General features: G+C 40.3%; 1 protein-coding gene across 5 annotated transcripts; it reads right to left on the reverse strand.

The window, feature by feature from the left end:
* Positions 1-4,743: 4,743 nt before the first annotated feature.
* FBXO42 (F-box protein 42) lies at positions 4,744-107,774 on the reverse strand. 5 transcript variants are annotated; one of them, XM_072609021.1, is made up of 10 exons: positions 107,456-107,774; positions 66,503-66,769; positions 64,598-64,714; positions 45,335-45,469; positions 13,588-13,741; positions 11,783-11,893; positions 10,354-10,450; positions 9,588-9,644; positions 8,814-8,930; positions 4,744-6,138 (listed from the first exon to the last, which is right to left on the reverse strand). In XM_072609021.1, exons 2-10 carry the CDS (start codon positions 66,750-66,752, stop codon positions 5,023-5,025), a joined length of 2,154 nt encoding a protein of 717 aa, XP_072465122.1. In that variant the 5' UTR covers positions 66,753-66,769; positions 107,456-107,774; the 3' UTR covers positions 4,744-5,022. The 5 variants fall into 5 exon arrangements, with proteins under 5 accessions (XP_072465122.1, XP_072465124.1, XP_072465123.1 ...); XM_072609023.1 differs by lacking the exon at positions 107,456-107,774 and adding an exon at positions 72,453-72,472; XM_072609022.1 differs by lacking the exon at positions 107,456-107,774 and adding an exon at positions 71,547-72,081.
* Between the last annotated feature and the right edge of the window lie 36,405 nt (positions 107,775-144,179).

A 144,179-nucleotide genomic window follows, 5' to 3' on the forward strand; every position in this document is an offset into this window, starting at 1 on the left:
TTACACAGCCACCATCTCATTTTAGGCCACAATCCCTCGTTTGGACTACTGCAAATCTCTTAATTCGCATCCTGGCCTGGAGTTACCAGTCAGATCCATCCTCCCCTGAAGGTATCAACGTGATTTTCCTAAGGCACAGGTCCGCACATATCATTTCCTTTCTCAGTAAACCACAGTGGCTCCCTATTACTTCTAAGACAAATTGCAAATTCTTGTTTGGCATGTCAGCTCCTTCACAACCTTCCATTCCAGCCTCACTGCCCAGAACTCCCCTCCAGCCCAATAAAAATGGCCTTTTTCTGTTTCTTATCCATGGCACTCCATGTTCTGTCCCCCCATGCCTGAAAGTTATACTTCCCTACTCCACTCCACTCCCCCTCTCAGAAGACCTAGTTTCCTTCAAGGCTGAGTTCTTTTTACGTGAAGCCTTGCCTGGCTCCCCCAGCTGCTACACCCTCCCTGACCAAATCACCCTGCATGTCTTGTTAACATCTATCTATAAACATGTTAAAATGTAGGCTTGTCATTAGTAGGGGACTGTTTCATTTTCCAGCACCTGGCAACCCAGATGCCTATTAAATGTTTGTTGATTGATCATTCAATTTTGTTCTAGGTCATACCAGGACAGAAAGAAGCACAGACCCCACTGATGTCCAGGGCCTAATTACTCTAATATCCACATCATCTCTCTCAGGTACTGTCTAACGGGGTAGCCCTGAAGCTTGGGAGCATGAAGTCCTTTAAGGGTGATTGCTATGGAGAGAGACGAAAGGTTCAGACCTCTTCTCTTCACCTCAATAAACTCAATGTTCCTTCAATAAACACAGTCGTGAAATAGGTGGAAAGGCCTTAACTTCAATTGATCTCACAGTAACCAAAGCTCCAAGTTTTGGGTTTTTTTGTTCTGTTTTGTTTTGTTTTGTTTTGTTTTTTACAAATAATGTAAAATGGTTTTTGGTTTTTATGGGGCACCCAGGAAGAAATAAAGCCCCTAGCAACCATTCTAGTGGGGACAAGCCTGTCCACTCTTAGCCATGCTGGCTCCCAGGCTATGGGCACAATCAGGGAATTGGAAGCCTCTGCCAGACCTTCTGCCCCAATGACAGTCCGGAAGAACCAAAGTCAACTCCATACCATGAATGGAGGAGGGCTCTTAATGTAACAATAATAAATGGAAACTATTCTCTCCATAGCTCCTTTTTATTTGTTAAATTGCTAAAAATTCATCAGGGGAAAACATTAACAAAAAAGAAATTGACACCAATTTAAATACCAATGAAATCATTCCTACACTTGTGTGCCTAAAATGACTAGTCCAGGGAAAGTCACCTGGTGCCCTGAACTCTATCAGAGCTCAGGCTGTATGCACTGACAGGAACCCTGGCTGGCGAGAGGAGTGGAAGGAGCAGAGAAGTCACCACTAACAGTTCTCTCCCCTTTTATAATGAACCACTGTGGGAGTCATTTACTGGTAACCCTGCAGAACATGCCTTCTGCAATACATAGAGGGAAGGAGTGGGGGAAGAAGCAGAGCAGGAGACAGGAAAAGGGAAGTCCTGGCTTCCTCTGATTTGAGCTGAGGGTTGTTGTGACCCTTTCAGCTGACTTATGAGCTGGGAAGGGACCACACATGATGCAAAGCAGCGTACATCACCATGCCTGGATCACCACAGGGACGAGAGATGGAATGTCACTTGTAGGGGGAAAGAAAGAAGCAAAGCAGAAAGAGACTGAGAGAGACAGGTAAGCGGAAGGTATTCCTTCACCACTTACTACAAGCTTTTTGTACTCAAAGGTCACTGACCCTTCAAGTTAATAAAGCAAAATGGAAAGGTCTCAATGCCATTCTTATGTTACTTTTTATAGGTTCATCTTTTGTTGTAAACCTCAAGAATCCAAAAATGAAGTTATACAAACAACAGAAACCTGGGAGAATGCTAAGTCCAGCTTTGCCTTAAGAAGAAAAAAAAAGGAGGATGGGGAAAAGGGAATCTTCTATGTAGACATATTCTATGCTCTCTCCAAAGAGGCAAAACTCCCACTACCTCTATTTAGAAGAACAATGGCGATGCACAACCAAACCCTACTGCCCTCACCCCTCTTCCCAGTGGGATGAAAGAATTTTCAGTCCTGTCCATGGGAGGGTGGGAACATACTGGAAATCTTGCTACAGAGTCAATGAGGTGAATTTCCAAGTCAATGCAATGCCGGGAATCTTGAAGGCACTCTTGCAGGAATGGAAGGGGTTAAAGCTTCAAGTATAGCTTCAAATTTATCTTAAATATTTAAATACTGATAAATATTCATTTTAGGTGCTCCTGAGGTGTGTTTAAAAATAAGTTTTGTCTCATTTTTCTCAGTTGATCTTAAGACAAAATTGGCGCAGATAGTGTTGAGACAGAGTGACGGTGAAGTCTCATCTAGCTGAGACTCTGTCCAATGCACCATGGAAACACTCGCCTCGGTTCATCCACCTGCCGTGCCACACTACATGTGGCTTTCAAGTGGTCCTGAGGAGACAACCATCTTGGTTATGTTGGCTTTCTGTCCACACTGTCCAGCTTGACCAGGCTCTTCACCAAGTTTCTTGACCAGCCCCTGATGACACTTGGCAATAGTGCTGTTGGAGTTTGGTGGCAAGCAGAATGAAGGAACATTAAACAGGTGTCACCTGGGCAACACCAAGACTGACGTGTGGGGATACAGAAGAGGACTGGAAGAGCTGTAAACAAATGTTGGGTCTTGTTTTGGATTATGTGTGCAACACTGTAGGCCCTCTGATCCCAAAGGGACAGACACACACACACATGCACGCACACACACACACACACACACACACACACACCACACATACCACACACCCCTACACCTCCCTACACCTCCTTTGCCTCCTCTCTGACGATACAGGAGCAATGACAGCCAGTTAGAAAGTCAACAGAGCAGAATTATGGGGTTTCTTTTCAAGGTATTATTTCAACCCTTCATGGAGATTCCTGTCCACTCCCCACCCCACCCCACTCCTGATCTTCTAGATGCTTAATTATGTTTAAACAGGACCTGGGTGTGGAGACAACTGCTCACCAATACAATTTTATGGATAAAGCTGCTCTCTATTTAAGTAACCATGGCTAAATTGCTATTCTTCCAGTATATATTTTCAATCTGACTGGAGACCCCACACTACCTAACACTCCTTGCTAAATGGGAACTGGAAAAAGCCCCTAAACAGTTTATCTGGGAGAGATGCATGCTGAGCTTTAATGAGTCAGGTAATATAGTAAATAGGCACAAGTGAGGATTACTCAGTTGGGGTGGAACAGCATCTCAGATACACGTCTCACTGATGAGGACTGGCTTCTAATGGGACTTGGCAACAGGAGGGCTTTTCTACCAGCACCAGATGTTTCAGGTCAGGGGCAGCGAGAAAGGAAGGTTCTGTACACTGTACCATGAGAAAGTAAATTCCAAGGGTTGGCTAAAAACCAAGCTCCCAGAACTAGCAGAAGTCAAGTCTCTTTGACCATCTGTATTTAGGAAAACTCCAACAAGACTGGGGGATAAGAGCAACTCTTCATTTAAAAAAATGAGATTTAAATGTTAAAGGAAAAATCACTTCTTCCATCAGATGATAAAATCACTAATAATCACAATTAAGTGACCAGTCTGATACCTGCTGATGCCATGAGAGTTAGGATTTTTGCCAGTATTTCCTGTGTTCATGTCATGGTTTTGGAGATTGCCCGAGTATGTCATCTACCTCAGAATAATTTATCTCAGAAAAGAATGAGAAAAGTGCCCAAACTGCATATCCCACACCAGGACTGTGTTAGATAGAGATTCCTAGCTACGTCAGAATCTGCTTCACCAGACTCCACCACTTTGCCTGATGGTAAACCAGAAAACACAGATGCAGAAAGGACCAAAATAATTTCTGGGAAAAGGACCCTTTCCTATCCATCTAAGAAGACAAATCCCTTCTGAGGATGAGAAATATCTGCTCTCCAACTTCTTACATCCTTTACAAATGTGGCTGTATATGTCTGATGCTCACTGGTAGGGAAAAAAATGTGCAGAAGAGAAAGCAATTTTAAGGTGCTAAAAATATCTTACGTGTAAAGTCTCAGACGATTCAAAGCCTCTTTGAATCCTCCACTGGCTTGTTAAGGATGCTGGGAAAAAAGTCAAGCCCCCCCCAAATATATCTGAGAAGTATGTGATCATCTTAGGCTTCCAAGTCTCAATTTTACTTTCATCTGCAAAGTGTGAAGCGTAGGGCTGTAAATAACCCCAAATACCCACATTTGCATAGAAATCCTACAAGAAGGAAAAGCAGATTCCACAAGATGACATTTAAAGGAGAGCAAGTGAAGGGGATGTGGGTTTCGGTAGCTCCCAAACAAATATGACAGTCAGTGATAGTCATAATGAGAAACAAAGGATTTAGCCCTACTCCTTCCAACCAGGGGGCCCTGTGGGCTGGGTACAAATACATGATGATCCTGGCACCAACATGGAATGACTTCCCTTCCTTACTGTCTCCTCCATTTGTCATTACCACTGCTCAGCTGGCCCTGCATGCACTGATCTCTCTCAGGGGACATGAGCTCATGGGCACACCCTCCTGCACCTCTTCTTACCTGGGACTCTTCAGTTCTCTTTGAAGGGACCTGATAATGGGTGATCTGTTCCCTAAATTCTTGGTCTGATTACCAGCAGAATAGAAAAAGGCAGCAGAGCCTGTGCTAACACACAGCGACAATTTTATCTGAACCAGACGGAGATTTCTCCCCTTTTGTAAACAGAGTTGGCCATAGAACATAGATATAGATATAGATATATTTTATATAATTTGTTTTTTAAATGGGGATCTGACCCTAGCCCAGAGCGAGCACTAGCTTGGGAATTGGGGTTTTGGTTTGTGGGGCTGTTTGATTCTTTGTTTGCCCAATGCCTGCATGACAGTGTAAGATTCAAATTAAAAGCCACAGAAAGGAAAAGGTTTGGAACCAAATTTCTGCCATATTATCTTTTCGCTCGCACAAAGTACAAGGCGTTTGTTTTGGGATAGTACTTCACATTCTGTTTCTTGTCCATGAGGCCACCAAAGATGATGAGTTCCCCCCTGCCTTGGACCACTGTGTGCAGACTGGTCTCAGGTGGGCCAACCACAGAACTGCTGTTAAATACTTTCCATTTGACACGCCCTTTCTCCTTGGTGTCTTTAATGTCTAACACATACATCTGCATGGGCTTGCAGTTCATACTCTGGTACAAGGGCTTGCCAACGTTCAGAGACTGTGGTGGATGGTGGCCCAAGCGTCGTGCGATGGGAGGTAAGGAGTGCCCATCACCCTGGGCGGGCCCTGGGCGTGGGATGGGCACCGTCTCAACACTGCTCAAGCTCTGGCTCCCTGGAGAGCCAGGGGAAGATACCAATGGGGGACTCAGTGCTGCAGGGGCAGGTGGGCCCTTAGAGGAAAGGGCTTTGACAGCTTCCAGGCTCCGCCGGAGAGCGCCTGGGGACACAGCTCCTGTGAGAGCACTGGCCATGTGAGGAGGCGTGTGGACTCCATTCGTCTGCTCTGGAGGATTCCTCACACTCCCCCCAACTGTCCTGGCCTCCACGCCATCCATTTGACTACCGCTGGAAGCAGGTTTCAGATCCCAATTCAAATCCATCGATCCCAATCTTAGGTCTTTCTGATCTGGCAGGGACCCTCGTCGGGGAGCCAGAGAAAGCCCCATTTTTAGGTCATAGCCTTCAGCTGATGATGGGGTACTTGGAGAGACTGCCTGAACAGGGCTGTCCAGGGAAGCCCCACCAACCGCTGCTGCTCCTGGGGATAAATTTCCACCATTGAGGATAGGTGAGCCATCACCCCTGGCAGGGGAAAGGCTCCCTTCTCGGGATCCCGACGGGGTCTGCCTCGGTGCCCTAGGACGTAAGGTTCCCCAACGACCATTGACACAAGGAGCTTCATCCATATTCCTTACTGGAGACTGGGAGCGATATTCTCGGGTTTCAGGCACCAGAGCTGGTGGAGTGGCGCTGATGGGAGAGGGGCGGGAGTTCAGACTTGGGCTGAGAGGTGCTCTTCCACTGGGAGCCTGGCTGAAAACCACCACACACTGGCCCACCTGAAAGACAAAGAAATACTGATCAACTCTGCTACTGAGCCTCACAGGCTGGAATACTGGGCTGAATCTCCTTAGAGGAAATGTAACAGGACTAAATGTGCGATTCTACAGGAGTTAAAAAAAAAAACCAAACAAGCCATCAGCTGCAGAAGGAGAGGATGGGAAGGTATGGCTCAAACCCAGTGAGTCCTTTCTGCGCCTCTCCTACCTAAAGCTCAGTGACAAAGGCCAGGTAACAGGGAATCTCATCAAAGGCTACAATCACAGCTTGGGTGAAATCTATGTGGGAACTTTAACAGACTGCAAGCTCAAATGTAGAGCCTGCCCTGGACAGCATCCAGAACAGGGAAGATGGCCCTCCCACTCTCTTCTGCCCTGACTGAACCCCATCTTTAATACTGTGCAGAACTCTGGGGACCACAAGGGAAGAGGTGGAATAGACCATGATGCCCTAGACTATGTCATAGCAGGACTCGCTGAAAGAACTGGGGATATTTAGCTGAGAGAAGAAAGGCATGATTACTGTCTTTAATTACTTGGAAATTAATTGAAGGGGGATTATTAGACAAACTCAGCTTGGCTTACAGGTCAGAATGAAGAGTAAGAAAGGCAGGTTTCCAAGGCAGATTTAGCCTCGACAGAAGAAAACTTTTCCTAGAGCTTTCCAAAAGTGAAACAGGCTGCCTCAGAAGGCAGTGGATTCATGTGGCATTGGTTAAAAATAGACATATACATCAATGGAAGAGAGTAGACATAGGAGAACCAGAAACAATTGAATTCAATAAACCAGTGTCCAATAAACTGGGAAACATCATTTACTTAGGAAAGAACTTCCTATTTAATAAAAAACTGTTGGGAAAACTGAAAAGTGGTGTGGCAGAAATAAGGTTTAGACCAATACTATACAACATAATGTATGATAAACAAAAAACAAACCAGTAAAAAAAAATTAAAAAAGAAGCAGGTCATATGCCTTTTACAGCTATGGGTAAGAGATATATTCTTATCCAAACAAGGGACAGAGGCAATTACAAAAGATAAAACAGATGACTTCAATTACATGAAACTGGAAAGCCTCTATACAAACAAAATTAATGTCCCTAGGATGAGAAGGGAATTAGTCAAATGGGAGAAAAAAATCTTAGTATCAAATTTCTTAGACACAGTTTGGTATCCTAAAGAAACAATTAACATGTCTATAAAAGACTAAGTCATTCCCCAATAGTAAAAGGATATAAACAGTTCTAAAAAGAATTTCAGATTCCTTAACAGTCATGGGAAAGAATCACTACTTAGGAGAGAAATGAAAATCAAAACCACCCTGAGGTTTTACCTCCAACCCAGCAAACTGGCAAAGATGACAAAAGATGGGAATAGTCAATAGAGAAGAGTGGAAAGGCAGGCAGCTAGTGCACTGCTGGTGGAGCTGGGAATCAGCACCACTGAGTGTGGTGGAAACAATGTGTAATTAGGCAAATAAAGTGACTAAAATGTCCATACCCCTTGACCCAGATTCTACTACTAGGCAGAGACCCCAAGGAAATCATTCTTAAGAATAGTATACATAGTATACAATAGAATATTTATAGTAGTACTTTTTGTGGTAGCAAAGAACTGGGTAACCAAGTAGACACCTTCAGGTCAGGGAATGGCTAAACCACTGCAGTAAGGAAGAGGAAAATCACTGCACTTGAGAAATGACAAATACAAAGAAGTATGAATAGTTTTACATGGACCGATGCTGAGTGAATGTCAGCAGAGCCAAGAAAACAATATGCATGATGAGTACAACAATGTAAACAGAAAGAACCACCACAAAAAACCCCCACCAAAAGTGAAAGTTGCAAAATCAGAAACAACAAAAAAGAAAGAAAAGATTAGAGAAAAAACCTCCAATATACTCCTTTGCAGAGGTGGAAGGGCTATAAGGGCAGAACACTACATGTATTTTCCAACTTTTTCAGCATGTTGATTAGTTTTGCTGATTTTTTTCATTTTCCTTTTTTTGTTCCATTAAATTGGCATAGCTCTGTGGGTACGGAAGGAGGACTACGAGGAAAAATTAGGGTCACGTAAAAAAACAAAAAGCATGAATAAAAAAAAATTTTTAAAAAGGCAGTGGGGCCCTTTGCATTGGAGGTGTTCAAGCAGAAAATGAATTGCTACTGTGGTTTGTCCTTCATTCCTGAAGAGGACCATGACATCAGGGAGATGATGCCGTAACCTGCAAGTGAACTGGACTGAAGCGAGGCAGGGCTGTGCAGGGGCATCAGCCTCTCTCTCTCCTCTGGAGCTTTCTGGGTCCAGTGGCCAGAGTCGGATCAGAGTGACAGGAGAGCAGCCCCATTACCACTTATAGAGATACTGCAGAAGACAGTCTTTTCACCCTGTGGGTTAGGCCAGGATGACTTTGAGATTCTATGGTACTGTACTTAAGAAATACATGCTCAGGGTGTATGCTCTCTGATTCAAAGCAACATCTATGGGAGAGCTGTTACAGGGCTAGGGCTAGAGCCTATCAATTTACCTAGTGACAGAGAGAGGCTACCAGATCACCTGAGCATTCTGAGAAAACTTACTTGTCCCACAGACATCCTCAAACACTTAGCTTTTCAGTTAACATGGACACTTAGGCCAACTGTCCCTCCCATATGCTGGTCTCTTCCCAGGCTTACCCGGCAAGCTGGGTGGCACCACAGCTCTGGGGCTCCATGGTCTTCATTCTCTACCCTGAGAGGCTGCCAGGTCCAGGGAACAGAGTGCATGTGCAGTAACCAAGCATCCTTAAACAGCTGTAAGGAAAAACCCAGACATGACTGCAACTCAGCCTCAGTGAGAGATATTTCATGAAGAGGCACATGGCACAGAGGTCACAAGAGATATAGGACCACAGAATAGATCTATCTTCACAAAGAATCGACAAATTCTAAGTCAAAAACACCCTGGCTTGTGACTTTTGAAAAAGATGATCAAAATTTCAAGTCTTGCCCAATTCAACAAACATTTACAAAATCCTTACTGGGTACAAGACACTGCTATAAAAGGTGTTTATGAAACAAAGGGAAATAAATCTCAAGAACAGGGGAAAAGGGCCAGCCACCCAAGTTAGGACTACAGTTTCCATCTGTAAGTACAAGAGCTCCTGACAGACACACTAAAAGCCATCCTATGGACCCAGAAAGGAGCTCCACCCAAGGCCAGGATGCCAATCCAGCCTCTCCTCCGTTCAGTGCTCCCCCAGATGTTCCCTCATTGCCTCTCAGCCCTCAGTGAAGCACCAAAGGGATGCTCACTAGCAGCTTTCCCTAAGGGAAAGGGAGTGAGACAAAGGAACATCATGGACAAAGGGAAGGTGAAGACAAAGTTTTCCAGTGGCTTGGGGTCTAAGAAGCATGTTTCCAAACCATCCCCAAAGCAGCTGGCTCTACGGAAGTGTTCTCTGTACTTACTGCATTTGGGCCACCACATCCTCCAAGGATCAGGATAGTTTCATCATCTATGACAATCTGGAAGAGCCAAAGGAAGGTGAAAAGAGAAGAAATTTAAAATAATCTCATAAACACACAAGGCCTTATGCCTTGGTGGCAGGTACTTAATAACCAAATCACTCCCAAAACAGGAAATGTGACCACTCTAGTTGCTAATATCCCCTAAAGTTTCCCATAATTATGAAAATTCTTGTTACTTAATATAAACAAATTACTGGTGATTCACTTGCTAACGAGACCCTCAAAGGTAGAACGTCCTCAGAGGTCTTCTTAACAGTTAACAGGTATCTGAAAGGAACATGCTCTACCAGGTCCATGACAAAGTCACTCAACTGCTAATCAAAAAATCTACCAAGGGAAACTAGGAAAATTTTCCTTATATTTCAGTGAAATATGCCTCCTTACAACCATTGTTTTGGTTGGTCAGATATTAAAATAGAAGTGCAGGTCACATACAATGAAGCATCTCTTGTCAAAAGTGATAAGTGAACTCAAGGCTTTAGGAAAGGCAAAATCAGCACCAACTATAAATAAGCAAGATCCATTAAGAGCTAGAAATTTAATGCAAGCAGAAGAGAACAATGAATTCTCTTTAGCTGAGGGCATATTAGAATCATGTGGTAGATGCTTTGAGATCCCTTTCCCCTCCCCGTGACTTCCTCCACCCTTGCTCCCAACCAAAATATGCTGTGGAATCTGTTGAAGAATAATTGTAAGTACTAGGCACCTGAGACTGGCCACCTCGAGGGTGAGGGCTGGGGCCAGAGACATTAGGCTTGGACCAGGCCCACTGCTCAAGGTCGAGGACCCACACATCATTGCTCCTAGAAGATAAGAACACAGTCACAAAGCTGATTATACAAGGAATCTATCCTAACCCTCTTGTTTTACTGCTGAGGAAATTGAGGCCCAGAGAGGTTAGGTGACTTGTCCAAGGTCACACCAGTAACCAGTGGCAGGGCTAGAATTTGAACTCAATCCTCTGACTCAGAATTCTCCATTGCACCACACTACCTTCGTCATTTTAATATAAAATAACTTGCAATAGATTAAAATGGATTTCCTGAATACATAAGGATGTATTCCTTGACTCCTTTTCTAGAACAATTTTACTCCTGGAAATTTCACAACAGAACACCAGGCACAGTTGTTGGAAGTGCTGAATGTTAAAGTTGACAGTCACTGGAATAAATAATAACATGCTTGGATTCCACAGTCTCTTGGTACTAGACCAGGCGTGAGGAACCTGCAGCTTTAAGGCCACATGTGGCCCTCTAGTTCCTCAAGTGTGACCCTCTGACTGAATCCAAACTTCACAGAACAAATCCCTTTAATACAAGTATTTGTTCTGTAGGACTCTGTCAGAAGGCAGCACCCAAGGACCTAGAAGGCCACATGTGGTTTTGAGGCTTCAGGTTCCCCACCCCTGTCCTAGACTATGTCCTACACACAGTAACAGGGAAGAGGAGACACAGGAAGCTTTGATAAAGATGACCACATCTTTTTCCCTCTTATCCTTTCCAATCAGCCTCCTCGAGGTTCAGTGAGTTCCTACCTATCCTTTTAAGCCCTATTGAAACTCTACCCATCTCCATGAAGCCTCCCCAGCTACCCTTAGGTGACAAAACTGAACATCACAAAGAAACTCAAGGACTGAACTACAACACCTAAGAGGAGGAGATGATCCCTAGAGCTGCGTCTTATCCCTGTACGCCTGTGCCCCCCAGGAGACCCTATTTTATGAAGACAGTGCTCCTCCCCTAGCACTAAGCACAGCACTCTCTCTACACCCAGGATGCACTTAGCAAATAAACTGAACTGTCCAAAATCTCTGTCCTATGGTCCTCTTGGACTTACGGCACAAAATCAGAGGGACCTTGGAGATGACTGAGTCTAACCTCCTCCTTTTTACAGTGGAGGACACTGAGGCTCAGAGAAGGATGTGTCCTGGCCAAAGCCACACAGCTAGTCAGTGACTTGGGATCCATTCCTTCCTGACCCCAAGAGCAGCGCTCTGTGCACTGGATGATCTCACTGCCTCTACATCCAAAGCTGAGGTCAGACATGCCTGATATCCACGTGCTTTCAGAACAATCCAAAAAGAAAACTCCTCGTACAGATCATTCTGAATGGGGAAACAAGCTGCATACACTTACATTTGCCGGGATCCTAAAGAGCCACCAAAGACAATCATCTTGTCCTCTATCACACAGGAGGAGTGGCCTGCCATAGGTGGAGGTCCATGAGTCGTTACTATGCAGTTCCACCTATTGAAAGATGACAGAAAGGAATCAGGATATCTAAGTTTAAACCCCTGAAGCCACTCACCTTAATAGCATACTATACGTTCCCCAACTGCATCCTGCCGTATTCCTTAAACCTATATCTAAACTCGTACTATAGGCAGTTCATATGAACAATGACTTCAATGATATATTGAATGAGGCCTACAATGAGCAAGAAGCAACTTTTCTCCTTTTACTTGATGAACCGATTACACAACATTTAACAAGCATTCCTATGGAAAAGCCCTGTGCACAGTATTTGTTTCATTACAGAGAAAGGAGATTGTTTTCATTTGGTAAGGAAAAAATTTTCAAATTGTTAGGAGTCTGGGAAAATACAGGAGGGATAAGGACTCATCTGTTTTGCAAACTGCTGGATTCTCAAGGTTCAAGGCATTCTAAGATTAAGAGCAGCCAAGGTCTTAAGGCACCAACAGGGTTATTATCACTTATTTCAGGACTACAGGTAGCAATCATTCCTACTTTTTCTTTCTTTCTTTTTTTTTTTAATTATTATTAATTATTTTTAACACAGTTTATAACAGATAAAGCAATTCCAGCTTTTGGTCAGGTGATACTTCCTTTTAAAGCATTTACAATATGGACCACAAAAGAAAATTTTTTTTCTAAACATTAACCAACTGAGACACAAATAATATTAATGTTGCTAACTTCACAAGCTCTTGACCTAATTGTCTCCACGGTATTACTAAGAATTAAAGGACCCTAACTTATTGTTGTTGGTCTAAAGTCCTATACCCAATAGCTTCATTTTAGACAACCTCGGATGTTCCCCTACAATAATCTATAATTGAACAGATCTGGTATTAAGCTTACAAACCTCTTGACTATAGGAAATTGCCACCAAGAGTAGGGACATTGCAGGGAAACAACATCTCCCCAACTTCATGTCAATTCCAGGCAGGATTAGATTATCCACTTGCATTCAGCCAGACTTAAAGTCTGCCAAGTGTTAGTAGGGAAACTGAGTCAGGAGAATCCCACCTCAGCCCAGGCTGAACAGCCACTCTCCCACCCTTTCCTTGAGATCACCCATGCAGTTCATACCAGCATCTCATCAGCTTACTGGCATCAAGTGTTGGAGGCTCAGATCACCTTTCTTGCTACCCATACCTGGAGTTAGACTCAGAAGAACAGTCACTTAATAGTCCCATAGCATCTAAACCTACTTTTTCATTACAAGAAACTTTTATTAATCTCAAATGGCAAGTATGTGGGCCAATGTTCTTTAATTATTTTGTTTTTAATGTCATCTTCATTTACAGATATACTTCTTTCCCTCCCCAGCAAGCTAATCTTTATAACACAAAATTTTAAAAGGGAGGGTGGGTAGTTCAGCAAAACTAACATTTCCCATCACAGACTTGACCTCTACCAAGAAGAGGGTGAATCTCCTCTCTTCTACCAAGAAACATCAGGTCTACTTTTATTCTGGTCATGTGCACAGCTCTACTCACTATGTCTACTGTTTTCTTAGTGCTGGCTGTTTTACTGTATCAGTTCATGTAAGTATTCCCAAGCCCTTCTGATTTCTTCATATTCAGAATTTCTTATGGTAATTTACCATTATTTTGTTTAGCCCTTCCTCACTGCTAAAGCTTTCAGAGCAAGAGGTTCCTGACTCACAATCACAGGCTCTCCTCTGCAAGGCTTACCAATTTTTGGAAGGCGAGTAAGTGTGGATTTCATCAAAGAACCTCTCAGGCTGGTGCAGAGGATAAGGGCTCGGCCGTGTCCAGCCCCCAAACAACACAAGCAAGTCCTTGTACACCACTAGAGTAGCTCCAGCTTTAGGAGAGGGATAAGAACCTAAAAGGAATCAAAAACAGTATGGTTAGAGAATGCAGTCTTTTCATAAACAGTGCTCAAGTTTTTCATGGATCACCTTGCCCCTGAAGAGAGAAAAATGGAACTTATGCCACAAAGCCCAGAAAACAGGAAGATGGAACCGAGTTTTGAAATGCCAAAAGAAAATCAAACTGCCTATCTTCATAATTACCTAAAGCTTGAAAGGAGATCTCATTTGTGGGTAAAACATCTGTCAGTCGATGATAGAAAATTACTAGTTTTCTAATATAGCCCTTAAAATTACTGTTTTAGTACTAAATAAAAAAACAATAATTACCTCAAAATTTTTAATAACTTTTGTCTACAGAAGCTGGAATTAAAATGCTAATAGAACTAGCTTTATTCACATTGAAACGAGTTGGAAACAAAGGAAGAAAACATATTGCATGCTTTATTTTAAAGAAATAGTAAATATTTAAGTATATTGTCATGTTCAGTTATGGGATAAGGATGATTAAGAGGGAATGTGATGAGTGTCCAGGATGAAACACAGACTAGGGATACTTATATCTTACATGGTTCAAGGCAGTCACTGCCCAACCTCCAAAACAAGAGAGAAACTTGTGCAAATTGCTTTATAAATCAATGTTAATACCAAGCTATGAGACTTTAGTTATAGCCTGTAAAGACAGGTGCCTGTTGCTGGCTCAGGACAAATCTTCAAGGATTCCTAATGACACCTTTGTCTCAGGACTCAGTTTTCTTCATTTGTAATTGATCTATTTCTTACTGTGGTATTCCCAACAAGTGCCAAAATAATTAGAAATCTACTTAGTTTCCCCAAACTTTTGGTATAATGACTATCCCTTAAAGACAAAATCTTGCTGGGTTTTTCTCCTTGAAATAATCATCTACGTTTGATCTTTTTAAGAAGTAACAAGGAAGGCAACACTCCCTAAGTTAGAAGTATCAAACCTCAGAAGTCAGAAATGGATTAAATGAAATTGGGAAATATTGAACAAAATAAATAGAAATACAACACAACACAGATAATGTTAATTTGTGGGCTTCGATGTCGTCATGGAGCCTGCAGGTCCTATTTGAGTCTGACACCACCGATCTAAACCGTTTCTTAGTTTGCTTGTGATCTAAGTAACTAACTAAATTTGCCACAACTGTCAAGAATCTCTAAATTAATACTTCAATGAAAATGCCTCCAAAGAGTCAGACAACTGTGGAGAATGAGGGAGAAGTAGAATGCAGTAGAAAAGGAATGTCCCTCTAGCTACGTTGTTCCAAGAGAAGTAATCTTTCTTAGAAACTTTGAATGTGACAGGACATGAAATGAACCATTTCTAAAACCATAAATGAAATAGGCACAAAAGCAATGTGAACCAAATTTAATTAGATAGAATCTGGGTAGTTCTGATATTCCCCATCTTTGGGTGACCTTGCCCTATGTGAGTTCTCCATAAAACTGTCTTTTAGGCAAGTGTAGGTTTGGCATTCGAACAATGCGGGTAGCTCATCAGAGCTGCACTCTCTGAAGCATAGTTTGAATACTTGGCAGTTCAGCTTGAGCAAGGACTTCAGTGTCTGGTACCTTATCATGCCAGGTGATCCTCAGAATCTTCCTAAGACAGTTCAAATGAAAGTGATTCAGTTTCCTGGCATTGCGCTGGTAGATTGTCCAGGTTTCACAGGCATACAACAATGAGTTCAGCACAACAGCTCTGTAGACCTTCAGTTTCGTAGTCAGTCTAATACCTCTTCTCTCCCAAACTTTTCTTCAGAACCTCCCAAACACTGAGCTAGCTCTGGCAATGCATTCATCAACCTCATTGTCAATGTGTACATCCCTGGAAAGTACACTACCAAGGTAAGTGAACTTATCCACAGCAATCAACTTCCCCAAACCGATGCTTCCATTTTTGGATGGTGTGATGGTGGCTGATAGAGCACCTGTGCTTTCTTGTTATTAATTATTAGGCCAAAATTAGCACAGGTAGCAGAGAACTGACCCATACTTTGTTGCATTGCTGCTTCAGAGGCAGCACTGAGTAAGGATGATAGAGATACACAATCTTCTGGAGAAGATGAGATGGAATGTGCTTGTAGATGAGTTTGCCTTGGGAAGTAGAAGGGCTAACTCTTCACATGAGACAGAAGCGCAGGAGAAGATAGTAGGGGAAGAGAATCATGAGATGAGGAGGGGAGAAAACAAGAGATCTCAGTAAATGGCCCCCATTTTTTTTTAGTGCAGTATGAGGCAAGATCCTTGGCTATAAGTGTGGGGAGGAAGGGATGCTATAGAAAGCTTGAGAAGTGATAAAAAGGTTTGGAATAGCTGCTATGGTAAGTGGGATAGTGAATGGATTAAGAAGAAGGGGAAAGGATTGTCTTATCCAATGAGGGCCAAATTAAGATTATGTAACATAAATTTGTAGTAGAACCAGCTGACACAGTTTCATGATTTGCTTCACCGCTGTTCAGTGGCATGAGAAAAGTAGTGAAAGTAACAGATGGTGGTAGTAATACAATGTTGGAACTTTCACAAGAAATGACTGGTGATAAAGTGCCCACTGTTTAACTAGATGGTGGGGAGGTAGCAGGGGGAACCATTTAAAATATTTAAATATCCTAAGAATTTTTAGATCATCTATTATTTTGCCAAGGAAACAATTCAAATTTATATACCACTTCAAGATTTAAAGAGTTTTCCTCACAACAACCCCATGAAACAAATTACACTAGTATTATCCCCCTTTTACAGAAAAGGAAAAAAGCTCTGAAAAAATGAAATGATTTGTCCAAGGTTATAAAGCAAATAAGTATCTGAGGTCAGATTTTAACCCAGGTCTCCTCATCTAGTGCTCTTTTAATGATCTCTGCATCATGAAAGAAACCTCAGTGGCCATCAATCGATCCATAAACATTTAGAAAGTGCCTGCTGTGTTCGTGGGCGCTACACTGCACACTGGGAATACAAAAGGAGGCAAAAGACGGTCTCTTCCTTTACAGCTTACAACCTAATGAGGAAGACAAGGTTCAAACAAATACATACACAAAGCAAGCTATATTACAGGATAAATAAGAACTCATTAACTAGAAGTCATCAGCACTAAGAGGGGCTGAGGGAAGGCTTCCAGTGAAAGATGGGATTTTAGTTGGGACTTCAAGAAATCCAGGGAGGCCAGTAGTAGGAGCAGAGGAGGGAGAGAATTCCAGGCTTGAAGGATAGCCCGAGAAAATGCCCGGAGTCAAGAGATGGAATATCTTGTTTTGTGGAACAGCTCTGAGGGCAGTATCACTGGACTGAAGAGCATTATGTTAGGGAGTAAGGTGTAAAGACTGGAAAGGACGAAGGAAGCTAGGTTAGGAAGAGCTTTGAATGCCCAACAGAGAATTTTGTATTAGATCCTGGAGGCAATAGGGAGTTTACTGAGTAGAGAGGTGACAGGACCAGATCTGTTCTTTAGAGGTCATTTGATCTAAACTGAACCTAAACAGGAAATAACTCTGAAATGTCTGAGGACTACATTTAAGTACACATATTACAGACAACAAGGTTTTCTCAGGAGAACCAGTATATAGTATAGTAATGAAACTGCAAATAAGGGAGACAGATGGTGCGCAGTCTAGTACTGTCCATGCTATGCGGTATATGATCTTAGACCCATAACTTCTCTGGTCTTTCTGGTCCTTAGTACCTCAGAGGACAGCTAATTCAACTCATCCCTGAACAGGAATTCCCTCTACTATACTACAAGCTAGGAGCATTCAACTTTCACCTAAAGAATTCTAATTACTTACTACCTTATGAGCTCATTCCTACACAAAATAAGTTATTTAATGAGAGCTTTAGATGGAGATTAAATACTGTGGCAACAGCAGACCCTGCATAACCAGGATAATAATGTGATGCAATTCAACTCCCAGGACCAAGAAATCCTACGAAAGGTCTTGCATTAATTAGGGAAATGGAATTGGCTAACCTTCAAAATGATTAAACCACTGGACTTCTGAGGGCAATCTAAGTAATATATAATTAAAAAGAAAAAAAATTAAGCATACACACGCACATAAATATAAACATGCCAATCTTTATCAAGGACCATGGATGCAAAAATTTGGGGGTGGGGGGAGACTTGATTTATAGTTAAAAAAAAAAAAAGCCACACAAGAATATTCCCAATACATGTGCTCCTTTTTCCAAACCAATTAACATTCTCCTAATCTCCCCCTCCCCCCACCCTCATAGAATCTGCAGGTATTTCAATGACAAATCAAGAAAGAAAAATAATGAGGCAGATGTGGGAAACTGAAAAATCAGACTGGCACTCCACACAACAACTAATGTTCTAGAAAAATCACTAATTGGTTTAGATATGTCCCAAGATTTCTGTCTCTGTGAAATCAGAGAAAGACTTTCACACATGAACAACTGTGGTGGGACAGCATCAGACTGCATTTCTAGAGAATCTGATAAAACTGTGAAGCGATTCCACATTCTACTTTGGTTTCTCACTTCTTTGGTTTCTACACGCTCCCCATCTTGGATCCTCAAACATCCTGGGCCTGGAAAACCATCTGATAACAAGATAAAACAAGCAGCCATGTGTGCTGAGATGTATACCATTACATGGCTGAAGCTGCTCTTTCAACCTTTCTATACATTCCATGTCCTTAAATCACGAGATCCAAATCTAAGGTGGGAGGTGAAATGAAAAGGGAGAATCTTGACAAATTGCATCACTCTACAAAAAGCTTGTCCTAGAAATTAAATGGGTGCCCGTTAATTGGAGAACAGTTGAACAAATTCTGACATATATTATAATGTGCTGCAATATTACTGTCCCTTAAGAAATGACAAGTATGATGAATTCAGAGAAACTGGGAAGATGAGTGTGAACTAATAACAGAGTGAAATAAGCCCAACTAGGAGAACAACTTACATGACTGACCCCAATGATACATTCAACCCAATCCATAAACATAGATCAATGCTATGTGCCAGACACCATGATAAGTGCCGGGAACACAATTAAGAAAAAGAAAGACAGTCCTTGTCCTCAAGGAGCTTACAGTGTAAAGGGTGAGACCTCACAGAAAACACAGTAGGAGAGGGGAGGAGGCATGCAGTCATGCAATGCAATATGAAGCATTTTGTAGATTTGTGGACCATCAAGAAATTTTAATTCTCCTGAGAACAATTTGTTCCACGATTCATAACCACTTACCTTCACTAGAATGTTAGTGTTAAGAGAGTGGCTTCTGCAACATAAAGCAGCCAAGAGTTGCTGAAAATTCTGCACAATTTGCCTTATAAGGTTCGGCCCAATTTCATTATATAATGCTTCTCTGGACTCCAGATTGAAATAAGACAACATAAAACATAGTACAGAGTAAAGCACGGGCATCACACTCAAAAAGAAATGAATGCCACTCACTAACTGACAAGGGGCTTTGTGGCCCACATAGTGACTTAGAAAACTACAAATTAACCTTTTCTATGTTTTACTGCATTCATTTATTTTGTTAAATATTTCCCAATTACATTTTAATCTTGTCCAGTGAGCATTGTAGGCCCACACCTCTGCTGCGAAAAAAAATGGATTTGGGGTCAAATGATTTCGGTTTGAATTCTAGCTCTGCTATTAGGTACAACCTTAGTGCTAAATTACTTAAGCCCTCTAGGCCTTTATTTCCACATCTGTAAAATGATGAAGTTGAATTAGATCATTTCTGAGTTTCCTTCAAGCATTAAATCATTTGAAAAAGTCCTTCAAAATATATTATCAGGAGTGGCAAATCATCAAAAGGAGCATTGTCCTTTTATGTCCTAGCAACAGTCAAAGAAACATAGCCAACCAAGCTTGTCTCGTTCCATTCTCTGCCCTTGGCTGCTGGCTGTTTCTGTCTTAACTATATAGATTCAGCAAATAGCAGCTCACTGCCTCCTAGTGGAACACACAGGGATTGGGTCACACAGCTCAGAATCCCTCCATACTCTGCCCTTCATGTACTAAGGCTAGACTAGAGAGATTCTATGACTGTCCAATTCTTATAGAACTATGATTATGAGTTCACTCATGCAGGACTGCTCCCTGGATTTTTCTAAGAAGCACATTTCATTTCTAAAGCAAAGTAAAGATGGTACGCGGATGTCACTGGACTCTCACTAATGTGAGCACTGCCTTCACTTGTGCAGATCATCTGTATCTTCTCCTTCTGAATGATTCCTGTCCACAGCTTCTCAATGGAAGCTCTCTTCTGAGTCTTTCATATTCTCCATACAAAAAAGCAATATTCAGAGTGCCCACTTATCGGCTCTTGCTCTCTGAGGAGCCCAGCCCCTTTTCTAGCCATGTTTCTCTGGTGTTACTGCGTACAAGGAATCCCTAGCTGCCACAGTGCAGTGGCTAACACACACACATCTGTATTTGTGATTCTTCTGAGATCATGCTGCTTACAACTTGTAACTGTATAAAATAACTAGATGAACACAAGTGCTACCTGTATTCATGACAAAAAGGAAGCAAAAACATTAAACATTCTTTTTTTTTTTATTTTGTAATGTTTAACAATCACTGCCATACAATTGTGATTTTATCCCCCCCACCTACCCCCCACTCCCCCCCTCCCTCCCCACGACTGCATACAATTCTGTATAGATTCTACATATACTTTCCTATTGAGTATATAACATTAAACATTCTTGCCATTTGCAACTTTTCAGATAATCAATAAGCAAGAATGGTCTGATCATTTTCTCTTCAGGTCAGTCAATGGAGATACATTTCTTCTAACAAAGTCACAGATGTCCTAAAGTAAAGAAGCCACATTTATTTAAACTGAGAGTGCTAAAATAAGGTTCCTATTCTATTATTTCAAGCTAAAAATCAACCTTTTATTGGGACATATTTTTTGGAAACACACGGAGAGGTGGAACCAAGATGATGGAGTAAGAGGAAGCATTAAAGTCTAGATCCAGGGTCATTTTGAGTCGGAAAGCTATGAAATCCTTAAGAGGCTTCAAAAATGTACCTGCTTTTTTCTATGCTAATTCTTTTCATATCAATAACTTGAATAGCATCAACAAACATTTATTTGAAAGCTTCTTGAGACTAGAGTTATGTCACTAAAAAAAAGTCCACTTTCTTTGTGGCTTTAACCCATGCCAACTTCTGTATTTTAGTAGGAATGAATAAGACCAAGATTTAAAAGCTTTTCTAGGGTAAAAATCAGTTTAAAATTAAAATAATTCACTGTCTCTTTTGTGAGGGTACTCATTCATCGGGAATATGAGGGAGACAAGGCTGGATGACACAGGGGAAATGCTGATATGCTGTGACTCAGGAAGTTTTTTCCCCAAGCATTAGGTTCTCTGAAATGTAATAATGATAGTCTGAATTAGCTACCCTGGGAGAGAAATGGTTCAGAGGTAAGGAAGTCAAGTAATTCTGAGAAAGCATTTCCCAGAATACATTTGTGTCAGAACTGGAAAATGTGGCAGAAAAGGCAAAGGCTTCTGATCCTCAGGGAATGAAATACTAGATAAGATACAACTCAAACGACAACAGTTTTTAAGGGAAAGTTCTCACACACACTTCAGCTACTTCACACGAGGGTGCATGTGATTCTTTCCCAAGAGCCATAAATCTCTTATTAGTCAGACAAGAGAAACGGAATCATCTCCTGGAAGGGAATCAAAAAAATCACCTCTTTCAATCTGCTCATTTTACAGATAAGGAAACTAAGGCCAAAAGACTATAGTGGAAACAAGATTTAGTCAGTGAGCCAATAAATATTGATTACCTGCCTACTCTGTGCCAGGTACTGTGCTAAGCACTGGGAAGACCAGGAAAGGCAAAAGTAAGTGCATATCTTCCAGGAATTCACAGTCTCATGGAGGAGACAACAGGCAAACAGTCATGCACAAACAATGAGGTACAGGACAATAGGAACAACAGAGGGAATGCCCCAGAACTAGGAGGAATTAAAAAAGATTTACTGTATAAGATGGGATTTTTACCTGGGACTTAAAGGAATCCAAAGAAGGCAAAGGTAGAAATGAAGAGGGAAAGCATTCCAGGCATGGAGAAACGCCAATGAAAATGTCTGGAGTTAGGAGGTGGAGAGTCTTGTTCAAGGAACAGCAAGGAGGTCAATGCCCCTAGATAGCAGAGCAAATGGTCGAGGAAGGATCACAGGAGCCAGGAGGTCAAGCAGAGAATATAACAACAGTGGAAGGAAGGGCAGATTATTAAGGGCTTTTATTGGGGAGGGGAAGTATACTTTAGGAAAGTCACTTTGATGGTAAAGTAGAAGATGGAGAGTAGGGAGAGACTTATGGCAGGCAGAACAACTGGCAGGCTATTGTACTATCTGGGCATGAAGATAGGAAGGCCTGCACCAAGGGGATGGTAGTGTCAGAGAAGAGAAGAGACTGTTATCAGAGAGAAGATTTATTTTAATCATCAAATGCTCTTGGAATGACTGCTTACCTAGGTCTCTTTCCAAGCTTTCTTTAAACTGATTTTATATTCCACAAATCAATTTATGTTCCAAAGTGGCCTTGCCTTTGACCATCATCTCTCTCTACTTAGCAAGTCAGTCAAATGGTTAGCAACTAATGCATTTTTGTGAGCTCTTCTGGTCATGTACCAATAGATCTCCAACATTAAATTTCTGTATAAAAGTACTATAATCAGTATATTTCATTTCTAATATATATTTCCTGTATTTTTTCATTTCTGGTCACTTTTAAAAAATAGTTAAGAACTGATTCTGTGCCATATATTTCTCATTATTATTCTTTCTTTTTGCAAATTCTGATCTTTACCCTGACAAGTTAGTGGTCTGGCTGTACAAAAACAACTGAATCAGGAATAACTTCCAAACCAGAAGTCTGGTTGTCTTAAAATAGAATACTTCACTTTTTTGAGGTTATTTGGTGGCTGCCTGATTCTCTTCTCAAAGAAAGTATTCATGACATAAAGGTATGAGTTTTCTGTGTAGTCTACAATCTTTGGCTCCTAGTCCTTTCTTACTGAATCATGCTTTCCCATATGCTTTTCTTCATCTTTTTCTAGCTTTGCAGTGAAGTCATGAGGTATCAGAATGTATGGGCCTTGAAGAAAGAGGGCAGTTAGAGTTAAATTGTAAGTGCTATTCAGGATTGTACTGGAGCCAGTTTGAATCTGCTCTCAAGAACTAAATGCCAAATTTTCAGCGTGAGCATTTATACCTCTGATATCAGGGCTTGGTTTATTATTTTGTTGATTTTCTAGAATCTAGACTTAAGAAAATAATGAAAAGTATTAATAATACAGATTGAACTTCAGTGCGGTGTGCACACACCCTCTCACTCCCACCCCTGAGAGTTGTCCTTAAACATTTAGCAGCACAACCCCCAGATGTATCATCATCATCCCTCAGAGAGACAAAGGAGCTGTGAAGCTGGTTTTAGCATGTATCTAAAAGCAACATGAAACATTTATGTCATAGGATCACCAGTCATCTAATATTATAGTAATAACAAGTATTTGCAAAAAGTCAACCAAGAAATAACTTCAGTTTATGCATCAACATTAGTTGTTGAAGAAAAGGTAGAGAAATTCTATGAACTCAACAAGACCTTCCAAAGTTCTACAGATATGAACTATTAATAACATTACTTGTCTCATTTAGTAGAAAGGAAATCCAAAGCAAATTAAAGGAGATCTCTAATTTTTTTTTTAATTTCAAAATCTAGTTTAAGGAAGAACTTCATTTAATTCAGTCTAAAATGTGGATTTACTTGGCCACTAAGAATGTGCAAAGGAAAAAGGATTTCTTTTTCAAAAAATAAGCATTCTCTAATGGTTAGATCACTTAGGAGTTATGACTAGGAATGGCTTTAAAAACAACTGGCTCAGAAGAACCTGTTTTCCAAGGCCGTCATCATACGTGGTCAGCTATGTTGCATAGGATTCCTACCAGCACTAAGCTGATAGTTGCAATAACAAAATTCATGTATATTTTATAATTTTTGAAGAATTTTCTTCATAATGCACCTGGAACATAGAAGTATTCCCCACATTTTACAGATGAAGAAATAAATTCTAAGAGGTTAAGCAATTGGTTCAGGGTCAATAAGGAAAGGAACCCTAATCTGAACCCTGTTCTTCAGGTACCAAGTCTATCACAGGAAAATACCTGGAGGTCTTTTCCTCTCATTCTTAACTGATTTAAGGAATTCAAATCTAAAATAACGCAGTAATAGTGCTCAACAATTATGGATTTATAACAGTTCATTCACAATATCCATGGTCTATTAGAGACTTTGAAATGCACATATACGGTGAATATATAAACACAGTCACATGGTTTTTTCAAAGTTATCTATAGTACCTCAAAATTGTAATTTTAGACTAGGAAATGTGAGAAATCTTGACAGTGTGTATGTATGTGTATAATGTATCTATGTGTACATATAGGGATATACTTGTATATGGTACATACATATATCACCCAATAGGCGTAAAATTTGGCTCAGGACAAATAGTGACTGACTATTAACGTTGTTTTCTTGTCCTGCCTTCCCCTCCTCTCCTTCTCAATTAAAGTCCTTGAAAAAATGAAAAATAAAAACCTCTACAGGTGGTGCCTCCACTTCTCTTAGAATTCTCTTCTAAATCCTCTTCAGTGTGGATCCCCAGTTCCTCTCCAAAATGACCAATGACCTCATGATTGTCAAATATTGTGGCTTTTCTCAATCTTCATCCTCTCTGACCACTCAGAGCATTGGATAACACTGGCCACTTTCTCCTTCTGGATATTTTCCTTTCTGGATTTTGTGAATTTGTTCTTTTGGGTTCTTCTTCCTATTTAAATTATCTTTCTCAATATACTTTCTTGACTCTTCATGCAGCCCATAAACTATGCAGAGCCCCCAAGGGTCTGTCCCAGGTCCTCTTCCCTCTTCTCTCTATGCTGTCTCCCAATCTGTGGCAGAGTCTTCCGAACTCCTACTGGTCTGATCAGCCACAGTCGGACACACTATACTTAACTCCAACAGTGACATCGTTCATCCTGGACCTCTCTGAGAATGAAGAACAACCAACCAACCAACCAATAAACCATACTGTCTCACCTGCTGCTCTCATCAGCTCCCTTGGGTTCAATTATCATCTCTATGCAAATGATTCTCAGATCTATTTATCCAGCCACAGTCTCCCTCCTGAACTCCAGTCCTGCATCATTAGATGTTTCCACTTGATGGAAGCCTCAGAGGGACTTCAAACTCAACATGTCTAAAAATGAACACATTACCTTTTCTCCAAACCCATCCCTCTTCTGAACTCCCCTATTACTGATAAGGGTGTTACCATCCTTTGTCACCTAGGTTTGGCAGCCTTAGTGTCATCCCTGATTCTTTTCTCTTCCTCATCCCACACATCTGGTCAGTGGCCAGATCTTGTTATTTTTTCTCCCCATTTCCCATATACGTCTCCTCCTCCTGATTCACATGGCCAATGCTTCAGCAGGCCCTCAGCAGCCCTCACCTGGACCATCACAATAATTATTAATAGGACTCACTACCTCAAGTCTCTTCCCATTCCAATTCATCCTAGCCACCAAAGTGACTTTCTTTGTGTAGTGTCTGATTATGTCACAAACCTCCTATACCTAAACTCCCATGGCCCCCTCTCATCACAACCTGGCCCCTTCTTATCTTTTCAGTCTTTTAACACACTTCTCCCCTCACTTCACTCTGTTCTGCCCTACTCACTGCTCCTCACACACGACACTTCACCGCTGTGTTTTTGCACTGAATGTCCAACATTCCTGGGATGTTCTTCCTCTTTGTCACTACCTCTAAGAACCTCGAAGAAGGTTCGAAGCAACAAAACCCCATGGATGGTGCAGACCTTGAGCCCACTCAGCATCCCCTCCCCCCACACACACCATGTTACTGGCAGCAAAGCTACACTAGCAGACCCAAGGAAGGGCCCAATGCAACGAAAAACCCAACTCCACGCTCTGAGCTCAAAGCTCCCACACCCACCCAGAGCATTGGAAATCAAACAACAGAAATCAATCCGGCAGCACTCTGAACCTCCAGTACTGCGTGAGAGAACCGAGGGAGGACAGGACTCTGTGGGGAAGCCAGGCAGTGCTCCACTAAGCCTGAAGAAAGGAGTGCAACATCCAGCTGGGGCCACTTCTGTCTGCACAAAAGTCCCCTGGGACAGAGACCTAGTCTGGTAAACAATCAATTGTCCATCATGAGAGAAGACAGAAACATACTTAGATCTAAACCTCAGGGAAACTACCAGCAAAAGAGAGAGCGTCCGAAAGTTGGAAAAGAGGAAAATAAGGGGAGCAGAAAGACTGAAATTACAAAAGATCTCAAGAAAACTCATAAGCAGCAGGAGGAAATGTGGGCTCCAGATCTATAAAATGAGTTCAGGCATTTATGAGTAAATACTACAAAACAAAGGCAAGCAATCCAACACTTGATAAGACAGAGGACCTTGTGGGATCTGAGAACATGGAGCCACAACCTGCTGTTTATGAGTGGTTCAAAAGAGAAATGAGAATGATGGGAGCAGAATTTATGTCCTGGATAACAAAAAATAATGGGCAGAATGGAAAAGCTTGAATCTGTTATGGCAAGTGTCACTAAAGAAACAAAAGAAAGAACAATTGATTGAGAATATAAGCATACAAAAAAGTGAAGGTCAATCTAGAAGAAAAGCAAAAATCAACAATATTTTAAGAAAATACGCTCTCTATCCTACCAAAATATACTAATCTCAAAAATAGGAGGTATAGGGAAAACCTATAGATCATAGATTTCCCAGAAGATAAGTCAAAAAAGCTGAACACTGTAACACAAAAAAATAAATTAATAAATAAATGAGAGAACTGTCCAAAACTTCTGAGCACAATTACTGCCCCAAAGTCCTTGGCATTGTCATACGGTGCATTAGGAATGGCTACAGCTTTATCAGAGGAAATAACATCAGAGAAGATGAAGGAGCATGTGGTTCACTGCTGCACCATAAGAACCACAGGACAGGCCCTTTCCACCTGACTGGCAGATGAAGCCTCCTCCTATTAGAATGTGACTCCTACTAGAGAGCAGAGAGCATGCTTTCCTATTTGCATCCCCAGTGGTTAGTACAGTGCTTTGTAAAAAATGTTTTTTAATACATACATTTACCTCAGTATGATCTGATGAAAACTTCTTAATTGTAGCTGTTGGATGTTTATATATATATATATATATAAATATAAATTCATCCTAGCCACCAAAGTGTGTGTGTATACACACACACACACACACACACACACACACACACACACACACACACAAAGAAGGTGATAAAAATTTTGCAGAATTGAATAAGAGTTGTAGAAGTAAAATCAGTGGTGCTGATCTTGGGTTTCAAGCCAGAATTCAAAGCAAAGCCACTCCTTTCCTAAAAGGCCCAACTCAGTGGCTACCCATACCCACATTTCTCACAGCCCTTTGCCATGATCCCTTATGCACTTGTCGCTCTTTTTGTAAAACAGTTATCTGTATGTATGCTACGCTCCCTTCCTGTGTGGTAAGCTCCTTTGGGCAGAGGCTATGTTGTTTTGTTCATGGTCCTTCCCCAGTAACTAACAATTGGCCTTACACACAACAGGCACTTAATAAATGTTTGTGGAATGAAAAGTCAGTCAGTCCTATTCAGTGGAAAAAGAACCAGGATAAGCACTATGTAGTTCAACCTCCTTACCCTGCCTATTTGGATCGCCAGCTGAGATTTTCCACATAAGAGCATGTTGTTACACGCTAATCACACTGAAAAGTCATGGTTGCTCTCAGGACAAGGGTAGGGTACATAATAGTGCATAATGTAAACTATCAGACATGATTAGGGTGCTTGAGTTTGCCTTTGTTTTTTGTAACGAGAGAAACGTATCAGGTCACGGGACATATTGGATAATGACTGTGGTCTGAAAAACAGGAGATGTCAATTAAATTTATTTTTTTAAACAACAGGAATCCATATATTTTGGAAAGGTCCCAATGCTCATTTACAGAGCAAAATGTCTGCATTGCTTGATAAAGGGTTGGGTCCAAAGTCAGGGAAATCTGAGTTTAAACCCAGCCTCTGACACTAGCTATGTGACACTGGGCAAATTACTGAATCTCTCTGCCTGTCTCCGTTTTTACATCTTTAAATTGGTGATAATAACAGCATCCAATTCTCACAGTCCTTATGAGGATCAAATGAGAAAATATTTGCCAAGTGCTTTATAAACTTAAAGAGCTATGGAAATACTAGCAGCCATCACCATCATCACCATTCTGTATCTCCTTGGTTCATAGCTTCATACTGTTCCAGTTCCAATAAATGGGGAAATGTGGAAAAATCAGCTACGACAAGGCTGCATACTGCACACACATATTTCAGAAGTGAGCTAACACAACACAGCAAAGAACACAAACATTCTTGTTTTAGTTTAAACCAAGTCCCATGTCACTGCTACAAATGACAGTGCACAGCAGCACTTGCTCCAAGGTCCTCACTGAATACCAAGAAATAGAGGGTTTCAAGGCTTATCATCTAAAGAAAACAAATCATTTGTCTTTAAAACTAAGTAAAAGCAGAACAACACATTTGAAAGTTTTCTTCTTGGGATCAGAGAGAATTTCATCATTTAAATACTGATCCATTGATCAAAACAAAATAAATAGATCAGATATTTCCAGTTGTGTAGCTTCACAAACTGTTTCCTTAAAGCTTTTTAAAGGCAGAAGATGTCATTATGGAAATAAAAGATTATCCTAATCTATATACCTCTTCCCTTCTGGCAGCAAAAATGAAGTTAAATTGCCTACCACTAGGGGAAGGCAAGAGGGCATGAGAGTGAGAGAGGCAAGGACAGAGGGAGAGAGAGAGGTATGGGATGTTTTTTCCCCCTTCTAAAAGTCCCAACATCTCAAACTGTAATATTAACTAATTGCCACGATTATTTCCTGCTGCAACTACTCCCTAAAGAATTTAAATGATGCGAATAAGAGGGCAATGTTGCATGCCGCAGTGCTGCTGTGGATAATTAAGGAGTTTTCAGAATTAAGGGAGGGGAATTGTCAAATTTATATATTCCAGCTACTCATTATCCTAAAGATGTACAAGCAAAGAAAGTAGAAAAAATTCTTGGACTACAGTGAATTCAAATATAAAAACTGATTTGTGGGGAAAGGACTTTGTATGCTCATGAATAAAACAATTTGCCCATACTCCCACAAGCAACCCAATGAAATATTGGACTTACTGGTCTGTTTTATTCATAGTACTCAGAGGTGTATTTTCTCACAGGAGAAAGAAAAATTAAATGCCAAAAAAGGGTAAAGCCACATTCTAGGGAAGAGTTTGGGGATAGAACATACAGGAAATTTAAAGTTTATGGTTCTCAGAGCAACTATAATAACCATAAAGCATGTTTACAGTGAATTCCAATTATCAAGATCTCAAGGATCTAAAATCGCCTTTAAAAGTCCAGAGACCACTCAAATCTGATTTATGGACACAACTATAAGGTGAGGAGCAACGTCCACAGAAGGGGTTCCCAAGCCTTTGTCAGCAGAAGCATTTTGTAGTCCTTCTATCCAGTACAAGTGAAAGCATTTTCACATTCAGGACACACCTTCTCATGTAATCCTAGGAAGCAGCAAGAACACCACACACCCATGGTGAGACAATGGAGACGCCAGACCTCACGCTCTCCTCCGGAGCCCAAGACAACACAGACTCGCTGCCCAAATCCTCCCAGTAGCAGGACTGCCCAGCAATTCAACGCGAAGCACTGTGTCAAGCATACAACTATAATAAGGCCAGGAAGGTGTGGTGGCTGAAGGCTGAGGAAATGAGAGCTCTGCTTCCACTGACATATAGTCTTTTGTCAGTTAAAAAGCATCTTACCCTATTATCTCTTCTGAGCCTCACAAAAATCCTGTGAGACAGGCAATAGCAGTATTTGTTTTCTGTTTGCAGATGAAGAAACTAAGGTCTCAAGGGGGACAGAGACATGCACACAGTCATAGCGAGGTGGCCCTGAGACTCAGGTCCCTGGCCTCCACTTGCTCTCAACACCGCACTGGCTTCCCAGTTCTTCCCAGTAGATTCATGAACATCATTGGCTGGGAATGGTGGCAGGAAAGAAAGGCAACTGGTCCAGGCCCTGGGGTCTCCATATCAATGAAGTTCCCAGCTAATTCTCCCCTAAGAGTCCTGGACCTGCACCTGGAGACGCTTGGGTTCCAGTTCCACCTCTGACTCCCAGGAGTTGTGTGACCATGAGCACCTCTGAGTCTGTCACCTCAACAGTAAAATGCAAACACTGCTCCTTTCACATTACTCCTGGGAGTGTTGTGAAAAAAACACTTTTAAGTGCTATAGAAAGGTAAGCTGTTACTACAATAAGCTAAGCTTCTGGAGACCTAAGGTCCTAGGGGTCCTGAAAAGAAAATTCTTTCCTGCAGATGTCAAGAATATGATGGCTTCCTAGCTTAAACCTTAAGTCCAGCAGCTCTGACCATGTGAGACACTACCACCCCCAGGCCTATACAATAGATTAGCCTCCAGGATCATACATAAAACCCCTCATAAGCTGGGCTCTTCCTACCTTTCTAGTTTTCTGACACCCTATTTCCCTCTCTGTCCTCTCTGATTGGGTGACAGTGGCCTCCTCACCGTTCCTTAAACAAGACATCCCACCTCCTGATTCCAGCTATTTTCGCTGGTTGTTCCCCACATCTGGTCCTTTCAGCCTCCTGACTGCCCTCGCTAAAATCCCATCTTCCACAGGAAGCCTTTCCTGATGCCCCTCATGTTAGTACCTGGTGTCTGAATGTTGCCTCCTCAATTCAAGTGGCCTCCTGGAGGCGGAATCTCTCTTCTGCCTTGTTCTACGGCACCAGTTCATAACTACAGTGCCTAGCCCCCAAGAGGCACTAAATATCAGATGACTGACAGTGGAAAGAATACTGACCAGTCTCACCTGTGTGACTTGGACCAGTTCACTGAGTTAGCCTCCAAAGTCCATTATGGTTGTAAAGTGATGATGCTATGGAGAGAGGCCGCAAAGTTTAATGCTTGCCAAGTCACTTCAGTCTTGAGCTTCCACTCCTCCCAGCAAGGAGGTCAGTAGTTGACAGGAATATTCACCTGGGGGCACCATGAATGTGATGTAAAGGGAAGGAGACTTTCTTCTAACACTGTACTTGTACTAGATAACAGTAGCTGATAGCTCTAAAACAAGCACATTATTAAATTCTTTCCCAAATCCTTCAGAATTGCAAGTCTAGGAACCACCCTCTTGTTCCATCATTCTTTCCTCCTTACAGATCTTCTAAACATAGTCCAATTGGACAAAACAGATGCTACAGACTCCTGAGACAAGTAACTTAACTGAGGGATCACCTTTTATTCTCCCAAGGTGAATGGCTAAGGGGGAGAACCACCAGGCTGATGTCTGCTTGCAATTTAGTACAATACGAGAAATACTGGTTCTGGAATCAAGGGACCTGGGTTCAAATCCTGTGTTACTTTGTGTAAGTAAGCCACTTAATCTCTCCAGGTCTATTTCTTCATCTGTAAAATGAAGAACCGAACCTTCGAGTTTGACCTTTGAGACCCCTTCCATATCCATAGCCTGAAGAGAATCAGTCTTGGCTTAGATCACAGTGTTACGGGGCTGACTAGTCTCTGCTGAAGGACCAGGGAGCCAGAACTCACCAGGGTCAATGCCAAGGGAGGATGAGTGCTACCAGGTCCCATCTACATATGGGAACAGACTTCAAAAACAGACTCAGGAATGGACTTTGTCCCTTTTCCTCCAAAGTAGTTAAGCTAAGAGAGGGTCACTACCAAAAGTTACCAAAGGGCGATGAATTTTTCTTTCAAAGAAATTCATAGAGTTTATTGAAAGACATAGAAGGGTTTTAATTCCTATTAGTAGAAAAAGTACTCACACAAGCAAAATCACACCTTCTGAAAGCATGAACTTCTGAGAGGGAAGGTTGTGATCAATCTCCAGAGACTAGTTCTTACAATAACTAAATTTTGCATGTCATTCTAAAATAAGGTGTTTGCTTTGAAAAAGCTTTTTCTATCCTCCAAAAGGGTTTCACAGCTAAGAAAATGGCACTTGGTCCAGGGCCAAAAATAATTACTCCTTTTATCCTAAATTATCCTTCACACCAACAATGGAATATTGCCACATATACCAATCATTATTGAAAGAATCCTCAGTGGGCATCACCACCTGGGCAGCATTATTTATTTATTTTATTTTACACTGAGTCTTCCTATCTCTCTAAGGGCAGAAGTGCAGCAGCTACTTGTGGGCCTGAACCCAATACTAATGGGCACAGAAATTTTAACCTGCTCTATTTTTTCCAACCTGGGCAAGTTTGCCCCTCCTTAGGCAACCAGTGGCATTCCATTCCCAGAGGTTAAATGGCCTGGCACCAGACAGCTTAGACAACGGACTGGCTTCACCTTTACTGCTGTTCAGAACTCTCCCACTCAAGAGATCCACCAGGCAAGCCTCCTCCAGTAAAGTGTCACTACATTTGATCCCAACACCTTGCTTTAAAAAAAAAAATTCCACAATGATTTGTTTTGAAGGGTGAGAGCTGAAGAGAGTTCTGGTCAAATTTACTTCATTTGAAATTTATTAAAACACTTAGTAGCAGCACTACCTAAGTAAATGGGGGATCAGCTTTGGAGTCAGGAAAGTTCAAGCCTTACCTTTGGCTCATCCAGTTCTCAGTAAAAGTTCTAAATGCTCTTTCAATATCCAAAGGCCAAGTGGATCCTAGCATCCACTATTAAAAAAGAGGGTAATTAGGACAAATCTTAGGTACACATCCAGGTCACTAGCCAAGCTAGCACTAACATCGTCTTCACTTCGCAGCACTCTGTTTTCTACATGCATGGTGGTCCATACAACTGTCTACCAAGTACTTTCTAAATAACATTTTTGAAAGATATCTGTTACAAATATTCTGAAAAAGAATCTAAAGAAATAAACAATAAAAATCAAATCGCCAGCCCAACCTTCTGCTCTGAAGTTCAAGACGTTACCATTTTTTCTGTGCCTCAGGGTGATCATGGGCTACTTTCTAAAAAGCAGTGATGGGGTGCTTGGGTGCATGTGCTTGGACCCCAATTCTAAAATCACATTTCTCTCTAAAAATCACATTTCTCCCTAGTCTCAAAACACTGTCCCAGGCAGTTTCTCCCCAGCCCAAGGACACAGCCTGCTCTAGCAAAACCATTATCTTTTTTCCTGATAAAGTAGTCACCTGCACCTACAGAATTTATTAGTTTGAACTAGTTGTGTACTGGCTGAGCTGGCTGTGTACTGGGTCATAACAACAATCATCTGTATCCTAGACTTCGACATACGTATACTCCCTTCTATTTATCTTGTCTAACAAGACACTGATGGGAGCTGCCTAATATTTCTTAGTCAGTCCACGACCATTAGTTGGCTTAGTGAAGTTTCAGGCCTAAAACCACACCTCCATCTAGCTCCCTCTTGGGCTACTGAACGATGGACTATGGGTTAAATACCCACAGATACCAAAAGTGCATGTTAAGAACTAAATACTTCTTAACCACTCCTTAAACCCACCCTGAATCACCTATTTAGCATATTTGGCACAGTTTACTATAGAATATCCTATATAAACTTTACCTGTACCCCATTCAAATCATAGGTAGATCTCTTGCCCACTGCAAAGAGTAATAAATCTTTATCACCTTGAGTCCATGAATTCTTTCCCAGATGGCCCACATGGGGAACTTGGGGTTCCTGTACCTCCATCTCTCCAGCCCTCAGCAGCAGCAAGAGTCTCTAGACAGTATTCATTTAACCCTCAAAACTTCCCCTTGTCTACATTGCCTTTTTCACCACAAAGATGGGGCGAAACCTCTACCACTCTCTTTCAAGTGCCAAAGACTAGTGACAAGTGGGAGACATTCCTGGATGACAGCCACACACTATGGACCTCCCAAGTGGCCATGAATGATACACAAAGCTGCGGAATTCCTATGTGGTTACTGGTGGGAGAATACAGGGGTCCAAAGTAAGGAGCAGAAGACACCTTCCATGTCAGCCCTAAAAATATCACCCTTTAAAGATTTTATTCTTCCTTTCCCAGGTACATGGGGCACATTTTAGGGCATAAAATTAAATATTAAATCTAAGACACCACAAAGAATGAAGGTTACTGCGGTAATAAAGCACAAGGCGCTGTTTAGGGGAAGTTATGATAACCTAAAACAAACAGAACTTGATGGTTTAATGGTTTTACAGCAGCAGGAGGAGCTTTGGGATCCCAAAGTGAAAACCATTCCTCAATTCTCAGTGCAGGCCCGTCCAGGCTTTGATCTGAGAGATGGGAACACTTTACAGGCTTGCAACAATCAGACCTCTGAAAGGGTATTAAAAGGATGTTCGATTTCACTAATTTTAGGAATACGGATAAGATAAGAGGAAGCAAGAATACTTACCCTGAAATTTAAAGACAGGGACTTTGCACTTCAGCTTTGCCCTTTATATGAGCTTTAAATTATCTAACCTCTCAATTTCCTCCGTAAAATAATGCTACTTTTACTCTCTATACAATCAATGAGCACTACAAATATAAGGTATTATTAATATTCTATATTATTAAATATATTATATTAATATTTTAATTCTACATGCTAAAATATATCATTAAATATAAGCTCCCTGAGGGTAGAGCCACTTTGTCATTTCTGTTTCTTGTATCTCCAGACTTTCCAGGGCCACAATTGAAGCCTTTTCCAATAATCACAGAACTTACCAGTTAATTAAAATTAAATAGCTAACTTTGAGATTACAGAATTTTAGAGTTTGAAGGCATCTTAGAGGATATTTAATCTAGCTCTTTTATTAGGAAAATTATAAAGTCCAAGGTCACACAGGAGCTTAGAGGGGAGGTTACCAAGCAGCATCTCCTCTAGATGAGTTCTCTCTCTCCTGAGTGAACTGCTCTATAAGAAAGGTGCTGAACAAGAAAAAAACACTGCATGGACTGGAAGGGTAAGGGAAAGAAAAAAAGGAAAAAAATCCAAATTTTGAGAATGAAGGCTCACAAGTTAAAATACAGTAGGAAAGTCAGCTCTTCTCCCAGGACTAACTAGTTAACTCAGATGATGGCTTAAGCTTTGAGTCTTTGCTTAATGCTTATAGACAATTTTATTATTTACAGATCATTCTGTGGAAAGTTTTAAAACTTAGTCTCCCTTTTGAGAAAAAACTAAGGGCCAAATTTTTTACAAGTGCTTCATTTCAAATGTAAGTGTCAAATGTTCACTTAGGAATTTAATCATTTCCAATAATAAGATATGTTTACCATAAAAGAAAATTACTGGCTTCAATCAAATACACAGATATAGCCTCAATATGGAGAAAGAGAGGAGCGGTCTTGGCAGCAGCTGAGAGCTGCTTTCATCATCACTTTCCAAGGCTTTCACACATTCTGTTCTCTGTAATCCTTTAAATAGGCTGAATCTAAACAAAGTCTTTATTTACAGCAGGGAAAAGAAGAGAAAGGTAGAGAGAAGCTATGAAGAGGGGGACCCAACTGCTTACAAAATGACTGAACAGCCAAATGCATACAGTTGGACACAGAAAAATTCCAGACCTTCACAGGCAACAACATTTTCTAGCATGAAATTAGATTATCTTTGCATAGCTACAAGTGTTATTAATGCTAATAAAATTATCTACCCTTCTGAAAATACACCCCTAGTACTTGACAATCCTGACTGCCTAGTTCATGAAATGTTTTCCCTTCAGAAATCAACTATGATTATTCTATTTTTTTTTTTTTTGCATTACAAATCCAGGTTTCGAATGTGTTAACATCTGGAAGCTATACAAAGCATGAGCATAGATTTGAGAAGTCAGATTGGAGCTTTGAACTTCTGTGATTCTGAATCATTTTCTCTGGGCTCAAAAAAAATTGCTTTTGGACAAATCAAATAGTCAAGGCTTCACTCATATCCTCAAATAAACTGTCATATGTGCTGCAAAGGCAAAGGTAATGTTTGAGTAACTGTGGACTTAAAGTACAAGATAAGAATTAAGATTTATTTTTGAAGATAGAAATAAAACCAATCACCATGGAAATGAAAGTGTGTGCGTGTGTGTGTGTGTGTGTGTGTGTTCGTCCTTTGTTGCCGAAGAAGACCACGCCATCAGAGCAATGATGGACATGACTTGCACTTGACTTTGTTTTGAGTGAGGGAGGGCTGTGCAGGTCCCCAGCCTCACTTCTCCTCCAGAGCCATCTGAATCCAGTGACCAGATGTTCATCAGGATGACTGGAGATGACCCAGGATGAGGCAGTTGGGGTTAAGTGACTTGCCCAAGGTCACACAGCTGATGAGTGTCAAGTGTCTGAGGTGAGATTTGAATTTAGGTCCTCCTGACTCCTGCACTGCTGCTCTATCCACTGCACCACCTAGCTGCTCAGAAATGAAAGTATACAAATGTTGGCAGATAGGTTTTAATGATCAACTTCCTCTATTTTCCTGAATTATAAAACTGAAAGTTACAACTTTATCAACTTTTACATAATAAAAGAATCACAATATCTCTGAATTGAAAGGGACCTCATAAGGGATATAGTCCAAACTGCACTTTTTCTAAGTTATGACTAATGTAGCCAAGTCTGAGACTGTGACTGCTATTTCTCCTTTAAGGCATAAGATCTAGAAATGCACAAGTTGTTGAGCCACCAAAGTCAAAAAGATGAAGGTTTCCTGCCCACACTCTTGTAAGCAGTCCTTATAAATTCATTCATTCATTCAATAAACATATATCTTCCACACAGATGCCAAAGGTTTTTACTAAAGGGTAGATCTGTTACCCTGTCTCCTCTCAAACTCCAGAGGTTTCCTGTTTCCAACAGGATCAGAGATTTTTTTTAAAAACCATTTAAGATTCTCCACAATCTGGCACACTTCTACCTCTCCAGTTTTCTCACATTTTACTCCTTTTCCATGTGCAGCATCACTGTCCTCTTGGCTTCTCCTCACACATGACATTCCATCTCCTGCCTCCAGGCCTTTGCATTGGTTGTTCTCCTGCCTGGGATGCTCTCCCTCTTCACCTTGGCCTCTTAAAATTCCTGGTTCCTTTAAGACTCAGTTCAAAAATCATCTTTTGTAAAAAACAGTTCCCAAATTCTCCAGATGCTAGACCTTTCCCTCTAAGGTTACCTTTCCCTATTCTCTCTGTAAGCAGATGGACAGACAGAGAGATCTTATCTGTACCTCTTTATATTCAGATATAAGCTTTTTCTTGAAGGTAGATGTTTTTGCATTAACACAATGCCTAATACTTCATATAACAAGTACTTAATAAATGCTTGTTGATTTATTGGTGTATTGTATTGCTGGCATATGTCAAACATCCTATGAGGAAGTGAAGGAGCTAATGCTTAGGTAATAGAGACCCTCTCTTCATGAACCTCAGTCTAGGTCAGGGATAAGACAACAAATCGTAACTCTAATAAACTGGATACAAATAATACTTTAAGGTTTGCAAATCTTCAGTGGAAGTTTTAAATATATTATCTCATTTTATGCTCATAACTGTGAGGTGGGTGCAATACAGATGAGTAAACTGAGGCTGAATTTAAGGCCACAGAGTTATTGAGAGTCTCACAAGGACCTGACATCAGGTGTCCTTGACTGTAAGCACAGTGTTCTGATCCCTATGCCAACCCACCTTCTCTCATCATTCATATACAAGGAGGTCATTTAACAAGTCTTTATTCAGTGACCACTATACATTAAGTACACAGCATAGGATGCACCTACACTCAGCTGGAGGCCTGAGAATGGAATAAGGAGCCACAGGGCCAGGGCACAAAGGACTCAAGAGTCAAGGATGGTGTAAAGTTGAACTGGTTATCTACAAGGTTAAAAATTTTGGGGGGAAAATATAAGGCCAGAGTAAGGCTGATGGCTTGGGAAAAGGAGAGAGGGGTAAAGTGACTAGCGGTTACAGCGAGGATGGAGGAAAACTTTAGGAGAGACAAAAGGGCACAGGAAAGGCCAAAGAAGGATAGCAGGTTACACGTGTAAGAATTTCTCTTATAGATCACAGAAGTAGAACATGCGTCCCTGTGTATGTGGTTGGGATGGAGCAAAGATGAAGATCATGGGGAGATAGGGAGGTTGATAAACTGGAAAGTTGGGTATCAGACCCTAAATTATGAACCTAACCCCAATTATATCAGAATTTCTACAAAAAAATAAACTCCAGTGGCTTTCTATCATCTCTAAGACCAAATATAAATTTCTCTGTTTGGCTTTCAAAGCCCTTCATATCTTACCCCCCACCCCATGTGTTTCCAGTCTTCTTATACCTTACATCTCCACCCCCATCCTCAAGTCCTCCTGGTTGTTCCTAGAACAAGACCCTCCATCCCCCAACTCCAGGCATTTGCTCTGGCTGTGCTCCATGCCTGAAATGCTTGTTCTCTCTCCCCTTCCTTATCTCTACCTCCTGACTTCCCTGATTTCCTTCAAATCCCAACTAGAATCCCACCTTCTACAGAAAGCCTTTCCCAATCCCTCTTAATTTGAGTCCCTCCACTCTATTGATTCTTTCCCATTAATCCTCCCTTACAGTTTGTCCACACTACATAGCTGTTTGCATCCTGTCTCCCCCATTAGACACTGAGCTCTTTGGTGTTAGGGACTGTCTTTGGTCTTTCATTTTATCCCCAGTGATTAGCACAATGCCTAACTATTCAGATTAATTAGCAGGTGCTTAATAAATGCTTACAGACTCACAGATCAGCTCTAACTTGTATTGTTTTGACTGTCACTACTATTTTCTGGAACACAATCTACTATATCAACTGTAACAAGGAGATATGAGAAGTGACTGCATTTCCTGAATGGAAAACTCCAGGGCTCCCTTTGGGAGCCAGATTATAGCTCCTTGAAACCTCCAGACTCAAAGGCCATGGGCCTGTAACAGGCAAAATTTGAAATAACTGAGGAAACAAAGGCTCCAGCTTCAGAATATATTAATTTATTAAGCAGTACATAGTGACTGCATAACAAATTGGGACCAGGTCTCCTCAGCCTGACAATGGAATCCCAAGTACAGAGGGAAACAGATTTTTATGCATAAAAAGAAAACAGTTAACAGAACATAAACCAGAGTACAAGATTAAGTAATCTGCTTTCTAATTAGAGGAAAGATAAGGGACTTTGCAAATGGGGAGGGAAGGAATGTAGAGGTGCAATTCCTGAAATCAGAAAAAGAGATGTACTATTCCCCCCAAGTATCTGTATTCAATTAAAAAAAAAACCAAAGAAACAGTAACGTATTGAGACAGTATGGGGACAGTTTTCAAATAAAATGTGTGGGTTGCTTGAGACATTTAATTGTGAGAAAACTCCTTGCATCAATCCTCAGATTTGACTGGGTTTCTGATCAGCATAACCTAGTTCCTTATTTAAGGGTCTCTAAGTAGCAGGCAGAGGTGATCCAGCTTCCCAGCCACACACTGCAAACAATGCAATAAAGTTTTCTCACAATTCCCATAATTAAATAAAGTTTTCCCACAAGACAGAAACTGGACTAGACTTATAACTGAATAGAAAGAGAACTTAGCTAGAACCAGAACTGAATTACAAGATGGAGTCAGTGTGGTTCATTCCATCCCCACAATTCTCAACCATGTTACAAATGGGACTAGAGTCTAATTCAGCCTTGAACTACACCACATGTGGGTCAGAAAACCTGGCTTCCGAACCCATTTCCCCTTTACCACTTACTAGCTGTTTCTCAGGCAAATTACTAAACCTCCACAGATTTCTAGTCTATAAAGCAGCCCAAGAACTACAGCAGATGATTTCTCAGGGTCCATTCCTGTTCTGAGATCTGTGACCACGATTCCCCCACATAAAACAAAAGCAAAAACAGGATCAAGGGCAAGAGTTAAAATGCAAACTCTTTGTGGTAAATCCATTACAGCTAGATACTAGCAAGAACCATAACACTGTATCTGAAGAATGACCATTCACCGACTGAGTACTAGAAATTACCTCAGAGGTCATTCTGTCCGGCTCCATTACCATACAAAAAAACCCCTGAGATTCAAAAAGCTTAAGGGACTTGGCTGAGGTCACACAGACACTAAATGGCTCAGACTCTTTTCCAATAAGACCTGAAAGTCCCAGCTATTTTACTCATCAGCAACAGGACTCTGGGAAGTCATCAAACCCTGCACTGAAGATCTGAATTAAGAAATCTGTTTTTATCTAAAACTATTTCTATTTTCTTTCTCACTTCTTCCATTTTTTGGAAACCCATCTTCGAGACTGGGTTCCCTGGCTTCATGAGGAAGTCACAATATTCCATGCTTTCCATGACCACTTCCAGACTTTCCTTCTATGACCGTCGCTAATAGCAAGTTATCATCCTTTGATCTGAAATCTTTTTTAAACCCTAATCCAAATCCTCAGAGCCACAGCCATGGCCACCATCTACTGTCACACAGAACATTCCCCTTCAGTGCTCAGCAAGCTCAATGTCCGGCTCGCAGTCCTCTCCACTACACTCCCTGCCCTCCTAATAGCGGGTTTGCATGTACTTATTCATACTCTCAACTACCCTCGTATTCTGGTTCCTCACTCTATGGTGCTTCCAATCCACAGAGACAGCCATACCCTTAATCTTGCCGTGACAAACAAGCGTTCCCCTTCCATGTTATGTGATGAAATTCCTTTATCTGATCATAACCTTCTATCACATTCTGTCTTTCCTTTTGTTTAACAGTCCCTAAACCTGTTCTTCAACCTCACCATGACCTCCAAACCCTCTCCCCCTCAGTTCTTTCCCAGGCTATCATTCTGTTCTCTTCCTCATCTCCAGGTAAATCACTTCAAACCTATACTATCCCTGCACTGAAATCCTGTGCCCCTTTGTCCTGTCACCCAAAATACTTTAGTTTACTCCCACCACTCGCCTCCTTCTCCCCCTTTCATGTGTCGCTGAAGGGAAAAAAACCATGAAACCCTGCTGATTCGGTACACTGCAAATGTATGCCATGTAACCTCCAACAAAGAAATCCTTTTATACCTACTCAATGTCTGGAGGAATAGAAATACAAACTCATGTCAATGGCAATTTCAAACCTTTTCAGCAAAACTCATGCCTCCTATAATACTTCCCTCCTCTCCCCTTCTAAATTGAAGACCTCCACTCACATTTGATTAAAAAATGCTTAAAAAACTGAAACCATTTGCCAAGAGCTCCCTCTTCTTTTCTCTTCTACACTATTTCTTTTTTTTTTTTGGAGGGAGAAGGCAAGGCATTTGGGGTGAAGTGACTTGCCCAAGGTCACACAGCTATTAAGTGTCAAGTATCTGAGACCACAAATGAACTCAGGCCCTCCTGACTACAGGGCCAGTGCTCTATTCACTATGCCAACTAGCTGCCCCTCTATACTATTTCTAAATGTGATCTCATCTACTCCCATGGGCTCAACTATCCTCTCTATGCAGATAGGTCCCAGATCTATACAATCCTAATATCTCTCCTGAGCTCCAATCACGCATCACCAATTGCCCTGTGGACATCTCCAATTCAGCATGTCTACAAGAGAACTCATCTCTCTGCCACTCTTCTCTTTCTTCTCAATTTCCCTATTACTCTTGAGGGCACTGCCACCCTTCTAGTCACCCAGCCTCAAAACCTTAGAGTCACCTTCACTCATCCTCAACCCACATGTCCAAACTATGATCAAATACTCCCTACTCAATAAAGATCCCTGTCCAATAGAAGTTTCCAGATTAAATATGAAATCTTTTATATGGCACTGAAAGCACTTCACAAGCTGGCATCTTCCTACATACCCAGCCTCCTTATGCTTTACCCTGCCATACACACTATGATCCAGCTAAGGTCTTGCTGCTCTTTACAGATGACATCCATCTCTAGACTTCATATACTTAAAACTGCCAATACATCCCTAAATGGCTGAAATGCTCTAACTCTTCAATCCTAACTCCCAGCTTCAAGACTCAGGAGGAGGTTTTTCCTGATTCCCCCCTCCATTACTAATCTGGTACCTATAAGATGACTTTCCATTTTACATTGTCTACATAGTTTAAGTTAAAGCTATTTGCCCCCCATCTCTCCTATCAGAATGTAAGATCCTTTATAGCAGTGACTGTGTTTTTGCCTTTCTTAGCCCCAGAATTAAGCAGTGCCTGGAAAAAATTAAACACTTAATGCTTGTTGACTAACTTTAAGAATTATGTGATAATGTGAAAATGTTTCTTTAGTGGAAAGGTGTTATACAATTGTACATTATATTTTAAATCTGTATTATCATCATTGATCTCATTCATACCTTTTTTGATGAAGTTCAGAAGAGTGAGGAGAAGCGACTTTATATTTATTGTTCTCTGAATGACTGCAGGGTTGGAAAAAATGACTGCTTTTGTACCTGAATAAGAATTTTGAGATGTAATCTCATCTTCTCTAGTCTCACTGAAAGCACTTTTGAGATAACTCCAGTAGAACAACAGGGATTAATTAAATCTTATCCTATTTCCACATGATACTGATCTCCTCTGCTAGATCTCTATGATTTGAAAACTTTTCATTCCATGTAGTTTGGAGATTATGAGTAATTGATATGTTATCAAAAACAAGTTTCTTAAATTTTTGTGGATCAATGTTACATCCAGGCAGTTGGGGCAATGCCTCTAATTCTGATGACTTTCCATTTCCAATAAAGTTTCTTTAATGAATTTTCAAAGATAGAACATGGTTTTTATTTGTAATATGGGAACTTATCAAGCATAGTGAACTACTGCTACATAATTTTAGCTATGAGATCATGTCTTTCTAGATATACAATAAATGCTAAATTTTTGCAACCTACAGTATGTTGTGTAAATTCCATAATTTTATTGCACAATCTGCATTAGTATGATCTCATTCTCATCTTTTTCAATGGAATTCTGCTAAGATTATTGCTATTATCTCATCATCCCTCTTGCTCTTTCACATACCCTGATGCTAAGTTAATCCCTTTCTCTGGGTTTCAAAGATTATCTGGACCAGCCTCTTCATTGGACAGAAAACGAAAATATGATCCTCTCCAGCTTTAACACCAGTGAATTTATGCGCTAATAAAGCAAATACCACTAAGGCCACGTAAGACTTGGTGATGTTAATGTCTTCACTAAGACTTTGTGTTTCCCATCAAAGAAGCCCACCCTTTGTTGAGCGAGTCAACTCCACTAAACAAACTCTGCTTTTGAAGACCATCTCCTGGCAAACATGGAGAAGACAGTGCACAAGTAAAACAGCACAAGAAGACTTGTGGGAGTCCCTTCCCCACCCTCAGTACCAAACCCAGTGAGTCACACTCACCACTGGCAGATCAACAACTACGTTTTGTTCAGAAAGAGTCACTGACGTCTCAGGTCGGAACTGATTTTGGTCAGCTCTCATGACAGCATGCAGAAACATTTCCTCAGGGAATCTTCCCATGGGATTGCTGCCTAAATGATATTCTCACAGGACTATCTTCTAACAGTGCTACTGATTAATAAAGAAGAAGAAATTTCAAAAGTTTATTTAGGGAACAGAGGGTCTAAAAGGAGATAAAGAGATGGAAGCAATCAAAGAGCTACAGGGAGGAAGAACAGGAAGAGAAGGAAGAAGGAAAAAAGGAAGGGAAAGAAGGAAGGAAAAGGAGAAAAGCAAATAAGCATTTATTATGCATCTACTACGTGTCAGGAACTGTGCTAAGGCTCTACAAGTATTACCTCATTTGATTCTCACAACAACCCTGGGAGGGAGGTGCTGTTAGGATCCCCATTTTACAGATGAGCAAACTAAGGCAGCCAGGGATCAAATGACTTGCCCGTCACATAGATAAGATCACTGTACTGGTTTTAAGGTGTTTTTAAAAGAATGTCTAGAAAAGGAGTCCCAACAGATTTTTTCTGAAGCGTCCCCTGACTGTGATCAAGAAGGCAGAAGTCACTGCTACATCTCTCTCCTCACTGTGTGCTGTTTAAGGTTGCAAACAGAAGGCGGGGAGGGCAAATGCGTTGTTTCTGTACCAGGATCTAATGATTCCCTGAATCTCTAAACTGTAGGCAAGAAAACACATGTCCCCCACTTAAATCTGCCACTACTGGCCAATCTTTCAACATCATCCATGCATTTAGTCCCCTAGACTCAAAACCCCAGGACTATCTTTGATTCTTCCTTCTCATTCACCTCCCACAGAACCATCCAATCAGTGACCAAGTTCTGTTGATTTTCCTTCCACAAGTGTTCAAATGCATCTCCATTCACACTACTATCACACTAGTTCAGGCTTTTGTCACCTCTCATCAGTCCTATATTAGGCTCCCTACCTCTAGTTTCTCTCCCCTGATCCATATAATTTTCCAAATAATGACTTTCATAATTCCCCTAACTGATCATAACACATCCCAGTTCAAAACCAAATGGCATCCAATACACTGCTACGTCAAAAAAAAAAAAAAAAAGATAATATGCATATTATCTACAAACTCCTTCCCTAACTTCCTTACCTAATAGTATCCTCAAATTTCCTAGAGTACTCTGTCTGAAATTCCCCTTTTTCCCTTTCACAAGCCCCCTTATATTAAATTTTCTCACATTTCTTTTTTATAGTAGTCAGAGTAGACTAGTAATAGGGGACAAAATGGACAAAGAGCTAGATTTTAGAGATAGAGGGCCTGGGTTTGAACCCCAACTCAATCACTAACTACTTATGCAGTGATTCGGGCAAGTCACTCAATCTCCCTGTGCCTTAGATCACTCATCTAAAAGAGGAGGGTGCACCAGATGCCCCTGTATTCCTGTGAGTCCTCTGGCTTCTTAAGAGAACGGACTGGGCCCTTTTCATACATGGTTTCCCAAAGCCTAACATAGTGCCTTGCATATAGGAGTCATCTGAGAGATGGTTAGTGAATTGAACAAAATATTCAAACGTCAAGCCAAGAGAGGGAAAAAAGATGGAGTCTTTCTGCCAGAACTCTGGCACAGAGGGGCTCTGGAGGCAAAAATATACCTGCTCTGAGATATTCCCACACTCAGGCTCTTAAAGAGAGACAAGCAGAGACAAGTCCCTCTACACTCCCCAAATATCTGGGCTAGTAACAACAAAAGATACTCAGAGATCTTAGCTCCGAGACAATAACACCTGTCAGCCAGCCAGGGTTCTCACGGTTCGGTGTCAGTTCTTATTTTAAGCCTAGCAAAAGCAGCATTACATACCTATAAGAGACCTTGAAAAAACAACAAGACTGTCTTCACAAAGCAGTCTAGAAATACTGGCAAAGCACCAGTGTTAAGGATAAAACTTTGAATTTATCAATACAAAGAACTCAGCAATCATTCTTTCCTTGACAAAGCTGCTTCTAAGGAAAAAACTCAACACACCAGAGTGCAGAAAGAGGTCCCAACGAGTGATACTAAAGTCACCGTGTCATCTCTCACCTGAAGCCAGAGGTCGGATCCACTCTTTGCTATTGAGATCAAGTCTCCAGAGGTCATTGAAGGCAGCATTGCAGCTGCTCTGGGTGCAGCCTCCAAAGACATACATGGACTGATTAGCATCATAGTAACAAGCACCTAGAATGAGAGAACAAAAGTAAGAAAACGCTGCTTCTCTCCTAAGCCCCACAAGCAGCCAGCCTGTGTGTGGTTCTAGATCTAATTTTGAAATTGCATCCAGAAAAAGAAAGCAAATGCCTTCCACTCTGTCTTTAGCTAGGGTACACATCTACACACAAAGTTTTTGGGGAAGTGGATCAAAAATCAGAAAGCATCTCCAGCTCAGGGACTCATGTTATCCTGGCCAACGAATTCTAATGACTCTCTACTACTGAAAACTTGAGAGCTTCGCAAACACATCAGATTTGTTTAACTACCAAGCAAACCGGCATAGCAATTACTGAAACAGATAACCACTGCCACTGAGGGAGCATCAGAGCATAACATCAAAGATGTCAGTACTGACAGTAATGCTGAGGGCTATAACAATTTAATTTTTCAGAGTACCTTCCACAGGGCCAATGGCTTCCAAACAGAGCATTCCGTATGCACTTTTTGACTGGTCAGGAAACGGTACAAGATGAGAATTCTTGAACGTCAAAGTGGAAAGGACCAAAGACATCATCTAGTCCAATATCCTCATGTCAGAAATGAGGCGTATGAGCCAAGAGAAGAGGCAGGGCAAGGTGGTGAAAGGGAGATCTGAAATCCAAAGCTCCAAGACTGGGCCCCATGCTCTGACTTTCAATCAGCCACTTTCCCTTCTGGGAATTATCATCAACTACAACATTGTGGGAGTTAAGGCCAATGATAAAGTGGCGAGAGCACTGAACTTAGTCAGACCTGATTTCAATCCTCATTCTACCACCTCCTTCTTTTGTGACCTTTTGGTGCAAGTTTCTTGACATCTCTGGGCTGTGGGTGACTATTCTACAAAACGAAAGAGATAGACTAGATGGCTTCTGAGATCCCATCCAATCTAACTCTATAATCCTAGATGAAGATGACAGCACCATCTTCTTGAAAATCTTCCTTTGAAAAATATATGCACTGATCACTCAAATTATTAAGAGGGGGAACAAGTCTATTTTAAAATCAGCTCTGCAAGGCTGTCCCACATTCAGGCCATTCGAAAGAGCTTGGAAACTATGCATAGAGCAGTGTGACTAATGGCTAAAGACCAGGTGGTGGAAGATCCTAAGTCACCCTGGTCTGTTCACTAGGACTGACCAGAAAACCAATGGAGCCCAAAAACAATGGAGCTCTGCATCCCAGGTGTTCCACTAACTAGCTGAATGACCAAGAACTTTCTAAACCTATTTCCTCCTCTATTAAATGGGGCTAATAATGTCTGCATAAGAACAGCATGGCATAATGGAGAGAGGACCAAGAACACATGCCTTTGAGTCCTGTTTCTGAAACATACGGTCTGTGTAACCATAGACAAATTAACCTATTTTTAGTGGCAGTTTCTAAAAACTGTAAGGTACAGAGGGGGTTGCTAATCTAAAATATTGGAATAACTTCACAACTGGAGTTGCCCATGAGTAAAAGCACAGACCTGCAGCTGGAACCTTCTTGGAAAAAAAAAAAACATAAAAAACTTTGAACCCCACCGTCCAAAGAATTCATCAATAAGAAAATCAAAACATTTACAAGGGTACTTTTCTGTGACAGCAAAACACTGGAAACAAAGATAATAATCAATTAAAGAATGGTGCGTAACTGCTGTATGAGACACTAAGTGTTAGGGATACAGAGAAGTATGAGAGGATCACACAAACTGATGCAGAAAATAAAGAGTCCAGAAAGCAGCACACACGAAGACTGCCATGTAAATGGAAAGAATGATCACATACACACACCAAAAAATAAAAAAGGAATGACAAAAGACTATAAGAATAAACGCAGTTTAAAGGACAAGGCATGAGAAGATGCTCCCAACCTGCACCTCGTGGAGGGGAGAAGTCCCCAAGCATTACACATTACATATGATTTCATACTTTTTCAAAGTATTAATTGGTTGTACTGACTTCTTCCCCATTTTTTGTCTTTAAACAATGACTATTTGTTACACAAGATGGCTCTCTGGATAGCTATAATGATGTGAAAAATAAATGACATCAACAGTCATTTATATTTTTAAAAAATCTACTACCTTCTTCACAGTTACACTTCATAAATATTAATGTACTACAGAAATGAGAACTCTTTATTTTTTTTTACCAATGAAAAGTAAAAAAAAAAAGTCTTTATGGCAGATGTTAAGGCCCCATCTATAACTATAAACTACACATAACAAAAAAGAGGAAATAGCCCAGGGAAGGATTACACTCCTACTAAGCAGAAGGAAAGAAATTTTGGCCCTCATCAGTTAATAAGTATGGGAATAAAGCTTTGTAGCTACTTTCTCACTAGAAGGGTTCATTTATTCATTATCATTTGGAATGTATACTTCAGGGCTACATGCAAACTCTTAGATCTCAAGAAGAGCATAAGGCATAAACCCCTTTCTTTCTTCTTATACATACATACATACATACACACACACACACACACACACACACACACACACACACACACACACGGAAATAAAAACTGTGGTATGTAGCTAGGTCAAGTCAGGGGGTCAAGGGTCAAATAAAAGGAATGGGGGAAGGGAAGAAACCAGGAGACTCAATGGGCTAGTACTTCGGCTTCAATGACCAGAAAGAAATCCTCTTTGGACAGAATTTGTTTAACAAGTCATTGCTTCTAAGACTTATTTGGAACTCTAGCACCATTTATTCAACTTTTGAAAAGGAAAAAGCATTCTATTGATTTTTACTTACCACATGCCAGCACCATAATTCTTTACTTACATGAATGACCCTTTCTAACTCAACCAATCCACTAAATCCCTTCAGTAATTCTTAAACTAGTAAGGCAACTAGTAAGATAAATTAAAGGCAATAAAACACAGCGTGTTTAGTCACATACACAAGAACTTCACTCAGTTAAAACCTTTACCAGTTGAGAAGACTCCTACTGTCTGGCCTGTAGCTTGTCAGGCAGATCCACTATAATTTAAGGGCCATTAGGCTCTTCAAGGGATTTAGGTGTAAAGCATTATCTGGTCATCCACAAGTCCTTTTCTTGGTGACTTTTCACTTCAGCTCCAGACTTGATCCATCTTCTAGTTATCTGACCCCCAGCTGCCTATGGGGCATCTCAGACAACCTAAAGTGAACAGGTCATCTCCCCCCAAAGCTGTTTCTTCCTTTGGACCTATTTCTCCCTAGAGCACCCTCACTCACTCAGTTTTCTAGCCTAGTAACCTGGGAGGTCACTTTCCTCTCATTTCATATCTAGTTTGTTGTTGTTGTTTGGTCATTTTCAGTCATGTCTGACTCTTCATGGTCCCATTTGGGGTTTTCTTGGCAAAGACACTGGAGTGCTTTGCCATTTCCTTCTCCAGGAAGGAAATTTTACACATGAGAAAACTGAGACAAACAAGGTGAAGTGACTTTCCCAGGGTCACAGAACTAGTCTAAGGCCAGATTTGAACTCATGAAGATGAGTCTTCCTAATCCCAGATCCAATGCTCTATCTACTGTGCCACCTATTTGCCCCTAATATCTAGTTACCAGGTACTACAGAAGAACGAATGAATGAACATTTCCTAAGCACTTACTATGTGCCAAGCATAGTGCTAAGCTACTGAATACAAACACAAATGTGAAAACACTTCCTCAGGAAGTTTAAATTCTAGTTTGTTATGATTTATTATATTTTAATTTATATTCCAATGAGGGAGACAACCACATATAGGGGATGGTCAGGGATGGGAGTTTTGGGTTAGAAAACTACAAGGATGATTAATGCATTCATGAACAGTAGAATGACATACCCTTTTCTGGGAGCAATGGGAGGGAGGGCAGGGGGTAGGAAAGTAAAGTGAAGAATGGCTGGAGCAGCCGGATAAAACAGACATGAGGCACTCACCACTAGGACCTAAGGAAACCCAGAGTATGAATGCCAGAACTGAAAAGATTCAAGTCTCTAGGATACTTTGGTTCCAGCAGCAAAACAGGAGGAGAGAAAAAGGTAGGGATTTCCATAACATCTTGAGTGCCCTTCCATTCCACTCTACTCCCCTCTAACACACAACCTTTGTTACCATAAGAATGGACTACTAAGACCAGGTCTTTCCCACCTCTACTCTTTTTTCTCCAATAAGAGGTCACCTCTCCCAACTTGCCCACCTCATCTAGCTGCTGTAAGCAAAAGCAAAGTAGATTTCTTGTTATCATTTCTTCAAATCCAGTTTCCAGGATCCATGGCCAAAACAACCTCTTGTTCCCAGGTATTCTGCACCACTGTAACACATCAGGTGCTAAGTTTCAGCACTGTGCAAGTGAGCTCTCATGCCTTTGTGTGCTGAGCGAAATCAGGTACCAAGTAAAACTGTATATACAGTGAGCGTTGAGAAAAAATTGAGTAAGAAGAAGAAAATCGGCGGCGGCAGCAGCAGAAGCAGGAACTTGCAGGGGAGAGGAGACCTCTGGCAGCAGGGAAGGAGACCTCTCATAGATAAAGAGTGAATCTGCGCTAGCAACCTTCCTAGCAGGAAGATCTTCGCAGACTAAAGGAAAGTATAGGGTTATAGACTGAGATAATTATCGGCTGTTTCTCAGTCATTGTGTTATTTTTTGTAGCTAAAGGTCCTGGTTGGTTGGTGTCCTTCATTCTCAAAGGGAACCAAAATGACATCACTATGATTAAGTCACGTTTCAATGTGTCCAACTGTGGCTCATCAGAGCAATATGAGATCAGAATGCTCTACCATGGATCAGGCACATATAGTGCATGTGAACATTCGGGGTGGCTACTCTAAATTTGTACACCCTGCGTTTTCTTTGAGCTGTTTCAATCCTGCTTTAGCAAAGCACATACAGCACAGCACCATCTCTGATTGTGGGTATGCCATGCTGAGTGGTCCTGTGCCAGTGTCTCCCATGCCACATAATCAATCCCAAAGTTCTTGAGAGAAACCTTGTGAGTGTCCTTGTATCACTTCTTCTGACCATCATGTGATCGTTTGCCCTGTTTGAGTTCTCCATAAAATAATCTTTTTGGCAAGCACACATTTTGCATTCGAACAACGTGGCCAGACCATCAGAGTTGCGCTCTCTGAAGCACAGTTTGAGTGCTTGGTAGTTTAGTTCAAGTAAGGACTTCAGTATCTGGTACTTTATCCTGCCAGGTGATCTTCAGAATCTTCCTAAGATAGTTCAAATGGAAGTGATTCAGTTTCATGGCATGGCACTGGTAGACTGTCCAGGTTTCACAGGCATACAACAATGAGGTCAGCACAACAGCTCTGTAGGCCTTCAGTCTGGTAGTCAGTCTAATACCTCTTCTTTCCCATACTTTTCTTCAGAGCCTCCCAAAGAGTGAGCTAGCTCTGGCAGGCAAGCCTATGTCAATCTTATTATCAATGTGTATCAACCCACTACCAAGGTTAAGTGAACTTATCCACAGCATTCAAAACTTCTCTATTAGCTGTAACTGATGGTTCCACATGTTGAAGATGTGGTGCTGGCTGATGGAGCACTTGTGTTTTCTTGATGTTAACTATTAGGCCAAAATACGCACAAGCAGCTAAAGCTCTTACAGAGATGACAAAAAAGCCAGAGGGGAAGTTTCTTCTGAACTTCTCAGAGCCAAGGCTATGGCCAGAGGCAGAGACTGAGTGGAATAGCTCCGCCCCAAATTGTGCCAAAGGGATGCGGGCCCTGGAAATTTGCTGTTCTCAAAGACCCACAGGACTTGGAAGCTGGGGCTGAAGCAGTGTCAGGACTTGGCCTCTGGCTCATTTGAGCATGTACACACCTGAGAACGTCAGATGGGAGCCTGTAACAGCAGCTTGGAAAGGACACACTCCCAAAAAGACTTTTAGGATTTGGACACTCTCTATTTCGACTGAGGGGTCTGTAACCTACTGTGACCTAGGGGTGGAATGTGTTGTATTCTCGGTTACTCTGGGGATGTGTTGTGCTAGGGAAGATGCTGGTCTGGGATCCCCTGGTTGTATTAACAAGTATTTTGGGATACACTGAATGATAAGTTTTGTTTAAGGCCATGTAGCCACCTGGTAATAAGTTGTTACATGATTATAAACTGTGAATGCTTTAGTTTCTTAAATAAGATTTAGTTTTGAATAGAGTAGTTATTATACCTTGCAATTGGACCCTTAAAATATCACAGAACCAGCCCTCAAATGTGCTGTGTTGCTTGGTATTACAGCTGCTGACAGAAGAATCTTGATTACGCATACATATATTTATGTCATTCTTCTGTTCAATATTCTTCAGTGGCACCCTCCTGAGAAAAGTTTATAGTCCTGTGCCGAGCATTCAGGTCCTTCTGCAATCTGGTGGTGCTACCCTACATTTCCAGCCTTATCTCACACACCAACCAAACTGTCCCTGAATGTGTATCGTAGTCTCCCCATCTAACCAGGCTGTAAGCTCCACAAAGATGGGGCTTGGCTCTGCTTGAACACCTAGTCCAAAACAACCTGAATACAGTAGACCTTTAATAAATGTTTAATGAATGAAGAATGACTGTAAAGAATTAAAGTCCTGGTAGTTCTTCTACTCATGATATAATTATTAATAATTAGTAGTAGTAATGAAGTTAGAAAACACTGATCCAATTAAAAGGATACTTCTTGGATGGATATATTTCAATCTCTACTAACAGGACTAGGCTCCTTAGTGGCTTGAATCTAGACCTTTATAAAAGTAACTAAGCCTCACAATAAGATAAGATCACTTTAACTCAGACCAATTAGTACCTTGAACAAAGGGCACTCATTTTCCCATGGTAATTCTAGTGGAATTTGAAATCGCTCTCCCAAAGGGCCTAGCAGTCTTTTCACAGCCTGTGAAACTTTAAGCAGCATCTCCAACATCACAACATTTTGCACAAACTCCTAACTTTTCAAATTAAAAAATTTTTCATCTTTTGCCTCCTTTCTCACCTCAAAGATCAACTCTTAGCCTAATACTTCCTTCAAACAGCAAAGAAAGTACAGACTTTATTTTTCCAAGAGGTGGCAAACATTCTTCTCTATTTGGATTGAAAACTCGGCCAGGCAGCCAGGCCTGGCCAGGTCCCATGACGTCCTTACAGCATGTATTTTTAATCCTATACGAAAATAAAGCAACCAGCATTTTCCTGACTCTCTTTAAGCAAACAACAGTTTCTGAAAGAGGAAAGCACAGCCCAATGAATGTGAAAACTAAGAGAACTGAAGTAACGAGTTTCATATACTGCACTTTCAATGACCAGCAGCCATCCATCAAGAAAGTTAAAAGAAGATAATCATTTAAAACAGCTATGTTTAGACTTTAAATATAACAGGAGAATCTGATAACCGTCAATAACAAGCTTGACTATTTTTAAGAAATAAGTAAATATTAATAGCATTGTACTTCTTTAAAAAAACCACACAACAACCTAGCATCCTACTTGTAGGAGGAAAAAGGCCTGCAAAATTTAAGTAAGTCTTCCTAACAATCTCAGTGCTAAAATCATCCTGTACTGACTTATCAAAATATAAAGTTTGGAGGGGAGGAGCCAAGATGGTGGAATAGAAGATTCACATACGCTAGCTCCAAACCCACAGCCCATAAAATATCTGTAAAGAAGAACTCCTAACAAATTCTGGAGCAGCAGAAGCCACAGAACAACGGAGCAGAGGAGATTTCTGTTTCAGAGAACCCTGAAAAATCCACAAAAGGTCTGTGGCGCCCTGGACCCAGAGCAGAGCCCAGCCCTGCCTTGGCCGCGTGGCACCGAGAGGTGCAGATCCGAGTGGGCTTCAGGGACAGAATCTCCAGCAGCCGCGCAGGTCCCTCCACCCACAGGCGCCAGGGGTGAGTAAGAGAGTCTTTTTGGCTTGCCGGGAGGGGAATGGGGTGTCTCCATAACTCAGGCCCCCTCGGGAGGCAGCAGCAGAGGCGGCAGCAGACAAGGGCTCCCCAAGCAGGCAGGAGCTAGGATCCATTTTTGAAGGTCTCTGCATAAACCCCCTGAGGCGGCCCTGACCTGACCTGAGCACCTGAACTTAATCTCACACTGAATAGCAGCCCTGCCCCCGCCCAAAGCCCTGAGGCTAGGAAACAGCATTTGAATCTCAGACCCCAAGTGCTGGCTGGGCGGATCTGGAGGCAAAGTGGGTGTGAAGAGGATATTCAGAAGTCAAGTCACTGGCTGGGAAAATGCCCAGAAAAAGGGAAAAAAAATAAGACTATAGAAGGTTACTTTCTTGGTGAACAGGTATTTCCTCCCTTCCTTTCTGATGAGGAAGAACAATGCTTACCATCAGGGAAAGACATAGAAATCAAGGCTTCTGTGTCCCAGACCACCCAATGGGCTCAGGCCATGGAAGAGCTCAAAAAGGATTTTGAAAATCAAGTTAGAGAGGTGGAGGAAAAACTGGGAAGAGAAATGAGAGAGATGCAAGTAAAGTATGAAAAGCAGGTCAACACCTTGCTAAAGGAGACCCCAAAAAATGCTGAAGAAAATAACACCTTTAAAAATAGGCTAACTCAAGTGGCAAAAGAGGTTCAAAACGCCAATGAGGAGAAGAATGCTTTCAAAAGCAGAATTAACCAAATGGAAAAGGAGGTTCAAAAGCTCACTGAAGAAAATAGTTCTTTAAAAATTAGAATGGAACAGATGCAGGCTAATGACTTTATGAGAAACCAAGAAATCACAAAACAAAACCAAAAGAATGAAAAAATGGAAGATAATGTGAAATATCTCATTGGAAAAACAACTGACCTGGAAAATGGATCCAGGAGAGAACATTTAAAAATTATGGGTCTACCTGAAAGCCACGATCAAAAAAAAAGCCTAGACATCATCTTTCATGAAATTATCAAGGAAAACTGCCCTGATATTCTAGAACCAGAGGGCAAAATAAATATTGAAAGAATCCACAGATCCCCTCCTGAAAGAGATCCAAAAAGAGAAACTCCTAGGAACATTGTAGCCAAATTCCACAGTTCCCAGGTCAAGGAGAAAATATTGCAAGCAGCTAGAAAGACACAATTCAAGTATTGTGGAAATACAATCAGGATAACACAAGATCTAGCAGCTTCTACATTAAGGGATCGAAGGGCATGGAATAGGATATTCCAGAGGTCAAAGGAACTAGGACTAAAACCAAGAATCACCTACCCAGCAAAACTGAGTATAATATTTCAGGGGAAAAAATGGTCTTTCAATGAAATAGAGGACTTTCAAGCATTCTTGATGAAAAGACCAGAACTGAAAAGAAAATCTGACTTTCTAACACAAGAATGAAGAGAAGCATGAAAAGGTAAACAGCAAAGAGAAGTCATACAGTTTACATTCCTACATGGAAAGAAAATATTTGTAACTCTTGTAACTCTTTGAAACTTTTTAAAATATAAAGTGTGAAAGTTCAAAGCCATTCACCTAAATAAAACATTTTCTCTTTCATAATTATCTATTCCAAGGCCAGACCTCTGGCACATATTATAAAGAACTGCCACATGATAATACAATACAGATGCATCATTCAGTATAGTGTAACGGAAGGAATGGTTGGCTTTACAGTCAGAGGGCCTGGGTTCAAGTACTGCCTGAAGTACTTTGGGCAAGTCATTTAACTTCCTTAGACCTCTTTCCTTATCTGTAAACTGAAGGGGCTACATAAGATGACCCTTTGAAGTCCCATGGCAGTGCAAAATCAATGTTACCTACAAAGGTATGTATGTTGTACTAAGGAACAATTTCCTAGGACAAACCAGAAAGGCAAAGAGAAAGTTTGATGTATTCGATGTACCTTTTTTTTTTTTTTAAAGCAAGCCCACATCTTGCTTCCAATAAATTCTTTTAAGAATGACCCTGGTTTCCTCATAAGTCCTCCTCAAGGACATATCCAAAGATTCATGTGATTATTTACATCGCTAAGCATATTCTAGAGTTATTTCAAACATGTCCAATCCCTTTATAATTAACTAAATTTAACTATCCTCTAACATAAAATCTCCATCTTCTACTCTGGTATTCTATATGGTACTTAATCACTGAACAAATAAATTACACACACTGACTTTTGCCACTCAGCAAAGTAAATTATTTCTGTTTTCTTAAGTATCTGCAAAGAAACGTCCTTGGGCATTCACCCCCACTCCAAGAATAGGAAGCCATCAGGAGCCTTGCACCAAGGCATGCATGTCAGGACACATTTATTACAAATTTGGAATGACAGAGGGAAGAAGCAAGGGTAACTATCCAGTGTGGCCCTGTTAGCTACTACAAGAGTTCAATTCTTGGTGAATAAATGAACGTGGAAAAGCTAAACCTTCTGATTTCTTTCAATTAACAGGTCTCTGAACCAATGTGGGCATTGATTCTTTATTCAAGGTCATAATGATTAGCTATGCCCTGTGTTGCTCTCTCTCTCTCACACACACACACACACACACACACACACACACACACACACACAAAAGCACTAAAAAGCCTCATCTTTCCAAAATAACAAGTATTTCTCTAAATCAAAGGATCATGGAGCTTCTTTTCTGAACAATAATCTGAAATTACTGAGTGGATGTGGTTACTAACCCATTCTGCCACACATTACAATGACCACTCATACAACTAGGAGTGGGAAACAAGCCCAGTAAAAGATAATTAATTGATCACATCTCCACTCAGTCAGCATCAGAAGAGAACAGCAGGACCATGTGCCATAGAAGATATAATGGTACGGAAATTTGAAGATCTTCCCTGCCCCTTAATAGGCCCATGTGATCTGCTTTCAGCTTTGGCTCAGGCCACAGCTAGAGTCACATGAAGCCCATGGTGGGAGGAGCTTACTGAATGGGTGGGGCAGGAATGGCAGGAAGAAGGAGTGAGGTGGAGCTAAGAGAGAGAGCAGGCAGAACAGAGCAGAGCAGCGAGCTCTGAGTGATTTCTCCTAAGGGAGTTTGTGGGGAGATCTGACCAAGTTAAGGCTTGGGGATGGACATGCTCCCTGCACTGATAATATGTATAGACTTCTTTGTTACTATGATGGATTTGGCTTTCTGATATTTGAATAAATGTCTTGGTTTCATCTTTGAGGAAGACAGCTTATATTTTGCAAATTTACGCTGGATGTATGCAAGCATATCCATAGCCATTGCTGCAGGTATCACATTGGTGTTACAGAAGAAAAAAACAAGTGCCACAGGAGAGGAAACCAATAATCCAGAAAACTCTGAACTTTGTCTATGACAACAGCACTCAGGAAACAAAACCTGACAATACCAATAAAGAGGCTACCAGTGTCCCCTAAAAACTGCTAGTTTTTCTTAATCTGGTATACGGTTGTTATTCCTGAATTCATCAAAGCCTTCTTGTAAACACATGCTCAGTAGCACTTTGAGTGGGTGCCATGAAAACAGCACAGTACTAAGAGCCAGAAGAAAAGGACTCAGATGCCCAACTGAGCAAATTACTGAAGTCTCTAGACTCAGTTTCCCCTTTTATTAAATTAGGAAGTTGGACTAGAGCACTTCTAGAGTTCTTCCATCCATGACATTCTATAATTGTCTTAAGTTTCATATACTTCCCAGTGTGTAAGGAGAAATTCCCCTTATTTGTCCTAAAACCATCTTTTTTGAAGCTTCAAGGACAGACTTTCAGTTCTAATATTACAGAACTTTGTAAACAAGTCCTTGTCCACTACAACAAAACTCTTCAGAGTTTAACTTGCTTCACATGGCTCCCTGCCTCATCTCCTTCCAATGTCAAAGTGCTATTCGTTTTATTTAGTCTGTTCTCCTAGAAAAACTCCCTCAAATCCTAGATCACTGTAGCTGCCTCCTTTAAGGCAGGTTCTTAACCTGAAGTCTGTGAATCTGGCTTTTAAAAAATATTTTGTAAAGTGTATATCAACATAGTCGGTGTCCTTTGTAGTTCTATGTATTTATTTTATGAATTTAAAAAGAGAGTTCTGTGAAAGAGTCCCTAGGCTTCACCAAACTGCCAAAGGAATCTGTAACACAAGAAGGTTACGAATCCCTACCCTAAAGTTTAGGCCTTCTCCAGCTCCACACCCGTCCGTAGGGATCTGACCCATACACAGGCATGGAGGAGGAGACATAAGAAGGTTTTGTATAATCACAGTAACATTATAGTATCATTCATATAGTACTTTAAGGTTTGCAAAGTGCTTTGCAAATATTTTCTCACCTTATCCTCACAAACACTGGGGCAGGTGCTATTATTGTATTCATTTTACAGATAAGGAAACTGAGGCTAAGAGAGATGAAGTGAAGTGGCCAGATTCACATAGCTCAGAAGCATCTGAGGCAGGACTGATACTCATGTCTTCCTGACTCCAGGTACAACACTATCCACGGCACCATTTACTTCTTTTGCAGATGACAAAACTGAAGTCCAGAGAACGGGAACTGATGCGATAAGGTCACTCAGCCTCTATATAACTGCTAAATTTCTTTCCTAGTTTATAAGTTATCAAAATGAATAGCTTTGAAAAGATAGTTATTTCCCCTTAAATATATGCAATATTTTTAATTGCTTGCTCAAAAAGTTATGAATTGATCTAATTGTTCTAAAAAACAATTTGGAATTATACAAGCAGAATACAAGGAAGCGAATGACAAGAAGAAAAAAGTCCTAATGTATAAGAATGTTCACATCACATCACTTGTGATAATAAAAACAAGTGGGAAACAGTTGAACAACTTATGGCATGTGAATATAATAGAACCTTGTTGTGCCATAAGAAATGATAGGCAAGTAGAATTCAGAAACAAACATTTTTATGAAGTGAGGCTGAGTAGGCAAAGCAGGGCCAGAAGAATATGCTATAAGAGGACCGTTACAAAGTCAAGCCAACATGAAGCAACAAAACTCTGGTTGCACGTAAGTGCCAGCACTAATTCAAACTACCAAAGTTTTTGTTTTTTTCAAACTGGAATTTTATTTTTTCCCACTTAATAGCATTTTATTTTTTCCAATTATATGTAAAGATAATTTTCAACATTCACTTTTAAAAGCTTTTGAGTTCCAAATTTTTTCTCCCTCCCTCCCTTCTCTCCCCCACTCCCCAACACAGCAAGCATTCTGATACAGGTTATACACATACAATCATGTTAAACATCTCTTTACCTTAGTCATGTTGTGAAAGAAGAACCAGAACGAAAGGGAAAAACCACAAGAAAGGATAAAAAGAGAAAGAAAATAATGTGCTTCAATCTGCATTCAGACTCCACAGTTCTTCCTCTGGATGTGGAAAGCGTCTTCCATCATGAGTCTTTTGGAATTATCTTAGATCACTGCATAGCAGAGAAAAGGGAAGTCCATCAAAGCTGGTCATCTCATAATGCTGCTGCTGTGCACAATGTTCTCCAGGTTCTGCTCACTTCAGTCAGCATCAATTCTTGTAAGTCTTTCCAGGTTTTTCTGAAGTCTGTCTGTTCGTCATCTCTTACTTCTAAATAGTATTCCATTACATTCACATGCCACCACAACTTGTTCAGCCATTCCCTAATTGATGGGATCTCCCCAATTTCCAGTTCTTGTCCACAACAAAAAGAACTGCTATAAATATTTTTGTACACGTGGGTTCTTTTCCCTTTTTTATGGTCTCTTTGAGATACAGACCTGGAAGTGGGATTATTGGATCATGGTATGGGTATGCACACAAACTATCAAAACTAAAGAACACATTCTTCTTTTCTTTAGTCATCAATTACCAAATTTTTCTCAGGGAATGTGCTTTGTACATGTTAGCTTTGGGGGGATTTGGGGGGAAGGAGGTAGAGGGGGAAGGGCCTGCTTAGAAGAATCTATGGCACCCAAATAAAATGTACCAGCAAACTCCTATTTTTTAAAAAATGTATTTGACCTTAGCTAAGTCATTTCCCCTCTTCTGGGCCTCAGTTTCTTAATCTATAAAACAGGAGAGTACGCCTAGGATTTCTAAGGGTTCTCTCTGTTCTAAAATGGCTTCTTATTCCAACACTCATTTTGTAGTTGAGCTCATGGGCTTTGTTTTGGTCACCCTATAACATAGGTTCTAGGTAATTCCTTGCCATTTCTCTCCATTAGCCTGGCATTTTACTTCAATGGGGCCATTTACAAGCCAGACTATTTCATTGTGCATTCTGTCTTCTAAATATAAAAATTTTAAATGGTACTGGTTCCAGCAGGACTCCTTGGATGATTCCAGAGTTAATCTTTCTCTAAGGAAGTACCTATCTGTCCCTATGATTACTTCCCAGTTGACTGATTATGCTCTGAGTTTTACTGCCTATTTTATTTGTGGGAAAAAACTTTCTGTTTAACTCTGGAGAATTTTTGGTTTGGTTTTTTTTTTTAAAGAAGTCTTTGATATGAAATCTTTTCAAAGGCATTCTGAAGAGTCTAAAACTCCACTGGTCACATAATTATTTACTATCTCCTAGAACTCTAGAAGGTTAATACAGCACTTACCTTACAAAAAACTTGTTACCTTTCCCTCAGTAGGTTATGCTTAAGCAATCACTGATTCTATTTTTTAAAAAAATTCTAGGTTCTACTAACTGGCCCAGTATGAAAGTGAAATTCAGGAATGTGAAGTTCCTAGGCTCCTCTGAAGCCCTTCCCTTAGAAGACAGGCACATTTCCCACTAGTCTGTCTGGCCCAGTGGTCTTTTGTACAATTGACAAAAAAGTCTCTTAATTTTCCCTTTTAGGTCTTCCAACTTGCACTAAAGTCCTTTTCTAATGCCTCCAGGTGGTATGAAGGGACCCTTGGGCTCTCCAAGATTAGGCCAATGAAATGCAAGTGCTGGCAGACCTTATCAAGCTGGAGAAATTGAAGCCAAGGGGTCCTCTTAGCTAATCACCAGAAGGTAGCTGCTCACTTCTCCTTTACTTCAGTCACAGTCAGTTGAGAGAAGTTTACTAAGCCATAGAGATTGTGAAGCGCCTTGATGGAAGAAGTACCCACAACAATGAAATAATAACTCCCTGAATTCTAAGTTCCTTCAGAACTTTCAGATAGAGGCCAGCCTATTCTGGGGCTAATTAATTTATCAGGTCTAAAACATGCACTCTGCTCACCACCATCTCTCCACTCTAATGAATTTACCTTAAAGGACAATTTGGAAATGTGACTTTTCAGCAGCGGCGGCAGCAGTAACAACAAAAATAAAACCAGTTAGTGTTTATACAGCTCTCTAAGCTTTACAAATACTTTCTATTATCCTGTTTGATCCTCACAACAGTCCTCACAACAGTTAGGCAAGAAATGTTACTAACCCCACCTCACAGAAGAAGAAGGTAAGGCAGAGTTGGAGTACTTTGCCCAGGGTCACACAGCTGGAAAGTGTCTGGGGCTAGATTTGAACTCATACCTTCCTGACTCCAAGTTCAACAGTCTACCCCCTAATCTACTAAGCTGACTAAAAGACTGAGAAAAAGACACTGCTTTTATCTCTGACTTTTTCATTCATCACAGGAAATATCTGGTTCTCTAACTGGATTCCCATCTTTGCTTTCCCTAAGAACATCTTCTTTGGGGGAACACTTGGACACATTCTTCCTATCTGCCTTCTGCCCACTTCATTTCAGGCTCTGGAGGCTACAAAGGGAAATGGCGCTAGAAGGGCATCAGGTCTCCTGGGGTCAAATTAAAACCTAGACTCTTGCTGGATAAGCACATTTGGATCATTTCATCAGCCTCGCCTTCCTCACCTGTAAATGAGGATCAATACACTTTGTAAACCGTGGACACCATAGAAACATGAGGTCTGTTATTTCCTGCTCTCATTCTCTCAGTACTTCTCCCAACAGCCTCTTTTACTGTAACTAAAATTTTTCAAAATATTCATTTCTATCTTTTCCTAACCTTTGTCTTCTTATCATTCAGGAAAAAAAAAAAAGCATACTGTGAATTACAGAAACTATCAAGGTAATATCTCCAAGGTTTCATAACTAATACCTATATACTACAATAAAATCATTCCCTTTACAAAAGATTTGTGCCACAGCCTAATGTAGCTCTTCTTTTCCTCTTTCCCACAATAAAACTGATCTCTGCTTATGAAAGCTAGCCCACGGAAGTATACCCACTTCCTCAATTAGTAAAGAAACTGCTGGCCTTGAAGTCAGGACATCTGAGGTCAAATCCTATTTCATATATGCTGTGAGACTGTGGACAAGGTTGAGTTCAAGGGCCTCCAGGCTCTGTTCCATCTGTAAGTCTAAGACCCTCTTCTCAGTTAAGGCCATTCTATTTCCTATCTAAACAATAGACACCACAGTTTGAAGCACTGACAGAGGAGTTCATCCAAGTTACTCAAGAGTACTGGAAGCCAAGCCACATGAGAGCAACTGTAGGAACTACAGATATAGAGGCTAAAGAAGAGAAGAGTGACAGCACATGCCAGGAGTCTTGATGTATCTAAAGGATTGTCATGTCAGAGAGAATCTGTTTGTCTCAAGGGGCAGAACTCAGAACAATGGGGAAGCTACTGAGAGGCAAATTTTAGCCTGATAGAAAAGAAAATGTTCCAATTGTCCAAAAGTAAAATGGACTACTTCGGGAGGTGGTAAGTACCACATTACTGGATATTTTCCAGCAAAAACTGAAGGCTCAACACTAGTCCAGAATGTTGCAAAGGTTATTCCTGGTCAGATATGAGTTGGACTAAATGACCTCTGAAGTCATTCCCAGTTCTGAGATTATTTAAGGACCACAGATGGTTTATTGAGCTGCTCTCTCTACCCAGCCCTTCTGCCCCACTCAATATTTAACAGGCCTTCTCCCCCAAGGGCCAACAAAGTTCTGTCCCATACCTTGGAAGGTTTCAGAAGCAGGGGGCTAGGGGAAAGGGGAGGGAAGGCTACTCAAGGAAAAGGAAGTGTGAGAAGTTTCACAATGAGATCTCAGAAAGAAGGATAAAAAATTCCCATAAAGCTACATGATGTTTCCTCATGGGTTATCTTCAAAATTATACCTATATAGGAAAGCTGACACAGATTTCCATTTAGAACTCAAAGCCCTATATCATATATCATCTCCTAAGTTTTCCTTGACAAACATTTCTGTGCTCTCTATTCATTTAATAAGTAAGGATCAAAGGATCACTTAGGATTCCAGAAAACTCATATCCTAATATGCTTGAAAAGTTTATTTATGTATTTAAGATAAAACACTGTTCCCAGGAGAATCACTAACTGACAGGGTCAAAAACAGAATGGGAACAGAGAAGAGAACAAGGAACACTTGACTCCATTTCTTTTAGCAGCTTCACCTGTTTTTTTCAATTTTGGTTCCTTAATATGGATAATCAGAATAATTAAATCTCACTCTTCTTAACAATTTTCTGTGTAGAATCAATGGTTTGCTTAAGAGATGCCAAGAGTAGAAAAGGACCCACATGTACAAAAATAATATTTATAGCAGCTCTTCTTTGTGGTGGCCAAAAACTGGAAATCAAGGGGATATCCATCAAGTGGGGAATGCCTGAACAAGTTGTGGTGTATAAGAAATGCCAAAAGGGCAGACTTCAGAAAAACCTAGAAAGACTTTTATGAACTGATGCTGAGTGAAATGAGAGAACATTAAACACAGTAACAGTCAGCGTTCAAGGACTATTTTTGATAGACTTAGCCCTTCACAGCAATGCAAGGACCTAAAACATTTCCAAAGGACTCATGCAAAATACCATCCACATCCAGAGAAAGAACTATGGAGTTGGAATGCAGAATGAAGCAGACTATTTTCCTTTTTGCTATGTTTTGTTTTTCTCGTGATTTCTCCCATTCATTTTAATTCTTCTATTCAACATGACTAATGTGAAAATGTGTTTAGTAGGAATGTATGTGTAGAGCCCATAAAAGATTGCATGCTGTCTTGGAGAAGGAGCGGGCAGAGAAGGGGAGAAAATTTGGAACTTATGTGATTGTTAAAAACTGAAAACCAATAAATTAATAAATTTGGGAGGGGGAATCCAGGAGTAGCTTTTCTTGCTGACAATCAGAATATCAAGCAATTGTGATCAAAAGGTTTTATTGAGCACTTACTTACAATGTACCTAGCACAGTGCTAGGGAAAACAGGTACACATCTCTTTGATCTTTTGTCATATTTCATCCACAAAAAACTGACCAATTCTTTATTTCAGAATCTAAGTTTGCTCCCTCCCTTGCCAAGATTTAAATATTTATTCAAAATAGTAACACAGATCCATCGCCATGAAAGAAAAAATGTATCATTTGTAAATATAATCATCCAAATGGGTATCTAAAGGTCTGTTAGCCTTAACTACAATAATTTCATTCAAAGTCTGTTAAGAACACACAACCACACAAAATGACCACTTTCCCCCAAAGTATATTGCAGCACTGAAGTTCTAAAAATGAAGAATATAGTTATCACTCTTATAAAAATACCAGAGTCCACAGGGTGCTCAGCAGATGTTTAGGAAATGGGAAAGACTGAAATCAGGCTGTTTCTACAACACTCCTCTAGCAGCAGGGCTCCCAAATACAACTTACAGCTTGAGGTCTCCTAACACTTCTATATACCTGCTTAGTCTGTAGTACGAGCACTAACAAAGTTCTAAAAGCAGACAACAGAGTTTTAAAGATCTACTAACTAATCAGCTCTGGTCCATATAAAGCACTAATCTGAGATTATTTCTTATTTATGGCGTATCTGGCTCAGGCTTGCTTTAAACAATTTTTTTAAATCACCCACCTTCTCTTTGTAGCAAAATTTTAATGTGGACCCAGTTATATTCAGACTTGATTCTATGTGACAGTATTAAATTTTGTTTATACAAAAAAGCTTAAAAAATCCTCAAATATGCTCTTTATCTTTTGTCAATGTTCATAACGAGAAATGTTTAAAATTTTAAACAACAGAACCATAAGCTATTCAAAAGACAAGTACTGGGGGAGTCCTAGGAGCAAATGGAGCATGTCACTAGAGCAAAGCAGAAAAAGAGAAACTCAGGTGTGTGTTCTTTCTTCACTCTCAATAAAAATGATCAAATTCTCCTTTGATGTGCTCCTGACTATAAACAAAACCTATCAGCAGAGGCAGCCTCTGGATCAATGCTACACTAAATTCTAGGAAAGGAAGCACCAGCCTCTCACATTTTGGTGAAGGACTTACTATGTGAGAACCGCTGAGTGATCGGGGTTCCAGGGTAGGGGTAAGTTCGACTCTCCCACTGAATGTTTCCTTCCTGGACAGCCTTAATAAAGCCATGATAACACTGGTGGGCCACACCTGTAGGAAAACAAAGGGAAACACTTCAGTGAATGTATAGCGTGACTTAGAAATCAAAGATCATAATGAATCATCAAATTTTAGAGTGACTAAGACTAACGACCCTTTTCTCTACTGGTAAAACACTGGACCCAGAAAACTTGAGGGATTTCCCAAGTTAACAGTTAACAATAAGAGATGATACTAAGTCCAAAATGTTCTGACCCTCTTTATCTTTAAGGCTTAGGACTGAAAGCTTTGTGAGGGAACACACACTACCTTTGTAGGCAGTCCACATTTTCCATCTCTACTAAGGACGAACCTAGAAAACATGTCTTTAAACTAGATTTGTTGGATGTGAAAATGTCAACCCAAGACTTTAAGACAACAGATATCAAAATGTTCCGTGAAAAGTAGGATCTTGAGTCTGAGAATCTAGAAGAGAAGATGGCTCAAGAGCGACAGGATTTCAAAAATAAAAGCCTGATGTTCATGGCACATGTTAGGGACTAGGACCTCTCAGATCCTTTCTGACTCTGAAATTCTATAACTTTGTGCATACAAGAAGAGGACCAAGTCAGAAACTGTGACACCCTCCTAAACTCAAAAGGACAAAAGGCAAGCTGACCTGGATCTTTAGCAGTCAGATCATATCTGTTAAGATGATGAGAGTCTCAAAACAATATCCCCACTTCAAAGAGGGAGAAAAATAACTGCCATCAACACCAGGATTTCAAAGTTTCATATTATTCTGAGGAGCTAAGAGTTTGACAGACATGACAACTGAAGGTTTTGCAGCCCTAAAGTATAGTTAGAGCCCCTCTCTACCAAAATAACAACTTGCCAAACATGAAACACAGATGAATCCACACATTTCCATGTCATCTCTCTCGCTATTTCTCATGTTTTTCTCCCAAGTACTAAGCCGATATCCTCACAGCACCAACAGAAGTGAGTGGGCCAGGCCAGTTTTACTCTCGACCCTGGAAAGCTTCAACACAGTCAGTGCTTGGTTGTACAGTGTGACAGAATGCCTGTGAGCACTGGTGGGACAATGTCTAAGGAACACATCTTAGGACTATCTGATACCCCTTTAAGAGTATTCCCCACAATGATTTTAACAGCCACATTCACATCTGAAAAGAGTGTTTTGATAGGTGACGCTGACTTGGTTCAATGCTAATTCATCTGATCTACACTTAGTATCCTGACTTGATTGGTCAAGATGGAACAAAGGGCGCTCAATAATTGCTAACTATTAAATAATGATACAAAAAAGCTAGCTAGTAGAAAAGTGGGAGGTAGGCAAGAAGTGGAGAACATCAATCATTCGTAACAATCATGACACAGAATAGGTGGCTTTTCTTCACATCGATGAAATTATCTTTGACAGTGATAAGACAGTTAAAAACAAAGCCTTAAGTTTGATGATAATGTCAACTTTATCCCTAACTTTCCTTACTGAAGAACTGTGCAATTTACTAGATCAAGTCTCTTCCACTTTCTGGGTCTCAGTTTTCTCATCTATAAAATAAGGCAACTGGATTCAATGACCTCTAAGGTCTCTTCCCACTCCAAATCTACGAGCTTCTGATCTCTAGCACCACTTTGGCAAACACACTGAAGGAACTGGTCACAGATCTAGCAGGTGGTTTCACTTTGCTTATCTCCTAATACAAATAATAATAATAATAATGAACCTGAAGAAGCCAAATAAATTTAAAGTCAAGGAGAGCAAGCACCTGAAGCTGAAGTTAAGACAGATTTTCAAAGATCTAATGTGCATGTTTTTGGTAGCACAGGCCATACCTTTGATTAGTCGGTACCATTGTTTGCAGACTAGGGCTGAGGTTTTGTGCTCCTGATATGGTGAAAGAAAAGAGAGGATATACTCCAGAACCTCTTCAGGCAGCTCAGACATAGACCTGTTATGTCTTGTCTCCTCAATCTCCAGTTCGGGGCGGGGTTCCTCATCTTGCTCCATTGCCCCCTCCACCCCAGCTTCCTCTTGGTCCACGGCCATGAAGCTGTCATCCTCACTGTCCGAGGAACTGGCCATGGCATTCCCCTTGACGGCTGCAGAAGGAGAGAGATAAAAGTCAGTGGAACACACAGTTGTATTCTGGCACAGCTCTGATGTGGCATACCATCACAGCTTTGAAACCAGTTTTATTTTTTAAAAAAAGGTTTATTTATGCTTTTCCCACCTGGTTCACAGGCAGCTTCAGTTTGCCATATGCAATTGGAATCTGAAATCTATGAAATCTATGCTGGGAATCAAAGAATCACTAAGTCCTGAATGGACTTTTCTCTACTAAAAATCAATCAATTTGGATCAAATTTGGTCCTGACATGATTTCCCAGCAACACTTCTAAGGAAAGGACTTAAGGAGGAGGCAGCAAAGGAATCATCCTCCACCTTTCCTTGGCTGGAAGGAACAATCCAAGGTCTTAAACAGAGAAAGATCAATAGGCATTCCATATACATTACGCCAAACCTTTGTGAGGATAGGAGATGGGGGTGACAGCCAGCATTCTGCCTTCTGCCCACACTTCCTCACATTACGCAAGCACATTAAATGTGCCAGCACGTGTTACTGCCTCCAATTTAACTGGAATATGTCAACCACAAAATACTACAATCACAAGATCATAAGGCTTAGAACTAGAAGAAAATTTGGAGATCATCTAGTACATGTTCCTTATTGTAAAGATGAAGAAAATGAAGTCCAGAAAAATTCAAATAGTTATCATATCAATTACAGAGCTAGAATTCAAGCCCAATCCCAATTATTGAGGGGAGATTTAACTTCAAATCTAATTCTCTTTACACTACACCAGGATTGCACAACCTACAGCCCATGCAGCCCACAGACATACCAAAGGATTTCAGGGAGCCTGCAAAAAGTGTAGAGGAATCCTCTGCCTTTTTCAAGCTCCATCTGAAATCCTTTGACGGGCCACACTTTGTGCAGGCCTGCATTACACTATACTGCACCTAAACAATATTTACTTACTGAAACCAGATAAAGACTCTTAAAGACAACAGTACTTCAGGTGATTTTCTTCTATGTTGCTCACACATTCTTGTAACGTACAAAACATGAAACTACAGGAAAGGTCAGGGACATGACCTAGACGGTACCTTTAAGAATGGTGGCTGCTTATCTACTCCCAATTTCATAACTCCCAAACTACCACACCAAATGAGGAAACCTTTTTTCCTTGAGTTTGAAGATATGACACTAATAGTATTCAACTTTATTTTCTAAGAATATAGGCTTAGAAATGTATCTTTAGTAGCTGAATTAAATGTAGCATCTATCTGCCTAAATGTGGACCTTGTTACTATATCACAGACCAAGGCACACTCAGCTACAAGGATCATGTGTAGGCACGATGCATACATACAGGAATGAAATTCCCAATCACTGTGTGCATTCTGTCTGAAAACCCACTCCTAGTCCAAAGAAAACCCTTTAAAATGCCCTTTCAACAATAGAGAATAGAATTTTTCATTTGCAGTATCTAAAGCAATGTGAGAGCCTGGAACAATCGCAGCATGTGAAGTCTAAGGATCCTCTGCTACTTGCGTGGGTAACCTTAGGTAAGTCACTTCCTTGCTCTGGGTTTCAGTTTCCTGATCTATAAAATGATGAGATGTGGACCAGAAATAATTGGTAAGGTCTCATTCAGGTCTAGATTCCATGTTTTACTGCCTGTTACGTTTTAATACAGTTCCTCAGTCACCATGCTACAGGAATGATCCATATAAAGTCAATGATTTGTAAAAAAAAAAAAAAAAAATTCTCCAAGATGTTCACCTTAATGCTGTGCTAAACACCAAAGGATGGTGCAAAAGGCATACAATTTTAAAATCAGAGGACCTGGGTATGAATCCTGATGTTGCCACTTTATTATCTGAAGCTTGGACAAGTTAACTCCTTGAAGCCTCAGTTTCCTCATCTACAAAATGAGATAGTTTAAAGAGATAACATCTAAGGTCCTTTCTGGCTCCAAATCCATGATTCTATGATCTTAAAGTTGTATGGAATTTTCCTGTACGTCACTGGTGAACTTTAAAGAACTCAATCTCACCAAACCTAGAGTTTTGAGGAAACCTCAAAGATATAAGTCATGTCTCTATTGAACTGAGATTTTTAACCTTTTTTGTGTCATGGACTCTTTGGCAATCTGCTGAATTTCAGAATAAAAATTTTTAAATACATAAAATCGGAAGGATTATAGCAGAAACCAATCATTTAAAAAAAAAACCAACAAAGTTCATGGGTCCCATTAAAAACCTTACTCTTAAAAGGGCAACTGTTATTCCATTTATATAAAAATATTTCAGTAATAAGTCTTACACATGGCTGCCACAGTAAGAATACTGAGATGGTCCAAATGCCTTACCCCTGAAATTCTGTGCTCACCACTAATATGCACTGTGCTCCAGTTTGACTCCATTGATTCAGCCATGAAATTACCTCTTACTTCTAGAAGATACACAGACATTTTGATGCTTTGAGTTATGAATTTCTTTTTGGTTTTGTACCAATTATCCTTAAAGGAACTAATAAAAAATATCATTGCATCTTGGATTTTTAAATGATTAACCTGATCTTGTGATTTTCATGCCAAATTTAACAATTTCCTTCTCTGAGCCTCTTGCCCTCTCTCTTCTGAGGCAGAGGCAAACAGAGAAAGCTCTAGCCTAGAATTCCACATTCCAGTTTCAACCTCTCCTGCCCCATGACCTCATGCCAGGCAGCTGCTTCACCTGACCTCTGCAAAATAATTTCCTGCCTATCTAATAAGGGTTAAGCTACAAATTAAATAATTACTATATTGAAGAGGTTTTGAATTCTTTGGAGAAAGGACAAATTCAAGGAATTTAAAGAAAATTCTGAATGGGAACAAGTTCGCTTTATCGTGAAAAGTAACAAGCTGCTGGTGGCCTCTAAGAATTGATCCAATAATTCTGGAAGCAATTTGAAATTATGCCAAGAAATTTACAAAAATGTCTGTACCCTCTGACCTGAGATCCTACTACATGGCATATAACCTGAAGAAGTCAAAGACAGAAAGGTTTCTTATGCTCCAATACATTTATGGCAATATTTATTTTGCCATAAATGGCAATATTGCTATTAGTAGCAAAGAATGAGAAACAAAATAGATGCCTATCTACTTTGGGGAAATGGTGAAACAAATTTTGATAAATAAATGTAATGAAACATTACTGTGTAGCAAGGAGGCACAGTTGATAGTGATGGGCTTGGAATCAGGAAGATCTGGGCTCAGATTCAGCCTCTAGACACATCATCTCTCCCACCCCACAGCTTCCCCATTTGTAAAATGGGGACAATAAAAGCACTTCCCTCCCAGGGTTGTTGTGAGGACCAAATGAGATAGCCCAGGTACAGCATTGCAAACTTTGAAGAAATATAGAAACGTGAGCAACTATTATTCTAAGTAAGGAACATCAAGAGCACAAAGAAGTGTGGGGAAACCATCTGTGAACTGATACAAACACAGAGCCATGGACACTTGTAATTATAATGACCAAACTTAGCCCAGAAAAAAAAATAAGAAAATGAGAGGGCTTCCCTTTCTTCTTTGCAGAGGTGTCATGTACTGTCTGATTTGGCTTATGTATTGGTTTGTTTTGTTAAACTGCTTTTTCACATTTTGTTATAAAGGATGACTCTCAGAGGAAGGGAAGAATCAAAAGTTGAGGAGATGCTCGTCAACTGGGGAATGACTGAATAAGTCATGTTATATGAAAGTAATGGACTAGTACTGAGCAGACGAACTTCAGAAAAACCTGGAAGGATGAACTGATTTGGAGTGAAGTAAGCAGAACCAAGAGAACATTGTACACAGTAACACAATACTGTTCAATGGCCAACTCTGATAGATTTAGCTCTTTTCATTAACACAGTAATCCAAGACAATTCCAAAAGACTCATGATGGAAAATGCTATCCACCTCCAGACAAAGAACTATAGTCTGAATGCAGATCGAAGCATGCTATTTTCTTTTTTTTCTTTCTCATTGTTTTTCCCTTTTATTCTGATTCTTCAGTGGTACAGTGCATAGAGCACCGGTGCAGGAGTCAGGAGGACCTCACTTCAAATCTCACCTCAGACACTTGACAGTCACTAGCTGTGTGACCTTGGGCAAGTCACTTAAACCCAATTGCCTCATCCTGGGTCATCTCCAGTCATCCTGATGACTATCTAGTCACTGGATTCAGATGGCTCTGGAGGAGAAGTGAGGCTGGTGACCTGCACAGCCCTCCCTCACTCAAAACAAATTCAAGTGCAAGTCATGTCATTATTTCTCTGATGGCATGGTCTTCTTCGGCAACAAAGGATGAACACAATAAATTAAAATGTGAAAATATATCTAATAGGATTGTACATGTATAGCCTATATCAGATTGCAGACAGTTTTGGGGAGGGGGATGGGAGGGAAGGAGAAACAAAATCTGGAACTCAAAATCTTATAAAAGTGAATGTTGAAAACCTTTACATGTAATTGGAAAAAAATAAAATACAATTAAGTAGGAAAAAATGTGCTTTGGTATCTGTTCAAAAGGTATAAAATTTGGAATTCTAACAAGGAAAGTCATGAAGAAAACGTCTTGAAGAAAGTCATGAAGAAAAGTCATGAAAACATCTCTGAACTTTCTACTGCTATGTAGCTTACAAGTGTGTCTTCCAAGGTAGGTGACTGCTGCTGCTCACATAGCAGATGTTAGAGCTAGAAGGGGTTTTTGAGATTATCAGGTGTAATCCTTACATTTTATAGAAGAGAAAGTTAGCTGATGTCACCAGAGTCAACATACCCTCAAGTCAACTAAGACAAATGTTTGTTGATGGAAGCAAGGCAGTCACCCAAGGTCACCAAGAAGATATGACTTCATAGGAAGGAGTTCACAGCAGGTAAAACTACCACAGTGGAGGGAAGATACACACCATCGTATAGATTCCTGTTTTAAGTCATCATTCCTGCTAATTAGGTGCTCAGCTCAATTGTTCCTATATTTTTGAAGAAGATTTGCATGTGTAACCAGTACCTTCTGTACTTTAGTGCCCTAGAGTAAAGCATGAGTTCACCTTGCCCTAGTTACAACTTTCCCCAGAACAATAAAAAATTATTTGTCCAAGGCCCCACAGAGGCAGAGTCTAGACTTCCAGAATCACGGAATCACAGACTAGGAAGAAATCTGAACAGCAATTTGGCCTCACAGATACTTCAAAAAAATTATTTCTATGGCATATTCAATGGTTGCCCAGATTTTCCTTAAAGACCTCCAGTGAAGAGAGCCTCGAAAACGTCGTCTGCTGAAAGGCCATTCTCCTTTGTAATAGTTCTAAATTGTTAAAAAGTCTTTCCTTAAGTCTAAATTTAGAATTCAGATTTCCTGATTCCTAGTATTCTTTACATTACACAATGCTGCCTCTAGAATTTCTACTCACATTAGAATTGTAGAAATGTCTCCTCTGAAGGGAGGTGGGTGGCAGATACACCATGTACACAAATGAATATGATTTGAAGTAGTATGTGATGATGGCAAAGGTGACATCCAGAAAAAGTAGTGAGAAAATTTGAAGAGATTATTTTCAGCTAAGGACCTCAGGGAAGGCTTCCCAAAGGAAGTGTTATCTGAACTGAGCCTTAAAGGAAAAAAAAAATTCAACAAAGAAATTCTGTAAAAGCTAGAGGAGTTCAAAGAAAAGAGGTCACTTACAACTTGGAAGGGTCAAGAAAATACTTCATGAAGATGACATCTAAGCAGGGCTTTGAAGAAAAGGTAGGATTTTGTACACAGAAGAGACAGAAGCAAATTCTCCAGAAGAGGGGACTTCTTTTTTCAAGGAGGGACATTTCAAAGATCATAAATTGAAAACCACTATGAAAACCCCTGTCACTTAGAGAACAGCTGTTCTTCACAGAGTAAAAGAGTAAGAGACACATTCACTTGGCAGGTGTTTCACCAAAGGCACAGACTGTTTCATACATCATACTTAACAGAAGCACTCAAAATCTGGAGGCTGCTTAGCTCCTAGCAGTCAATGTTATGACAAAGGGAGTCTGGAAATAGAACAATTTGGCATAAATTCTGTTATTATTAGCAAACTGCTAGATACTTAGTTGACACAGAGATGTTATCTATAAGCTTTTTGTTTTTAATAACAGAAATCAACTGTAGCTAAGCACTTATAAATGGTTAAAATTCCAATTTGTTGCCTCTAGTAGGCATTCCTATTGTAAGTGAAAAGCAGACTATATGCCCCAAACTATCTGGTATAGTTCCTGGTTTATTATTAGCTAGGTAGCATTTTACACAAAGGGTTGTTATTTTCCCACAGCTATGGATCAGAACTGCTACCTGAGTCTTTCTCTCAGCTGGTGCCAATTAAGAAGTGCTTTTGGATAGAAGTCACTTGTTCTCCCAGCCAATAAGGCACCCAACCTATACCTACTAGCCACTCCAAATTATACCCTGTCTTCTGCTTCTGAATCATTTCCCCCTTGTCCTATCACCACTCTTATCTTTGAAAATCTCAGCCCTGATTACTCCCACTATCCAATTCCTCTACTTCTAGTCATAAATTGAACGAAACAAGAAATTTCTCAATTTCACTGACTGGACACACTAAAAATCCATGTTCATCCAACCTCAACTGAATCCTCACTGCAGCTAAGCCTCTCCCACCTCAGCTGAGGACTTTGCCTTTTTCTGAGAAAAACTGAGATTATTCAACATGGGTTCCCTCTTCTCCCATTCCCTTGAACGTTAAACTCCCTTGACATCCTCTCCTCTCTTCCTTTCCCTCAGTCCTTCAAGGAAGCAACTGTTCTTTTTGCCAAAGTCAACATCTCTATGTTTGCTCTTGATCTCCTCCCTTCCCAATGCCTTTTGCAGTTCAATCATCACAAATCTTTAATCTCTCTCATCAACTGGTTTCTTCTCAACTTCTTTAAAACATGCCCAACTCTCTTCTATAGACCCAAAATCTCTCCAAACTCCTTCAAAAAGTTGCATCCACTCATCCTCCACTTTTTCTCCTCAACCCCCTGCAACCAGCTTTTCACTTCATCTCTCAAAAGAAACTGCTTTCTCCAAAGTTAACAATCATCTTTTAGTGGTCAGATCTGATCATTTTTTCTCAATTCTAATCCTTCTCCACCTATCTGATGCTTTTGACAACTACTGAAAACCCTCCTCCTGGATACTTCCTCCTCTCTACATTCCATTCTTTTCTGGCTTTACTTCCTACCTATATGACCACTCCTTTTCAATCTCCTTTGTTGCCTCATCATCTGCACCACAATCTTGGGTTCTGTCTTAGGCCTCTTCTCTTCTATACAAGATATTCTTAACCTTTGTGCCAAGGATCCTTTTGGCAATCTAATGAAACTTAGAAACGCTTTCTCAGAATTTTGTTTTTAAATACATAAAATAAAACAAAATTAGAAAGGAAACTAATTTTATTGGAATACAATTTTTAAAATTCTTCTATTCCAGGGATGGAACCAAGATGGCAGATTAGGGGCAGCCACCCAGCTGAACTCACTAAAATTTCCCTCCAAACAACTTTAAAATTAGTGCCTCAAATCAAATTTTGGAGTACCAGAGCAACAACAACAACAAAAAAAGGTGGAATATTTTTCTGGCCAAAGAAAACTTAAGAGGTAAGAAGAAGACAATAATGTCAGAACAGCCACCCAAAAAAACCTCAGAAAAAAAGCTAAAAAAGGCCCCAAACCCAACAAGAATTCCTAGAAGAGTTAAGGAAAGAGATAAGAGTAGTAGAGGAAAAATTGGGAAAAGAAATGAGAGTGATGAAAGAAATTAAGAGAAATAACAGGTTGATAAAAGAAGCACAAAAAAATACTGAAGAAAATAACACCTTAAAAACTGGAATTGGCCAAATGGTAAAAGAGGCACAAAAATTCACTGGAAAAAAAAGAATTCCTTAAAGAGTGGAATAGTTCAAATGGAAAAGGAAGTACAAAAATTCACTGATGAAAATGACTCCTTAAAAATTAGAACTGGGCAAGTGGAAGTTAATGACTCCATAAAAAGAAAAATGTGAAATTTCTGATCAGAAAAACTGACCCGGAAAATAGAGCAAGAAGAGATAATTTAAGAAGGACTAGATCACCTGAAAGCCATGATCAAAGAAAGACCCTAGACATCATATTTCAAGAAATTATCAAGGAAAACTGCCCCAAGAGTTTAGATCCAGGGTGTAAAATAGAAACTGAAAGAATCTACCTGAAAGATGACCTCCTGAAAGAGATCCCAAAATAAAAACCCCCAGGAATATTATAGCAAAATTCCAGAGCTCCCAGGTCAAAGAGAAAATACTTCAGGCAACCGGAGAGAAACAATTTAAAAATCACGAAGCCATGGTCAGGATTACAGAAGATTTAGTGGCTTCCATTAAAGGAGCAGATGGCATGAAATATGATATTCCAGACAGCAGAAGTGCTAGGACTACAACCAAGAATCACCATTGTCCAAGTACTTCTCCTCTTCTTTGTAGGCTCTTTCTGACACTAATGGAAGCACCAAATTGTCTTCAACAGGTAAAAAACCAAAAATCATAGATATCTCTAAATCTTACCTTGAACCAAACCTGCATTCCCCAACCCCAAAAAGAAGACTATACTATCACACGAAGAAGAAATTCACAAGAAGTAACTACGAAGCAATTCTACTATAATGAAATGTGTTCTTAAAAAGCCTCACACTATGCAAAATCATGCAATTAAATCCACTGAACTTACAGGGGAACAGGAATAGGGACACAATGCTCAAAAATTTCATCAGTGACACGTTAAAAAAAGATAGGAACCTAATTTTTAAAAGCACAGTTTTCTATGTTAAGTGGTTTAGAAGAAAATAAATCCTGATAAATAGTAGCTGTCTCCCCAGCCTCAGGCTATGCAAGAACAAGCTAAGCAGGCTTCAGACATGGTAGAAGGAGCTGCTCTTCTCTGCTCACACCTCCTGTTGCACCAGAAAAGGCACACTCAATAAGGCCCTTTACCTTGACAAAGACCTGAAGTTTGCTTGTGAAAATGGGTGTCTGAAGGGTTGCAGCTTATGAGTTATTGTGAAGTGGAGCAGTTTTCTTAATTCTTTCACTATTTGCCAAGGAAGAAATTTCACAGAAGCAAACTCAAAATTTGTCATCTTCCCAAAATGTTCCTTAATACATCAATCACATTAGGATAAATTCACATTTTCAAAACAGTTACAGCAAAACTGCTACTCTAATATGCTAAAGGACTGCTAGTCTTTATCTTAGAAACCAATCCTAGTCACTCACCCCTGGCTTTTCTCTTTTCTCTAGGGCCTTCTAAGCAATCCCTATGAGCTTCACCCTGCCTTACTGAGGGCTCCAGAGGCCATGCCTGGACCAGATCTACCTTCCGTTGATGCCTACCAATTAGACTACCTAAGGCCATATCTTTGCCTGCTTCTTCTGTGAGATGGGTAACCTAAGCCTCACAGAAAACCTGCTCTACAAGACTGGTTCTCTTAGAAAAACACTGAACAATCTAATCATCTGACCTCTGTCCAATCATTGATGCTCTAGGCCTAGATGACTCATTCCTTGATGGTTAACAAATTCTCACCCCCTCATATTCTCCTCAATTTCCCTCCCTGATTGTTAGCTCTCTTCCTCTCATCCTCCTCCACTCTACCTTCCTTCAGAATATCCAACTCCAGATCTACATGACCCCTCCAGTGTGCAAGCTGGAGTATCTGTTCCAAAATTAACAAAACCTTTTCATTTCTCACTCTTTCCATCTTCAGGCACCCACTGAGACTCCCCCAGTGTGCTAGCTGGAGTATCTGTTCCAAAGTTAACAAACCTTTTTCATTTGTCACTCTTTCCATCTTCTGGCACCCACTGAGAACTGGCTCCCTCCTGATGACACTGTATCTCTGGATATCCTCAGCAAGACTGGCTGCATTTTCACTGATACTTCCAGATTCACAAATCATGGTGAGGGAACTGGAATACTCTTGACTGCCCAGTTCTACTTCCAGGCTCTCTGAATACCGCTCTCACTCATACACAGCCTTTCCCATAGCTTGACCTTAGGCTATTCTACTGTCTTCCTCAACTACTTTAATGCTTGGTTTAAAAAATATATTAAACTCAACAGGAAGACTTCAGAGAGGCCTGGAAGGACCTATATGAACTGATGCTGAGTGAAAGGAGCAGAACCAGGAGAACTTTGTACACAGCAATAACCACAGTGTATGCAGAACTTTTCTGGTAGACTTAGCCCTTCACAGCAATGCAAAGACCTAAAAAATTCTCAATGGACTCCTGAGGCAAAATGCCTTCCACATCCAGAGAAAGAACTATGAAACTGGATTGCAGAATGAAGCAGACCATTTTCTCTCATGTTATGTTTTGTTTTCATGGTTTCTCCCATTCATTTGAAATCTTCTATGCAATATGACTAAAGTGAAAATGTATTTAATAAGAACGTATGTACAGTACATATATAAGTTTGCATGCCATCTTGGGGAGGGAGGGGAAAGGGAGGGGGAAAGGGAGGAGAGGGAAGTGAAAAATCTAAGATATATGGAAGTGATTGTAGAAAACTGAAAACAAATAAATTAATAGAATTAAGAAAACAAAAATGAATAAAGAAATGAATTGTTTTTCTCTCAAAAAATATATTAAACTCACCAGAGAAATGGGAAAGGTACATTTGAGAAGAAAGACAGGATGATCAGTGAGGGATAATCATAAACATAATATATCTGAATGGAGATAGATGGCTGGGATGGTCTGTGAAGAGAGATTAAAAGGAAAAGAAGAAAGAGTAAGAACTTGTGATTGGAATCTCAGAAAGGGGAAAATTAGGGAGGAAATGGAGTGGATGTAGATGGCTTCAAACACATATCATTAGTGTTAAGCACATTCATCTTTAACCTCCTTCTTTATAGAGAGTGAGGAAAGGGGAGAGAGGAAAATGTAAGGCAACAGGATGGAAGAAAATAAATACGCAATGAAAAGTGGTATGATAGGCCAAAAAAGACATAAATCTCTATAAATGACTACATGAACCATGAGTGGAACCCAAAGCAGAGGCCCAATAGTCACTCCTCAGAGCATTCCTTGTTTAAACAGAGACTAAACTAAGGATATTTCTAAATTTCTTTCTAAATTCAAAATTCTACGTGATTCTTAGAAATGTAGTATAATATAGTATTGTACTTGTAGTATATTGTAGTATATTCCTTGTGACAAGATCTACGCATTTCCTTTATTTGATAGACAGAATGGGGAAAAGAAACTAAGTTAAGGAATTTGGCTGTTTGTGTTTCTTTTTTAACTACTATATTAAAATATGAGACACTCTCCCTCTTGTATTTGTCAGGACTGTTAGATTATGAGCTAATTAAGGAAAGGGACTGTCTTTTGCCTCTTTTTATATCTCCAGTGCTTAGCATAATGCCTATTACATAGTAAGTACTTAATAAATGCTTACATTAACTGACAGACAATAGCAAGAATTCTATAAGAAACTCATGTTAAATTCAGAGTTGTTTAGTCATTTTCAGTTGTGTCCAACTCTTCGTTGGACCCCAGTTGGGGTTTTCTTGGCAGAGATACTGGAGTGATTTGCTATTTCCTTTTCCAGCTCATTTTACAGATGAGAAAACTGAGGCAAAAACAGTTAAGTGAGTTGTCCAGGGTCACAAAGTTAGTGTCTTAGGCCAGATTTGAACTCAGGTCTTCTGATTCCAGGCCTGCACTCTGGCCACTGTACCATGTAGCTGCCCCTAAATTCAGAATTATCCATTAAAAGTCTTGCATAAAACAATTTGGAACACAATTTATTTTGGAACAGAATGCTACTTTTACCTCCTAGCGTTGGAAGTATATGTATTATGTATTATTTGGAATATGCTTAATAGAAATTTTATGAATAGTATGCTTTAACTTGCAGAAATATTAGTAAGCAGGGAACTATCTAGCCTTACATCCTACACATGGCACTATCTATAACCAAATACTAGTTGTAAATCAAAATTTAATCAGTCTAAATCTAAAATTCAAAAAATACTTACAAGCTCCAACTCTATTTGACAGCACTACCAGGTAGTGGTTAATTATGTAAAGTAACCTCTTTGGAGAGGGCATAGACCTACAAAATATGGATCAACATGCTTTAGTTTTATATGAAAATCCAGAAGAACTGAAATAAACAAAAGTCATGTTCCTTAGCAGCAAGACGTTTTACAGTTTACCAATTAAAACTTTGCTCTTTGAGGACAAAGACTGTGTTTTACATTCTTAGTATGAATCAGTCAGGCTTTAAATATTTATTAAGCAACCTACTGTGTGCCAGATACTATGCTAAATACTGGGGATACAAATACAAAAAAGAAAGTCGGTCTCTACCCTCAAGTAGCTTACAGTCTAATGAGGGAAGAAAAGACAGCTAAAAAGCTGGCGTAGGGGAGGAGGGTAGAGGGGTAAAAGGGCAGGTATCAGATACTGGGGATCCACAATGCTGAGCTTTCTTCTGCCACATAGTGAATGCTTAAATGCTCATGACTCAGTAGAGGTTCTGTCACTCAAATCTGAACAGAGACAGAGATGACGTAATGCACACAGACAGTGCGGGTCATTGATTAGGAATACATCACAGCAAATAGCAAACTGATACAGTGATATGCTTACTTTACACACATACACACACACACACACACACTTTCCTATCTTTCTGTCTCTCTCTGTATGTGTATATATATATTATATATGTACATATAACATATATACATACACATGTGTATCTGTGTCTCTGTGTATTTATATCATATAGATGTACATTATCACACACAGACATAAACACACACAGAGCTCAAGGAACTTAGTTTTCATCATATGTTCCTAACAAAAGGCAGAAAACGTAAATTCAAAGTATTGTGTGAGACAGACCATACCAAAACTCTCAACCACTCTAAGTCAATCTGTGACCTACAACAACAGCTTTAACAGCACAAAGTGGCTTGGATTCATTCTACTTGACAGCTCATAACCTTAATTTTCCAATTTTAATGTCAGCATTCACCTCTCCCTACCATTCATACAACATTCTTCAAATGCAAAACATTCCCAAGTTATTTATTTACCAATCTCTCAAAACCCAAAGTGGGAAGAAAGAGAAGCCTATAACTTAAAACTTAACTGACAAGCATTCTCCTTGTTTGTATACAATTTAGATCCCAGTCTAGTTTTACAGCGCACCAAAAAAAAAGAAAAAAAATCACTTCAATCATAAGACTCTTGTATAAAGTTCATTCCTCCCACCTTAGACAAATATAACTTTTTTGTCAACTTATGCCAGAAAATGTAAAATGAGAACACCCCTGCAAAAGATCTAATCTGGGTGCCTAATGGAGACCTTGTCTCTATCTTAACCTCTTCTCTCTGCTGACACTGCCAAATCACACAGGCCCAAATCACTTCACACCTGGGTGATTGTGATAGTCTGCCATGGGGTCTGCCTGCCTCAGGTCTCTCCCTATCCAGCTACCAAAGTGGTTTTTCCTAAATTCGACCATCTGATCATGTCACCCTCCACCCCCATCCCCACTAAACTCCAGTAGCCTCCTACAGCCTCAAGATCAAATGCAAAATCCTCCGTTTGGCATTCCAACCCCTTCCTTACCTAGCCTTCTTCTATCTTTCCAGTCTTCTTACACTTTATTCCCCGCAATGTACTCTTCAATCCAGTGACACTGGCCCCCTGACTGTTCCACAAACAAGACACTCCATCTCTCAGTTCTGGGCATTTTGTCTTTCTTTTTCTCTGGCTATCCTCATGCCCAGAATGCTCTTCCTCCTTCCCATCTCTGCTTACTGGCTTCCTTGAAGTTCCAACTAAAATCCCTTCTTCTATGAGAAGCCTTCCCCAGCCGCTCCTATTTTTGGTGTATTTTCTTCATTAATTATTTCCTGTTTATCCTATATATAGCTTGCTTACCCATATTTGTTTGTTGTCTCTCCCAGTAGAGTATGAACTCTCTGAGGGCAGGGATTGTCTTTTGCTCCTATCTGTACCCCCAGCTCTTAACACAGGATCTGGTACATAGTAAGCATCTAATAAATGTTTACTGAATGACTGAACTTCCATATGATTTTCAAGTTAGTTTTTGAGAAGCCTTTTGTTCTGTATGTACAAACTGTTTTGTAAATTTAGCTGCAAGACATAACATTTAGTAAATATGTTGTTATAAATCCCTTGCTTATAAATAGCTCTTCCACTTAGCTGGGTACAATTATAAATACTTATTAATATTAATACATCTTCAGTGCTCTTGAAATATCCAGACAGACAGTGTGTAAAAGCTGTGTGACAGTACTACATCAAAACTAAGAAGGGAAGCCTTCAATTAAGCCCCAGCATGGAGCCCCTGCTTTGTTCTCACAACTCATATTACCAAGCAAACATTAAAATGGCTTACTATTAATTTCCTGCAGCAATTTTCTAAAACTCAAACCTAATATATTGATCAAGAACATCTTAAGTTTTTATACCAAAACATTCATTAATGAAAAATAATTAAAGTAGTCACATAAAATACAAAAGAGACAGAAATGTACCCATCATTTTAAAAGCTTTGGATAAAGTGTAGAATATTAATCACAAAGACTTCTCAATATGTGTAAAATTTTATCTCTGTTGAGTTAGCATTTCACTTTTGAAAAAATCCATTAAAACTGGGTTTTTTCCTTCATTTCCAAAAAACATTACCCAAAAAAGTGATTTGTTCTGGGATTAGTAAATTGAACAGTATTAAAGAAAAAGGGGTGTATTAAAGTATTAAAGAAGTATGGGGTGACAGAAGAACAGATGAAGATAAAATTTTACTGTCTTTTGGCATGCTGCAGTATGAGCCATTATGTACTGTTTTACTTGGTCTTAAATTACACTGAATGAAGTTAATTTGGAAAAGGTCCTCCAGATCAGCAGAAAGTCATATTCTTCATTTTCTTCATAGCTATGGCATCAAGGAAAGAAGACTGAATTTGGGCTCTGAAGTCTTAGATTCAAATTCTAGCTCTCTCTTCCTAGATATGGAATCTTAGGCAACTCACCACCTCCCAAGGCCTCTCTGGCTTGGATGGATTACTTTACTGTGGACATTAAGAAGAAACTAATAAGATGAACTATGTATGTCAGCTGTCTTATTCTTAAATGAAGAGGTGTTAAGAAATCTATTTCTTTCAAGAGAACTATAATGTTCTCTGAAGACCAGGTTTCCCCTTTCTTTACCCCACCATTCCCTGAAGCTATCATAGTGTACATTCTCTCTCCTTTTCACAGCCAAACTATTAGAAAGGGTGATCACTTCACTGCTCTCATTTCCTCACCTCCCATTCATTTCTCCATCTCTTTCAATTCATCTTCCAAACCCAACACTCTTCTTAAACTACTCTCCCCAAGGTTACCAATATCTTTTGATACCATTGATCTTTTCCAGTCCTTATCATTCTTTTACCATACTTTCCTCCTTAGGCTTCCATGTTCTCCCCCTACCTCTCTGTCCCAACCAGGCTGCTCTTCCTGCCCACTAGCTGTGGGTGTTGCCCTCACGGAAAATTCTCTCTCAGGCCCTCTTCTCATTTACACTCTCTCTCCACTGGTGAGCTCATCAGCTACTATGAATTTAATTTATTTCTAAGAAAGTGACAAACTGATATACCATTTCTCTCCCAAACTCCAGACAGTATTACTAGTTGCCACTTAGATGTCACTGCTGGCATCTCCAATGCATAATTAGGTCCAAAACCTCCAAATTTTTTTTTTGATAGTACCAACCTTCCAGTGACCTTGCTCCACAATCCTCGCATCTTCCTTGACTATTCCCTTTCCCTGGTCTCCCATATCCTAATCCATTGCCAAATCTTGTTAATTCTATTGCTGCAACATCTCTTGTACCTGTCTCTTCTGTCCATGAATACAGTTTTGTATCTACTCTTGTTCATGCCTTCAATGCCTCTTCACCTGAAGGTTCTGAATAGATTTTCTCCCCAATCCATCCCCAACACAGTAGCCAAACTGATATTCCTAAAACACAGATCTGATCATGTCACCAGACTCACTTATTAAAAAATCTTTCATGACTTTCTATTGCATCTAGGATAAAATACAAAATCCTCAAACAAATATTTAAAGACCTCCACAATCTGGATCCCACCTACCTTTCTGGTCTTGTTTCATTCATGTTGCTCCACTTCCCACAATCTCTTGCTCCAGTCAATCTGGCCTGCTGGTTGTTACCCCTATAAGATTGCATATCAATTCCCTCTCTTTATAAAAGTTGTCCCCAGTCTCCAGAATATATTCTCTCCTGACCATCACAGATACCTGCCTAACTCTACCTCAGGTGTCACCTCTCAGAGGATACATACGTACATACATATTGTATGTACATTATGTATCTCCCAGCAAAATGTAAGCTTCGTGAGAACAGAAATTATTTTTTCTATTATCCACAGCACCTAGCACAGGGTCTTGCAGATAAGTTAACTTAGTAAAACTTTGTTAAAGTGGATTTTTATACACAACTTGGCAGACTGAGAATAACTTTCCATATCAATTCACTCATAAGAAACATATTTTGCAAGTGCTGCATTATACTTTGGGAAAGGAATGTCAATTTATACATAGATTCAGGTCTAAAGCAGAAAAGGTCATCCAGTCTAACCATAACCACATGCAGAAGGACTTGCCCAAGGACACAACAAGGGTGTAAATGACAGAGAAAGAATGGCGTCCTGATTCAAGATTCTCTCTATTGCCCCACAAGGTAGTTGAGAAGTTCTGATACGTATCTACACTTAAGCTCCAATATGACAAGGTGGTATTTAAGGGAAATCTGTCAGGAACTGAAAACTCAAATTCTGATCTCCATCAAAATTACCAGATTTCAATGGAAAATGTGACAAACTCTCAACTGTGTTATATGAAATTACACCAGAAATTTCAGCAAACCGTATTTTTGTTCATCTCTATCAATGAGTAAAAACCAAACTCAAGACTGAAAAAGACCAAAAGGCAGTAAAAGAGAGTGGATCTAATTAGATGCTCCTACCAAACTGAAAGATGGAATCACGAAGAGAAAAAACCAGTGTCCCTTTTAAATTGATTCTAAAGTTATGACTAATATCCTTCCAGGACTTTGCTGGTAATTTGGAGGGGAAGGCCATTAGTGTAGTCTATTCTAAACAGCCTATTTTAATATAACCTTTATAGCAACCTACATATAAGAACAGCACCAGATAAAAATAAGTACCCCTCCCCCCAAACCACTGTGTTCCACATTGCTATTCTAGGTTACGTCTTAATGAACTCTAAACTTAAGTTCTCTGCAGTACTGCAACCAAAACTGACAGAAAGAGTCACAAAACTTCTCATCAGTTTGGACACAGCAAATATATAATGAAGACTATCCCTAGGCTTCTAGAGGCAATCTTTTCACCTTGTAACTTATATCAAGCTGGAATGAGGAGTGGTGAACTAGAACCTCACGCAGCAGAAATCCAAAATCCACTAGACAGGAGCGTATTAAGTGTCACTCAAGAATACTACACGTCAGAAGATAGTCAAGAGCAAGAATGCACATGATGACTCTTTGGACAAAAGCAGTCATACATGGGTTCGGATGAGGCAAATCAGATCCCTCAGACACTGAAAAAAAAGAAACATTTTAAACATATTCTAATAGGTCCTGTGGGATCCTGGAGTCAGTCAAACTGTATGTGTGTCTGCCTTTCCTGGTCACTCTCACGCCAGCTCTGAATAAACATAAGTTCCTCGCTTCCCAAAAGTTAATTAAATCCTGTTTCTAATAGATGTTGTAATGACAAAATAAAGCGTTCGTATAATTTTATTACAACTATCAAGGACAAGACTTCAATAAATACTTAAAGAAAATTGCCACTGCAAGAATTCTCAACATCCTGAAGCTCCAAGAGGAGCCAATATATCATCTTTTAATTCCTGTGCCCGCTGCAAGAATTCTCAACATCCTGAAGCTCCAAGAGGAGCCAACATATCATCTTTTCATTCTTGTGCCCCTAGCACCTAGCACCCAGGATCCTTAACAAAAATCTACATTGAACTTTATTTGGGAAATGTGGTTCTGAGGAAGTAGCAAGGGGTGTTGCAGTTTACAGAGGCTAAAAACAGTTAATTTTTACCTCTTCCAATGAACTATTAAAAAAAGCTTCAGCAAATGTATGGATAATTGAAATCTGCCACCACTACTCTCTCATCTCTCTTGCGGAAATGGGTTCTATTTGTAGAATGGAACTTGTCGTCTACTTATAGATGAGGAATTTGGGATCCCTTCAGTGCTTCTCAAACTGTGAGTTGTAACCCCATATGGGTCTCAAATCTAGTCCACAATGCAATCACAAAGACACCTTTGTTCAACAATCTTCTGCATATGAATTATCAAGCAAGACATAAAATGAGGAGACATGGTTATCAACATCCTACATAAAGTTCATGCAGAACAAAGAGTCCAGGTAGTTCGAGAAATTCTCCTTATGTTCCAGGTGACATAATGATAATTTCATCTCAAGTCTTAGAATATTACTGGGTCTTAATGGAAATAACAAACAAAACAAATCAGCTTAGAAATATATAGAAGAAAAAAACAAACACAATCTTCAGATTATGACATGTCCACGAGTACATATCACACAGAAAAGCAGTACAGGCAATGAACTGGGCTCAGAATCAGAACGCATCAGCTGAATCACACTTGGGAAACTGCATAGTGCTTTTACTGATCCTATGTCATCTCAGAAGTTGCAAAATTTCATCTTTTTAACACAATATTATCTCCAGAATGCTTTCTAGACACAAATGGAACACTGCAAAATCAGAAGAATGAAAATCACGAGGGATCAAAATCTGCTGTTTACCAATAATGAACTTACGTGTGCAAAGTTTTATAAGACATCAAGATCACGGGATCGTAGACTTAGAGGTAGAAGAGAGCTCAGGCATCATCATTTACCAGATGAGGAAGATGAGGCCAGGGTCACAGAAAGAGTAAGCAAGCTACAGAAGTGACATTTGAACCCAGATCCTCCAATGCTCCTTCCATCACGACTGATCACAATGAGGAAAAGAGAACCGTCTGACAATACTACGCACTGGTGTCCACAAAGTATTAAAAGACCAATAGAAGGCCTCAAGCACACTAACTGATTGCTCAGAGGAGGATTTAAGAAACTACAAGAATTGCATAGAATAAGAAGGTATAAATGAGTTGTAACCTACCTCACTGATGGAGGAACTGCCCAAATCAAGGAGAAGTACTCAAAGCCATCAAACTAAAGGACATGAAAGTAAGCTTTGAAACTGAACCCTTCTTTTATGATAATTTTTCATCTGCTCGTTTCACTGCAGAGGAACTTTCTCGCCTTATTTCTCCCCATATTCACAATAAAACAGTAAAGATAACATGTCAATTTTCCTCAGTACCTCATATAGGAATTCAGGATGCCTTATGTTCTGTTTCTGAGTGGGGTTTTTTTCTTAGGAGCAAAGGGAAATCATCCTAACCAAATGTTTGCTGCTTAGCTTAACAAATTACCACTTCCTACCTCAAAGAATTTTACGGTTTTACTTAGCGTATGCCTAAAGACTTCTGGAAATAGGGGGCAGAGTCAAGATAGAGGAGTACAACAATTGACCTATAGAAGCTCTCCCCAATAACTCATAAAATACCTGTAAAAAATGACTCTAAACAAATTCTAGAGTAGCAGGAGCCACAAAATGACAGAGTGAAAGAGATTTCCAGCCCAAGACAGCCTGGAAGGCTGACAAGAAAGATCTATTGCACCAGGCTCAGAGCAGAGCACTGAGAAGAGCAGAGTCTTGGCTGCACAGTGTAGCAGGGACAGGATCAGAGCAGGCTTCAGGGCACAGAATCACAGGTAGCAGCTGCAGTTCCCAGATTGTTCAACCCACAAAGGCCAAAGTCAGTTTCAAAGGTCAGTGAGAAAGTTCTTTCACCTGGGTGAGAAAGGAATTTGGTCTGCCCTTGCCAGCAGCAGTGTCCATTTTTGAAGTCCTCAGTCTAAAGACCCTGGGGAAATTGAGCCCCTGATTTGGATCTCAGCCCTGAATGGCAGTCCTGGGGGTGAGGAGGAACACTGGTTGGTGGAGCTAGTGAAGGCTGTGGAGAGGGAATGCTACTCATAGATCCTGGGCAGAAAAGCTTGTGGTTGCTCTCAGACCAGAGTGCAGGCCAGGAGAGGAGTAAACTCCTCTCCCTTGGTTGTGTCACCTTGCAGGAACTGAGAACTTACAGGTCTCCAGAGTATACCCTCTGCTTGACAAAGGACTCAAAAGTCAAGTAACTGGTTGGGAAAATGCCCAAAAAAAGGGGGGGAAATAAGACTATAGAAGGCTACTTTCTTGGTGAACAGATATTTTCTTCCATCCTTTCAGATGAGGAAGAACAATGCATACCATCAGAGGAAGGCATAAAAGTCAAGGCTTCTGCATGCAAAACCTCCAAAATAAATATACAGTGGTCTCAGGACATGAAAGAAGTCAAAAAGGATTTTGAAAATCAAGTAAGACATTTGAAGGAAAAACTGAGAAGAGAAATGAGAGTGATGCAAGAAAATCATAAAAAGTGAGTCAACAGCTTGCTAAAGGAGACCCCAAAAAATGCTGAAGAAAATAACACCTTTAAAAATAGGCTAACTCAAGTGGCAAAAGAGGTTCAAAAAGCCAATGAGGAGAATGCTTTAAACAGTAGAATTAGCCAAATGGAAAAGGAGGTTCAAAAGCTCACTGAAGAAAATAGTTCTTTAAAAATTAGAATGGAACAGATGCAGGCTAATGACTTTATAAGAAACCAAGAAATCACAAAACAAAACCAAAAGAATGAGACAATGGAAGATAATGTGAAATATCTCATTGGAAAAACAACTGACCTGGAAAATGGATCCAGGAGAGACAATTTTAAAATTATGGGACTATCATGATCAAAAAAAAGAGCCTAGACATCATTTCCATGAAATTATCAAGGAAAACTGCATTGATATTCTAGAAACTGAGGGTAAAATAAATATTGAAAGAATTCACCAATCACCTCCTAAAAGAGATCCAAAAAGAAAAACCCCTAGGAATGTTGTAGCCAAATTCCAGAGTTCCCAGGTCAAGGAAAAAGTATCACAAGCAGCTAGAAAGAAATAATTCGAATATTGTGGAAATACAATCAGAATAACACAAGATCTGGCAGCTTCTACATTAAGATATGGAAGGGCTTGGAATATGATATTCCAGAAGTCAAAGGAACTAGGATTAAAACCAAGAATCACCTACCTAGCAAAACTGAATATAATACTTCAGGGGAAAAAACTGTCATTCAATGAAATAGAGGACTTTCAAGCATTCTTGATGAAAAGACCAGAGCTGGCTAGAAAATTTGACTTTCCAACACAAGAATCAAGAGAAGCATGAAAATGTAAACAGGAAAGAGAAATAATAAGAGATTTACTACAGTTGAACTATTTACATTCCTACATGGAAAGATAATATTTGTAACTCTTGAAACTTTTCTCATTATTTGGGTAGTTGGAGGGATTATACACATATATATATATATATATATATATATATATATATATATATATATACACACACAGAGGGCATAGGGTGAGTTGAATAGGAATGGATATCTAAAAAAAATGAAAATTAAGGGGTGAGAGAGAAATATATTGGGAGAAAGGGAGAAATGGAATGGGGCAAATAAATTCTCTCTCATAAAAGAGGCAAGAAAAAGCTTTTTTCAACGGAGGGGAAAAGGGGGGAGGTGTAAAGGAGAAAGTGAAGCTTACTCTCATCACATTTGGCTTAAAGAGGGAATAACATGCACACTCAATTTGGTATGAAAATCTACCTTACACTACAGAAAAGTAAGGAAGAAGGGGATAAGTGATGTGGGGGGATGATAGAAGGGAGGGCAAATGGGAGGAGGGAGTAATGAGAAGTAAACACTTTTGGGGAGGCGCACAGTCAAAAGAGAGAATAGAATAAATTGGGGGGGCAGGACAGAATGAAGAGAAATATAGTTAAGTCTTACACAACATGACTACTACGGAAGTCTTTTGCAAAACTACACATATATAGCCTATAATGAACTGCTTGCCTTCTCAGTGGGAATGGGCAGGGAGGGAGGAAGGGAGAGAAGTTGGAATTCAAAGTTTTGGGAACAAAGGCTGAGAATTGCTTTTGCATGCAACTGGGAAATAAGAAATACAAGTAATGGGGTATAGAGATCTATCTTGCCCTACAAGAAAAGAGAGAAGATGGGAATAAGGGAAGGAAGGGGTCTGATAGAGGGGAGGGCAGACTGGGGAAAGGGGTAATCAGAATGCATAGTTTTGGGGTGGAGGGAAGAGATGGGGAGAAAATTTGTGGAAAATTTTATGGAAATGAATGTTGAAAACAAAAAAATAAATAAATAAACATTAAAAAAAGACTTCTGGAAATAAGGAAAACTATTCCTTACTAAACAAAAGGCTATCAGTAAACTAAAACCAGGCAATGAAACACCTGCAGATGTTCCCTGTGAACCAGAATGATTTCAAAAACAAGAGAAGTTATGCATTGTACATATTAAGATAGAGAACTAATCCAACAGGCTTCTGATTAATTATCCTAAACTAAACTAGCATCAAAATATGCACAATGTTGCATACACTGAAGAAGAGAGAACTGAAAATTCAATAATTAAACTCATAATTCTTTGGGCCAAATTTTTTAAATAGTACTATAACCAGTAGTATCACTGACTGAGGAATTCCTGAGCCCCCTCTGCTGGTTTTGCAGTTACAATGACTCCAAAACTAACTAAGTTATTAAAATGATGAACAATATTAAAATATGCATACTTTTCCAAGTAAAACATTGACTAATAAGCTTCAGACCTTCTTTTAAAAATAACATAAGATTCAACAAATGACAGTAGATATGGTGTTTGCTGCCCGACAACTCCAAGAGAAATACCAGGAGCCAGGAGCAGAACAGAGGTCTGTACACAACGTTTGTAGATCTGACCAAGACTTTTGACACTATTAGTCATGAGGGTTTATGGAAAATTATGTCAAAATTTGGTTGCCCAGATAAGTTCATCAATATGTCAATTTCATGATGGCATATTTGCCTGGGTTCTGGATAGTGGACAATGCTCTTGTGCCTTCTCAGATACCAATGGAGTGAAACAGGGCTGTGTGCTTACTCCCGGGCTTCTTCAATGAGGATGAACCAGCACAGCATTAAGGTCAACTACTGTACTTTTGGTAAGTTCTTCAATTTGAAAAGGCTACAAGTCAAGACCAAAGTGGAGGAAGTGTCGGTGCATGATTTTCTGTTTGCAGATGACTATGCACTCAATGCAGCCCCTGAAGCTGAGATACACCAAAGTATGGATCAATTCTCCACTGCCTGTGCTAATTTTGGCCTAATAATTAACAACAAGAAAACACAGGTGCTCCATCAGCCACCACCACACCATTCATACGTAGAATCATCGGTTACAACAAATGGAGAAGTTTTGAATGCTGTGAATAAGTTCACTTACCTTGGTAGTGTACTTTCCAGGGATGTACACATTGACAATGAGGTTGATGCATGCATTGCCAGAGCTAGCTCAGCGTTTGGGAGGCTCTGAAGAGACGTTTGGGAGAGAAGAGGTATTAGACTGACTACCAAACTGAAGGTCTACAGAGCTGTTGTGCTGACCTCATTGTTGTATGCCTGTGAAACCTGGACAGTCTACCAGCACAATGCCAGGAAACTGAATCACTTTCATTTGAACTGTCTTAGGAAGATTCTGAGGATCACCTGGCAGGATTAGGTACAAGACACTGAAGTCCTTGCTCAAGCTGAACTGCCAAGCATTCAAACTTTGCTTCAGACAGCACAACTCCAATGGGTTGGCCACATTGTTAGAATACAAATGTACACTTGCCAAAAAGACTATTTTATGGAGAACTCACATGGGGCAGGTGATCACATGGTGGTCAGAAGAAGCAATATAAAGACACTTTCAAGGTCTCCCTCAAGAACTTTGGATTTGACTGTGCAACATGTGAGACACTGGCACAAGACCACTCAGCATGGCATGCCCACATCAGAAAGGGTGCTGTGCTCTTTGAGCAAGGCAGAATTGAGACAGCACAAAGTAAATGGAAGATGGGCAAATTTGGAGTATCCATCCCATACATCCCAGTTCACATGGACTACCTGTGCCCAACCTGTGCCCAACCTGTGGTAGAGCATTCCGAGCTCATATTGGTCTGATCAGCCCCAGCTGGGCACACTGAAATTTCACTTTATCATGATGATGTCATTTTGGTCCTCTTCAAGAACAAAGGACAACAACAACAACCAATCAATCAACTAACAATTTGCCTTTAAAAACAATTTAGCTCAATATCAAAGTTAAAAGACATTATCACTCCTTTCTGTGAAGAATACATAAATGGTATGTGGTAAAGATTCTTTTAAGGAGGGTTGTTTGAGTGTTTATTGGTATCTTTTTTGTTCAAAAATGTATCAATAATTTTAAGTTTAAAAACAATGTTGCAAATTCATGGTTTTGCCTTCCCTCTTAAAAATAAACATAGAGTTGGAGACATTTTTTAAAGGAATGGGCTTTCACCAACTGGGGAATGGCTAAATAAATTGTGATATACGAATGTAATAGAATACTATTGTGCTATAAGAAGTGATAAACAGGAAGACTTCAGAGAGGCCTGGAAAGACTTATACAAACTGATGCAGAGTGAAAGGAGCAGAAGCAGGAGAACTTTATACACAACAACCACCACAGTTTTCTGGCAGTCTTAGAACTTCATTGCAATGCAAGGGCTTAAAAAATTCCCAATAGTCTGTTAAGGCAAAATGCCTTCCACATCCAGAGAAAGAACTATGAAATCCAATCACAGAATGTAGCAGATCATTTTCTTTTGTATTACGTTTTGGTTTGTTTTATGATTTCTCCCATTCATTTTAATTCTTCTACGCAACATGACTAAGGCAAAAATGTATTTAATAGAAATGTATGTGTAGAACCTATATAAAATTGTATGCCATCTCAGCGAGGAAGGGAGGAAGGAAGGGGAGGGGGGGAAATTTAACTTATATGGAAGTGATTGTAGAACACTGAAAACAAATAAAATAATGATTAAAAAAAATAAAGGAATGGGCTTTGCTGAGAAACTGAGTAAATAACAAAACTGTTTTAAGCTTCATAGTCCAGCAAAATACATATCACACTGAAATTGCTGTTACTCGTATCAGGGAAGAAGGAGAAAGAGCCAAATGATACAATACGATCAGGCAAATTAATCTTCCATATGGGAAGTTAAAAGGAAGGAAAACAAGGGTTAAGGCAATTGCCAATACGGAAATCAAGTTTAAAAAGCAATGAAGTAATCATGAAGGGAAAATAAAAAAAACACACCAATACGATCAGAGGAAGGGCAATTTTTTAACTCAGTCAAAAACATGAACAAAAATTCTGAGCAACAAGTCTTCAACTCAAGCTATTCTGCAAGACTACAGCAAAATTCTAAAGTTAAATCTTAGCAAATCAGTATATAATATGACTGCAATTCAACAAATATTTATAATACCTACTATATATGTACAAAACACTGGAGTTGCAAAGATAAAATAAGGAAATCATTCCAGACAGACATAGTTAGCAGGAAGAAAACTGGTTTTTCCTTAAGATGCTGATATAAAGCTGGAAGCTTCAGGCACTGACCATGGTACCAAGCTTCACCATTCTCCAGATGCTCAGAGCACAACCATTTCCTGGACTCTTAGAGATGGGCCAACCCTTCTTGATTCAACTGTCCCTTTGATTGCCACAAGTCACAACTCTTGAAGTAAAAGTGTCACATTTCTACAGTTCTTTAAGGTCTGCAAAGTGCTTTCTTGGAACAATTTTGTGAAGCAAGCAGTGCATATTTTAATGATAAGAAAAGTCAGCTTCAAAGATATTAAGTAATTAACCCAAGATCATACAGTTTCAGAACTAAAATTTGGACCCAGGTCTCTGGACGCCAAGCTCAATCAGTCAACAAGCATTTATTAATCACCTACCATTCTAGGCACTGTGCTAAGTAATGAAAATACAGAAAAGAAAAACAGTCCTGCCTTCAAAGAGCTTGCACTATAATGAGGGAAACATACACATACAGAAACACAGAAGACATACAAATCAATTACGAGGTCCCCTTGGAAACTGAAAACTGACAGTTTGTGGCTGTTTGCACTATAACCCAAAACAATACAAAATGACTCTCTTATGGCAAATCCGCAGTAATTCCTAGCTTCCTTGATTTTTAAAAAGAATTAATTTCTAAAAATTGCCTATCTTCAATGATCTCCAAGGTAGGGGCATGATCACCAATGGGAAGGTGAAAAGGTCTGCAATCTACCATTCCAATAGGTAATAAATTCACATTGTAGAACCTAATAATACTCCTCCCCAAACCCACATAAGCCTTCTCAGAAAACCTCCAACCTTCCCTATTCCTAGTTGTCTCTGCACTTTTTTCCTTTCAATGTTACATTTTTCTACTGTGTATCTGTTTGTGTATGTATGTACACATGTGTACACATACACATACACACGCTAAATAAAGTGTGCATCTTCTCGCACCTGTTAGAATGTAGGCTCCTTGGGGTCAGTACTATTGACACTAGCCCCACCTGCCCATCCCACCCCACATTTGCCCAGATGACATTAGGAAAATTCCTCCCTTATGCAACATACACAACCTGTTTCCCACCCCATTCCCCGGGACACCCTATCAGCAGACATTCCTTGGGTTTTGTGCTTAGAGGTAGTGACAAGTGATTAAGAAGAGTTCCTTAATAATTTGGGGTGGGACAGCAAATGCTATGCACTTAGCACAGTGTCTGGCACATAGTAGACACTTACTAAATGTTTGCTGACTGGCTGAATATGCAAGAAGTACAGGCATGGATGCGTTGTGACCTACATTACAGGTTTCACTGCATTATCCTCCTGCCCAAAAAACAAAAACCAAAAAAACTCACCCATCTCCTGAACTTCCCTATTTCTATTGAAGACATCTTCATCCTCCCAGTTACTCAGCCTCACAACAGGTGGGTCGGGCATGCCAGATTGCTCACTTTCACTCAGTAATATATATGACAGAAGTTGCCAACAATATCTCCCTTATCTCCACTCACACAGAAACCAGCCTTGTCACCTGGATCATAAAAACAGTCTCCTAATTTATCTCCGTGACTTAAGGCTCTCCCTACTCCAATCCATCCTGCCAAGGTGATCTGAAAGCCCAGGGCTGATCATGTCCCTCTAGTGGCTCCCTAGGACCTCTAGGACAAAATAGAAGTTCCTTCCTTTAGCAATGAAAGCTCTTCACAACCTGGCCCCAACCTTCCTTTCCAGGCTCATTAGGCATTATTCCCTTTCTTGCATTCTGCTGTCCAGATAAACTGGTCAAATTGCTGTTTCTCATATAAAAACAACTAAAATATCCAAATATGAACAGGACATTAAGTAATATGATGTGTGTTAACTGTGGGGATTGAGTGAACCACACTGACTATCTTGTGACTCAATTATGGTTCCAGTTCAGTTCCCTTTCTATTCAAGTATGGATCTAATAATCCAATTTCTGTCTTGTGAGAAAACTTTATTCAATGATAGGAATTATGAGAAAATTTCTGTGCATTGTTTGACCCAAGCTCCTTCATGGCTGGGAAGCTACTGCTTAGAGACCCTTCATTAAGGACCTAGGTTATGCTGACCAGAAACTCAATCAGATCCAGACTGATACAAGTAATTTTCTTTCAATTACACACCTCAAGCAACTCGTATGTTTTATCTGAAAACTGTACCCAAAGTGGTCAATAAATAATTGTTTCCTTGTTTCTTTGACTGAATACTGACATTTAGATGGGAGCAGGCACCTCTTTTTCTGATTTCAGGGAATGCACCTTTTTACTCTCCCCTTCCCAACTTGGAAGGTCCTTAATCTTTCTTCCAATTAGAAATCCGATTATCCAAGTTTATATTCTGGTTTATATCTTGTTATTTTCTTTTAATTCATAAAAATCTATCTCCCCCTGTATTCGAGTCCAGTACCAAGTTAAGGAGGCATGATCCCAATTTGTTACACAATTGGTAGGGACCGCTTAATAAACTACGTTCATAAGCGTGAACCTTTGTCTCCTCAGTTATTTCAGATTTCACCCATCACAGACGTTAAGCAGAACAACAATAAAGAAAAAAGAATGGATTTATATTAAAAGCTTTCTGCTCAGCTGAAATCACAAATAATTCACTTTTTGTCTTTTTTACATTGTGTATGATTATCCAGAGATATATTACTTGCTAAAAAGCTATTACCATTATGTGACTATTATATTGTGTATCTTTCAATCTAAAAGTATTCAAAAAAAGAAAGAAATGTTCCTGTTTGATCAAATTAACTAAATTACTAACAACTGTGATTTAAGTTTACTCTATCCCTCCAAGACAGGCACAGGATTTTTTAAAAATAGTGATGCATATTCAATCACATTACTCAATAAATAGGATTTATGTATTGTTTTTAAATAAAACTTTAAAAACACTGTTATCTTTATCTCATTCTTAATTTCTATTCTGTATGTTTTATGACATACATATTAATAACAGTATATATATAATTTATAAATACATAGTAAGTCCATGCTTAAAAATTTTGTTATCAATATGGGTGTACAATCAAAACAATTTGCAGGATGTTGTTCTAAGACAGACATTGCAAATTCCAGGTCAAGGCCTAAGTCTGTCAAGGCAATTTGCTTAGTAACTTCAAAAAATCTCACTAAATCCAGTCTTTTATTTCCACTTTCTCTATTCTTAACAGACACACAGAGCTTTAGGACAAGAATTTTTTACGGTCTAATTTAAAAAAAAAAAAAAAGGCGCCCCTAGGCATCAGTAATATTCCTAATGAAACAAACTAGCAGTCTTGGGACATAGCATTAAAGAAACAAATTTTGTATGGCTTAGAAACTATAGGCATGACATCTTTTATAAGAAAGTTCTGAATAAATGGGTGTCCTCCAGAGAAAGGACAATTCAGAACGCTGGATACATGAATTTTCCTAAATTTTCCAAAACTCAAAAGGCTTTTACTACTTAGCTATCATAGAAAGAAAATATATTTAACCCTGGCTCTTAAAAGTTCACATTCCTTAATACATAAGGTATTTCTGCATTTACACAGAATTATCAGAAACAATTACCTTAAGAATTAAAATCTATATTGGCTAATATGACAAAACAGGAAGATGATAAATGCTAGAGAAAATGTGGGAGAGTTGAAACACTAATTCATTGTTGGTGGAGCTGTGAGCTAATCCAACCATTCTGGAGAGCAATTTGGAACTATGCCCAAAGGGCCACAAAAATGTGCATAACCTTTGATGAAGTAATATTGCTTCTAGGGTTGTATCCCAAAGAGATCATAAAAATGGGAAAGGGACCCACATGTACAAAAATATTTACAGCAACGCTTTTTGTGGTGGCCAAGTACTAGAAATCAAGGGGATGCCCATCAATTGGGGAATGGCTGAACAATTTGTGGTATATGAATGTAATGGAATACTACTGTGCTATATAAGAAATGATGAACAGGTGGACTTCAGAAAAACCTGGAAAAGTTTATATGAACTGATGCTAAGTGAAATGAGCAGAACCAGGAGAACATTACACATAGCAAGAGCCACAGCACATGAGGACTGTTTCTGATAGACTTAGCCCTTCACAGAAATGCAAGATCTAAAACATTTTCAAAAGACTCAATGCAAAATGCCATCCACATCCAGAGAACTATGGAGTTGGAATGCAGAATGAAGAAACTATTTTCTCTTTTGTTATATAATGTTTTGGTTTAGTTTTTCTCATGGTTTCTCCTATCCATTTTAATTCTTCTACACAACATGACTAATGTGAAAATGTGTTTAATAAGAATATAGGTATAGAACCCATACAAGATTGCATGCTATCTTGGGGAAGGAGGAAGAGAAAACTTTTTTCTTTTTCTTTTTTTAATTTATTTAAGTTTTCAACTTTCATTTCCACAAAAATTTGAGTTCCAAATTTTCTCCCAGTCTCTCCCCTCCCCTCACCCCAGAACGCTTTGCATTCTGATTTGCACCAATGTGCCCTCCCTTCTAACACCCTTCCCTTCCCTTACTCCCATCTTCTCTCTTGTCCTGTCGGGCAAGATAAATTTCTATACCTCATTATTTGTATTTCTTATTTCTCAGTTGTATGCAAAAACAGCTGAGTTCCAACTTCTCTTCCTTCCTCCCTCTCCACCCATCCACACTGAGATGGCAAGCAATTCAATATAGGCTATATATGTGTAGTTTTGCAAATGACTTCCATAACAGCCATTGTGTGTAAGATTAACTATACTTGCCTTCATCCTATCCTGCCCCCCATTTCTTCTATTCTCTCTTTTGACTGTGTCCCTCCCCAAGAATGTTTACTTCTAATTGCTCCCACCCTGCTTATCCCCTTTTCTCCTACTTTCCTGTAGTATAAGAGATTTTCATGCCAAATTGAGTGTGCATGTTATTCCTTCCTTGAGCCAAATGTGATCAGAGTAAGCTTCACTGTTTCCCTCTCACTTCCCCCCTTATTCCCCTCCATTAGAAAAGCTTTTCCTGCCTCTTCTATGAGAGATACTTTGCCTCATTCCATTTCTCCCTTTCTCCTCCCAATATATTCCTCTCATCCCTTAATTTTATTTTTTTTAAGATATGATCCCTTCCTATTCAACTCACCCTGTGCTCTGTCTCTCTAAGTGTGTGTGTATGTATGTATGTGTGTGTGTGTGTGTATGTATATAATCCCTCCAACTACCAGATACTGAGAAAAGTTTCAAGAGTTACAAACATTATCTTCCCATGTAGGAATGTAAACAGTTCAATTTTAGTAAGTCCCTTGTGATTTCTCTCTCCCGTTTACCTTTTCATGCTTCCCTTGATTCTTGTGTTTGAAAGTCAAATTTTCTTTTCAGCTCTGGTCTTTTCATCAAGAATGCTTGAAAGCCCTCTATTTCACTGAATGACCATTTTTTCCCCTGAAGTATTATACTCAATTTTGCTGGGTAGGTGATTCTTGATTTTAATCCTAGTTCCTTTGACTTCTGGAGTGTCATATTCCAAGCCCTTCCATATCTTAATGTAGAAGCTGCCAGATCTTGTGTTTTTCTGATTGTATTTCCACAATACTCGAATTATTTCTTTCTAGCTGCTTGCAATACTTTTTCCTTCACCTGGGAACTCTGGAATTTGGCTACAATATTCCCAGGAGTTTCTCTTTTTTGATCTCTTTCAGGAGGTCATCAGTGGATTCTTTCAATATTTATTTTGCTTTTGGTTCTAGAATATCAGGGCAGTTTTCCTTGATAATTTTATGAAGATGATGTCAAGGTTCTTTTTTGATCATGGCTTTCAGGTAGTCCCTGTTCCCTTCTCACTCTGGTTGAAAAAGCTCTCTCACTACCTTTGGTGCTTGTGGGTTGAGGAATCTGTGAACCACTGCTTCTGCCTGGGATTTCATCCCTGAACCCTGCTCCAGCCCTACTTCTCCCAGTGCCGCGTGGCCGAGACTGGGCTGGGCTCTGTTCTGCATCTGGTGCTGTCGTTGGCCTTTCCCGTCAGCCTTCCAGGTCACCCTGGGCCAGAAATCTCCACTCCATTGTTCTGTGGCGTCTGCTGTTCTAGAATCTGTTGAGAGTTTTTCTTTACAGGTATTTTATGAGCTGTTGGGGAAGAGCCTAAAGTATATGCACCTTTCTACTCCGCCATCTTGACTACATTAAGGGGGATAAAACTTAAAACATATGGAAGTTATTGTTGAAAACTGAAAACAAATCAACAATAAAAAAAATTTGCAAAAAAAATGGAAATGATTATTGAAAATTGAAAACAAATAAACTAATAAAAATGTAAAAAAAGCAAGAACTGAAATCTATAGAATGTCACTGTTATAGCTAAAACACTCCCATGCCTTCCCTCCCCGGTCCTCCCCTCTCCTTCCCTCCCTTTTCCTCTCCTATCCTCAAGTGTTCTGCCCAGGGGAAGGTAAACTCCATGACCAAAAACTGCCTTTTTTCCTTTGGGTTTACTGGCTACATTTCTTGTTCAAAGATCAAGCTTTAAACCCAATTCACTCTGGAGCTCATAGACTGGACAAGTCCCCACTCACCTAGCACAAAGTGGATATGATAACTAAATAGTAATTATTTCTCTTTTACCCAGGAATCCTGAGGGTCTTCCCCTCCCAATTTGATTTTTTTTTATTAGAGAGGCATCCCTTGAGTAACTTAAAGAAGCCTATTCATTGAATGGGTATATCTCACTCAAAGTGAGAACATAATAAGAACTTAGCCTGAAAGGGCCAGGGTCTCACACTGCATGCTGGGCCATCTCCAGTTGTTCTGATGAATATCAGGCCACTGGACCCAAATGGCTCAGGAGAAGACAGTGAAGCTGGTGACCTTGCACAGCCTGCCCTCACTCAAATCAAAGTCAGCTACAAGTCATGTCATTATCTTGATGTCATGGCGCTCTTCACGAATGAAGGACAAACATAACAACAACAACCCCACGGTACACACCAAAACCCCCTTGTGCACTAATATATGCCCTTAAGGAGTCAAGGCCAAAAAATTCATCACCCAGGAATGATAATTTGTTATTAAATTTCTGTACCTGCAAATGAAATAATGCTCATTCCACACACTAACTCACATAGTAGTTATAACTGTTTTATACCACAGGAAAGTGAGTCACATACCCTGAGATATCTAGTCAGCCTCAGCCATTTCTCTCATTCTACCCGGTCATCTTCAGAGACCATTCCCTGGGGGGTGGGAGTAGGGGAGAAATTGAGCCCTTTTAGCTTTAGAACTGCTACCCCCAAACCCTGGGCTTCCCTGACTAATGAATGGCCCTTTACATCAGGAGCCATGCTTCACATTCTATCCTAGCCATCATCTTCTTGCCATCCACCTTGCACACATAAAATATGACTTTACACTCAAACACCTATGAATCAAGGAACCATAAGGCCTAGGCCAGCAGTTCCAGAATTATATGGGTTAAGTCCCCCAGTGTAAGATCTCTGGAAGTCCCTAGATCATACAACAAGGATAGAGAACAAAAAAATGGCTAAGGTAAAATAATATTGAAGTTTGATTCATGTCATTTTAAATACCTCCTGCATAACCTTATATCCAAATTAATCAAGCCCAACCAATAATTCCTTCAAAACATGTCTCTTTCTATTCGTATGCCAACCACTTAGTTCAGGTTCTCATCAAGAAACCTGGGAGTCCCAGCTTTGCAACTAGCTATGGAAATGTGAGCAAGTCACTCCTCTCACTGTATATTATGTATCACAACTTCTATGACTACAGCTCTAACCATAACAAACACATACATAGCACTTTAAGGTTTGTAAAACACTATACCAATATTTTATCGTCATAGCAATCCTGGAAGGTATTATTATTATTCCTATTTGAGAGTTGAACAAATTGAAGCAAATTAGGTTAAGTGACTTACCCAGGGTCACACAGAGGGTAAGTGGCTGAGACCTGATTGAAAATCAAGTCTTCCTAACTTCAGGTAGAGCTGCATCACACATTTCCCTCTAAATCACAGGTACAAACTGCAGGGGCTTCTGGCCTGAACCAGATTAAAATATAATTGGGGTATGTTTAACAAAATAAATAAAAATTCAACACAGACAATGTTAATTTGTGGTTTTCTAAGTCACTGTGTGCAGAGCAGCAATCTGCTGTTTGAGTTGTATACCACTGGTCTAAAGTACTCACAGTTATATCAGGTTATTTAGTTTATAGAACACTTTCTTCACAACTATGAAGAAGCGTACGTATTAACCTCTCACATTTTACAGATGAGGAAACCGAGCACTGCATTTTAGGAAAGATACCAAATCTGAAAATCATCTAGGTAAGGCAACCAGGAGAGCAAAGGGCTGCAGAATCATACCATGTAATGAATGGTTAAAGGCACAGGGGTGTTTGGCCTAGAGAACAGGATCGACTGAGCGGGGATATCTAGCCAATCAATCCACAACCTTTCACTAAGTGCAAGGCACTGGGAAAACAAAAAATAAAATGGCCATAACAGTCTTTGCCCACAAGTAGCTTACTACATTCTAACAAAGGAGATAAGACACACATATGTAGACCAAACAAAAATAGAAATTAAATGTGACATAACACAGAAGGTAGGAAAGAAATGTGGAAATAAAGGGGAAACATTTCATGCAGAGTAAAGCTGAATCTACCAGAAAACCAGGGATTCTGAGAGGTGGAGTGAGGAGGGAGAACATGCTAGGCGTGGCTATCAGCCAGTACAAGGGCACAGGGATAGGAGATGCTACATGAAGAACTACAAAAAGGCCATTATCACCAGACCAGGGGTGGGAAACCTGTGGCCTCAAGGCCACAAATCTAAGGATTTGTTCTGTAAATTTTAGAATCAGTCAAAGGAATGTACTCAAGGACTGAGAGGGCCACATGTGGCCTCCAGGTTGAAGGTTCCCTGCCGCTGCACTAGACCACTGAGTACATGGGAGACAACATGTGAGAAGACTGGAAAGTTAGGGAGAAGCCAGGTTTTCAAGAGATGCAAATGCCAGAGGAGCTTATATTTAATCTTAGAAATAAAAGAAAGTCACTGGTGTCATACTAAGTTGGAGGGAGATGCCATGGTCACACTTGCACTTTAGGAGATACATTTGGGAGCTGGATGGGAAATGAATTGGAATGAACGGAGATACCAATCAGGAAGCCACTGCAGTAGTTTAAGTGGGAGGTTACAGGAGGGTATGCTGTGGAGACAAGATTTGGCAACTGACTGGCCATGTGGGGCGAGAGGGAGGAATTGAGTTCACAATACCAAAGCTGTTTATGTAGGTAACTGAAACTTCAGGATGCCCCTCATTTCAGAAATGGGGAAGCTCTGAAAAGGAACAGGTTTGAAAGAGAATGAGCTTTGTTTTGAATACGAGTTAGAATTGTTGACAGGACAGCCAATAGCTAGTTGGTGATGTGGGCCTGGATCTCTAGAGAGACGTGTAGTTCTGGGAGTCATCTGCGGATATAAGAAGTACTACCAGAGAGCTGATGAGGGTACCAAGTGAGTGACTGCACAGAAAAAAGGGAAAAGGACCCAACACAGATACTCCACAATTAGGGGGCATGGTGTGGAAGATGATCAAGTTGGTGAAGCAAAGTTCAAAGGAGAAGTAAAAATCAGAAGACATCACAACAGGCCGAACACTTGCTCTCTGAAGCACAGACAGAGGAAAGACCTACACAGAGAGATGCTATGATCTTCAAGAGAAAACCAAGGAGCAACCCTTCAGAAAACACTGTAGTATAGTACTGTGTTTCCTGGAAATAAACAAAAAGGTTACTGACAAAACTGAAAACGTGATATTCAAACAGATAAATTATTTTCTTGCAAACCTAGCAATTATTTTTTAAAATCAAAATTAAATAAATGTTACTGATAAGAACATCTCAGCATCAATCCTCCTCTAGGCAGTGTTCCAGATATTTATTTCACTGGACAAATCGCTTTGTATATATCATGAAAAAACTCAAATGTTCAAAAGATGATTAAGCTGTAAAGAGTTGATCAAAATTCAGAAGGAAATAGAAAAGTCTAGTCTATAATGCCATGCTGATGCATTTCTTAAGACATTTTGAAATGAAAACATGCAAAATATTAAATATCCTAAACAACTAAATTCACCACCTGAATCTAAGAATTTCTATGTCTTCACAGAAACTGGAATTACCTCAATTCTATATATGACTAGAAAAAGACTGATGAATTACTGTCTCATCTAAATTCCAGAACAGTTTTAAAAAGTCTTATAAATGGTTTATGCTTTGCAAAAATAATAATCAAAGTCTCTCATTTAAAAAAAAAAAAACAACAACCTCTAAAGCTTCTTAAACTGGATGATAAAGACAATCACCCACCTCTAATGCAGAACACAGAAGCACCAGTTCCAACACAAGCAGGAGAAAAAAATTTCGCAAATTTAATTCAGGCAAAATTTTAATTCAAATCAAATTCAAAAGCTTTCCATTAAGTATGTGAGTCAGAAAATGCAAAATCAAGGCTACAAGGGCACTAATAACTTATGAATTTTGCAAGACATGGAGGAATGTCACAAGAAACTATTTTTAAAATAGGTTGAAATGTGAGCTAATACTGAACCATTTTAAAGTATGACTTAATCATCTGCAACCCTCTTCCCTTTACGTGTAGTAGATTATTACCTCATTTTAAAAAAATGAAAATTTCTCTTTCTCTAACAAAAACAGTACCTCACCAGACTGAAAAAAATCACAGCCAGAGGAAGAATTGAGTCTTCATGGTCTCTTCTACTTCTGAATATAGTATCTTTGGAACCTCAAATTTTTGGCATTGCACTATAAATTCTGAGTATTTAATGAACGTATTACTATTCTTAACCCTAAAATGCATAAAGCATTGTCTTTGTAAATAAGTATCTGTTTTGCAACTGACATCACATTAATTCAATAAAGTCAATGAACAGCAGGAACTACTTAAGCTGAAGTCACTGCACAATACCTCATGAAAGTTCTTTCTTCACACAAAAGAATCTCTGACCATCTTATAGGAATGGATTTCTACTCTCCATTACAAACAGAAAAGAGATACTAGATAGACACATATTTAATATTTCTAATTAAAGAAGAATTAAAACCCCCTCTACTCTTTAATAACATGGCCAAATAAGCATATATAATAGGCTTCTTGTACTAGATCACCTTTAGCACTAGATCATCCAAACCACGTTAACTGTGGCAATGGCAATGCTTGTGTTTGCTGGCTTGGTATAAAACTCACTCTAAGAAACAGTCTAAGGCTCCCTTGCATTCTGAGACTGCAAATGCCTTAAGGAGAGAAGGGTCACAACAGTGAATGAATAAGAGAAAAGAAATCATGTGATAAAATTCCAAAAGGCAAACAATTTTTTAAAAAATCTTTCTATTTTTCAAAGAAGTTACTGCCCATTGAAAAGTAGACACTTCTGTGATGAACTTGGGTATCTATTTGCTGGCTGGAATGTGCAATTAGGGCAAGATTATAAAATAATTCATACGTATACAGCATTTTCATTATTATTGACCAATTTAAAATAGGCACAAAACTACACAAATCAACACAGCACATAGTCTAGTGGTACAAGCTGGGCTTAAAGTCTGAAGACGGGAGTTCTACTCCCAGTTCTGCCTGTATGACTTGGGTCAAATCACTTAACCTGTTAGAACATAGATAAACTTTCTTGTCCACAAAATGAAGGATTGGGCCAGATGGTCTCGTCTAATGGAGTGTAATATCTATGGAACCTCAACAATTTTTGATGCAGCTCTATGTGCTCATCCCTGCGGATAACTGCTGGTATACGGGGCCTCCGGGTCATTCCACTCCATCTCTCAGCTCTAGGCACTTTTTTCAGAGTACTTTCTATGTCTAGAATGCTCTCCAGCCTTTGCTGTGACTTCTGACCTCCCTGGCTTCCTTTAAATCCCCACTAAAATCCAGCCTTCTACAGGAACCTTTCTCCAAACTCTTGTAATTCAACGCTTGCCTTCTTTTTAATTATTCCCTATTTATCCTATATGTGACCTGTGTGTTACATATATATTCGTTTACGTGTTGTCTCCACCACTAGGCTGTAAACTGACTGAGAACAGGAACTATCTTCTGCCTCCTTTTATATCCCAAGAGCTCAGTACAATGCATGGCACATAAAAGGTGCTTAATAAATGCTTATGAACCAAATGAATAAAAAGATGTACATCGGCTACTCATCTGTAATTTAAAAGTCTCAGAAAGTAGTCCAGCACGCTTCTAAGTCAGGAGTCTGGCCTTTGGTCACACAATTACAATGTATTACAAGCAGGACTTGAAACCCAGTCTCCTAACCCCCAAGGTCAGACCTGTCTCCACTACAATTGCTTTTGTTCGGTTGTTTCAGCCACGTCCAAGTCTTCATGACCTCATTTGGGATTTTCTTCGTAGAGATACTAGAATGGTTTGTCATTTCCTTCTCCAGCTCATTTTACAGTTGAGAAAACTGAGGCAAACGGTGAAGTGACTCACCCTAGGTCACACAGGTAGTAAGGATCTGAGGCTGGATTTGAACTCAGGAAGATGAGTATTCCTTACTCCAGGCTCAGTGCACTATCTACTGTATCACCTAATTGCACTCTCCACTACACCATGCTTCCTCAAAAAGCTCATAAAATCCACAGGTTTTGTTGGCATTCTCCTTGCTTTTAGCCAGGGTTATGGATCACCCTCTGAGCTGTAAAGAAATAATGAGGCACTTTGCCTTTTATCCTATATAAGTGAAGATTTTACCTTCTTTTAGAAGTTATAAATGGCAATAAAACAATTTTTAAAAACGTAAAAAGTAACAAATAATAAATATGACTCCTTTAAAATGAATTTTCCTGCTTATTTTCCTTTCCTGACTTGGAGTCTGGGGAAGATTCAGAAGTGAAAACATTTCTTCCCAAAAGCCAAAATGCTAGAGAAAGAATGAAGCTATGAGTGATGCGAAGTTGCACCAGAACCTGATGTTTCAGCACAATGCAATATTCTCAGCAAGTCAGCATAATGTTAAAACAACCACATCGGTGTGTTTTGCTGCATTCAGGTATTCTTTTAGCAAAAGCAAGCAACAAGAAACCCCTAAGAAGATCCAGTTCTCTATGGGAAAGACTTTGGTTTTTGAAAGAAGAGAAATAATCAAGTTGCAAACATCCTAGTGTTAACTGGCATTCAACCCAAACAAATGTCATTTTGACAATCAAAAATATGTTGAAGTAAGCAACATATCCACCCATTAATATGAGTATAGCAAATTATATAACTGTCTCATAGTTATTTTGTATTTCCAACAGAAAACAAAGTTACAGGGCATAAAAGGATATAACATATGATAACAAGACCCAGAAGTTGAATCAGTCTGTACAAATGACTACGCTCAAAGTTAAGAATACGACAAAGCAGCCATCAATGTTAACCATAAAAACCTGCACTGTCAGATTTTTTAAAATGTTAATTCTAAATAATCTATATTTTTCAAAAAAACTTTTTCCCCTTGAGACACATGATTTTCTAATTCCAGAATAACTACAAGCTAACTCTACTTAAGTAAATAATTTAGAGTGGGCTCAATACGTATTGAAATCATGTTTTAACATTTTGCCACAGCATAATTCCAGCCCAAAGCACCACTTCTAAGTGCAATAATAAGACTCCAGAATCAATTTCGCTAAAGAGCTGCAGAAACACAACTAGACCCCATTAGCAGGGGCTGAGGGGGGAAAGGCTGTTCTCCCAAAACCATGTCAGGGATTATACAACACCGCTACAAATAAGTGAGAAAAGATCCTGACACACCGAAAGTTAATCTCCATCTGGAGCAGCCTGTATTCAACCAGAGAAAAGTTAAACCCAAACACCATCCCCATTAAAGAAAACAAAAGCATATTTCCCTAACATCAGGCAAATCTGGAGACTTAGCAGACAAAGAAAAGGGTTAATCGTTGAACAGCACCCAAGGACACTCAAACGTGAACTTCAGTTAAAACAGAAGGTCTCAACATTCCTAGAGAGGAGAGCAGCAGGACCCTTCAACTGCTAGGTCTGCATTTTCCTAACTGGCTCCCACCCCTCAGCATCATCTCCCTGAAACAGGCTCTCCACCACCCCAAACCTTTCTTTAACCAAGAGAGCTCCAGGTCCCCTCTCTTTCCAGGGAGAAGGGGCTATCTAAGCAGGTTCGCGGGATCCTCGGGCCAGCGCTGAGGGACCTCAGACTCAGAAACCCTTCACGAGGCTTTCCAGCCCTTTTTCTCAGTCCTTGGTCCCAGAGGCAGGAGCGGGAGGCGGAATCCAGGGCACAGCGTGGCCTTCATCATTTTGTCGGGGAAGGGGGAAGGGAGTGACCCCTGATACAGGACAGTCACTCCCAATACGCAGGGGGAAGCCCAGGAGGGGACGAGGCAGGGGGGACACATCTTCAAAGATGGGAGGACAGGGAGGGGCTGGCCTGAGGGAGCCTTGGCACCTTCGGGGGCTACCGCCTTCAGAGGGGAGGCTGGAGAGACTGGACTGCGAGGGGGAGGACGTGCAGACCCTCGGAGCGGAGACGGGGAGGGGGTTTGAACCCTCAAAGACTAGGCAGGAGGGGGAGGGGGGCTGCGCCCTCAGAAAGAAGCTTGGGGAGAAGGGGAGGTCAAAAGGGGACTGGGAGGGGAAAGGGGGTTTTGCCCCCAAAAGGGAGACCAGCGGGGAGGGGGAGGGGGAGGCTGCACCTCCGAAGGCAGGCTGGGGAGGTGGGGCAGGGGGCTCCCACAGCGGGAGGGGAGGCTCTGGGGGCGGGCGGGCCCAGGGGGGATGGGCAGGGTCTCCCCTGCTGGGGGCGCGGGAGGGTCCATGGTCAGAGGCTCTCTCTGCTCTCGCCGGCCAGGCCCCGGGGAGCGGCCTCACCTGGCCCGGACACCGCCCGCTCTCGCCTTCGCTCCGCGGCCGCTGCCGCGCGGACGGACGGACGGACAGAAGGACTGACGGACCAGGGGAGGCGGGGGGGAAGAGGGCGCCGCGGTGCGCCGGGCCTCGGACCGGGCCGCTCCCGCTGCCTCCTCCTCACGGCTGCCGAGTCCCCGGACTCCCCGGAGTCGCCATCTTCCTCCGCTCAACGCCGCCTCCGCTGCCGCCGCCGCCACCGCCGCCGCCACCGCCACCGCCGCTCCGGCCCGGGGAAGACAGTGAAACCGCGCATGCGTCAAGAGCCACCCGGAGAAGGCCGGGCGGGCACGGCGCGGCGCGCGCACGCAAGCACGCACGCACGTACGGAAGCACGAGGCCCCGACGAGCCCGCCTTGCGTGAGGACGCCATATGGAGAAGGGAAAAGGGAGGGAGCGTGAGATCAGGAGGGGAGAAGCGAGGCCTGGGACCTTCTTCCCGTCATCCCTTGCTTTTGTTATTGTTCTTTATTTAGGAAGACGAGAAACTGAACTGGAGAGAAGCAGGAGGAGAGCCCGCCCAGGGTTCCAAAATCCCGAACTCCTTTGGGGTTCAGGCTCCTCATATGTAAAACAAAAGGGCTGAACTTCAGGCGGTGCCCTTAAGGCCCCGTCCAGCTGCTCAAGGTCTAGGACTCCATCTCAGTGACCCACAGGAGGGACCTTCAACCCGCGAGGATAAAAGCGGCGCAGGCGCAGTGCAGGCCTCGGATGAAACTGACCCCAGCTGCCCACGTGATGCTAGTGATAGCTGACGTATGTGCGCACCTACTGTGTGCTGGGCACTGTGCTAAGGGCTTCTCAGTTAATAATCGCTAACGTTTATATAGGACCTACTAGGTGGGTAGAGGCCTGCCCTTGGAGTCAGAAAAACCTAAATTCAAATCCTGCCTCTGACATATACTAGCTGCATGACCCTAGGCAAGTCACTCTGCTCCTCAGTTTCCTCATCTGTAAAATAGGGTTAACTAGCTAGGGTTGTTGGGAAGGATCAAATAGATTGATACATGTAGAGTACTTTGCAAACTTTAATGCTCTATATAAAGGTGGCATCCTCATCATCGTCATTATCATATTGGCCTTCTAGTATTGGCAGCGCTGTTCCATGAAAGGGGGATTGCATCAGTTCTACTTACCCCCAGAAGGCAAAACTGGGAGTCATGAAGCAGTGGAAGGAATTTCAGATTTAAGGAGAAATAGATTTAAGTTTTGGTGTCAGGGAAAGCTTCCTTACAATTGGAGTTCTCCAAAAGTTTGGATTCTATCAGAAATGCTCATAACCACAAGTTTTCCCCTCTCTTTGGAAGTCCTACTTTCTACTTCTTACATTCATTAGTCTTTAAATGAGGCAGCTCGGTGAAGTGGAGTCATTGACTGGAGGAATGAAAGATGGAGGACTTTCAATCCTGCCCCTGTGACATCTGAGATGCCTGAGTCCTCTGACCCATCCACTAAAGGCAAATAGAAATGTTTGTAGGGCCAGCCTCACAGGAATGTTGTGAGGCTGTGAGACATGTGAAGTGTATAACTGACTTTCAGGTGCTATAGAAATGTCAGCTACTGTTATCAGTAGTTCAACAGTCATCCATTCAACAGCTACTCTGCTCTAAGGAGAGTTCATAGAAGGGTAAAACACAAGTTCATGCGATGGAAAAATTTACACAAGATTCGCTTATTTCTTGACAAGTTTTGTTCTCACCTTTGTATCACCTGTAAGACTGATTTTACAACTCTGTTTGTCAATAAAAACATTTATTAATCAAATGTTTATTAAATGTCTACTATGTGCCAGATACTGCTCCAGCAGCTGCCAATATAAAAGAAAAAGAAATAAAAAAGCTGTTATCCTCCAGGAGCTTACATTCCAGAGGGAACTTGGAACTCAGGTCCAAAAGTTGAAGGCCAACCCCCAAGCCCATTGGACATAGTTCCAAATTGTTCTCCAGAATGGTTGGATCAGTTCACAACTCCACCAACAGTGCATTCGTGTTCTAATTTTCCCACATCTGGGAGAGATACTTCTTGCAACTGGGTTAGATTTAGGCTGTAGAACTTTGAATCCTGATATTCAATGACTCTATGATCTTATCAATGTGAGTGTTCCTTCCTAATGTACAGATTGTAATGAATTCATGTCTGTCTATCCTGTACCACTCTTCTCTGTAATTACCCAAAAATCCAAGATTCATAAATTTGGAGCTAGAATGGACCTTGCTCAGAAGACATTTGGTCTAATCCCCTTATTTTACAGGTGAAAAAATTGAGGTTCACAGAGTTTAAGGGACTTGACCAAGGTCATCCAGCTAGTAAGCATCAGAGGAAGGATTTAAACCCAGAACCTTTGACTCTAGGGGTAATGTTCTCTCCACTGTATCATTCTCTACCCACATTGCCTCCTTAAGAGGGCCACCCACCATGCTTGAATAACATCTATAATTCTCTTGACATTATATAGACAGAATATATAGCCAATAGCTTTATAGCTCTCAACAAATAATAGGCCCATTTTTTTTTTTTGGTGGTCATCTGTGTTTCTGGTGCCTTTCTTTACTCCCATACTACTGAAGAATTTCTTACAATCACTTTGTGTTTCTTCATCATCCTTTAGGTGACCCTCCACTTTAGTTCTTTAGTAACGGGTATTCCATGGCTTGTAGCCATATAGCTCCACAATAAGAACAGTGTTGTTTGACATACAAATCTCTAGAATTTAGTTCTGTAGCATATATGATGGGTTTTGAGGGTTGCCATGACTGAAAATTTCATTACTCTGCAGCCAAACTGGTGACCAATCAACCAACATGCATGCGTTAAACACCTACTATATAGCAGGCACCATACTATGTGAAGTCAATTCAAGGATAAGAATGAGTCTAGACTCTGTAAGGGGTTACAGTGTCTGGGCCTAGAACTAATCCTAGAACTAATACAGTCACAGGCAGCTGGGCGGTACAGTGGAGATAATGTCAGGCTTGGGGTCAATAGTACCTGAGTTCAAATCCAGCCTCGGACACTAGTTGTGTGACCCTGAGCAAGTCACTTAATGCTGTTTGCCTCAGTTTCCTCATCTGTAAAATGAGGTAGAGAAGAAAATGGCAAACCACTCCAATATCTTTGCCAAGAAAATCCCAAATGGGGTCACGAAAAATAGAATAGAACTGAAATGACTCGACAACAACCTATGACAATCACAAACAAACAATTGGAAAGGAGAACCAGAACCAGAGACTTCAGACCTGAAACGTCCCATTCCACACGCCTTATTACTGAGAGGATAATTGTAAAGTGCTTAGTTAGCACCGTGCCTGACACATTGTAGGTGCTACATGGTGAGCAGGCAGACCAGAAAAACCTAGAAAGACTTGCAGGAACTGATGCTGAGTGAAGTAAGTGCAACAAGTAAGTATAAGAACATTGTACACAGTAATAGCAACATTGTTCCACAATTAACTTTGATAGACTTAGCTCTTCTCAGCAATGCAAGGACCTACGACACTTCCAAAAAACTCATGATGGAAAATGCTATTCACATCCAGAGAAAGAAATGTGGAGTCTGAATGCTCTTTTTTGTTGGTGTTTTTTTTGTGTGTTATATCTCATGGTTTTTCCCTTTGGTTCTGATTCTTTTTTACAACATAATTGATGTGGAAATATGTTTAATATGATCATACATGTATAGCCTATATCAGATTGTATGCCGTCTTGGAGAGGGTTAAGTGGAGAGAGGGGGGACATTTAGAATTCAGAATCTTATAAAAACAAATTTTGAAAACTAAAAATTAATTTAAAGAAAGAAGCGCATCTCCCTCTCCTGGTCACGCCAGAGAACTGCACAAAGGGGATCAAGTTGAGGAAAACCAATAATGCAAAAGATATCTAATAATGGATGATCACATCCATTTGAAAGCCATGGCCCAAAGGCCCATACTCTGAGCTTACATGGACTTGGATCAATCTCGGTGGCTATCCTAGATAATCATATTGCTCTTTGGTTAATTATGCTCCCAACCAGGATTTACTCTGGAAAATATCGAATATCCTGTATAAGCACTCAAGATAACAATGCATAAATAAGATGCCAGTAGTCTTTATTCCACCCCACATAAAATGCAAAAACACATACAAGAGCTCACAACAATCTATAAACAATGCAGCAAAACACATGAAGAATTCGTATAGCCCACAAATAGTCAACACACTTCTCTTCACAAATTTCACTTTGCAAAGACTCCTATAGTCATCCGTGCTCACAGTGTAATTTTGTGCACTAGACTACTTCTGGAAGGGAAACAAAGGTAAGGGTGCCACTTGACATAGCAACTAATCCAGTTTTAATTCAGAGATGCCTAGAGATATTTGACCTTAAAGTATTCACTTCTTTCCCCTACCCATAGGAAATGACCTTGGGGCTACTTGACAGGTTCCCTCTTCCTTATCTGACCCCCATCAACTGAATAATAATAATATATAATTATATACATACACACACATGTGATGTATAAAGTCCAAGTGCCTTTTTTTCTTTTTATCTTGGACTTGGTCCACTCCTTGTCCCAGGACTATGTACATAAGCCTCTTATCTCTCTAAGAAATCTCCCCAGGAACTCCTCTTCTCTCAATGGAAGACCAGATTCCAGGACTCTTGACCTTGAGGTTTCTAAAGAAAAACTCCAGAGGCAGGCCTTGTTCAGAAAAAAAAAAAAACAAACAAACTTACCCTTATCTTTCTGGAAAGTTAGATTCTGGGATCTAGAGCTGAAACTCCTCCTTCTCTGACAACTGCAGGGGAATCACTTATTCTCAATCATGTGGCCATTGTAAAGTGAAGGGATGAGGAAACCACATCCTCATGTGCTCTTTGGAATGCCTATGATATGGCAGCAGTCTAGGTATTTGTGGACTATTGGCAGCATCCAGACTTAGCCCTTGAGAGACCATGTCAGGGGTATATGTACTCTGTTTTGTGGTAGTCATGGAGAGAGGAGCTGTATAGTAAGAGTTCCTGAATCTTAACTTCTGAAGAAGTGTCTGAGGTCACCTTTCCAAGGTCCAAGAAGTTATCTTTTGAAAAGTCTAGAGAAGTGTTAAAGTGATTATAAAATTTGAGTTTATAATTAAGAAGAGAAAGGTATCAGAGAAAATTATAGGAAGGTTTTCATTGGTTTATGGGATGAGATGTGCCTTGTCCACGGAAGAAAGATTTTAGAGAAAAGATAGAACAGTTTTGTGGTTTTGTTTTCTAGCTACCACACTTTAGGAAGGATTGATAAGCTGGCATATGTCCTTAAAAGGGCAGCCAGAATGGTGAATGTCCTTGAGTCCACGTCATTAGCTGCAGGCTTTGGCTGGAGAAGAATGAGATTTGTCTTCAAGTATAGGCTGATAGATTCTCATGGGGAAAAGAGATGAGACGTGTGCTAATTGGCTCCAAAGAGAAGAAAACAAATACTTATTGTTGTTCTTACTCTTGAGTCATTACAGTCTTGCCCCACTCTTCTTGACCCCATTTGGGATTTTCTTGGCAAAAATGCTGTGGCAGCTTTCCATTTCCTTCTCCAGCTCATTTTATAGATGAGGAAACTGAGGCAAACAGCAGTAAGTGACTTATTTAGGGTCACATAGCTTGTACGTGTCTGAGGCCAGATTTGAACTCATGAAGATGAATCTTTCTGATTCTGAGCTCAGTAATCTATCCACTGTACCACCTAGGTGCCCATTTCTTAAGCACTTGCTCTATGTCAGCAAATGATCAGGGAAGACTAGTGCCTCTGGTATGAGGACTGTTGCACCCTTTTCAGCACCTTTGATGTCTACCTGCTTCACCTAGTTCTCATCTGTGACTCCAAGAAGCTTTAGCATGTGCAGTGGCCACCCCCAGTAAACTGTTTTGGCAGATAGGCTAAACAAGGCAGAGGGGAACAAGAGGTCTCAAGCCTTTAGTTGAGTTAGAGGGGTATCTACCCCAGGCCCTGGCAGAATGGGCAGATGAGAGCAATTTGTTCAATGACCATGAAGGCGGCTAAAGCAGGCGCTATGGAGTACTTAGAGCTTGGTCAGACAGAAAAGATGCCAGAGTTATCTTCTGCATCCTGAGAATAGTCGGTCATCTTGACTTTTGTCTTGACACTGGACTTCAATGATTCTGGAAGAGAATGAGGTCAATAATTACATGCAATTCTGCCTCACTTAAATCCAATTTATGTAAAAGTCAAAAGATATCACCCATGCCATTTTACCATTTTTACCTACCTCAAAGTTCTGTGGCAACAGGTAAGTGACAAAGCGGCAAGTGTGGATACACTAGAAGCTATAGTCACAACTCTACCCACAGGAAGTCAAGGCCATGCAGTCATCTTCTCACTGGATTAAAGCAGCAGTGTGATTCAACTGCCCCCTGAGTATCTAAGCAGCTTTTTTTAAGGAGCACACTGCTTACCTCCTGGCATGAGGAAGGGGCTACAAAATGTGCCCTAAAATCACCCAACCCTAGCCTCCTTGCCTCAGCAGGTGGGGATTCCACCCTGTGGTTAAAACACAAAAAAAGTATTGCAAAGATTACTCCACTCACCATCAGTACATGGAATGTGCACACACTTATAGATAAGATCTGAAAGATGAACAGCTCTTGTTGAGAGAGAACTCAGAAGGTATTTCATTCAAATAGCAATCCTGACCCTGAGTGAAACAAGGCTGGCAAATGATCCAGGAAACTGAGTTACTGACATTTGAATTTCCTCAGGAAGATTCTGAAGATCACCTGGCAAGATGAGGTACTGGACATTGAGGTCATTTCTCAAGCTAAACTACCAGACATTCAAACTCTACTACAGAAAGTTCAACTCTGATGGGTTGCCCACTTTATTTAAATGCCAAACATACATTTGTCTAAAAGACTGTTTTACAGACAATTCACACAAGCTGAGCACAGAAGAAGCGATAGAAGGACACTCTCAAGGTCTCTGTAAAGAACTTTGGAAGAGATTATGAGACACGAGCACAGGACCATCCAGCATGGTATGTCCACATCAAAGAAGGTGATGTGCTCTAGAAGCAATGCAGAATTGCAGTAGCTCAAAAGAAACATGAAATTTAGAGGCATGTCCACTTCAAATGCTGGTATGCACTATTTGTGCCAAACCTATGATAGAGGCTTCTGAACTTGTATTGGTTCGATCAGCCACAGCTGAACACATTGCACCTTGACTCCAACATAGTGATGTCATTTTGGTCCTTTTTGAGAGCAAAGGACAACAACCAACCATATAGGTGCCAGGCAATGTGTTAAGAATTTAACTAAAGGCCTCATTTCTCAAGCATATAGAAAACTGAGTTAAATTTATAAAAAATAAGGGCCATTCCCTAGATGATAAATGATCAAACCGTATGATCAGTTTTCAGATGAAGAAATCAAAGCTATCTATATCCATATGAAAAAATATTCTAACTAACTATTGATTAGAGAAATGCAAATTAAAACTATTCTGAGGTACTACCTCATACATATTAGATTAACCAATAGGACAGAAACATTAAATGACAAATGATGGAGGCAACTTGGGAAAAATGAGACTTTAATGAACCATTGGTAGAGTTATGAATTGATTCAACCATTCTGTAGAGCAATTTGGAACTATGCCCAAAGGTCTATAAAACCATGCATTCCCTTTGACCTAGCAATACCAAAGAGAGTTAAAAAAACAAAAAGGAAAACATATTCAAAATATGTACATATGTACAAAAAGTAATGATAGAAGCTCTTTTCTGGGGGTAAAGAAGTAGAAGTTGAAGGGATCAATTGGGGAATGGCTGAACAAGTTGTAGTAGGGAATTATGATGGAATACTACTGTTCCATAAGAGATGATGAGCAGGATGCTCTCAGAAAAACCTGGAAAGACTTACATGAGCTGATACAACGTGAAATGCACTGTGCACAAAGTAACAGTAATATTGCAAGATGATCAGCTGTGAATGATTTAGCTATTCTCAATGATACAACGATCCAAGATGACTCTAAAGAACTTATGATGAAAAATGCTCTCCATCCCCAAAGAAAGAACTATTGGTGTCTGAATACAGACTGAGCATATTTTTTAAAATTTTCTTTATTTTTCTTGAGTTTTTTTCTTATCTGTTTTCTTTCACAGCATAACTGTTATGAATATGTTTTGCATGACTACACATGTAAGACCTATATGGAATTGCTTGCCTTCTCAATGGGGGTGGGAGGAGGGAGGAAGAGAGAGAATTTGGAACTCAAGGTTTCAAAAATGAATCTTAAAAATTCTTTTTACATGTAACTGGGGAAAAAGAAAATACTAAATAAAAGCTTTTAAAAAAACTTTATTAACATTATCTTACTTAATTCTCACAACAGTTCTAGGAAGTAGGTGCTATTATTATCCTCATTTACAGTTGAGGAAATTGAAGCAAACAGAGGTTAAAGTTATTTGCCCAGGGTCACAGAACTAACAAGTATCTGAGGCAGGATTTGAACTTGGGTCTTCCTGAGTTCAGGCCCAGGAACCTATACACTGCACCACTTTGCTACCTACCCAGAACTAGGAAAAGTGGGTAGAAATTGCAAACTGGCAAATCAAAACAACTCTGAGGTACCACATCACCCCTATCAGATTGGCTAACATGACAGAACAGGAAAATGATAAATGTTGGAAAGGATGTGGGACAGTTGGAACACTAATTCATTGCTGGTGGAGCTGTGAGCTCATCCATCCATTCTGGAGAGCGGTTTGGAACTATGCCCAAAGGGCTACAAAAATGTGCATACCCTTTGACCCAGCAATATCGCTTCTAGGACTGTATTCCCAAAAGATCATAAAAATGGGAAAGGGTCCCACATGTACAAAAATATTTATAGCAGCACTCTTTGTAGTTGCCAAAAACTGGAAACCAAGGGGATGCCCATCAGTTGGGGAATGGCTGAATAAATTATGGTATATGAATGTAATGGAATACTATTGTGCTATAAGAAATGATGAACAGAAAGACTTCAGAGAGGCCTGGAAGGACTTACATGATCTGATGCTGAGCAAAAGGAGCAGAACCAGGAAAACTTTGTGCACAGCAATGACCACAGTGTGTGAGAGTTTTTTCTGGTAGACTTGGATCTTCATAGCAATGCAAGGACATAAAAAAAAAATTCCCAGTGGTCTTCTAAGGCAAAATGCCTTCCACATCCAGAGAAAGAACTATGGAATTCAATCACAGAAGGTAGCAGATCATTTTTTTGTGTGTGTATTACATTTTGGTTTGTCATATGATTTCTCCCATTCATTTTAGTTCTTCTACACAACATAACTATAGTGAAAATGTATTTAACAGGAATGTATGTGTAGATCCTATATAGAATTGTATGCCATCTTGGGGAGGGAGGGGGGTGGTGGGAGGTAGGTAGGGGGAAAAGAATCTAAGTTTTATGGTAGTGATTATAGAACATTAAAAATAAATAAAATGAATGTATATATTAAAAAAAAAAAGGAAATTGCAAACTGACAAAGTTGAATATGATGTAAACAGAAACTTCCCAAGAATCAGAGTCATCAAAAAGTGGAATGGATCATCACAGAAGGTGATGGGCTCCCTTCATTAGAAAGCTTCAAGCAAAGACTGGTTGAATACTTGGTGGGTATAATTATAGAACTTAGCATAGCATATGGCAAATAGTAAGCATTTAATAAATGTCTTATCATTCATTCATTCATAATGGTCAATCAATCAAAAAGCATTTATTAAGCTCCTACTATGTGCCAGTCACTAGAGATACAAAATCAAAAGTGTAACAAACCCCAAAATAAAACAATCCTTTCCCTCCAGGAACTTATATTGATAAAGATGATGATGATGAAATTGGTGATAGTGGTGACTGTCATGATCATGAACATGGCAATAATGATGAGAATGATCAGGGATGACCTCTGCCACTCCTTGATACCTCCTCATCTTATACAATAATTTTTAAGTTGAAGTCCTTCCAAAAGTTTTCCAAAGAACCACCCAACACCATTCTATCATTTTAAAAAACATCTCAGGGGTATGGATATCAGACAGGAAGGCAGGCAAAGTAACAGATATTTATTAAGACCTCCATCACATAAAAGGGAGCTAGGAAAGTGGGGAGGTAGGAGGAATAGGTACAAAGTTCTGGTGAGGAAGTACAGAAGTGCAGAGTTAGCAGGGGCCAGCCTGAGGGCCTCCCCTAAATGGAGACACCAAAACAACTTCACCAATGGAAGATATAAAAAATCATAAGATTGAACAGTCCTCAGCAACCATTGTAAGGTTAATGGGATATAAGATCTTCCCCACCCATTAACAGGCCTCACATGAAGGCCTGGTGCAGAGTCATTTAGGCTCTCCCCACATCTTTCCAATTTAAGTGTTGATTTCTAAGCTTCTCAGCACTAAGCCAAACAAGTATTGAGTCTTTGATTGGAGACAATATATATTGTTTTGCTTGGAGGGAAAGTTGTAGGCAGATAGAGGGAAGGACTGAGGGAAGAACTTACCTAGGGGAATTTGCTTGCAAAGTTGGTGCTCCATGGATTAGTGATGAGTACCTTACTAAATCTTGCCTTCTAGTATCCTAATAGCAATGTTCCAAATAAGTATTTTGCTTTTGTCTTGGAGGAGGAGAGTTATTATGTTTTTCGAACCAACCATGGAGATACACATGTATATTCATAGCAACTGCTATGAGTATCACATTGACATTACAACCATCTAGTCAAACTTTGACCTTAATAAAAAGCTCCCTCTCTGTTAAATGCTCATCCAGCCTTTCCTTGAAGACCTCCAGCAAGAGACAACTTACTACGTCTCTAAGCAGCCCATTCCAGTTTGGAATGGCACTAATTACTGGACAGTTTTTCCTCAAATCACCCCTCAGCCTGTCCAGTTGTCATAATCTCCATTTCCTGTTGTGACCAGTCCAACTCTTTTTTATGGACAGAGAAGACCACAATAATGTCTTTATATTACATAAGATAAGGCATCTACATCTATATGTTTATATTCACACAGTTATACATATACATGTTTTAATAACTTTTGTTTTTTATGGTACACTAATTTCCCCTTCCTATTTCTAAGTACATTTCTTCATAGCAAGGAAAAACAATCAAGCAACACTGCTGAATAAAACTACCAAATCTGATGGTATATGCAACATTTCACACCCTTGCTTCCCAACCCCACAGCTCTAAGGCGAGGAAGGAAGTGTCTCCTCGGGACCAAAAGTGGGCATTGAATTTGATCTGAGTTTGATCATGGTTTTCATTTTCATTGCTGTAGTCATTATGAATATTGTTCTGTCATTTCTGCTTCCTCCACTCAGCATCAATTAATATAAGAATAGGCTATAATTAAGCACTAAATTATGTGTTGTGGCCCACAAGGTGCTAAATAGAAGTTCAAAGGAGATAGGAGTTGAATGAAGGTTGGAGCATCTTGGGAAGGTTTAATGAAATAAGTGGACCTTGAAGGACTGGTAGGATTTGAAGAGGCACAAAGGAGAGTATACAAATTATTTGTAGGAAGTCGCAAAGGACCAGGTAGCAAGTAGTCCACCTGTTACATCCATCCATTCATCCATCTATCCACTGAGCAGAGGAAAATGTGAGACTGGCTAACATAAGTACAAAAAGGTCATAGATCTATCACTGAAAGGATCTTAGACATCAAATGCAATCACCTTCATAAGGAAACTAGGGATTAGAGAAAATAAGTGACTTCCCCCAAGGTCAAACAAGTAATACTTTTTAGCTTTCATCTAGCATTCACAAGGATATCCACTAATCTAGAACTCTGACTGTCCAATGATCATCCCTCATTCTCACCCCATGACCATCCTGTCTTCTCTTTCTATCATCATAGATAGATCATCTATCTAATGTACAATTCCTTGATGTTTAGGTGATGTGTCACCCCACATCAAATGAAATATGTTGAAAACCAAATTACTATCTGTTCACAAATTCCCCTTTTTCCTCTCAATATCACTGTCAAAGATACCTCCAATCTCTCATTCAGCCGGTTCTGAAACCTTGGAGTCATCTCAATCTTTTTCTTCATCCCCCACATTCAGTCAGGAAGCCATCATGATCTGTTAATTTCTCCAAGTAATGGATTATCCATCCATCTCTCCTTTCTTTTCTTCTTTTTTAAACAGAGAGAAATAACAGACTTTCTTAAATTTCCTTCAGACCACTACCATCTGCTCCATGGTAAATATCACTAAAGATGGGGTATTCTGGGTTGTTTTTTTTTTTACACCACTACAGTTTGGTAGAATGGAAAGGGTCCTTGATTTAGGGTCTGGAAGACCTGAGTTTATTTCCCATCTTTATCATTTACTTGCTGTGTAATCATAGGCAAGCCACTTAGCCTAGCTGATCTTTGGTTGCCTCAGCTATTAAATAAGGATAATAATTTTTGTAGAACCTAACAGCTGTTGGGATGTTACAGTGAGATCATGTATCTAAAGCACCATGTAAACTTTAAAGCATTGTACAGAGAGCCAAGTGGTTCAGTAAATAGAGCATTGGGCATGGAGTAAAGAAAAAGCTGGATTCTAATCCTACCTCAAATGTTTACTTTGCTGTGTGATCCTGGGTAAATTCCCTCACCTCTCTCTGATGCAGTTTCCTCATCTGTAAAATGAGGATGATAATAACACCTACTTTCCAGGGCTGTTGAGAGGATAAAATAAGGTAATAGTTGTAAAGCTTCCAAACTTTAAAAAGCCATATAAATACTAGTTATGATGACGATGAAACAATTTCTAGTCTTATAGAGTTTCCTGGGTCATGAAAGGGTTAAGTGATTTGTCCAGTGTCACAGAGTTAGCATGTGTCAAAGGCAGGACTCTAATCCTGATGCTGTGACTTTGCGGTCATCCAACTTTTCTTTGAAGTCTTCCAAGGAGTGAGAACTTACTGCCTCCCTAAGCTGCACATTCCAGTTTGTGACAGCATTAACTTACTGCACAGTTCTCCCCTATATCACCACTCAGATGTTCCAGCTGTTATCATTTCCATTTCTCATTGTTACTAACCCAGCTTTTTTTGTGCCCAGCTCCAAGACTTTGATAATATCTTCATAATGTTACATAAGAGAAGCTATATAAATATATCCATTATATATAATGTGTTTTAAGAGTAACTTTTGCTTTTTATTGTACACTCATTTCCCAATATATCTCCCTATCCTTCAATTACAATATTCCCTTGTAACTCCAGCACATTGTGTGGACTTTTGAGAGAACATGAACAAGAGTCTTGGGGTGCAAACTGCATTGTCAGAGGGACTCCCATATTGATGTGACTACAGATTCATTTGAGCATTTTGTTGAGCTGATGGCAGCATATCCAAGTAGAAAAGGCTAGCAATCAGTGAGAGATATTGGATTATGACAGTGGACAGCATACTGGCTTTGAGATCAGGAAGACCCGTGTTCAGCTCCAGGCTCTAAGACTTTTACTCTGTGTGTGTGTGTGTGTGTGTGTGTGTGTGTGTGTGTGTGTGTGTGTGGCAATTAGGGTTAAGTGACTTGCCCAAGGTCTCATAGCTAGTAAGTGTCTGAGGCTGGATTTGAACCCAGATCCTCCTGACTCTAGTACTGGTGCTCTATCCACTTTACCACCTAATTGCCTCAACTGTCTGTCTTTGTGGCCTTGCCTTCAACCATATTCTACTTAAAAGTAAATTTGGAAGATCCTTATCCTAACTCCTGTGCTCATAGATGAGTCTTAGGTCTTGGACTAAGCCTACATCTCCCCCTCAGGATTATAGTGATATCTCTAGCAATGAGGTAATATATGTTTAACCACCAGCTCTCTGAGAAAAAAAAGAGTACTCATGATGCACTTTTAAGGGCAGCTAGGTAGCATAGTAGATAGAGCACTGGCCCCAAATTAGGAAGACCTGAGTTCAAATCTGGCCTCAGACACTTAGTAGCTGTATGATCCTAGGCAAGTCATTTGGCTCTTAAAAAAAGAAAGCAAAGTTTGATCTTCATTGTTAACATTTTCTAAAGTCTAAAGTATTTAGATGATAAGCTCCTTGAGGACAGAGCTTGTCTTTTGCCTCTCTTTGCATTCCTTGTGCCTGCACAGTGCCTAGGACGCAATAGGTACTTAATAGATACATTAATTTATTGAGAGCAGACAATCAACAAAACAATAAATCAAGCCCAGATCTCTCGCATTTATCAATTTCTAAAGTATAAATGTTCACACTAAAAATGTAACAATCAGCTCAAACCAGCACATCCCTGGTTCTCCTAAGGACTCGGAGATGATTCCTTAATGCAAATCCCACCTTAAGGAGCTTTTAGAAAGGGATCATCACTAAGGGGGTACTGTAAGAAGAGTTGTCACAAGAGCACCCCCCTCACACACTCTCCCACAGGCTAGTGAAGGACCTTGCGATCATGCCATAGGGGAATCGACGGAAGAAAGTGAGAATGTTTAGTGGAGAGGAGAAAATATAAAGGGGAGAAGGGGGAAATGATAGCTATCTGATAAAGGACTGTACTGTGGGAAAGGGATTAGTCACCCTCTCCCACAAGTACCTACAGAGTCCAGGGGAAAGTGAGTTTAAGCTTGAAGAGCTCATGGGCCAAAGGAGCACCTCAGAGCTCCTGGTTTGACTGCCTTTCTCCCATTTGTGGGGTGCTCGAGAAGCTCTCCTTACACATGATCTAGTTGATATGCTGGGCCTCTTTTGGGGCCACAACTCCAGGTCGGGTTGTCCTTGGTGTCCAGTGCAAACACTGACCTTAGTTGATCTGAGAATGCCTCAGGGGACTGACTGATAGGGAAATGGAAAGTGTATCATCCTCTGGACCATTCAGAGCTCACAAGGTCTGCCTCTATCCAATCAGCTAGGGAAACAAGACCTAGAACAAGGCCTCTCTTCTCCCTTTCTTCCCCCAACCCCAGGGAGTTCTGACTCAGGGGTTTTACATGATGGTCCCTCTTGCACCAATCTCTTGAATAACTCCAGTTCTAAATAAACTTGATAATTTATAAAGTACCCCTAGAGAGTGATCATGTTTCCTTCTCCTATCAGAGCAGCATTCCTGAGCTACTTCACTCCTTTGCCAAGGCTTTGTCACACTTGGCCTAAAGCAGGGATTCCAAATGGGTGTTTTTTATGCCATGGGCCCCTTCAGAAGTCTGGGGAAGTTTATAGACCCTTCCTCAGAAAACTGTTTCTAAATGCCTAAAATATAATTCTTCTATGCAACATGACTATGGTGAAAATATATTAAACAGGAATGTATGTATAGAATGTATATAAAATTGTATACGGTCTGGGGGAGGAAGGGGGGAAAATCTAAGTTATATGGTAGTAATTGTAGAACATTGAAAATAAGTAAAATAAATAAATAAATGCCTAAAATAAAATACAGAGAATTACAAAGGAAACAAATTATATAGAAATCCAATTACCAATTTTTTTAAGTTCAGAGACACCAGGTTAAGAATCATTGGTCTTGATTTATACTAAAGTCTATGACTTTAGTATAAATCTTTGGGTTTTTTTCCCCACCTGGTTAAGGGACCAGGACATTTTCTCATTTACATTTTCTCATTTACTTTAAAAGAGGCAAGGTGACTATAATGAGTAAATCAATCAATCCCACCTTTACAGTAAAAATAACAGTGATTTGAACTAGCTCTCCAAAGCTCTTTCCAAATTGAAATCTTATGACTATCACTATAGATTTTTATGTCATTGGCATAGAATAGATGACAAGCTGAGCCCCTAAACACAGGGACAAGGACCAAACTTTCAGGAACAAACAGTGTGTGGAGGGAGTAGATGGAGAGAGAATGCATGACAAGAATTAGAGAGGGAGGAGGCCAAATGGAAGCCAAAGGAAGAAAGTTGAAAGAAAAGGATGCCCACAGTATTCTGCCCTGGTCAGACTGGAGCCTTGGTTTTCAGTTCTGGGTGCCATATTGGAAATGTATCAACTTGTGGGGCATCTAGACAAGACTAGTGAAAGACCTTGTGATCATGCCACAGGAGAATTAACTGAAGAAAGTGAGAATATTTAGCAGAGAAGAGAAAATATAAAGTGGAGAAGGGGGAAATGACAGCTATCTAAAGGAATGTACTGTGGAAAAGGGATTAGATTTTACCTGCTTGACCACAGACAGCAGAACTAGGAGCAACAGGGGTGGGGCAAAGGGGAAAGAGAGCTGAATTTTGAGTCAGAGGACTTGGGTTCAAATCTTGGCTCTGCCACTTATAACCTCTGTGGCACTGGGCAAAACAGCCACTTCCTGTGGTCTTCAAGTCCCTTATCAGTAGGTAACTCGACTAGATGACCCCTCATGTCCCTTTCAACTCTAAGATCCAAAGCTTCAAAGAGACAAACTTAGGTTTGGTATGGGGGAAACTTCCTAACAATAAATTATCCTAAAAAGGAATGGGCTGCCCTGAGAGATAAGGAGGGTTCTCCCTCCTTAAGTCTGGCAACCACTTGGGTGCAGAGAAGATCCTTATTCAATGATTGTTTAGCTAGATGGCAGCTGAGCTCCCTTTCAGGTCTGAGGTTTTGTGACACGCACAAGAGAGGCCAAGGAGAATCAGAATCACTTATGCTGCTGACATTCCAAGACCTAAGGCCTCTCTTATAGCTACCAGGCTCATTATATTGGTGCCAGGCTTAGTGCCAAGAATAAGTCACCCCATTTCTTGGCTCTGGGCATTCTTTCTGACTGTCCCCCTTGCCTGGAACATTCTCCCTCCTCTGCATTGACTGCTGACCTCCTTGCCTTCCTTTAAAACCCAACTAAAATCCCACCTTCTACAGAAAGCCTTCCCTAACCCCTCATAATTCCAGGGATCTTCCTGCTTGAACTGGCCCAATGTGTCTCAGAACTCCCAGATTCAAGAGACCTCTATTGCAGGCAATCACCATAACACTCATAACAGAAAACTGAACTTCTCCTCACCCCCAAAGGAAGATTTTTGGAATGATGGGATCTCACATGCCAAACTTGGGGAAGTTAGGTCTGAAAGTAATACAGCTAGAGCTGAATTCCAAAGTACAAAAGGACCCCTAGGTTGTAAGCCTGAGGGACTGAGAGGATACCCTGTATATATGGCATTGCTGTTGTGCAGTCATATCCAGCTCTTTGTATCCTCTGAGCCCCCAGGCTTGCAGCCTAGGAATCAGCCTGGATTCCTCATTACCTCTCCCCCTCTCTCCCCACCATAGCCAAACCATTGCCAAGGTCTGTCAATTTCACCTTTTCACCATCTCTCCAATACACCCCTTCTCTCCTCTGTCACTGCCCCGACCCTGGTGCAGACCCCTATCACCTCATACCAGAACTATTTCCATAGCTACTGGTGGGTCTGCTTGCCTCAGACCTCTCCCCACTCTAATACATCCTCCCTCCAGCCACTAAAGTCGTGTTTCTAAAGCACAGGTCTGATCATATCATCCCCCTACTCAATAAACTCTAGTGTTTCCCTATTGCTTCCATGAGCTAATGCAAAATGCTCTGGCATTCAGAACCCTTCACGACTCAGCCTCCTCCCACATTTTCAATTTTCTTACACCCTACTCCCTAACACATGCTCTTAGATGCAATGACACTGGCTGCTCTGGGAATAAGACACTCCATCTTTAGGCTCTGGACAGTCCTTCTGACTGTCCCCCATGCTTGTCTCCCTCTTCTGCTCTACCTACTGACCTCTCTGCCTTCCTCTAAATTCCCACCATCTATGGGAAGCCTTCCCCAACCCCTCTAAATTCCAGTGTCTTCTCTCAGTTAATTGTTTCCTTTTTGTCTGGTGTATAGTCCTAAGTGAGCATTTCTCTGGAGTCTGGGGTGGGGTGATGGAATGGGACATTTTCTCCCCTACCAATGAAGTCCACAGGACTTTGAGGGGGCTTACCTGTAAGAATAAAGCACCTAAATCTGGGAACTTGATTTGTGTTAGTGGCTGCCAGGAAAGACTCCTAGGGAAGGACAGACTAATTGATATGCAAATTCCCCATCTGACAGAAAAGGGATTGGGGACCATTTCTTCTGATCTTAATCTACAGAATGGCTCTGGGTTGGTTTGGGTTTTTTTTGTTTTTTTTTACTTCCTGGGGCCCTCTTCGTTTGGTGGGGGGAATAAGGGAAGGGAATAAGCATTTATATGGCACCTACTGTGTGCTAGGCACCGCTTGAAGCATTTGACAAATATCTCATTTGAGCCTCACAACAGTCTTAGTATCACTATTTTACAGTTGATGAAACTGAGGCAAACAGAACTTAAGTTACTTTCCCAGGGTCACACAGCTAGGAAATGTCAGAGGCCATATTTGAACTCAGGTCTTCTTGACTTCAGGCCAACCACTCTATCCAGTTGGCACCACTTAACTGCCTCTAGTTTGTCTAGGAAACTACTATACTCCTTATACTTATAACAAATATTTTTTTAAAAAAGAAAAAGTGGAAAAAGATAAAATCAGCAAAATCAATGAGTACATAGAAAAAACCTGCGCATGATATGCAATGTTCCATAGCTCTGGACCCTCCCCTGCTGCTTTCCCAGCTCTGCAAAGAATGGGGAGGAGGGGATCTTCCTGAATCTCTTCTCTGGGGCCTTCTCACTCTTTGTAATCTTGCAACATTCATTTTCGATTGTTCTGTTGTTATTCTTTTGATTAACGTTGTTGCATCCATTGTTTATATTGTTTTCCCAACTACTCTTACTTCACTTTGCATCAGTCAGTTTGCGCAAGTGTTACCATGATTCTCTATATTCATGATATTTGCCATTTCTTACAGCATAGCAACATTTCGTTACATACATCTACCACAATTTGTTTCCAGTGCCCATTATGTGGGTATCCACTTTGTTTCCAATTCTTTGACATTCAAAAAAAAAAAGATACTATAAATATTTTGATGTCCCTCTGCCTTTATTTTTATCAGTAATCTCCTTGGGGTAAATATATGCCTAGCAGTGCCATCTCTGGCTGACAGCTACTTTCTCTGTGTAATTCCAAATTATTTTCCAGAAAGGCTGTACTGATTCACAGCTCCACCAACAATGCATTAGTGTACCTCTCTTTCCACAAAACTCCAATATTTCCATCTTCCCGTCTTTTGTCATCATTTCCAATTTGATGGATATAAGAGGTTTCAATACCTTTTACCTAACCTGCATGTTGTAGAAGTTTCTCTAAGACACTTGTATTTGAGACATATAAATAGTGGTAATAATAATTTAAATTTAGAATCATTGATTTATAGCTGGAAATGAACTTCCAGGTCATCTCTTACAACCCCTTCATTTTGCATTGGAAAGAAACAAGACCCAGAGAAGTCAAATGACTTACCTTAGGTCACACAGGTAAAAACTCAGAATTTGAATCCAGATCCTCTGACACTAGATATAGCATTCTCTCCATGGTACCACTCTTACAGATATAAGGATGGGATAGAAACAACTTCATTTGAATGCTGATACCTTAACTAAGAACACTTTTTAAATGAATCAATCTGAACTGGGTCTACACATCTCAGTTAATTGGAGCCATTTTTGTAAGAAATCTAGATTCACAAATGGAGAGAGCCAATTCTTGTACATCTTTAAGGAACAAAGAGAGAACTGAGATGTCAAAGAGAATAGAGTCATATAGAGACATTGGTTTTATAGGCACCTCAGCTCAGAGTCCCCAGGCTAAAGGATAATCCAAGAAAAAGGCAGTTCTTTCCACAACTTCCCCTCCCAATGTCTGCCTATACAGTGACACTATAATATAATCTGGGATTCATTACCCAAATATTTCCAATAAACTGAATTTAACATCAATCACGAAGTTAGGCATCAAACATAAATGTAAGATTAGGCAGAGATCTGCCTAGAAGTTAGGAATTTTTCTCACTGGGGACTCAGAGTGACTTTGATTGAATTCAGAATTTTTTATTTAAAATAAAATATTTAAATCCAAAGAAGATGGAACCAAAAAGACATTAGAAGCTATTATATTCCTTTTACCACCATCAGTATTTTGCCCCCACTTAATAGTATTTTATTTTTTCCTATTACATGTAAAAATAATTTTCCACATTCACTTTTATAAGATTTCAAGTTCCAAATTTTGCTCCCTTCCCACTTCCCCAGAACAACAAGCAATCTGATATAGGCTATACATGTACAATCATGCTAAATATATTTCCATATCAGTGGTGTTATAGAAGAATCAGAACAAAATGGAAAAACCATGAGAAAAAGAAAAAAGAGAGAAAATAAGCGCTTCAATCTGCATTCAGACTTCATAGTTGTGATGTCACCATCACCAGTCTTAAAATGAACTAAAGACTTAGAGTCTATGACATAGCCACTATCTCATCTGAACCTTACAACAAGGCCTCTAGGGTTGCAAGGCAGCAGGTGTTGTTATCCCCATTGTAAAAGTAAAGAAACTAAGGTTCAAAAGGTAAGTGATTCATACAGCACTTCAGCGTCAGAGTTAGGGGATGAACACAGATCTTCTTAACTCCAAATTCAGCCCTTTTTGCACTACAGGACATCACACTAAAATATCTAGTTCTTGTTTTTGTCATTGGTTGTCCTTTGTTTTCCAAGAAGACAGATGATATCACACTATTGGAGCCAGGGTATGGTGTCTATGGCTATGGCTGATCAGTCCAATGCCAATTCAAAGGGTGCTGTCACAGATCAGGCACTTGAAGTCTGTTAGAACTTTTAGAGTGAAGTGGCTATGGATTTGTGTAGCTCACATTCCTCTGTCCTTTTACAATCCTGCTTTACTCATGGAGTAAGCCTCCTTCTTTGCTGTGGGCTAGCCATGATGGATCGTCTTGTGCCACTATTTCCCCATGTCTCACAATCAATATTAGAGTTCTCCAGAGATACCTTGAAAGTGTCCTTATACTGCTTCTTCTGACCAACATGTGAGCACTTACCTTAGCTCACTGAAATATCTAGGCCACAGGCGGGCAACCTGCAACCTCGAGGCCCCACTTGAAGACTTAGAGAGCCACATGGGGCCTTGAGACCAAAAGTTCCCCATCCTTGAATCTAGGCAACTATGCAAAGATAAGGAACTCTACTAACTGGTCATTCTTCTGGGTGTCCCAGGAAACTCCATTTTCTAAGACACTAGGTAGAACCACAGAATTTTAAGATTTTAGAGCTGGAAGGGACTTTAGATACATAGACTTTTCCAGTTTACTCCCTGTGTGACAATGAGCAAGTTATCTCCCTTTCCTGGGTCTGTTTCCTAAAGAGTTTTACTACTAAGTATGAGTAAACTTGACTTTTTTCACTAGATTTACTACTAGACAAATCTAGTAGGTCAATACTCCATACCTGGAAAGCACTCCATCACCTCTGCCTCTTAAAATCCTTCATTTCTTTGGAGACTCAGGTCAAGTGCTACTTTCTACATTAAATCCTTCCTAATGTAAGAAATGAACTGAACTTCTGTTTCCACAAGAAAATATGAACTATACTAGAAGTCCTGTATTTATTTGCTGGGAAGGTAGAGAAACAAAAGAATTAGAAATTAGATAAATGTGTATCTAAAGACCAACAACTCTTTAGATAAAATCCACAACTTCAAAGACCAGGAAAGAATTTTATTACTCTTCTTATGTAAATGATGAAGGAGCCTAAAACATCCTGGATTTGGCATCTTTATCAATGAAGGGAATTCCTTTAAAAGAATTTATAACACATCATTCTATAAAGAAAATGAGGAATGTGGCCCATGTGGGTGAGTGAACCCTAAAGTGTCTAGCCAAGAGGAGGCAGGCAGGAAATTCAAATTGAAAGCAGGACATATAACCTTGCATTTGTCTGTAGCAGTCCATTAGGAACTACTGTTCGTGCGGATGGGAATGAATGTAAAAATTAATAGAAGCTTTCCAAATTTCACAACAGGCATTGTTCTTCATTCAGTGAGAATGTTTCTAGCACTGATCCTTCCAGATGTTAGAGTCCCTGCTCCCCAAACTATTTTCTGTATATTTTCATACTTGTCTCTGTGGTTTCCCGAGAGAAGATAAAACTCTTTAAGACAGGAATTGTTTCGTTTTTGTCTTTGTATTTCTAGTTTGTAGGGGTGCCTGGCACATGGTGCTTAAGCAATCCTTACTGACTGATGAATTGATTGATTAGATCAATGGCCTCCAGGTAGGAGCTGGGGCCTCCCTGTGGTTGCGACTGTAACCCTAGGTGATTTGTGGTCTGATAGTCAGAACATGGGCAAACAGGTCACATTCCCTCCCTCTCTGCTGATAGACAATCCTGACGTTGTCTTCAACAAAATTATAGCTGTCTTTATCTCCCAGCACTCTGATACTCCCTTTACTGTTTGAATTCACTGAACCTTCCTCACTGCTCTTTCCCCCCACTCTAGCGAGATGAGTGTACCCCCATTAGGGTAATTGTAACCTAAACTACCACCAACTACAGCAGCTGAGAAGGAGCTATTGGGAAAATTGCTCCCTTCCCTACCTACCTTGGCATCTGAGCTTGGGGCCAGGGAACACTGGGTAAGAACCTCACCTCCCCACTTTTTATTTTGGGTGGAACAGATTGAGTCAGACATGGTGAGCAAGCATGGATGGGTGGGATCTGCATGGCAGAAGTAATTCCATGATTTTGTCCTCAAACCTCCCTATTATTGCTTAGGACACCACCATATTTCCAGTCACCCAGGTTGGAAACCTTTTCTTCAATTCACTTGTCTCACCTGGAAGTAAATGTTTAAGAACTGACTCTCTGGGGAAAAAAATAAAAAACCCACACACAACCAACAACTGTACAAATGGCACATTAGTTTTACCCGCATTGTTGACATTTTCTCCATCATTTTCTTAAGTCTATACAATCCGCAAAACAATAAATCAAGCCCTGATTTGACATTTTTGCCAATTTCTGAGGTATAAATGCTACCACTAAAAAATAAAGTCAGTACAAGCTGACCTTCTCCCCATATCCACATGCCTAATCAGTTACCAAATCTTGGTTCTCTGTCTACATTTCTTTCATCTAAGACCTTCTCTCCTCTTCTATAACTAACACTTTAGTTCAGGCCCTCATCACTTCTTTCATAGCAGTATCCTCTTAGTGAGCTTCCCTGCCTCAAGTCTCTCTTCATTCTACTTCATCCTCTGCTCGCTGTCAAAGTGACTTTCTTTAAGTGTAGGTCTGACCCTGTAGCTTCCCTACTTAGTAAATTCCAGTGGCTTCCTACTTATAGAAGCCTATTCATTGAATGGGAGTATCTCACTCAAAGTGAGAATGTGATAAGACCTCAGCCTGAAAGGGCCAAGGTCTCCCATTGCATTCTGGGCCATCTCCAGTCATCCTGATGAATATCATGCCACTGGACCCATATGGCTCAGGAGAAGAAAGTGGGGTTGGTGAACTCGCACAGTCCTCCCTCACTCAAATCATCATCTTGATATCATGGTCTTCTTCGAGAACAAAGGACAAACACAAGACAAGACTTCCTATTGATTCTAGGATCAAATATTATTTCATCTTTATCTCATAGTTTTGAATGTCAATTTTACATGTTTTATAATGTACATCATTTTTAATATAGTAGTATGGGCATATAATTTGTAAATAAATATATGCATTTTGAGCTACACGACCAATTTTTTTTTTTTTTTTTTTTTTTACCAATGAGGTGCATGGTCAAAAAGCCTAGATACCACTGGATTAAATGACTTCCAAAAAGAAGTTTATTGCTCTTAGAACCCTTCTAGCCAATGATTCCAAGCTCCCATCTAACACCCATTTTGGAGATAAAGAAATTGAGGCTCAAAGTGGTTGAGACTTGCTAGTTAATGGTAGATTTGAGGTTGTGTATAAAGCATAGGAAGGGCAGCTAGGCGGTTCAGTGACAGTGTCAGATTGGAATCAGAAAGACTCCTGACTTCCTGAGTTTAAATCTGGCTTCAAACTCTTCCTAGTGGTATGAATTTGGGCAAGTCACTTAACCTGGTTTCCCTCAGTTTTCTCCTCTGTAAAATGAGATGGAGAAGGAAATGGCAAACCATTCCAGGATCTTTGCCAAGAAAACCCCAAATGGAGTCACAAACAGTTGAACGCAACTAAAATAACAAAAATAGAAGCCTAGAGTTAGAGTTGAGAGGGATCCAAGAAACCAACTAATCCAACCACCTCATTTCCTAGATGAACAAAAGCTCAAAGAGGTTAAGTGAATTAAATGTTTATACAAGTTCAAGTCTATGTTTATACAAGTAATAAGTAGCAGAGGTAGGATTTGAACCCAGGTCTTCTGAGTCCAAATCCAGTATGCTTTCCATTGCACTCCGCTGCCTCTGTTTACTGATTTTGCCATATTCATCTCTTCTCCTCTCTAAAGCACTTTGGTTTTTGGTCTGGGCCCATGATTTGATTGGTTTAGAGAACTCCTGGTGTGAAAAAGTCCTTCACTGGTAGAGACTAAGTAACAACTAGGGCACTGAGATGTACTGGGTCACATAGCTTGGATGTATCAGGGACTTGACCCTGGCCACCTTGATTGACTCCAAAGTCATCCACTGCTCTATGATTTCTTCTTTAATGCATTGATCATGTGATACTCTTGAATATTCAAGTATATCTGTGCCATCATCATTTCAGTATTTCCTCTCAACAAAGCAGATTGTAACCCCTTCATACCTATCCATCCTATGAGATTTCCACTTATGTCTTCCCAAAGGCTTATCATAGGTGGGCCACCCAATGTGCTAGAGTAGAAGTCTTCCTTACCTTTTCTGGACCCATGAGAGGAATACTGAGGTCATTCACATATCATATTCTCTTTCATACAATTTCTCCATGACACCGTTTATGTTCTTAAGAATCCCTCGCTGGTCATATGTTGCTGCATGCTCACACTTGTCTTTCAACCACCATGAACTTTCAGTTGCTTCTTTGTGATTCATCTTTAGTTCTTCAGAGAGTCATCTCCTGGCTTTTCTTCAGTCATACAGTAATTCCAGTAAGTCATTTGTATGGTAAGGATGGACCTTTGCTGTTACCGGAAGTTTGGGGTCAGTAAAAGTGCCTTGCAACTTTCCAAAAACAATGCAGCCCATTCTCCTCCTTGTCAACTCTAGGCTCAGCTCATTCTCCTTCAGTACTCTCTGTCCCAGATACTCATACTGCAAGACAAGCTCTAGAGGGTGCCCATAAAGATAAAAGTTGAAATCTGGGCCATTTGGTTTGCCAAAGGAAAAGACAAATATTAACACAGTATCTGAATTTTAGGCATAAGTGTGCCAGAAACAATTTTTATTCATTTATCATTATTCTAAATTCAAGTATTTTTAGCTTACAGAGGGAAATATCCAAACTGGTAGAGTCCTCTCATGTGTTCTCATATTTCTGTCTAACACAAGACATTTTGAAAGAAAAAAACATAGGACTCTTGAAGGGGCAGTGAGGCTCAGTGGATAGAGTGCCAGGTTGGGAGTCAGGAATACTCAACTTCCTGAGTTCAAATGCGACCAACAGACACTTAATAGCTGTGTGACCTTAGGCAAATCACTGAACCCTGTTTGCCTCAGTCTCTTCATCTGTAAAATGAGCTAAAATGGAAAACCACTCCAGTATCTCTGCTGAGAAAACCCCAAATGGGGTCACAAAAAAGTCAGAGTTGACTGGAAAACAATTAAACAAGGTATCTTGAAATGGAAAATGCCGCAATATGATAAAGCACAGCTTATGGTTTCCTTTTTATTTCTTCTAAAAGAACAATAATCAGTCTTTCCAGAGCTCTCCTAGAGTAGCATTCCCTAAAACCATTCAACTTTATTTTGATCATTCCCCTCAGGAACTTTCCCTTACCTGGTTTCAGGTGACCTAAAGTAATCAAAGGACCTCTTTGGATAAGGGAGGAAAAAGAGCATTGTCTTTGAGTGGGCCATAATTCTGCTTCCTTCAGGGGATAGGGAAAGGCAACCATAATGATTAGACTGGAGTATTTCTCATTTTAAGTCTAGTTTCCAGCTTTAATTCATTTTCTAGGTATCTTTCATTCTTGACTCATTACGTACTAGCTTAAGAGAAAAGATTTTAATAGCAGGCATTTCATTTCCTGAGAAGTTTAATTAACTAGTGTAAGATTTCTTTCCTTCAGGAAAGGATTTTAGACTGCATAAATATTTATTTATTTATAAATAAAGTAAAAGGAAGGTTTTAAAATGCTTCCAAGGGTCTTTCCAGTGTGGATGGACAGGCCAAATTCATTTGAGTCAAGCAGGGGTATGCTGGTAAACAGCTCTCAAAAAAAAAAATTTATGCACAACATGCTTTAAAGTTTAACCTGCAATATTAACAGTTTCTACTTAAGTCTGTGTGGGATGTTAATACCCCCTACTCAAATTGACTACTCATAGGGGTCTCAAAGTGTTAACAGAAAGTTCCTTTATTCTATTCTCGTGAGAAGTGCAGCAATCCCTCCACCAGGTAGTCTGGAGCAGGGAAGCCACCGCACAAAGGGAGAACAGTGGTTTATATAGACCCTAATGCGGAAACCCCCTCCCACCACTGACCATTCTTCTCATTGGCTGAGAAATGTGGTCTTACATTCTGGGCGGGAAATCTAACCAATACCATCTTAACTTTGGTTTGAATTTCCCCGCTCCCTGTCCGTTACAAAGTCTGGGAAAATACATATCAGTATATGCAAATAAAGCATTGAGAGTATATGCAAATGAGGCAGACCTGTGTAAGGACTGCCAACTGCTCATGCACATGCAAATTAGGCATTGAAGAATTAATGAGTTTTATCCAATCATTGATCCTAATACACTACACAGCTTATATCCTTATATGGGAATCGCCTGAGTCTGAAGGCATTGTAACCTGAGCCTTTCGGTCTCCTTTACCCCTGGGAGAAGAATTCACATTCCTGAGAAGTCTTCACTGAATCTGTTCCCATTCAAGTCTAAATAATCAACAAAACAATAAATGAAACTCTTTGTACAGTTTGCTGATTTCCACATATAAATTCTCACATTGAAATTTGAACTGGTTCTCTCAAACTTGTTCTAGCTGATTCTAGCTAATCTAGTTGAATCAACAAATATTTATTAAGTGCCTTCTAATGTGCTGGTACATAGTGACAGCTGTACGTGTACTAAGTATTGGTAATACAAAGACAAGGATAAAACAGTCCTTGCTTTCTAGGAGCTCATAATCTAATAGGGGAGACAAGGTAAATGATTATATCATATGGGGTGAAACGAGGACCCACAATTATTTGATATCTTGTAGAAACTGTAGAAATCCTTCAACCACCTGGCATCTTAATATTAAAATATCCCCAACTCCTATATAAGGATGCAATTAAGAGGATGGTCTCAGCCACTGTTACAACAATACTTGCTGCCCTTAAATAAGATACCCTGAAGTTTTGTCTTTCACAACTATAAAAGTACTTGATCTCTTCATCTTGTCTCCTTGCCCTTGAATGGGGAATATTTTCTTATACCTATAAACCAAGCCCCAAAGTTCATTGGCATGGGACTCTCTGCTCATTGGTGGAGATAAACCCTTCTTGCCTGTATGAGGGGCCAAGTAGAGTTGGCGAAGGCAGGAGAGAGGAGAGATTTGGTCTCTTTACTCTTTTCTGGTTTTTCAGTCTCCTCATATCTTCTGGCTTCCAGCTTCAAGAGAGAAGATACACAATGTTAACCTCTCTTTAGGCAGATGAAAAGAGAAAAAGACTCTGGAAAGAAGCCAACATAAGAAGGGTTGGCAATGTCTATCATGTCCTTATTCCTAGCTTGCTACACTAGAGACTTTGGGGGATTTCCCTTTGGGTGAATGAGACCTGGGATTCTGAGCTGAGCTGTTACCTCATTCCCAAGGAAAGAACTCCTTTTCTCTTTATTGTCTGGTATATATTGTCATACATATTATATTTTGCCATCAACTTGGATAAATGGGTTTCTTTGCTATTGGTTATGTGTGTTCGTTGTGGTATTTGGTGAGAAAAAAAGTCAAGTCTTGAATCTCCTTTACCCATTAAGAAATGGCAATCAGGAGCTTAACTTGAATCTAAAAGTTATATCGCCTAGACTAACAGTATTTAAGGGAGCAGACAGATACAATTCTAACCCAGTAATCTCTCTCTCTCTCTCTCTCTCTCTCAACCAACATGGCCAGACTCAAGCCCCAACTTCTTGCTTCCCTTCCTGAAAGGAATTAAAGTCTACTTTGGAGAAGGGTAGGGGGAAGAGATACCAGGGAGGTCTATTCTTTTTGCCTCTCTGCAAGCCCCAAGACCCATACTACATTCCAATAACAAAGCTTGCTACTTGCATTCCAAATATTCCACTTTTCCCTTGACCTATCCCCTCTCATTCTCTACTCCCCCCAAAAAATGCTTTACTTTTCTATCCTAAATTGCTGTAGAATGCAGTTTGATTGGCTGTGTAGGCTAAATGGATGGAAAGGTGATAAAAGCTGAAATCTCCACCCCAGGAATCTGAATCTGTTATCAGCACAAACAGATTCCTTAGCATGCTAATAAAACCTTTTGTTTTCAGTTGGGCCTCCTATCTTTGACCCACTGTCACTGGACCCTTCTCCACTGATGATTACTCCTGATCCCAGAGGTTGGGAGAATTCTTCAGTTGCAGAAAGAAGATATAGACTGGATAAACTGGAGATACTCTCGGAACAATAGCGCTAAGATTAAGAGTGGGAGGAAGGCTTCTAGCAGAAGGTGGGATTTTAACTTCCATAGAAAGGAAGCCAGAGAAGCAAGTAGATGGCAATGAGAGAAGAGAGAATTCTGAGCACAGGTGACAGCCAGTGAAAATGCCCAGGTATCTTGTGTGAGAAACAACAAGGAAGCCAGTGGCACTGTATCATAGAATATGTGGAGGGGAGAAAAGTGTAGGAATACTGGAAAGCAGGAAGGGGCCAAGTTATGAATGGATCTAAAAGTCAGAGAGCATTTTGTATTTGATCCTGGAGTATACTGGGAGCCCTTAGAGTTTGTTGTTGTCATCATTTTTCCTTTGTTCTCCAAGAGGTAAAGTCTTGATTCCTGTATGAATTGGATTTAAGTGAGGCAGATCTCCAAAAAGTTATCAGCCTCACTCTCTCCTCCAGTCAATGAAATCCAGTGGCAAGACAAAAGTCAACTGGCAATGGCCAAGGATGCCATTAGTGACTTTGGCCTTTTCTAAATTAAGGTCTTTCCCAGGTCTCAGTTTGTGTGAGGCAACACCCATTCAATGACTCTAATTAAGAATTGACAGTCTATTGAATAGGGGGATAGCCTGATCAGACCTGTGCTTTAGGAAGATAAATTTAAATGTGAAGGTTGGACTAGAGTTGGAAGGGATATGAGGCAGAATACCAATCAAAAAGCTACAGCAACAATCTCGGTGTAAGGTGATAAAGAATTGTACCACAGTGGTAGCAGTGTCAAAGAAGAGAATACAGAATATATGAAAAATGTTTTGAATATAGAAATGATATAACTTTACAACTGATTGGACAGGGGTAGGGGTCAGGAGGTCAGAGAGAGTGAGGAGTTGAGGATGACACCTAAGTTGTGAGCTTGGGTAACTGGGAGGTTGATGGTACCCTTGATAGTAATAGAGAAATTAGGAAGAAGGGAAGTGTGTGATGAAGAACAATAATGAGTTCAGCTTTATACATGCTGAGTTTAAGATGTCTATAAGACATTAAATTCATGTCCAATAAGTAGTTGGAAATATAAGACGAGGTCAGGAAAGAGGTTAGGGTTGATAAACAGGTCTGCAAAATCACCTGCATGGGATAAAAATGGAATCCATGGGAGCTGATAGCACCATCAAGAGGAATAGTACAGAGAGAGAAATGAAGAGGGCCCAGGACAGAGTCTTGGGAGACACCAACAGTAAGAGGATGCAATCTGGATGAATAGGCAGCCAAGAAGACTGCGAAGGCAGTCAGATAGATAAGGAGGAGGAGCAGGAGAGAGTAGGTCATAAAAACCTAGAGACAAGAGAGTGTCAAGGAAGGGAGAGTGTCACAGCCTTCAGAGGGATCAAGAAATAGATAAGTAAGAAAAAGTTCTTTAGATTTAGCAAATAAGAGATAATTGGTAACTTTGGAAAGAGCATTTTCAGCTGAATGATGAGTTAGAAGTCAGATTGTAGAGTTAAGGAGTAAGAAGAAAGGAAGACGAAGCAATTATTGTAGATGACCTTCCTAAGGAATTAAACCACAATAGGGAAGAGAGATATTGGGATGATACTTAACGGGAATATATGAATGAAATGAGCATGGAGTACAAATGAGCAGGTTTGTGAGTAGTAAGGAATGAAGATTATTGAGGGAGAAGATGTCAAAGAATGTGTGTGTTCATCCTTTGTTGCCAAAGAAGACCATGCCATCAGAGAAATAATGACATGACTTGCACTTGACTTTGTTTTGAGGAAGGGAGGGCTGTGCAGGTCACCAGCCTCACTTCTCCTCCAGAGCCATCAGAATCCAGTGACCAGATATTCATCAGGATGACTGGAGATGACCCAGGATGAGGCAATTGGGGTTAAGTGACTTGCCCAAGGTCACACAGCTAGTGAGTGTCAAGTGTCTGAGGTGAGATTTGAAGTCAGGTCCTCCTGACTCCTGCACTGGTGCTCTATCCACTGCACCACCTAGCTGCCCAAGGAACCTGAGGCTCAGGAAAATTAAATGACTTGCTCAGTGTAATATAGATAGTAAGCATCATCAGAGGTAGAATTTGAACCCAGAACCTCTGAGACCAAAGTTAATGCTCTTTGTGTAGTACCACAATGCTTCAATAATGGCTAGCATTTATAGGACACTTTTCGACTTGGAAAGCACTTTTTTTCTTCGTGGCAATGAGGGTTAAGTGACTTGCCTAGAGTCATACAGCTAGTAAGTGTCTGAGATCAGATTTGAACTCAGGTCCTCCTGACTCTAGGCCCAATGTTCTATCCACCATGCCATATAGCTGCCCCACTGTCAAAGGATAGTCTGCTGGAGAAGGCAGGGTAGAATGGGATCACTTGTACATGCAGAGGGGTTTGTCTTAGAAAGGATATACGTCACCTTTTCGTATGAGACAGAAGTAAAGAAGGAGACAATGGCAGGAAATATCCCAGTAACGTGAGATGAGGAGCAGGAGAGAAGAGAAAGCCCTCTGAGAAATTTTTTCAATGAAATATGAACCAAAGTTCTTAACTTTGAAAAGATGAAGAGAGGGGAGCCATGGGAAGTTTGGGGAGGATGATAAAAAGGTTTGGAAAACCCATTATGGTAAGTGGGAATGTGAATTGATTAGCATTATCTCATCACAGTTAGGGCAGAGTTGAAATTCTATAATATAAATTTGTTGTGAATCCACAGTTTCAGGATTTTTTTCCATCTTTACTCATCCAGCAGCACAGAAACAGGAACAAAAGGAGTATATTGTAGGAGTAACCTAGAACTAAAGATGGGTGAAAGGATAGAGAAGAAGGCAGTGTAGAATTGACATGGTTCAAGATGGGGAAGGGAGGGGAGTAAAGCTAGTGTAGAAGCTAGGGGTCTTGACACACAAGGAATAGGGTTTGGAGTTGTAGGGCAGAGAGAAAGGAGAAAAAAACAACAGATTCCATTCAGATAAAGGAATTTAGAGTTCATGAACATGGACATGGAGCATTTGTGGGTAATAGTAAGATGAAGGGTATAACTATATGAGTAGCTGAGGTGGGATAAAGGAGCACAGGAAATGAGTAAGTTGAGGAGCTTAGGGTTAGGGTGTTTGAGGGCATATCAATGCCTATGATGAAGTCCCCTAGTGTGAGGGCATTAGTTGGGGAGGACATAAAGGTCATAAGCCAGACATTGCCCTAACAGAGGAAGGAAAAAGCACATCTTGGAGGTCTGCAGTCTATCAGAATCTTGACTGGGTGATAAATATGGGGTTGATGAACATCAGAGGAAGAGGAAGAGAAATTCTGAGTAGTGGAGGCTGGAAGTGGTAATAAGCACCAAGAATTCCAATTCCTTCACCCCAACCAATGAGTTGAGGGCATGAATGAAAATGCCACTGAAGTGGGAAAGGGTGGAAAGGGAAGCTGAGTCATTAGGAAAAAGCCAGATACAAGAAGATTGGAGCAGTAAAAAAAAAAACAGGTTTAAGATGAAATTGAGTTTGTTTTTTTTAATCTATGTAGCAGGCATTACAGAGAGCACAGTGGAAGGAGTGGATAGCTTTTGAGTGGGAGGCTGGGGAGGAATGAGTTAAGATGGAAGGGGACTAGGAAGCAGGCAGTAAGGGATGGGAAATAGGGTTTAAATGATGACATCTGGGGGATTCAGAATCACCAGGATGACGAGAGGGTGAAGGACAGGGGATTACATGCCTCTTTCAAGAGACTTCAATACTTTGTAGCTTTATGCAAGATCATTGGAAATCAGAACTTCTGGAGAATTTCATCATCCTTAGGGAATATTTTGGAATTATACTTGCCTGTGTCCTTTCTATCAACTAAGCAAAAACCACATCTTATTTTATTGTGAGAGGCATCTGGCTCTAACAGAAAGACTACTGGACTCAGAATTAGGAGACCTGCACTTGAAACCTACCTCTGTTGCTTACTGACTATGTGATCATGGGGTCAAGTAACTTAAGTTCTCTATGCCTCAGTTTCCTCATGTGTAAAATGGGGTTAATAAAAGTTGCAGTAACATTTTCTGTTTTTTTTTCCTTCTCGTGGTTTTTCTCTTTTGTTCCGATTCTTCTTTCACAACATGACTAATGTGGAAATATATTTAATATGATTGCACATGTATGGCTTACGTCAGATTGCTTTCTATCTTGGGAAGGAGGGAGGGAAGGGAGGTAGAGAGAAAAAAATTTGGAACTTAAAATCTTATAAAAGTGAATGTTGAAAACTAAAAAAGAAAGTTGTAATAGCTCTCTGACAGAAAGAAAATGCCAGTGTTGTGATGTAACAACAGACAAGAAGACCATTCAGATCCCACTTCTGACACTGAAAATATTGGGCTACCCAATCCCTCACAAAGGTTGTAACTAAAAAAGTGGAGCTATATTCTGTCACATTTGTCTCTGTGCTGAGTGATGCCAGCCAGGTCCTGATTGGTCTGAGCTAGTTATGTATTGTAGGGTCTCAAAATCAGAGGCCCAAGGAGACTGTTTGCCTTTGGAGTCTCTCTCTCCTTTCTTCATTAAATGATGCAACACCTTGTGCAGAGTATGCTGGGTAGTTCCTTCCCTAACGCCCTAAAAGAACCTCATCTCCTGGACTAAAACAAGGAAGCAAATTTCCACAGAGTGAAATTTACCAGGGTAAAAATCTGTTTTCTACCACTTCCTAGCTGTGTGGCCTTGAGCAAGTCATAACCTATCTGAGCTTTGGCTGCCTCATCTGCAGTATGTACAATGACCAAGCATGAGTTTGGAGCTGAAGGTGAACCATCCCTTCCACCTCTTGGCAGAGAGGTTGGTGGGTAATAGGTGCAAAATGAGCCCTCCACTTTCAGATAGGTTCACATATTGATCTGTTTTGCTTGACTGTGGGAAGGTTCTCTCATAAGCAAGCAAGTCCCTGGGAAGCATTAGTGATGTAAAAAGAGAAAATAACATCAATAAAACATTTTAAAAGAACAGGGCACTGTGAACATAAAATATAATGTTAGCAAGAATCTCACCAATTATATTGTACCATCACATTCTGTTTCCTTTTCTCTGATCTGGTCACCTCCCAGTCATAGCCCCTATTTTGCCTAGACTATTGCAATAGCCTCCTATCTGATCTTCCTGCTTCAGGTCACTTCTCTCTTTAATCCATCTTCCACAGAGTCACTCTGATCAGGTCACTCCCCTACTCAACAACCTTCCATGGCTCCCTGCTGCCCCCAGGATTCAATACAAACCCCTCAGTCTGGCATTTAAAATCAGTCTGACTCATACCTACTTTTTCAGACTTCTTTCATATTATTTCATATTATTCCCCTTTATATGCTGTATGTCCCAGACAAACTGGCCTATCACCTGCTTTCCAAACTCAGCATGCCTTCTTGTCTGGCTGTCTCTCATGCCAGGTATTTTCTCTCTCCACTCTTTCAGCTCTTGGAATCTCTAGCTTTCCACTTGTTTTACATGTCACTTGTGATTCCTAGTGGTTAAATTCACTCTCCTGAAATGAGTTTTAATTAATTTAACTGTTTATATATCACATCCTCCTCACCTCTGTAGTAGAAACTCGGTAAATATTGAATATTAGAAATTCTAGGATTGAAGGCAACAATCCTTTGAAAGTAGGTGCTAATCAGTGATCTAAGACAATTCCAAAAGACTAAAGATGGAAAATGCTATCCACATTCAGAGAAAGAACTATGGGTCTGAATGAAGATTGAAGCATACTATTTTCTCTCTTGGTTTTTTCCTTAGGTTTTGATTCTTCTTTGCAACATGATTAATGTGGAAATATGTTTAATATGTTTGTATATGTATATCCCATATCATATTGTTTGCTGTCTTGTAGAGAGAGGGGAAGGGGAAAATTTAGAACTCAAAATCTTATAAAAGTGAATGTTGGAAACTATAAATAAATAATTAAGAAAAAAGAAAGTAGATTACCCTCATTTTACAGTTAAGGAACCTGTGTGTATATTCGTCCTTCATTGCGAAAGAAGACCATGCCATAAGAGAAATGATGACATGACTGGCACTTGACTTTGTTTTGAGTGAGGGAGGGCTGTGCAGGTCACCAGCCTCACTTCTCCTCCAGAGCCATCAGAATCCAGTGACCAGATATTCATCAGGATGACTGGAGATGACCCAGGATGAGGCAATTGGGGTTAAGTGACTTGCTCAAGATCACACAGCTAGTGAGTGTCAAGTGTCTGAGGTGAGATTTGAAGTCAGGTCCTCCTGACTCCTGCACTGGTTCTCTATCCACTGCACCATGTAGCTGCCCCCTAAGGAACCTGAGGCAGAGATTAAATGACCTGCATAGGGTCACACAGCTAGCCTTTTCACTCTTTTCTTAACTCTCTACAATCCGACTTTTCAACCACATCACTCAGCTGGAACTATTCTCTCTTACCAATTATCTCTTAATTGCCAAATGCAAATTTCTCTCAATCCCCCTCATCCTCCTTGACCTCTGTGCAGCCTTTGCCTCTCCTCCTTTGTAATTTTTTCCTTTCTAGGTTTTTATGACACTCTTTCCCTGGTTCTCTTCCTACTTATCTGACTGATTCTTCTCAGTCTCCTTTACTGCATCTTTTTCCAGGTCGCACCTTCTAACTATGAGTATTCCCCAGAGATCTGTCATGGGCCATATTCCCTTCTCCCTCTAGATTATTTCACCAGGTGAACTCATCTGTTTTCATGGTTCCAATTATCATCTCTATATTGATGTTCTCAGATTGACTTGTCCAGTCTTAATCTTTCTGCAGATTTCCAGCCTCTAGTCTCCAGTTGTCCATTAGACATCTTGAATTGGATGCCCTATAGACATTTTAAACTCAACATCTCCAAAACTGAACTCATTATCTCTTTCTCCTAAACCATTCCCACCCCTTAACCTTCCCTATTACTGTAATAGCCTAGTCCCTCAGGCTCACAATCTAGGTGATGTACTGGATTCCTCACTATCTTTTACCCTCCTTCTCCATATCCCATCTATTACCAAGGCCTGTCAATTTCACTTTTGCAACATCTCTCTAACACACCCCCTTATTCTTGTGCAGGCCCGGATTCCCTCATGCCTGGATTGTTGCAATAGCCTGCTGGTGGGTCGGCCTGTTTTAAATTTCTTCCCCAATACAGTCCATCTTCCATTTAGCGACTAAAGTAATTTTCTGAAAGGTCTGATGATGTCAACCCTTCCCCGAGGGCCGTCCCCCCACCCCTACAATAAACTCCCCATCACCTCCAGGTATAAATATAAAATCTTTTAATATTCAAAGCCCTTTATAGTCTAAGCGTCACTCTCCTTCAGCCAGTAATTAACATTTATTAAGTGCCTAGTAGGTGCCCAGCACTTTACTAAGTACTGTGAATATAAAAAATGGCGTAGGGAAGTCTCGAGGCGAGTGGTAATGATGAGCAATGATGAGGCGGCTGCCCTGGGGGTCTTGCCTGAATGGGTGATCTTGGAGGAGCTCCGCACTATTCTGCATTGGAGAGGGCAAGAGGTCCTGAGAGAAAGTGTGAGTTTCACAGTTACTTTCATCTAGCCCGAAGTTGAGTTTCTGGAGACCGTGATGATGCCCAGGGGGCGCGGCCAGGTGGGCAATGATGAGGCTGCCCCGGGTCCCTTCCTTAAATGGGGGATCTGGGAGGAGCTCCTCAGTATTCTCCATTGGAGGGGGCAAGAGGTCCTGAGAGAAAGTGTGAGTTTCACAGTTACTTTCATCTAGCCCGAAGTTGAGTTTCTGGAGACCGTGATGATACCCAGGGGGCGCGGCCAGGTGGGCAATGATGAGGCTGCCCCGGGTCCCTTCCTTAAATGGGGGATCTGGGAGGAGCTCCTCAGTATTCTCCATTGGAGGGGGCAAGAGGTCCTGAGAGAAAGTGTGAGTTTCACAGTTACTTTCATCTAGCCCGAAGTTGAGTTTCTGGAGACCGTGATGATACCCAGGGGGCGCGGCCAGGTGGGCAATGAT

Source organism: Notamacropus eugenii, chromosome 5, assembly GCF_028372415.1.
Source record: "Notamacropus eugenii isolate mMacEug1 chromosome 5, mMacEug1.pri_v2, whole genome shotgun sequence".
Lineage (NCBI taxonomy): Eukaryota > Metazoa > Chordata > Mammalia > Diprotodontia > Macropodidae > Notamacropus > Notamacropus eugenii.

Excerpts from the sequence above, each read along its gene's own strand:
- FBXO42 (XM_072609019.1), bottom strand. The coding sequence starts at position 69,283 with ATGATATTTTTTATTAGTTCCTTTAAGGATAATTGGTACAAAACCAAA. Across the intron at positions 64,715-66,502 it reads ATGGTACCGACTAATCAAAG|GTGTGGCCCACCAGTGTTAT; the intron begins GTATGGCCTGTG and ends GTTTTCCTACAG. Across the intron at positions 6,139-8,813 it reads GGTGCCACCCAGCTTGCCGG|GTGGGCCAGTGTGTGGTGGT; the intron begins GTAAGCCTGGGA and ends TTTGTCTTTCAG.